Source organism: Monodon monoceros, unplaced genomic scaffold (assembly GCF_005190385.1).
Source record: "Monodon monoceros isolate NGI ecotype Baffin Bay Population unplaced genomic scaffold, NGI_Narwhal_1 Super_Scaffold_16, whole genome shotgun sequence".
Classification (NCBI taxonomy): Eukaryota; Metazoa; Chordata; class Mammalia; order Artiodactyla; family Monodontidae; genus Monodon; species Monodon monoceros.
Genome location: NW_021703772.1, coordinates 15,250,191 through 15,394,369, shown reverse-complemented (window position 1 = coordinate 15,394,369; position 144,179 = coordinate 15,250,191). Strand labels below are relative to the sequence as shown.

The 144,179-nt window shown below is 39.7% G+C and overlaps 1 protein-coding gene and 1 pseudogene across 2 annotated transcripts; one reads left to right on the top strand and one right to left on the bottom strand.

Moving 5' to 3' along the window:
* Positions 1-39,505: 39,505 nt before the first annotated feature.
* On the bottom strand, positions 39,506-40,795 carry LOC114896536 (annotated as a pseudogene).
* A 13,678-nt stretch (positions 40,796-54,473) lies between these two features.
* Positions 54,474-136,703, top strand: ACSL3 (acyl-CoA synthetase long chain family member 3). Of its 2 annotated transcripts, none has more exons than XM_029225209.1 (15): positions 54,474-54,728; positions 104,297-104,713; positions 113,953-114,130; positions 115,386-115,495; positions 116,356-116,494; positions 118,460-118,610; positions 120,058-120,181; positions 120,422-120,493; positions 121,791-121,930; positions 123,566-123,738; positions 125,648-125,722; positions 126,785-126,976; positions 128,465-128,579; positions 130,029-130,186; positions 134,593-136,703. In XM_029225209.1, exons 2-15 carry the CDS (start codon positions 104,336-104,338, stop codon positions 134,748-134,750), a joined length of 2,163 nt encoding a protein of 720 aa, XP_029081042.1. In that variant the 5' UTR covers positions 54,474-54,728; positions 104,297-104,335; the 3' UTR covers positions 134,751-136,703. The 2 variants fall into 2 exon arrangements, with proteins under 2 accessions (XP_029081042.1, XP_029081043.1); XM_029225210.1 differs by lacking the exon at positions 54,474-54,728 and adding an exon at positions 75,829-75,885 and having other exon boundaries at positions 134,593-135,338.
* Positions 136,704-144,179: the final 7,476 nt, after the last annotated feature.

Genomic DNA, 144,179 nt, shown 5'->3' with positions numbered 1-144,179 from the left:
ACTTAGAAAAATGATGATGAATGACTTATTTTAACTCTGGGACTAAAACACAGTAAACTTCTTCTTTCCAAGGGGCACTTAGAAATGTAATTCCTCCGTTTCTTCTTTATTATTCCAACTTTCTAGACAATATTTAAAGAATGGGTTGGGTTGGTATTCTCCTGGGTCCCATGAAAGTTCCAGCCTGTCTAATGCCCAGCAAATACCTTTTAGCTGATACACTGAGATGTGAGTCAGCGTGTTGACAGGGAACACAGGGAACTCGGTGTTGTGTCTGCTTCTGCTTACTCCTGGTTCAGGGAGCTTTGGGATCCACATGCAGATCTGGAGGTGTAGGTGTGGCCCAGAGTATAGTTCACTGGACCAAAGTTCCCCTTAACTTCACAGGTTTGCTCCTTTCAGAAATGACCTACTATTTGACTGGAGGACACTTTAGCAGGAAGGCACTGGGCTCTACAGTGGGAATCTCTCAGAGGTACAGAATTGTGTTCAGTCTGAACCCCAATTCCGAGAGCCTCGGGTGTGAGCTGGGATTTGAGTGTTGGGCAGGATGGTCCCATGGCCTACTGAAGTCTGCTAGCATTCATCCTAGGTTCAAGGGCTCACAAAAAGCTCTCAAATTTAATTGTAGAAAGCACCTTGAAGGAAGCCACATATGTGTAACTGATTCCCTTTGCTGTATAGCAGAAACTAACACAACACTGTAAATCAACTGTACTCCAATAAAAATTAATTTTAAAAAATTAATAAAGGAAGCCACATTACCAAACCCTGGAAATGAAAGCTATGCATGTCGTCAGTACATCTCTGAGTAGGTCTGTCTTGAAGTTGTTGGCAAAGCTCCGTCTATAGAAACGTTCTTCTCTGCTGCGCGGTTCAGGGTTTCCCATTTCTAAATTCAGATCCTCGCACTGCTATACCTTAAAGTGATTTAAGGGTTGACTTATGAAAATGTTACTTCATTTTATTGCCTGACCGTGCAAGCATAACTTTGGAATTCATATTGCTCTACCAGATGCTTGCATTTTTAACAGGGCGACATTTCTTATCGGTTACAGGTTATTACTTGCAGGCAATTTTGTGATTACTTTCTTGAAGGTTTTTGCTGTTTAACCAAGAGAAATTAGTGATTTTCATCACTCAAGGAACGGTTAAAAAGTTTATTTAAAGAGAAATAGTATTTTCTTAAATGTTATATCTTGAAGGGTACAATAAGCTGGTTATAATGGATCTAACCTGGCAATTCGGCCTTGTACTCTTCTCTTAGTCTTGGTGAGATGCTGGGTCGGGGTGGGGGGGGGGGAGGGGGTGGTGCAGGTGTTGAAAGAGGAGCAGAGAGAAGGTCAAGTGCAATTCAGTGCACAGAGAGCCAAATCCAACAGGACTGGGATCTAAGTCTGTTTAGACTTATCTGCATAACTCTGCCCCTTGCCTCACACAATCAGCTAATCGTGCTTGGCATGTGGCTTTTATCTTCCTGAAAGAAGGTAAATCATATAGACAAACATTCATTGTGCCCTCGCTATGTGAAGGTCGTATACTCAGTAAGCTCTTTAGGGGAATACCAAGGACTATAAGGCACATTGTTGGAGCTCTTAAAGTCTTTGATTTAGCAGGAGTGAAGTTAGACACCATTAAAGGCAGTAGTGAAGATGTCATTGGTAGCAGTTGGGGGAGTGGGAGTAGGGTTGGTACCTGTCCCCTCCAAAACTCCTCCTTGGGCTTCTCTTACATGTGCTCCAGTGAATGTGAATAAAGTGGTGAGTCAGTCCCGATGTACACAAGGCCCCTTCTCCCCAGTGTAGAACTTCTCCCATAGCAGTGCTTGGGATCCAGAAACGTAAGTGAGGACTCCCTCGCCTGCCTCCCGGCCTTTGAGTTGAAGGCTGGGCACATGGATCCAGCTCAGTGTCCATGGTCCCGGCAGTTTCAGGAAAAAGCACTGGATCTGAGAGTCTGTGGATAGACTACTTTGAAGGAAAAATGTGGTATTGTTGTTTCTTAGGTCAAACATAAATAATTAGACACATATTCTCGCTGCGTTTAAATCACAGCCACTCTAAAAAATTTTAGTGAACATTTTTCCCTTAAGCCATAGAAATTCCTTTCTTTTAGAAATTATTTTTATAGGACTCTAGGAGGTTACTGAAGAATAAGTACATTAACCAGGGAGACAAAACTGGGGTTACCGTCATGAAAAAATGAACTTTGGATAAACTCTGTTTTCTTTTACCTAATAATTAGGTATTTCCAATGGAATGTTGGTAGTCTGGACTACAAAATACAAAGATTTTAATATGCAACTAGGAATTTAAAACATTAAGAAACTTTTTTGCATGGTGCAACGTGAAGAAAGAATTCTGAGAAATGCTCTCAGATATTCATGTTTGTTTTTATCTTAAGAATTGCCCAACTGTCAGTTGTCTTTGTCGTATATCAGAATGCAAGTAAATTGATTTCTTGAAACCACTGTTAAGAAAGAACGACCAGAAATCAGTCATCAGTGTGCCACGCGTAACTGTGTAATTTATTCATGCGTGACTACCCATTTTGATGTAGAGGAATAGAAAGGGAAATTCAGTTTTGTATTAAGGCCATTTGTATTAGAAATCATGACTCCTTCTCAAGGCTGTCTTCTTTTTTTTTAAAAATTTTTTTGACATGTACCATTTTTTAACGTCTTTATTGAATTTGTTACAATATTGTTTCTGTTTTATGTTTTGGTTTTTTGGCTGTGAGACCAGGGATCGAACTCGCACCCTCTGCATTGGAAGGCGAAGTCTTAACCACTGGACCACCAGGGTAGTCCCGCAAGGCTGTCTTCTGATTTACTGGATATGTATATCTATCAGCCTACTTTTTTTTTTCTTTATAAGATTTCTTATCTGTTTTCTAAAACAGAATATCTATATTATTTCTTAGGATGATAGAAAAAATTACGCTAACTATAAAATGCAGATAACTGAAATAAAAAGCTATATTATTCTTATTCCCCCAAAGTTAATCACTGTTAAGATTTTGATATATATCTCCCTTCTAGTCTTTTTTTTAAACATAACAAAAATCATATTTAAAAAAAATAACATGCATACTGTTTTTGCAATGTTCTTTTTAAATTTAATGTTTTCCATGTCAATTTTGTCTGGAATAAATGTATCACCCTAAATTATTTTGCAAAATTCAGATTATGGGTAGTATTATGACATTTGGGGTGAATGTCAGCAGGAAAATGTTTTGGACACAGAAACATAAAAGACATAAAGGCAGAATTAATGCTAATATTCCCTAATCTAAGAATGGTGCATTTTTCTCAGACCATGTGTGGTATAGTTTGGATAAAATAGAACGAATAAATTAAAAATGACAACAATGTCTTTGTTTTAGGGCTGCCTTTCCCTCCCTACTGGAGTTAAACAGGGTACAAGTGACTTTAATATGAGGGTTGATTTTATATATTTAATTTTCTGACACTTATGATGTATCTTTTAAAATATAAAGGATGTTATTACTACTAACAATTTGTCTCAGGAAAGAACACACTTCCTGTCAGTCCTTTACCACCATTTATATTAGAATCATTTCTTTTGAATTTGTTTTTCTGTGATCTTAGTATGGTGGGATAATTGGACAATTTGCTGAGTTGTGGCCTAAGAGGAATGACACGCATTGACACTTGAAGTTAGTGTTTTAAAGACAGAGAATCCAAAGGAAAATCTAGAGAAACACACACCAAAAAATAAAACCTGGGCGATTGTGCAAGAACCACTTCACTAGGGAATTGCCCTCTCTGGCTGGTTCGTCTAAGGCAATGCCATGCCTCCTACCAGCTATAGACACGCCAGTGGGCAGGGCCAGATTTTAATCTGTCTCCATTGTGGAGATGGATTAGCATTGGTTGACGGAGCTGAAATTGTATAGATATTTTGAAATCTATGAATTATAACTTCCTTCTGTAAGTGTGGCACAAGGCTGACGCAGCAACTGTTGCTTCACCTTCCAAGCACCGTCTGCAGGTGTATGCGTTCCCTATGCCACTTGCCCTCATCCCCATTCCTGGCCACATCAGCAGACACGTAGATGACAATCTGTGGGTGCTGGCACCCTCACCGTGCTGTTGTGAGGGGCTTCCTTGCACACAGGTCCAGGAAATAGAATGGAGGCTGAGGGCCACCCTCTCTGGAGCTCAGGAACACGTGCTCAGTGAATCCAGCTCATCAATTCATTCACGCTCCGCACATGTCTTTGTATATGCCTGGCTGTAACTTTTACCACCATGTTGATGAACCCAAATGCAAACGTGCTTCCTATTCAACAAACAGGCACATACTAGGGTAGTTTGATAAAGCTGGCTGCCTAGGAAAAATAAATTAAAAATAAAAAAAATAATTTTAATCTGCATAATTAAAAATATTGTCCCCAATATGGTGCTGCATGTGTATGTTGGCTCAACAAATCTTATCAAATTAATATCCACAGCCAAGAAGTTCGATGACAAATACATGGACACTTTGGCTTGGTCTAAACCTTCCCTATCACTCCTCTTCCAGGTGAGAATTTGAATTAATTTCATGCCTAACTGCCCAGTGTTTCTTTATGTACAAGCAAACAGGACACATTTTTATTTTCCCCTTTTCCTACCCAAAATATTGTATAAGTTGACTGCTCTGCACTTTGCTCTTTTATTTAATATATCTTAGAGAGCTTTCTGTACCAATATAAAGGGAACATTCTTATTCATTTTCAAAGCAGTTTATTGAGATATAATTCACAGATCACACAATTCACCCATTTGAAGTGCACAATTCAATAGTTTTTAGTATATACACAGAACTGTGAATCCATCATCACAATCAATTTTACAACACTTTTATTACCTCCAGATTAACCCTGTACCCTTTAGCTGTAACCCACCAACATTCCTGCTCTGTTTCCTTGTCCAAGGCAACCATTAATCTACTTTCTGTCTCTATACATGTCTATTCTGGACATTTCATACAATTGGAATCATACAACGTACGGTCTTTTGTAACTGGCTTCTTTCACAAAATGTAATGTTTTCAAGGTTCATCCAGGTAGTAGCACTGCTTTTTTTTTTTTTTTTTAAGCTGCATAGTGCTTTATTGTGCAGAGGTACCATGATCTGTTTAATCATTCCCTTATTAGACGCACATCTTTGCTCTTTCAAGCATCGCTGCAGTGAGCAGCCTTGAACACCTGTCATGTTTTACGTGTGCTGGCACATATGTATTACCCATTCCCAGAACTGAGCTTTCTGGAGCTCAGTTAGTCAACACAACTGTAATTTTGCTAGATGTTGCCAACTCACTCTATTGCGCTCCCACCAGCCATGTATTAGGTCCCACCAGCCAATTCCTCACAGCCTTACCAGCAGAGCATGCTGTCAAACTCTGGAATTTTTGCCAGCCTGGTGGGTTCTTTTTGTTTGTTTGTTTTTTAAAAAGCATCTCAGACTGTGTGGTTTTCATGTGCATTTTTCTGAAAGTGATTGAGATTGAGATCCATATACATGGACAAATCTCATGATATCCTTGCTTGGACTATTGCTTGATTTCCACATCTTTTGCATTTTGTGACACAGATCTGGTCATTATAGTACTGATGATTATAATAAAGGCGTATATTTTTAAGAATAAATAATTGTCTTCTTTTCTTTCTTTCTTTTCTTTTTTTTGCCGTACACGGGCCTCTCACCGTTGTGGCCCCTCCCGTTGCGGAGCACAGGCTCCGGATGCGCAGGCTCAGCGGCCATGGCTCACGGGCCCAACCGCTCCGCGGCATGTGGGATCCTCCCGGACCGGGGCACAAACCCGTGTCCCCTGCATCGGCGGGCAGACTCTCAACCACTGCGCCACCAGGGAAGCCCAGTAATTGTCTTCTTAACATATGTCACAAGAGGACTATAATTTATTTCCAAATTAGTTTGATCTTTTCTTTGATTAATTGAATAAAAAATTCTCTTTCACCAATGATTACTTTGGTTGGCAACATGACTATCCTTATTATGAAACTATAATTCACATGAAATAAAAACAAAACATCTATTTATGACCAACTGAATTATTATATGTTTGATGCCTGTCACCAGTCCCATTTGGAATTTCTCAGAAAATATAAGCTCTAGTATTTCCTGGGGGTGGGGGGAAAGCAGTTTCTCTGAATATCCTCTCCCTTTCTTTAGACATTGTTTCAAGGGAGTTTTTCCATTTGAAACTAAGGTTTCTTTAAAGACTAAGCAAGTCTATATATGTTGTGATTTATTTATGCTTAAGGGACTGAAATTCAGAGACTTTTACACAAGTTATGTGCATATTTTCTAGGCAGTAAGTCATTAAAGAGAGGTAAACATTTGTCTCTCAAAGAACACTGCTAGTCCTTGAGGTTTAATTTTCATATCTGCCTAAGGCACTCTAGGGTGTCAGAACAGGACAGCAGAGACTCTCAGTGGGTGACCCTAGAAGTCCTGAAAGGAGCAATGGTGAAGGTAGGGTTACCGGGCAGGCCCTCAGGATTAATGCTTTCAAAGTAAAACCAGAAGCAAGGCTGTTCTGACTTGTAAATGGACCGTCCTGATGCTTCCAGAGAACCGGGCATGACACAAGAGAGCTGGATTTGGAACAATTTGGATAATTGCTAGCAGTGGCCAGAAGTGCTCTCGAGGGTGCCACCCCCAGTATCTGCAGTGGGAAGAAGTATAAACTGAAGGTCACACCCTCCTTGATAAGCCTCACAAGTAAGCTGGAATTCTCTGAGAAGCCACACCATTTATTGTTAGGAATAACAACCACAATGACAGCCACAATAATAATACATTGATTCTACTTATTTATGGCCGTTCTATAAAGTCACTGCAAACATGAAATTAGCAAATACTGAAGCATTGCACCTAGGTGTCATACACGGTTAGGTTCCTATGACTCTCTGGGCATACCAATCAATACATAACCTTGTTTTCTGTGTGAACTCACAGCCAACAACACTAACTCATGCCTGGAGGAAGTATATTTAACACATGTTCAGGAACACTGGATATCTCTCTGGCACTACACTTGGGGGCCATTTTAAACAGCAAAATCACCAACAAAAGCACAAAAATGCAAAAGACGTGGCACTAAATAGATCCCTAAAAGGACACATTACCAGTCTGAGAGCTGACACAAGAAAGGAGCGTGTCACCTTGTTTGACTTCAGTTGAGGACAGTGCACAAAGGGTGACAAATCTCTGCTCTGTGCACATCCACTCGCACCGCGAGCACGGTGAGTATTGATTCGGGAGTTACAATAAATTTTCGCCAGTAGGCAAATTCGCAAGTAGGGGATCTGAATAATGAGGAATGACTAACTGTAATCACTTAGAAACAAGATTCGCCCCTACCGTTGAGGAACACCACAGTAGCTGCAGAAGCAATAGAGTAGCTGAGCTGACCTGTGACGCAGAGCACGTAGGTGGGGCGGAGCCACACGTGGGGTCAGCTTGGGGTCTGACGCTAACATCTTGTGAACCTCCGAACAGGTCGTGGAAGTTCATTGTGCCTCCAGTTTTCTCATCAGCAAAACTGATCTACTTACTTCAAAGGGGCGTTCTGAAGCTAAAATATATATAGGAAACCCAAGTGGATTAAATAAATTAGAAAAAAGATTTCAGGGGTGGTTATTTCTATGCGAGAGTAGTAGATGCCATTTTTATTTTCTTCTTTGTATCTCTCTAAATTATTTCACGATAATCTCGGTTTGGTATGCGTAATATTTATAATAAAAAAAAAGTTAAGGGGTAATAGCACCGGTTAGAATAACATACATTCATATGAAACTGCTTTGAATAAAAGTACTGTTAAAGATTAAAAAGTGTCATTTTCCATGCAATAAATCAATGGGTACAATAGGTTAGTAAACTGAAATGAAATTCCAACTAGCTCTGTCACGGCTAGAGAAACAAGACCCACCTGGTTTGTGTAGTAATCTCGTCGTGAGAGGTGTTTGGCTCGGACACCTGCCTTTATAATATTAACGGGAGCTCTCCTGCACTCTGCCTGCCTGCCTCATGGGGCTGCCAGAACCGCCCTTGTCTTATTTACATTGAAAGAAAAACAGAGGGGGCGGAAGTTGCTGGGCTATTTTCCACTGTAACAACACCTACTCTACACCAGGGAGAAACGGAATCTAAGACAGTGTATGAAGAAGTCTGCACTACCTTTCCCCTTGATTTAGTAAGGCAATTTTTTTTTTTCTTTTTTTGGGTCGGGGCCACACCATGCAGCGTGTGGAATCTTAGTTCCCCTACCAGGGATTGAACTCATGCCCCCTGCTGTGGAACCTCAGAGTCTTAACCACTGGGCCACCAGGGAAGTCCAGTAAGAAAAAATTTTAAAATGTAACACTGTTGTGTTCTTTCAGTTCCAGGAGCTAACTTGACCCACTGTTTTAGAAGCACACTTCATCTTGGCACTTTTGAACAAAGAACCAGTTTGTCTGACTCAAAAGTGCACTGCCTTCCATAAACAGATTTCTCCCTGTCCCTTTGATGGGAAATGTGATTCTTTTTCATTTTCTAATCTAAACTGTCCCTGGGTGGGGCTGAGGGCAATTCCCCAGCTGTGATGCTGCATGGGAGATGGTTGGCTCTCCATGCTAGGTAATGTGATCCTAAAATAGATTAAAGCATGAAGCCTAAGCCTTTTCGGTTCTGGCCCCTGACTTACATAAAACACAAACCTGGTTAATATATTTTATTGATTCCTAAGGAATTAAGTCCCTTGCAAAATTCAGCAAGAGCATCACAGTTGAAAGATTTAAAATTGGTTTTAAATACACCAGAATGGAAAAAAAAGTGCAGAACTAACAAGGAATGATCTATGTGGTTATTACTATTTAATAATAAGAAAAATAAAGTAATTAATGTTTACTGAAGTGAACATTGTTTTAACATTAATTCTGTTAACACAACTAAGGTACTGTGTTAGGCGGATTTAGAACATGAACTGTGTTCCATGAAGATTGTTCACATAAAAGTTTACAGTTTCACAGTAATCCTTCTAAAGGTCACTTGAGAGGAACCCAGAAATGCTAGTTAACTTAGTGAGGGAGTAGAGAAACAGCAAAAATTGGGGGTAATTAACAGCCTACATGGAATATTTTTGTACCCCAGACAAATTACTTAGAGCAATCCAGACAAGATCTGCTCCTAGAGTAACAGAAAACAAACCTGACTCCATATTGGATCTATTCCTTTAGCTTTAACCCTTATGCTCTGTTGCCTGTGCTTCGTCATGAGGGCTCTGCACATTTGTAGAAAAAAATGTTGCCTGTAGCCTGAAATATACAAGAAAGTCCATTCTCAAGGTTCTGACCTTTAAAGGTATAACACTTTTCCATTCATATAGAGATAAAAAGTTGCAGAACAGGACCACTTATTGAAGAGGCTGTCTTTTCTCCATTGTATATTCTTGCCTCCTTTGTCGTAAATTAGGTGACCATATATGCATGGGTTTATCTCTGGGCTTTCTATCCTGTTCCACTGATCTATATTTCTGTTCTTGTGCCAGTACCATACTGTCTTGATTACTGTAGTTTTGTAGTATAGTCTGAAGTCAAGGAGCCTGATTCTTCCAGCTCCGCTTTTCTTTCTCAAGATTGCTTTGGCTGTTTGGGGTCTTTTGACTTTCCATACAGATTGTAGAATTTTTGGTTCTAATTCTGTGAAGAATGCCATTGGTAGTTTGATAGAATGAAGTAAGTCAGAAAGAGAAAAACAAATACCGTATGCTAACGCATATATATGGAATCTAAAAAAAGGTACTGACAAACCTAGTGGCAGGGCAGGAATAAAGATGCAGGCATAGAGAATGGACTTGAGGACACGGGTGGTGGGGAGGGGAAGCTGGGGCAAAGTGAGAGTAGCATTGACATCTATATACTACCAAATGTAAAATAGATAGCTAGTGGTAAGCAGCTGCATAGCACAGGGAGATCAGCTCGGTGCTTTGCACCGATGTAGAGGGGTGGGATAGGGAGGGTGGGAGGGAGGATCAAGAGGGAGGGTATATGGGGATATATGTATGCATATAACTGATTCACTTTGTTGTACCACAGAAACTAACACAGCACGGTGAAGCAATTATACTCCAATAAAGATGTGTAAAAAAAGTTGAAGAACAGAGACTAACATTTCTCTTATTGGAGGTTTATAGAAACATTGTGACCAGACCTACCTGGAGAGCTGCAAGAACAAAGGATTCCGGCACCAAGAAATCTGCAACAATCAGCCACACCCCCTCCCCTTTTAGTACAAAAGAAGCCTGAATTCTAACTCCGATTAAGATGGTTCTTTAGGACACTAGTCCACCATCTTCTCCATCTGCTGGCTTTCTGAATAAAGTTGCTATCCTTTGCCCCAACAGCTCATCTCTCAATTTATTGGCCTTTCATGAAGCGAGCAATACAAGCTTGGACTCAGTAACACTACAACTATTCAAATGCATGAAATTTTGGTTAATCCATTTATAATTTTGTATCCTAGATTCATTATGAGGATATTGCTAGCTACAACTCTCTTTGGGGAAAAAAAAGCCATTACTATACTGCTATTAGAGAATCACTAAAAAGTGCTTACGTGAGTGAGGCAGTTAATCCTGATTCAAGAGTAGGAAATTTGATTGTGGCATTTGTAAGAATATCCTTGGAGGGAAACTGAATCTGGAACACGGCAAAGTTGATGACAATAAGCCTGGTGGAAACAGGCCTATTTTGACTCTCCATTATTTCATGTAAAAAGTCCTATTTGAAAATATTTAGTACAATCTGGTACAATTTAGACATCTGAGAAGAGTTTTGAAGGTTGTTGTATTCTCAGACTGCTGGGATTCCTCAAGCAAGAGGCAAAAGAGAGAACAACAAAGAGAGAGAGGTAAACAAGGGAAAATAAAATAAAGAATGGGCCATTGGACAAAGATTTGGTTTCATGGAACATTCAAATAAATATACCGACCAAGTATCTTTGCTGACATGTATAGAATATGCCTTTCTTTGAAAGCACAAGACATAAGCAGATATCCAGAAGAGGTAAGAGGAGGAAGAATCTTGGGTTGACTGAACTCAGAGGGATCCTTGACATCATTGCACCAACCTTGTCATCTTACAGCCAGAGGCACTGAGCTCCAGGAACTTAGGGGAGTTGCCCAGCTGAGGCTCTTTCCTCCATGAGTCACTTCTCTTGAAATACAGCACACTAAAAACTCCAGCAGTTCATAGAATCCCTCTGTGACTGAAAGGAAGAACAGAAGGAAGGGGAGAAGGGGGAGGGGAAGATCCTTGTTCCAGGAAGAAGCCATTCTTCCTGTGGCCCAGCCCAGAGCCCCTTAAACACATTTTTGTTAAATTTCAAGCTGCCTCTTCCTCTCCCCTCTTACTTTTAGTTATCTTTGCTAATATCATTAGTTCCCAAAGTTCTCTGCCCAATTAAAAATGAAATGAACTTGAGGCTAGAATGCAAAGAAATTTTTAAAACAGCACATGATATATCCATATCAAAGAAGAATAAATTGACTGTTTAAATTTTAATCCTAATAACTAACTGTCTCACGAAAAAACGTTTATGAGAGTGTATAAATGCTAACCTAATAAAAATATGCTCCGTGCCTAAATGTCCCAAATATTAGTTAGCCAGATGGATGGATGCTTGCAAGCTTGGAAGAAAGATTTAGGAGTCTTGGGTTTTAGCTCTAAATATGTTTGACCTTGGGCATGTCATTGTACTTTTGTTGTAACTTCTCAGTCCATAAAAAGGATAATAAAATTACCCACCAAAGTTACCTCAAAGAAGTGTCCTGATGATTAATGAGTTGATGGTGGCTTACACACATGAGATGGAAGAAGTGTATAAAAATGTAATATCATTGTTGTTGTAATTACTGTTAATTGCTCACACATGAGGAGCAAACACGGGGGCTGGCAATACGTCAGTCACAGCTAAAGACCAATCTGCGCAAGAAAAAGAATGAGACCATTTATGAATGATGACTTCATTTGCACTTTACTTTCAAAGTTAATTATTTTAGTGAGAACCATCTTAACTTGAATAATTGGTACAAAGGAACATTTTCAGAACCTGATTTCCCGGGGAGGGGGGTGGGATTTGGAACATGTGGAATGTTCTTAGTAGCCAGCACTCTGACCTTAAAAGCACCCTTTGGATCTCAGTTTCCACGTCTATAAAATCCAGTTGTAGGACTGGATGATCTTTGAGTTTTCTACTAGCTCTGAGAGTTTACAATTCTACCACTCCAAAAACCTCCAAGGCTGATCCTGCAGCTGATAAAAAAATAGAAGCCCAAAGGCAGCCATCATTGCTAGTTGCGGAAGGTTGGTGACAAAACCGAGCAGGACAGTGGAGAGGCTTTGAGCAAGGCCTCTGGAGTTAGAGAGCTGTGCTGGAATTCTTGTTCTGCAACTTCATATTAGCTTGTGGGCAGGTTTCCTCCCTGGAAAGTGGAGCTCAAATAGTATTTCCTTCAGAGGGTCGTTAAGAGGGATAACTGCAGGGGTTGGGAGAGCACCTGGTACATAGGAAATGCTCCATCCATGTCAGATCCTATCTCTGAGCTCTAGGCAGAGGTCCTCAGCACTGACATCATTTCTCAAGTACTCACTGAATGTTCATTAAGCACCCTCTGTGCTCCTAGCGTGGTGCCCACCACCCAGTAGATGCTCATGCACAAGTTTTTTGTTTTTTTTTTTTCAAGAAAACTTTGAATTACTCTATGAATTCAAATCGTTGTTCTAAGTGTTAGGAACTGTAGTGAACCCAAACATGAAGAAAGCATTCTCGGGGGCCTGGGGCTACCCCAGATGTAATAAAAATACTTGAAGCTAGGAGAATAAATTGGCGGGAACCAGACTAGGAGGAAGAGTGGTGAATGTTTTCCTTTTTTGGCTGACTAGACTCCAACCCCTGTACAAGGTTCGGAGAATTTCACATTGTATTTTATCTTCGCAGAAGTGGTGCCCCATCTCCCCAAATGTTCAGATCCTCTCTCCCCTCCCTCCTCGCAGCCACTGCTCAGGACAAGAGCTAGCCTCAGCCAGTGGTTGCTTCCTTCAGGGATTTTGAATATCAAGTAATAAGGCAAAGAGGAGCTGGTTGAATTCATGAGTGTTTACGGGTGGTGGGCAGCAACACTGCGATTTCCAGATTGTTTCTGCTAAAAGAACACTGTTATGTGTCCTGCCTCATGGCTCTCCGGAGCTGCCCAGGTTTCCGGACTCTTCTCCAAGTCTGATCTGCAGCCCTCCCATCAATGCTGTGAGCCTCTGCTCCCTTCCAATTCATTTCCTATTAGGATTAAAAAGAGGTAAAGAAGACTTCTGGGCCTCCTGTCACCCTGTTAGGGGTTCCTGATGCCAAACCATCACCACCATCACTGATGAAATGGATCAGATATGGATTGGGTATTAGATGTTGTTTTCGTGACATTGCTAATTTTCTTAGGTACTTTGAATGATTTTGTGATCATGTAGGAGAACATATTCTTAAGAAATGCACACTGAAGTGTCATGATACCTGAAACTGAGTTTTAAATGGGTTAGCCACAAAACCTATTACATATTACACATATATAACATATATACAACATATATGTGTTTGTATGTTTATGTGCGTGCATATAAACACATTATCTATCATCTATCTAGCTAGCTATGAATTTAACTTTTGGGCCAATTGGTAAAGTATTAACAATTGATGGCTCTAGGCAGGTTCATTGTACTGTTTTTCCAGTATTTCTGTAGGTTTGAAAATTTTGAAAATAAAAATCAGGGGGAAAATAAAATGACAGTATATTATGAATTAAGAGACATGCCTTTAGGAAAAGTCCCTATGTAAGCCAGGGATTTCCCCTGATCTTGGCAGCTGGTGGATACAGCACATCAACGGTAATAACCCACAGTGTCCAGCATGTCACTGATATTCAATGAATGAACAAGTGAGTGGACATTTCAGTGGCTTTTTAGCCCATTTGCTGCCACCCGACTTCAACTCCCTGCAAAGTGCCTCCCCCCAAGTATGTGGGGTGGCTTTCACATGTGCTCAGAGCCAAGGCTGGTTCTCAGACTTGTCATCCATCCATTAATTCATTCACCTACGCACTCTCATTTATCTAACAAGTACTTCCTGAGTCCCTGGCATGCTATGTACAGTAGCATGCTAAATGCCAAGATACGGTTTTGAATCAGACAGCCCCCTCAAGGATCTTACATTCTAATGACATCTAAACTGCTTCTTCCCTCCTCTCTTCCCCTGGATCCTATTTGCTTATACGCTGTTGCAGTCAGGGAGCTTTGAGGTGACAAAGCTCCCCAAATCAATATTCATTTGGAAGATGGAGAGGTGCCTCTCTCCCTCCACGTGTTAACACTGGCTTGATATCTGTGACAGTATGTACAGTTCTTAATCGTGACAGATACCATCTACTGAATGGTTTTCCATGCCAGGCACTATGCTAAATGCTTGTTTCCATGATGTCATTTAATCCTGTCCATCGAGGTGGATACAATTAGCAGCCCTTTTTAGCAGGTAAGGAAACTGAGGCATAGGAAGTTTAAAGCAGCTTGCCTAAGTTACAGGTCCAATAAGTAATAAAACTGATATTTCAGGTTTAAAACTGCCTGGCTCTATGTTGCCTCTTTGTCTCATGGAGATTTTGCTGAAATACCTGTTTTGGATTTAACTTACAGTCCCTCTCACCCTACCACTCCTTCCCTGTCTCAATAAGACTGATGGTCTCTGTGGAGACTGTGCCAGACCCAGATGTGAAAAAGGGACTTACTGCCATTCTAGGAAACATCCCTCTTCTCCTCTCCGGGGTCGAAGATTTTGCTCTTGGGTCCAGCCTCTTGGGCATGGCTCCACTGTCCCTTAGAAGCAGTTCATTCCCAGGAGGCTCCTAGCCCTTCATGCAAATGGACTTCCAGCAGGCAACTCCAGTCCCGGACATCACTGCCCTGTCCTGAAGAATTAGGCAACACACAGAAGTTTGAGGGATCTAGGTTTTCATTAATTCTAATTAGGATATCAGTGAAATACCTTTATGATTATTGAGGCCTCATTCCATCTACATACACTAACATTTTTTTTTCAGCATTATCTTCTCTGGGCGTAACCAATGTATGCTTGTATGTAGCTGTTGGCGCGTTAGGGTTGTGCCACTTTGCACTATCTCCTCTTTCCAGCAGCACATGTATAGGTGGGTTACAGAGAGCTGTGTCGTGAGTTGGAGAAGGAAGCCTGCCCTACGCTAAGGGGTAGGTTTAGTAATCAGGTCAGCTCGCTGTCCCAGGGCAGGGGAGTGAGATCCAGAGACCAGCTTTCTTGTAACATAAGTGAATGTTGTTGGAGTATATGGTCTTTGCTGATACGTAAAAAGCCATGTATGCCTCAAAGTCTAACAGGCATAAAGTGTGAAACCAGTGTTATCTGTCCTCCAAGAGAAAAGGGATGCAAAGAGATCGTAGTAGAATACACCAGAGGTGTGTACATAGGAAGTTCCAGGGACCTTAAAGAAGTTAGGGAACAAGAACTCACCCTATGTAGGATGAAGGATTAAATATTTTGGAGGGGATGGGCAAGTACCTTTCGACTAAGGTTTCTTACTGTCACGCTTCTCAAACTGAGAGCTTTAGGCGTGGGGGGCAGGAAGTGCATTTAGTTTAAAAACAAGTTATTAAAATATAGTGAAATAGTAAATATCAGAGTTCATAATCCATGATAAGTGTAAGTGTTGTTCTATGAAACCTTTGTTTATACTTACATATGTGTATTTATGCTGTGGGTTGTACATACTTCTTTCTGTGGGTTGTGGTCAAAATATTTGAAAGTCACTGTTGATATCTTCAGTAATGACCCAGAATATTAATTAGTTTATATTATAAAATTATTCTCTCTTGTCCCCAAAATGACCACGGGTACAGTTTAGCTCATTTTTATTTAATTTTTAAAAAGAAAACTACAAATTTTAATTGAAATATATAAAAGATGTAAATAAAGGGAGAGAATCCTACGTGTCCTTGAATACAAAGACTCAACAGCGTTTCAAGTCTATTGCAAATTGGATTTTCATTCCTTCATAGGTAAACTTCGTTTTTTAGTTTCATTCATTCAATCCTTCTACTAATATTTGCTCGTTACATTTAAAATTTCCAAGATATGTAGTTATTTCTTTTCTATGATATCCTTTCAAATCTTTCTGAGGATGTTAATCTATGATGAAATCTTTTGCCTGCCTAATGCACTGCATTTCCTCAGGCGTTCGTTCTTTTCTGTTGTTGTTGAATTTGGTGCTTTTTTACAGCAGTGCTTCTCCCTAAATACTTGGTTTCCTGTTGATCTTTGTATTGAAATGTTCTGGCCACGTGCCAGTTATACCTAATGCTGTAGGGAGACATGAGAGTGGATAGGAGAAGCCTTGCTGACAGGACAAGTCTTCCTTTAGCTTCTCTAAGTCTGGAAGCTTCCAGTGCCCATGTTGATGTGCCAGATATTGCCTCTCTAGCATGTGTCCACACTCAAGGTTCTGTCCATGAGCAAAAGCCCCAGCTCTCCAAATAGCCTACTCCTTCTCGTACATCTTTCCAGTTCTCCACCCTCTGTGTATGCTTTTCCTTAGGCCTGTTGCCTCTCAGCTGGGCGCTCTTCTGGGACTTCTCCCAACATGAAACTTCGTTTTCCTCTGGTGATTAACCCACAGTGCTGACCCTTAGGGCTCTCCTTCAGTAGTTCTTCAAATTTTCTGGTCCATTGAGGACACTCTCGTTTTCCAAGATGATATTAATTAATTGCTGCTATTGATCAGTCTTAAAGTTTGCTCCAGCTCCCAAAACATGAAGTATGACATCAGGCATGTATCTTCTGACGCAGTCTTTTAACAGTCCCTTTGAAGTTTAATATTAACTTTTTATATCTTAAATCACTACCTCTCCCAAAGTGGGTAAATAGTATGTCCATTATCAGTCCTCTCATTTTAGCAAAGCACTAAAGGGTTTTTTGTAATCTTTTAGCAAAGCAACTTAGGTTGTTTGCTTAGAAAAAGTAAGAGAGAGCAATCCCAAGCATATAGAATTATTTTTTCCTCGTGGGATTACTTATATCATTGATACAGACTGGGTCACAGTTAGTGCTTTGTATGCATATATATCACCAAGTGAAGTGGCAAGTTTCAAATCCAGCACATTGGTGAATCTATATAATAGGTTTTCATGATAGGTGTCATTTTACTTTCCACTGGAACATCGGGGCAGACACTTAAATGATGTCTTTACCAGACTTGCCTTCTATCCCTCAGTAGATAGAAACAAAGAAAGACTTGAATAAATTGGCTCAAAAGCCAAAAAAGCTTGTCTTCTGAAGGTTCAATTTCCCTGGAGTGGGGCTTGTTGCCTCCATCTTCGTATTTCTGCAGTCTCTTTGCATCTTAGGTTAGTTGCACAAATTACAATCCATATTCCATTCAAGTACAAGGGCAAAGGAGCCTTCTAGGGTAGTTATTGAAGAAAAGGCTGAGTCTCTGACTAAAAGAAATGCTGACCTAGAACCAGACAAAAACTGTATTGATAGGAGACCTTTCCCCTTAATGGATCGATAAGATCAATCAACATTTGTGCACTTCCCAAAACTAAACAGGAAACTCCTTTAAGTTTCAACAGGCCTAGTTTTAAGAAATAGGAGAAAACAAGGAGACCAGAGAAACTACCAAGAAATCACTGCAGTGACAACCTGGGAATCATTACAGGAGGGATTTGGGGATATTTGCTTTCATTTTTGCTGGCGCGGTGGATGAATTGGGTCTGCTTTTTCCTCTGCAGCCTTATATAACAGTCTTACTTTTTCAGGTTGAATGGAGTTCACAGTGGTTCTTAATCTCATTCTCTTCTGGCTAAAATTATGACTCATTTTTTATATGCAATTGCCTTACTCTTTCATTTCTCAGTGGAACTAAAGGGAGGGAGGGAGAGGGAGAGGGAAAACAGAGGAGAGGGCAGGTCTTTAAAGGGAAGCCTGAAAGATGGGGTGAAAGATACTAATGCTGGCAAAGAATCTGTCTGCTTGGTTTTCTGGAACTAGGCCTCCCTGCTTCTGTTTGGAATGTTGTCTCCATTCTGTCATAGTTTAAAAATCATGTCCTCTGGGGCAGTCTCACCTGACCCTCCGGACTGAACATATCCTTAACTTTCTGTCCTTATCCTTCTTTATATACTCATGTCTTTGTGTCCCCAACTGGACCTTAAGGTCACAAAGACAGTGTCTTTGTTTCGCTCACGAGTGGTACTGCTGAGATATTACAGAGTTCTTGGTGTGTACTGGGTGCTAATAAACATTTGCTGAATGAGATAATGGTTTCTTCTTTCCCACCATTTACACTGAAGGTCTAATTGGGTGTGGGAGTCCGAGGGGTTGGGGAAAGTGAAGTTTCCCTGGCACTCAGTGGAATATTTTCCCTTGTCCTCTTGCCTCTATTTCAGTTTTCTTTTTCATTCACGCATTCCCATCTCAAGCTTGGCTCAAAAAGTGCTAAACATGACTTCAATATTTTGCCGAAGGATTGTGCCTTGTTATTATCTGTCTGAATATATTCTTGACCCCGCATTAATATGCTTTGTAAAAAACAAAGAGAACTCAGTTATAAAGCCTCTTGGATAAACTGGTTATAATTTTTTTAAATTGGAAATGAAATATTAATGATGTTGTATGAGTTCAAGCTGTTATATGGCTGTCATTGTAGGAAGTCATCTCTTCTGAAATCAAATCTGTGACTTAATTCTTTCTAAAAAAATAATATTTTGACTACTACAAATAATCAGGAAAAAAATGTCTTTAATCATAGCAAAGGGGCTCAATCAGCTTTCAAAATAGAATTTGTCTCCCTGATTATCTAATGTTACCAAATGAGGCATCATTTTCACAAATGTTTAAAATTAAGGGGAAATAAAAATGTATGAAGCAATTTAACCTGAAGTATTAATTAAATGTAGTAATTTAATAAGCAAGAATGTTAAAAAATTTTAAGAATTACTCCAAATGCTAGAAAATATTAGCAATATAACATAGAATAACAGATATAGGAAACCAGAGAGAAAATTGATTAAAACTATTAAATAAACTAATTTTTAAGTTAATAATTATGTTGACAAATAAATTAGTTGTATGGATTTATTCTATTAATATATCATGTTAATAAAGTTTAATTTATCCTCTCTTCATAGTTTCAACTTGTGATTAAAAATACATTAATACTCCCTTTTAAAAATTCATGTATAGTTTTATACTGCAGGGAGAAATTTCTAGAAGCTTCTATCCAAGGTGAGTTCCCATATAAATGGATAAGAGACGTTAAATAAGTCAATTTAAACAAGTAGTACATGAAATGGTTTTATTTTAAAGGTTGTTTTATCTGATCATAAATGTTAAACCTATAACTTATTTATTTAAAATATTAAAACATTAGGAGGCAGAAACATTAAGGTATAAGTAACAATAGAAAGATAGATTATATCTTTTTTATCAGAGACGAAAAAACCCAAATGTAAGATGTATTAACTTAGACCAAGTCTACATGTAGTTAAAGGTTATATGTCTACCATTGTAGCCTGGCCACAAATACAGAGGGAACAGTTGTACTGAAGCAAACATACCCCACTTGGCCAATTATGAGTCTAGCATAATGATAGCTGTAGAGTATCTAGTACCCGCTGAGATCAGAGCTTTGTATTATTTTAATTAGTATGACTTGCTCTATCATGTTCAAGGTTCAAATAAGGTCAAATCTCCTTTAATAACCAGGTTAATCACTTGGGGCTTACTTGCCCGGATGTTCAGGAAGTCTGCTTTCTCTCTTGGGGGCCTCTACCAGAACACCAAAGGGTTATTACACAGTCCAGCCGGGCCAGTCCTGCTTCCAAACGTCTTGCCAACAGAATCTGGAGAATCTGTTTAGTCTAGTGATGGATCTTATTTTCTGAGGTTGTTGTTTCTTTGAATGCCCCTGGATTATGCTTACATGTTCAGCCACAGCTCCCCAAAGCACAGATTCCTTGCCAGGATAAGCTATGCACTCTGCTGGAACCAGCTTTCAGTAACGGAGACCCTGATTTTGGGCCTTGGAGTCCAGGCCAGTTTGTTCTTTCCTTCTTGGCAAGATTCCCCTTGCAGACAATCTCAACCCCTTCGAGAGAATCAGAAGCCCCAAAGGATAGGAATTGTAAGTCTCTCTGTGTTCCCCCAAGCTCCCGGTTCCCTTTGCAAATTTGCCCACCTTCTCCTCAAAACCTACCACTCCAGCTTATCAGGGAGTATTGGAAGGAGCCTACTCTGATAGGTCAAAAACAAAACAATTCCAACCAAAAATAAAAATTAAAATGAAGGAGCAGTTCTTCCTTAAACCTGGAAAATATGCTTCAGATTTTTTTGCTGGGTGAGAGGTGACCGACATTATTTAAATGGCAATATCTCTAGGTAAATTTTTCAACACCAATCAGTAAAAACATATTCCAGTTTATCACTCTACTCCTTCTTGTACTAACCTTACTTTCTTCCAAGCTTGTGAGTAAATTATCTCTTTTTGGATGAAAGAACTTTTTAATGACCACTCCATAACACGTTGACAAAGAATGAGGCCACCCTTACAGCTTTTTCTCAATGTTATTTTTATTTATCTATTTGTTTGGTTTTACATATGCATATAAAAGTATATATTCTTTTTACGTTCTCTTCCATTATAGGTTATTACAAGATATTGAGTATAGTTCCCTGTGCTATACAGTAGGTCTTTGTTGGTTATCTATTTTATATACAGTAGTGTGTATATTTTAATACCAAACTCCTAATTTATCCCTCCCCCCCTTTCCCCTTTAGTAACCATAAGTTTGTGTTCTATGTCTGTGAGTCTATTTCTGTTTTGTAAATAAGTTCATTTGTATCATTTTTTTAGATTCCACATATAAGCGACATCATATGGTATTTGTCTTTCTCTGTCTGGCTTATTTCGCTTAGTATGATCATCTCTGGGTCCATCCATGTTGCCACTCCATAGCACATTGACAAAGAATGGGGCCACACTTACAGCTTGAAAATATATATATTTCATGGTATATACAGCCAAGAAATAACTCTTAATTTTCTATTTCTCCTAATTTAACTTCCTGTATTTTTGAAATCCTTACTCAACTTCAAAGGCTCTCTCCTTGGAAGAAAATTATGAACCAAATCTAAGTTATCTGACTAAAATACAGCAAGAAATAATTTGAATTTGTTACAGATGGGTTACAATTTGATTATTTCCCTCATGTTCAGCAAACCTTGGCAGTTTGACCATAATCAGACATAGACTAGCGTGGAAGAAAGAAGATCCTCTGCATCAATTAGGACTTTTTCGCAAGTGACAGAAAAATACCTGTAGACAATGAAGGGGGTTTATTTGTTCATGTAATTAAAAGTCTCAAAACAGATAGCCTTCAGACAAGGTTTGAACACACACTTCAATGTCTTCAAGAAGGATAACATCTCTGGTTCTCCAGGGTATCTTACCATCCTTCATTCTGCCCAGCAGCTTCAATGGCAAAATGATGGCAGCATTCTAAGACCTCACATTTTCATATCATACCGTATGGCATAGCTTCACAAGCCTTGGGATTTACCATCTCTCTTTTTTTTTTTTTTTTTTGGCGGTACGCAGGCCTCTCACTGTTGTGGCCTCTCCTGTTGCAGAGCACAGGCTCCGGACTTGCAGGCTCAGTAGCCATGGATCACGGGCCCAGCTGCTCCGCGGCATGTGGGATCTTCCCGGACCAGGGCACAAACCCATGTACCCTACATCAGCAGGCAGACTCTCAACCACTGCGCCACCAGGGAAGCCCAGGATTTACCATCTCTTTGACCAAAATTGTTTAACTTGCTCATCCCTGCACCAATCTCTGTGGCCAAGAGAACGGAAGACATCCATAATCTTAAATTAATCAGCCACCATCCCCTTCCCAGAGATGAGATGGATCCGTTGGGCAGGGGTGAAATTCCTGCTATACCGTGCTGGCAGGAAATTGGGATCATGGATATAGAAGAGGCAACCATCAGGTACCCATGACACTCTTCCTCTCCATGCTCTTTTCTTTCCCATTGCCTTTTAGTAGGAGACACATGAATGTAGGAAAAGCTACCCAAGGTGTCGGCAGCTTATCTGACTGCTTTCAGATGGGTGTCCTCCAGGGTAACCTGTCATCTCTTTCCACAAGCAAAAAAAAAATGTTCATACTCCTTCTTGTTGATGTAATTTATTCAGCTATCAGTTCATTATTTTCTTCATTCATTTGCTTATTCAATATATATTTATGTGTCAGGTGTTGTGTTTTTCTTTCCATCTCTTCTTTTAGGACTGAGTGAAGGTGCTAGGCCTGGTTGAAGGAGTTAAACCCAGGCAAAGCCACCATACTCAGCGGTGATTAGAGCAGAGGGGACAATGTTTGAGTCATCTTCTTTCCTAATACGCAGGCCTCCAAGAGCTTAGCTTCATGAGTTTATAACCCCACTCCCACTCTTACCTAAAAATGCCTGGAGATTTCAAGGATTGTTAATTAACTACTCAAAGATAATCCTTGGAAAACTCCTATTTTCAAACCAAGTGTCTTTTAATGGTATTTTAAAATTCTCTTCTTAGATAACAAAGGCAATCACTGTCATTTATTGAACGCTTTTGAGGCCATACTTATTCATTTTACTTACATTATTTTATTAAATCTTTACAACAAACCTCCAAGGTAGGAATTATAATTTTACCCACAAAAAAATGAAGACATAGAGAGGTCAGGTAAATTCCTCAAGGTGGAGAGTGACAGAACCAGGATGTAAAACTGGATCTGTCCAAGGCCAAAGCCAGTATTTCTTCCATGGGCTTCTCTCCCCCATATAGGTACACCGCACCCTGTTAGTAAACATCAAGTCTTATTTTCATTATTAGGTCACCCTCAACCTCAACTATCATATCAGTGTGTATTCAGTTCAATTCAGTAAGTCATTCTGAAACTGATATCTGGACCTGGAATGGACCTACGAGAACATGCAGTAGAATTGCATTTTCCAGAGCTCAGGTTTCCAGACTCCCAACCCAGAGTTCTTTTCTGGATCCCACAAAGGAGATGACACAGACCCCTCTTAAGCTTACACTCTAGTTGGAGAGCAAGACATACAGAAGACAACTTCACCTTGGTTGTCAAAGCAAATTGTACAAATACAGCAGAACATCAAATGGAATGCCATCAACAGTAAGAACTACAGGAGGAGCCCCGAGTGCGCTCTGTTTCTGTGATCTCTTTTACTTTTCACAATTCTTGGGAGAAACCATCTTTCACCTTGCCTCATTGCTCCACATGGAGGAAATCCCATCAGAATGACATGCCTGCATTAGAAGAGAGTTATCTGACTGGTGGATAGCCAGGATCCTACAGACAATGGTGCGAGTTCCTTGATTGGGTAAAATTAACCTATTTAAAATCTGCAAGGCTACAACCACTAGAGATTCATCCTCTTCCCTCTCTGCCAGACCAGTACAAGGCAGTGACCCCAGATAAGTTCATCTGCTCAGGTGGCTGGCGCCATACTTCAGATGATGGTGTGGGCACAGATGATTCACCAGCTCTGCCATTTTGGCCACAGGCTTAAATCCATGTTCTCCAATCTGCTGACACTTTCATCTCTATCTTTCTCCTGTGTCTTATTTTTCAGTTGCTCCAGAATTCCACAGGGGAAGAAAGAGGTGTTATTATTTATTGATCTCTTAAAACTCCCCAAATATAAAGCACCCACTTTCTTCTTCATTTAAAACCCAGCAACAATCATGGCTTATTCCTGAGTCAAAGGAACTCAACATAAACCTTCTTTATAATACTATTTTAGTTTGCATCATAAATGCTCAGCAATGATTTGCCAAGGTCTACCTTTTAAAAACATGTGACTGCTTTTCCTTGGGCTCGTGGCTGTTTATTTGACTGTAGTAGGGGTCTGTGGTGGCCTGTATCACAGCCCCCCACCCCTCTGATCTCAGCCACGGCAGAGGTGGAGTGTTCCTTGTGAGCTCAGACCATCCCACCTCAGGCAGATGCCCTGTATTGCTCCTTTTTCAACCTCAGAGCCCTCTCCCAAGCTAGCAGACTCCTCACCCAACCTGCAAGCAGAGACTGGAATTGTGGAGAGTCAGTGTTTGCAGGGGCAACCCTCAGGCAATGAAGGAGAGGAGTCCGTGAGTGAATAAATGCTCCAGATGCCTGTCGTTTGCATGGACAATTCTGGGAGGTATTGGGAACACTTCTCAGGAGGTCCCAGTGGAACTGAACGCCTTTTTCCCACAGAAGTGATGGATTATATACCCTTTCATTAGCATTTCCTCTTTCCTCTCTCTGCTCTCTCACTCCTGCTTCCAGGGATTACCTGTCAATTAAACCACCTGCAGTCAAAATCTGGCTCTGCCTTTGGGGAGACCCAACATGGAGCAATGACATGAAGCAATGACAAAAGAGGATATAATCTGTCCAGGAAGAGCAGACTCCTCCTCCCTTGTGGTAGATGATTCCCCCCCAACCTACCCGATACACAAAACACACACCACCCCATGTGTGTACATACACACTCAGGAATAGGTGTGCACACACACTCACCGAGACATACACAGAGACACACAGACACACACAGTGACACAAACACAGACACAGACACATATATACACAGAGACAGACACACACAGAGACACACAGAAACATACCCAGACACACACACAGAGCAGGCCCCGGTCATTGTCTCAGGTCAGGTTTTGTGTCACTACCTAAGGGTAAAAAGAGGGATCATCTCACCATCAAAACCATGCCTCTGAATGCTGGCCTTCCTTCACAGCCTGGGCTTATCTAGCTATCTTCTTAATTTGTCTTGTTCACTACAACCAAGCAACTTGTTTGAGTGCAAGACAACATCTGACAACACTGAGAAAATGTCAAGGTCTTAGTTGAGCTGAATTACAATACAGTTTCAAGTTCCTGTGATGGCTTATCCTTACTTGGAACAGTTAAACTATCTATCTATATCTCTATATATATATGTTTATATATATTTGCTATCATTTGCCCATTTTAGCCAATAGGCCTTTCCTTTTAGATCCTGACTCCTAAGGTTTTCCTAGACCACCTTCGTTCTTTTTTGGGGTTATTGCTATTGAGTTCCCCTTGGGGTTTTTTGGAGGAATGCAGTTTTCTTTCTACTTGGGTTCCAGGACTATTCCCTGAGGTGCAGGATAAAACAATTACTTTGGAAGCAGCTTCCCACACAGTCTTTCCTGCTGTCTCACTGTAGCTGCAGCCTAGAATCCTATTCCTTTTGTATCCCCATAGATGTTTTTTTCTCTTAGAGTTTCCGTATTTGGGGTCCTGTGACAGGTTGGGGTCCCCAGAAGCATACACTGCAAGTACCATACAATACCTTTTGAAGGGAATGTTCACAAGATCAACAGCTGGGGTAGGAGTAAGGCACGGCAGCAAAACTGGACAGAGGGAGAAGATGGGGTGCAGCACAGGTGCAACAAGGCCTTATCCCACAAAGAGTCCTGAAACTAGGAAGCCTCTTTGGGGTCCTTCTGAGTTGCGGCGAAAAGCTGGCCTTCAAGATATGGAAGCATCCTAAGGGTTCATCAAGAGATGAACAGATAAAGAAGATGTGGCATATATATATACACACAGTGGAATACTACTCAGCCCCACAATAGAATGAAATTTTGCCATTTGCAACAACATGGATGGATTTGGAGGGTATCATGCTTAGTGAAATAAGTCAGACAGAGAAAGACAACTACTGTATGTTATCACTTATTTGTAGAATCTAATAAATAAAACAGACTGGTGAATATAACAAAAAAGAAACAGACACAGATATAGAGAACAAACTAGTAGTTATCGGTGGGGAGAAGGAAGCGGGGAGGGGCAAGATAGGGGTAGAGGATTAAGAGATACAAAGTACTATGTATAAAGTAAATAAACTAGGATATATTGTACAGCACAGGAAACATAGCCATGTTTTATAACTTTAAATGGAGTATAACCTTTAAAATTGTGATTCACTATGCTGTTCACCTGAAACTAATATAATATTGTAAATCAATTATATCTCAATTAAAAAAAAAAAAGCTGGCTTTGATTACCTCCTTGGGGACCAGTCCTTGGATGCTGGCTGCTCAGGGAAGAGATAGTGACCTTGGGCGTGGAAGGGTGACTCAGGCCAGGCAATTCCTAAAGAGAACTGACAGCTGAGGGCTGTTGGCTGCCAACATTCCCAGCAGCTGAAGAAATAGATCCTTCAGCACCAAAGGAATGGGGTAGGGATCTGGGAAGCACAGTGCAACATCCACAATTCCTCAACCCTTCTCTCCTTATTCCTTCACGAGTCATCCCTCATCCTCTAAGTCCCTGACGCTCAGCTCTGTCTAGAAACCTTCTGGGTGAAAATCAAAGATCTAGCAATGTCTTAAAAAACAACAACAAAAAGCCCTATAAAAATTGTGGCACAAGGTAGTCCAATTTCTTACAAAGGATAAATTGAAACATCAAATCTTTTTTTATTTTTGTAAATGAAGGTTTATGTTTCAAAATATATTTCTGAAAACTACGACCTTCTTTTCCAGATACGCTAAACTTTGTGAATTCTGTAGGAAATGGAAACTTTGTTTTAAAAATAAACGTTGAAGCAATTTAAAAATAAAGAAGACCTTCCTTTTGAAATGATGCTAAAAGTTAATCAAGCCCACGGGCACTATGAACCAAACTTCCTAAGAGTTTAACATTTGAAAAGATTGCAATAACAGATGTCCTGGAGTATGTGGTAAGATTCTTCAGTAGTTTAGGGAATACCGAGCAGACGTCTGGTTAGAAATTTACACGTTTTTTTCCTGAATTTAAAATACATTCCAAGGTCCTTCAGACATTATAAAATCACGTGCAAGCCCATTTGGAGGTTCAAACAACTCAATATTAAGTCACTGTTACGACCTGAGCTGTATACTCCCCCAACCCCCCAAAATAAGATATATTGAAATGCTAATCCCCAGTACCTTAGAATGCAAATTTATTTGGAGATAGGATCTTTACGGAGGTAATCAAGTTAAAACGAGGTAATTAGGGTGGTCCCTAATCCCATACGATTGGTGTCCTCATAAAATGCAGATCTTTGGACAAAGAGACAAGACACACGTAGAGGGAAGACAATGTGAAGACACAGGAAGAAAGCCATCTGCAAGCCAAGGAGCACCTGAGGCACTCAGAAGCCAAGAGAGAGGACACAGAACAGATTCTCCCTCACAGCCTTCAGAGGGAACCAACCCAGCAGACACCGTGATCTCAGGCTTTGATCTCAGACTTCAAGCCGCCAGAACTGAGACAATGAATTTCTATTGTTTAAGCCTCTCAATGGTGGTACTTTATTACTGTAGCCCCAGGAAGCCTGGGCTTCTGACAGCACCTTCTTCATTCAGATCACACTATCGTCCATGAAGGCAGCAGAAGTTAGGGGGACTTGATCTCTGTTCAATCATTCGGGCAAGTTACTTAATTTTCTGAGCCTATTTTCTCATACGTAAAATAAGAACATTAATAATACCGACTATATTCTTTTGAGTATTAAGCAAGCTAAAATAGATAAGAACCTTCTTTTCTAGGTGCATATAAATTCAAGAGAACCACATACAGCTATTGACCATCTTCCAACAAATGTTTATAAGTCTAGTGGTGGGTAGTCTGACCTTTGTAATTTTTATGTCCCTTAGAGATTCAAGTTCAGCATCACGTCCTCTGTCCATTAGTGCCCATTGTTAATATTGCTGTTAACTCTTCTTATTAATTTTCAATGATCAAAGCCATAAAGTCTCCTGGAACAAAACAATGAATTATCTGTATGTACTGAGGAAGTCATAAACCAGAAAGACAACCTTAGAGCAAGCACCCAGCCTTTCTTGACATGCCATTGTGAATCAGTCTGGGGACACCATAGACTAATTAGCATTATGAGTCAAGGCCAAGGAGTCACCCAGCCAGAGACCAGCTTCCAGTCTCATTTTAGGTAGAAATGTACACGGGGCTGGGTCTTAGTTCCCCCCAGCCAGGGATTGAACCCGCGGCCCCTGCAGTAGGACTGCGGAGTTTTAACCACTGGATGGCCAGGAAAGTCCCTCCATGCATTTTTAAACCAGATAATCACCCTTGGTTTGTATGGCACAGACACTTCCAAATAATACCCCAATCTTACAAAACTACATAGAGATGATCTTTGGACTATTGTTTAGATTTGACTATCTGAATTATTTTCTTGCACTGATAGAGATAAGTAAATGTTGATTAAATCACAAGATACCATTTCACACCTATTAGGATGGCTATAATAAAAAAAATATGGGAAATAGCAAGTGTTGGTGAGGATATGGAGATACTGGAACCCTTGTGCATTGCTGGTAGACGTGTACAGGTGCAGTGCTGTGGAAAGCAGTTTGGTAGATTCTCAAAAGAGTTTAACATAGAATTGCTGTATGACCCAACAATTCCACTCCTAGGTATTTTCCCAAAAGAATTGAAAGCAGGGGCTCAGACAGATACATGTGCACCAATCTTCACTGCAGTATCATTCACAACAGCCAAAGGGATGGAAACAACCCAAGTGTACATCAACAGATGAGTGGGTAACAAAATGCCATATAGGCATGCAATGGAATATTTGTAAAAAGAAATGAAGTTCTTAATTATTAGAGAAATGCAGATCAAAACTACAATGACGTATCATCTCACACCAGTTAGAATGGGCATCATCAGAAAATCTACAAATGACAAATGCTGGAGAGGGTGTGGAGAAAAGGGGAACCCTCTTGCACTGTTGGTGGGAATGTAAATTGATACAGCCACTATGGAGAACAGTATGGAGTTTCCTTAAAAAACTACAAATAGAATTACCATATGACCCAGCAATCCCACTACTGGGCATATACCCAGAGAAAACCATAATTCAAAAAGACACATGCACCCCAATGTTCATTGCAGCACTATTTACAATAGCCAAGTCATGGAAGCAACCTAAATGTCCATCGACAGGCAAATGGATAAAGAAAGAAGCTGTGGTACATATATACAATGGAATATTACTCAGCCATGAAAAGGAACAAAATTGGGTCATTTGTTGAGACGTGGATGGATATAGAGACTGCCATACAGAGTGAAGTAAGTCAGAAAGAGGAAAACAAATATCATGTATTAATGCGTATATGTAGAACCTAGAAAAATGGTACAGATGAACCAGTTTTCAGGGTAGAAATTGAGACACAGATGTAGAGAACAAATGTATGGACACCAAGGGTGGAAAGTGGCGTGGGGGAGGAAGGTGGTGGTGTGATGAATTGGGAGATTGTGATTGACATATATACACTAATATGTATAAAATGAATAACTAATAAGAACCTGCTGTATAAAAAAATAAAATAAAATTCAAAAATTCAAAAAGAAAAAGACATGAAGTTCTGATACATGTTACAACATGGATAAACCTTGTAAAAGTTATAGTAAGTGAAATAAACCATACATAAACGGAAAAATATGTGACTCCATTTACATGAAATATCGAGAATAGGCAAATTCATAGGCTCAAAAAGTAGATTAGAGGTTACCGGGGCAGGGGGTGGGAGATAAAGGGAGTTAATTGCTTAATGGGTACCAGAGTTTCTATCTGGAGTGACAGTGTTAATAGATAGTGGTGATGGTTGCACAACACTGTACATGTAATTAATGTCACTGAATTATACACTTAAAAGTAGCAAATCTTATGTTGTATACGTTATATTTTACTACAATAAAATAAAATGAAAGAAAGGTCGATTACATAACCATTTTATTCTTTTCATGTGAAACCAGGGGCTCTATACACATTGATGATCCTATTTCATCCTCACACAATGTTATGAGGCAAGGATCACTGTCTCCATCTGACAACTAAGAAAACTAAGGCTCAGAGACGGGCTCGTGGCCAAATAGATACTACCTGAAGAGCCGGGACTGCACTGAAGTCTGAGGGCTTCCTCGGCGCTAAGTAGATGATACATAAATTTTTCTACTTATGATCTATCAAGAGGTCCAAACATAAATATCCATTCCTTCTTTACAGTATCAGATCCAGGTTAGTAGTGGAGATGGTCCCTTTGGGCCCCATAAAGAAGCACTTCCTGCCTCTGAAGGGAAATTGAGCAGTTTTCTCAAATCCAGTTGATTATTTGTAAAGATAAGGTTTGCCTTGAAAGTGTCACTGGAATCTTTTATGTATTTGTGATCTCAGTTGTCTGGAAGACAGCCAAGGATCCAGAAGTGAGGAACAATCACCTATTAACAACCTATAGGACAGCAGAAATGAAGGAAATTATGTTCAGCTGGCTATGATGTTGAGGCTGCAGCCTTTTTGCATATTTTTGCAAAGCCTTCTCTTACCCCAGCTTCCCATCTGCAGCTTTAGCAGAGAGGAGCTGGAGTGGGAAGGGGAAAGAGACAGTTTTTCCGAAGAGAATTAAAGGGGCTTTCCTGGTGGTCCAGCAGTTAAGACTCTGCCCTCCCAATGCAGGAGGCCTGGGTTCCATCCCTGGTCAGGGAACTAGATCCCACATGCCACAACTAAAAATCCTGTGTGCTGCGACGAAGATCCCACGTGCCCCAACTAAGACCCGGTGCAGGCAAATAAGTAAATAAATGTTAAAAAAAAAAAAAAAGAAAAAAAGAGGATTGCAAATGACTCTGAAGAAGAGAATCTCCCCTTCCTGGTGAGGTGGACATCATCACTGCTCCCTTCCATGTCTGGTCCCTTCATCTTCGTCTCCTTCTTGACTCCTCTTTATCTATTGGAATTTTAGGTGTTGGTGGTGCTCAGGATTCTGTCCTGGCAACTTCTCTCTTCATATTATACCCTCGCCTTGAATGACCCATACACACACATGGCTTCAGCTACACCTGGTCCCTGATGATATCTGCTTCAGCCATGTTGGCTCTGCTGAAATTGGGACCCTTGTATCCATTACACATCTCCAACTGGATGTCCCTAACTGTATTTATACACTTCCTCTGAAACCTCAGTTTCTGTTGGAATGACAGCATGAAGCAACCAGTCACCCAAACCAGAAACCAGGGAACCCTTCCAGACTCTCTTCTCCTCTCTCTTCTTTTACTTCATGCTCCTTAGTTTTTCTGTCTTATCAACTCTATCTCCTGTATGTAGTTAATCCAATCCCTCTTTCCCCCCCACAGTGTTTTTTGTTTTTTTTAAAAATTATTTATTTATTTTTATTTTTTTGGCTGTGTTTGGTCTTCGTTTCTGTGCGAGGGCTTTCTCTAGTTGCAGCAAGCCAGGGCCACTCTTCATCGCGGTGTGCGGGCCCCTTACTATCATGGCCTCTCTTGTTGTGGAGCACAGGTTCCAGATGCGCAGGCTCAGTATTTGTGGCTCACGGGCTTATTTGCTCTGCAGCATGTGGGATCTTCCCAGACCAGGGCTCGAACCCTTGTCCCCTGCATTGGCAGGCAGATTCTCAACAACTGGGCCACCAGGGAAGCCCTCACAGTGTTTTGTTTTTGTTTAATGTCTTTATTGGAGTATAATTGCTTTACAATATTGTCTTAGTTTCTGCTGTATAGCAAAGTGAATCAGCTATACGTATACATATATCCCCATATCCCCTCCCTCTTGCATCTCCCCCCCACCCTCCCTATCCCACTTCTCTAGGTGGTCACAAAGCACCGAGCTGATCTCCATGTGCTATGTGGCTCCTTCCTACTACCTATCTATTTTACATTTGGTAGTGTATATATGTCAAAGCTACTCTCTCACTTCGTCCCAGCTTCCCCTTCCCTGTCCCTGTGTCCTCAAGTCCATTCTCTACTTCTGCGTCTTTATTCCTCTCCTGCCCCTAGGTTCATCAGAACCATTTTTTTTTTTTAAGATTCTCTATATATATGTGTTAGCATACGGTATTTGTTTTTCTCTTTCTGACTTACTTCACTCTGTATGACAGACTCTAGGTCCATCCACTTCACTACAAATAACTCATTTTCGTTTCTTTTTATTGCTTAGTAATATTCCTTTCTATATATGTGCCACATCTTCTTTATCCATTTATCTGTCAATGGACACTTAGGTTGCTTCCATGTCCTAGCTATTGTAAATAGTGCTGCAATGAACATTGTGGTACGTGACTCTTTTTGAATTATGGTTTTCTCAGGGTATATGCCGAGCAGTGGGATTGCTGGATCGTATTGTAGTTCTATTTTTAGTTTTTTAAGGAACCTCCATACTGTTCTCCATAGTGGCTGTATCAATTTACATTCCCACCAACAGTGCAAGAGGGTTGCCTTTTCTCCACACCCTCTCCAGCATTTATTGTTTGTAGATTTTTTGATGATGGCCATTCTGACTGGTGTGAGGTGATACCTCATTGCTGTTTTGATTTGCATTTCTCTAATGATTAGTGATGTTGAGCATCCTTTCATATGTTTGTTGGCAGTCTGTATATCTTCTTTGGAGAAATGTCTATTTAGATATTCTGCCCATTTTTGAATTGTGTGGTTTGTTTTTATGATATTGAACTGCATGAGCTGCTTGTCTATTTTAGAGATTAATCCTTGGTCAGTTGCATCATTTGCAAATATTTTCTCCCATTCTGAGGGTTGTCTTTTCATCTTGTTTATGGTTTCATTTGCTGTGCAAAAGCTTTTAAGTTTCTTTAGGTCCCATTTGTTTACTTTTGTTTTTATTTCCATTTCTCTAGGAGGTGGGTCAAAAAGGATCTCGCTGTGATTTATGTCATAGAGTGCTCTGCCTATGTTTTCCTCTAAGAGTTTTATAGTGTCTGGTCTTAAATTTAGGTCTTTAATCCATTTTGAGTTTATTTTTGTGTATGGTGTTAGGGAGTGTTCTAATTTCATTCTTTCACATGCGGCTGTCCAGTTTTCCCAGCACCACTTATTGAGTGGCTGTCTTTTCTCCACTGTATATTCTTGCCTCCTTTATCAAAGATAAGGTGACCATATGTGCGTGGGTTTATCTCTGGGCTTTCTATCCTGTTTCTATCTGTTCCATTCTGTTTTTGTGCCTGAACCATACTGTCTTGATTACTGTAGCTTTGTAGTATGGTCTGAAGTTAAGGAGCCTGATTCCTCCAGCTCCATTTTTCGTTCTCAAGATTGCTTTGGTGATTCGGGGTTTTTTGTGTTTCCATACCAATTGCGCAGTTTTTTTGTTCTAGTTCTGTGAAAAATGCCATTGGTAGTTTGATAAGGATTGCACTGAATCTGTAGATTGCTTTGGGTAGTAGAGTCATTTTCACAATGTTGATTCTCCAGTCCAAGGACATGGTATATCTCTCCATCTGTTTGTATCATCTTTAATTTCTTTCATCAGTGTCTTATAGTTTTCTGTATACAGGTCTTTTGTCTCCTTAGGTAGGTTTATTCCTAGGTATTTTATTCTTTTTGTTGCAATGGTAAATGGGAGTGTTTCTTTAATTTCTCTTTCAAATTTATCTTCATTAGTGTATAGGAATGCAAGAGATTTCTGGGCATTAATTTTGTAACCTGAAACTTTAACAAATTCATTGATTAGCTCTAGTGGTTTTCTGGTAGCATCTTTAGGATTCTCTATATATAGTATCATGTCATCTGCAAAACAATGACAGCTTTACTTCTTTTCCAATTTGGGTTCCTTTTATTTCTTTTTCTTCTCTGATTGCCGTGGCTAAAACTTCCAAAACTATGTTGAATAATAGTGGTGAGAGTGGGCATCCCTGTCTTCTTCCTGATTTTAGAGGAAATGGTTTCAGTTTCTCACCATTGAGAATGATGTTGGCTGTGCGTTTGTCATATATGGCCTTATTATGTTGAGGTAACTTCTCTCTATGCCTACCTTCTGGAGAGTTTTTTTTTTTTTTTTTTATCATAAATGGGTGCTGAATTTTGTTGAAAGCTTTTTCTGCATCTATTGAGATGATCATATGGTTTTTCTCCTTCAGTTGGTTAGTATGGTTTATCACATTGATTGATTTGCGTATATTGAAGAATCCTTGCATTCCTGGGATAAACCCCATTTGCTCATGGTGTATGATCCTCTGAATGTGCTGTTCGATTCTGTTTGCTAGTATTTTGTTGAGGATTTTTGCATCTATGTTCATCAGTGATATCGGTCTGTAGTTTTCTTTTTTTGTGACATCTTTGTCTGGTTTTGGTATCAGGGTGATGGTGACCTCGTAGAATGAGTTTGGGAGTGTTCTTCCCTCTGCTCTATTTTGGAAGAGTTTGAGAAGGAGAGGTGTTAGCTCTTCTCTAAATGTTTGATAGAATTCGCCTGTGAAGCCATCTGGTCCTGGGTTTTTGTTTGTTGGAAGATTTTAAATCACAGTGTCAATTTCAGTGTTTTTGATTGGTCTGTTTATATTTTCTATTTCTTCCTGATTCAGTCCCGGAAGTTTGTGCTTCTCTAAGAATTTGTCCATTTCTGCCAGGTTGTCCATTTTATTGGCATATAGTTGCTTGTAGTAATCTCTCATGATCCTTTGTATTTCTGCAGTGTCAGTTGTTACTTCTCCTTTTTCATTTCTAATTCTATTGATTTGAGTCTTCTCCCTTTTTTTCTTGATGAGTCTGGCTAATGGTTTATCAATTTTGTTTATCTTCTCAAAGAACAAGATTTTAGTTTTATTGATCTTTGCTATTGTTTCATTCATTTCTTTTTCATATATTTCTGATCTGATCTTTATGATTTCTTTCCTCCTGCTAATTTTGTTTTTTTTGTTATTCTTTCTCTAATTGCTTTAGTTGTAAGTTGAGGTTGTTTATTTGAGATGTTTCTTGTTTCTTGAGGTAGGACTGTATTGCTATAAACTTCCCTCTTAGAACTGCTTTTGTTGCATCCCATAGGTTTTGGGTCATCATGTTTTCATTATTATTCGTTTGTAGGTATTTTTTGATTTTCTCTTTGATTTCTTCAGTGATCTCTTGGTTATTTAGTCATGTATTGTTTAGCCTCCGTGTGTTTGTGTTTTTTTACAGTTCTTTTCCTATAATTGATATCTAGTCTCATAGCGTTGTGGTTGGAAAAGGTACTTGATAAGATTTCAATTTTCTTAAATTTACCAAGGCTTGATTTTTGACCTAAGATATGATCTATTCTGGAGAATGTTCCATGAGCACTTGAGAAGAAAGTGTATTCTGTTGTTTTTGGATGGAATGTCCTATAAACATCAATTAAGTGCATCTTGTTTAATGTGTCTTTGAAGCTTGTGTTTCCTTATTTATTTTCATTTTGGATCACCTGTCCATTGGTGAAAGTGGGGTGTTAAAGTCCCCTGCTACGATTGTGTTACTATCGATTTCCTCTTTTATGGCTGTTAGCATTTGCCTTACGTACTGTGGTGCTCCTGTTTGGGTGCATAAATATTTACAATTGTTATATCTTCTTCTTGGATTGATCCCTTGATCGTTATGTAGTGGCCTTCTTTGTCTCTTGTAATAGTCTTTATTTTAAAGTCTATTTTATCTAATATGGGAATTGCTACTCCAGCTTTCTTTTGATTTCGATTTGCATGGAATATCTTTTGCATCCCTTCACTTTCAGTCTCTAATGTCCCTAGGTCTGAAGTGGGTCTCTTGTAGACAGCATATATATGGGTCTTGTTTTTATATCCATTCAGTCAGTCTATGTCTTTTGGTTGGAGCATTTAATCCATTTACATTTAAGGTAATTATCGACATTTATGTTCCTGTTACCATTTCTTAATTGTTTTGGGTTTGTTTTTGTAGGTCTTTTCCTTCTCTTGTGTTTCCTGCCTAGAGAAGTTCCTTCAGCATTTGTTGTAAAGCTGGTTCTGTGGTGCTGAATTCTCTTAGCTTTTGCTTGTCTGTAAAGGTTTTAATTTCTCTGTCGAATCTGAATGAGATTCTTGCGTGGTAGAGTGATCTTGGTTGTAGGTTTTTCTCTTTCATCAGTTTAAATATGTCCTGCCACTCCCTTCTGGCTTGCAGAGTTTCTGCTGATAGATCAGCTGTTAACCTTATGGGGATTCCCTTGTATGTTATTTGTTGCTTTTCCCTTGCTGCTTTTATTTTATTTTTTATTTATTTATTTTTTTAAACTAATAAATGTATTTATTTTTGGCTGTGTTGGGTCCTCGTTGCTGTATGCGGGCTTTTCTCTAGTTGCGGTGAGCAGGGGCTACTCTTTTTTGCGGTGCGCAGGCTTCTCATTGCGGTGGCTTCTCTTGTTGTGGAGCATGGGCTCTAGGCACGAGGGCTTCAGTAATTGTGGCACGTGGGCTTAGTAGCTGTGGCTCGTGGGCCCTAGAGCGCAGGCTCAGTAGTTGTGGCACAAGGGCTTAGTTGCTCCATGGCATGTGGGATCTTCCTGGACCAGGGCTTGAACCCATGTCCCCTGCATTGGCAGGCAGATTCTCAACCACTGGGCCACCAGGGAAGCCCTTCCTTGCTGCTTTTAATATTTTTTCTTGGTGTTTAATTTTTGATAGTTTGATTAATATGTGTCTTGGTGTGTTTCTCCTTGGATTTATCCTGTATGGGACTTTCTGTGCTTCTTGGACTTGATTGACTATTTCCTTTCTCATGTTAGGGAAGTTTTCAACTATAATCTCTTCAAATATTTTCTCAGTCCCTTTCTTTTTCTCTTCTTCTTCTGGGATCCCTATAATTCGAATGTTGGTGCATTTAATATTGTCCCAGAGGTCTCTGAGACTGTCCTCAATTCATTTCATTCTTTTTTCTTTATTCTGCTCTGTGGTAGTTATTTCCACTCTTTTACCTTCCAGGTCACTTATCCATTCTTCTGCCTCAGTTATTCTGCTATTGATTCCTTCTAGAGAATTTTTAATTTCATTTATTGTGTTGTTCATCACTGTTTGTTTGCTCTTTAGTTCTTCTAGGTCCTTGTTAAACATTTCTTGTATTTTCTCCATTCAATTTGCAAGATCTTGGATCATCTTTACTCTCATTACTCTGAATTCTTTTTCAGGTTGACTGCCTATTTCCTCTTCATTTGTTTGGTCTGGTGGGTTTTTACCTTGGTCTTTCATCTGCTGCGTATTTCTCTGTCTTCTCATTTTGCTTAACTTACTGTGTTTGGGGTCTCCTTTTCGCAGGCTGCAGGTTTGTATTTCCCATTGTTTTTTTGTGTCTGCCCCCAGTGGGTAAGTTTGGTTCAGTTGGTTGTGTAGGCTCCCTGGTGGAGGGGACTGGTGACTGTGTTTTGGTGGGTGGGTCTGGATCTCATCTTTCTGGTGGGTAGAGCTGTGTCCAGTGGTGTGCTTTATGTTGTCTGTGAAATTAATATGATTTTAGGCAGCCTCTCTGCTAATAGGTGGGGTTCTGTTCCTGTCTTCCTAGTTGTTTGGCATGGGGCATCCAGCCCTTGGAGCCTGCTGGCCTTAGGCTGGAGCTGCATCTTAGCGTTGGGACAGAGATCTCTAGGAGAGCTCTAGCTGATTGATATTACGTGGAGCTGGGTGGTCTCTGGTGGTCCAATGTCCTTAACTCGGCTCTTACACCTCAGGGGGTCAGGCTTGACACCAGGCTACAGCACCAAGACCCTGTCAGCCACACGGCCAGGTATGTAGGGATTTTCTTGCCTTTTGGGAAATCTGAGGTCTTCTGCTAGTGTTCAGTAGGTGTTCTGTAGGAACTGTTCCACATGTGGATGTATTTTTGATGTATTTGTGGGGAGGAAGGTGATCTCCATGTCTTACTCCTCTGCCATCTTGAAGGTCCCCTCCACCCCACAGTATTTTGCTTAATTCCTCCTTGTCAACACCTGCCAGGGCCATCCTGTATTTGACTCCCTACCTCCCGTCTCATTCCTCTGCAATCTGCCCTCCAGGGAGTGATTAAACAAACAAACAAAACCACAGTTGGTCATATTTCTCTTCTGCCTAAAAGCTTTCAATGGCTAATGCTTGCTTGCAAAATAAATTTCAAACATCCAGACTTGGCATGGCTGACAAGTTCATTTGTGTTCCTTACAGCCTTGTCTCAGGCCACTTTCCTACACATACCCCGAGCTGTAGTTCACCTGGCCTACTTGTAATTCCAAAAATGTGCCATGGTTCACCTTGCCTTTGTGCTCAGGTATATACTGTTTTCTCCACCTAGAACATCCATCCACTCCCTCGTCCTCCACCTCTCTGCATAACCCTTATGTGTTCTTAGGGACTTAGCTAGACTGTCATCTTCTCTTGGAAGCATGTCCTGACTGCCCTGAGCTGACTTGGAGTCTTCTCTTTTATAGTTTTCCCTTATCAGCCTGTCTCAATATTGATTTTCTCATATGGTACCCTTACCAGGCTAATTATCACAGGCAGGATCTGGGTCCAGCACGTGTGTGATACATAGGAGGGATAAAAGGTATGTTGAATGAATGCTCCCTGCCTGGAAAATTATTCTTTCTCAGCCCAAGTCATGGGGGTTGATAGATAACTCCTCCCAGCATTGACAGTAATGCTCTGAGGGCTCCATGAGACTCCAGGGTTGGAGAGAAAAGACCAGTTGTTTGAGACCTGAAAGTCAGAGCCTGTTAGAGAGACATTAGAGATATAAAAAGAACAGTAATGATAATGAAACTGGATTATTCGGTGTGGCTACTTGTCAGGGAAACTGGTAGACATCTCTTGTTGGTGACTTCTGGCAATGTTTTCCCTTTCTTTTTTTCCTTTATTTTTTTTTGAATATTTAAGACATGTTTATTTCCATAGCTTCATTTCCCACTGTAATACATTGCTTCTCCATTTAATATATGAATTTCATATATATACTGCCTTACTTTGGTCAACTATATAACTATACTTCAGACTGTAGACCTCAGTAGAACCTTAAAAATCTAAACACAAATTCTACCTCTAACCACCAAGACTTTGGGGATTAAAATAACTGACAGGCCATCATTTTTTACTTACATCAGTTCAGTTTATACATGTTTAACTTATTCTAATGACTGTTTCCAATGTGAAAACCAAGTTTAAAATAACTTGATCAACTTGTTTCAAACACAGCTGTTCACATACCATACTCCAGCTCCACCCATGTAAGTAAATCCTGTATCAGAGATAAAAGCTACTTAGCATAAATTCAGTGAAGTTGAGCGTTTCATAAACAGCATGAAAATATGGGTTGAAGAAAATTTTCCAGGATGCTACTATAAGTAGCTTTTTTTCTGCAGTATTAGCACAGTAAAATAAAATATTAAATTTATTTAAAATATAGGTATGAGATTATTCCATTCTGTCCAAACCTATTAAATACCTTCCAAAAGTTTTGTAATTCAGTCCTAGAAATTCTTGGAGCTGAGAGCATTTCCTGTTCAGAAATGTTACCTCTATAAAAGCTCCCAGGAAATTTCAGAAAAATATAATCTTCTAATTTAAAAGTTGATCGAAAAAAAAAAGTTGATCGATTTGCCAAATGATGCAGCCAGGTTTGCTTCTCTAAAAGCTTCTGGTAAGGACGGATGTGCATGACAGACTCTAGCTATATCTTCACAGGATGCTCCATATTCCAGTGCAAGAGCAGCTTCATTTATCATTTCACCAGCACCTGGTCCTAGAATATGTGCTCCCAATACTCTGTTTGTTGATTTCTGCCCAAGTATCTTCACCATGCCATCTGTGTCAGCGTTTGTCTTAGCTCTGCTCTTAGCAGCAAACGGGAATTTCCCAAATTTGTACTCAATAACCCTCTTCTTTCAACTGCTCTTCTGATTTGCCAACCCAAGCAACTTCAGGGTGTGTGTAAATCACGGATGGTACACAATTGTAGTCAATGTGCACAGCGCCACCAGCCATCCCTTCAACACAGATAATGCCTTCATCCACTGCTTTGTGAGCCAGCATTGGACCAGCAGCCACATCGCCAATTGCATAGATATTTGGAATTTTAGTTTGGAATCTGGTATTTACTGGAATTCTACCTCTAGGATCCAGCTCAATTCCAAGCTCCTCTAGTCCCAAATTCTTAGTAAAGCGTCGTCGGCCAATGCAAACCAGGAGTACGTCACAAGTGACAACTTCAGCTTTACCACCAGAAGCAGCTTCAATAGAAACATCAATTTTTCCATCTGACTTCTTAGTATCACCTTCAATTCAAAGAGAGTGATGGAGATCTCTGGTAGAGCTGTGGCTATAAGAATGTTCTTTGTATCAATAACTTGACTGCTGCCATCGGTTTTTGTAGCTGTGACCTGATTATCTTTCCATATCCATTTACATGAGCAACCTTATTCTGTTTGAACAAGTGGGCAATTCCACCTGTTAAAGGTTTGACTGCATTACTCTTCTGCTCCATCATCTTCTCTAAATTCAAGCGAACTTCAGACATTTCAATTCTTCTAGATGTAAAATCTTTTCCATGGGCCATATGGTAATAATGAGAGTTGTTCAATAAAGCCTTAGAAGGAATACAACCAACTTTCAAGCATGTTCCACCGAGTGTTTCATTTTTCTCAACGCAGACTGCCATGAAGCCTAACTGGGCAGCTTTGATAGCAGCAACATATCCTCCAGGACAAGAACCTATCACTGTTAACATCAGCATCAATTGGTTGATCTGCATAAGTTCTCAGTGGCACTGCAGAAACTCCTTGCAGACCGTGAGATGTTCGATTGAAATGGCCTCTCTTAGCCAAGGAACAGTACACACGACTCCAGCTTTGCATCTTGCCGCCGGACTTTCCTTTCCACCAAAGCTTTCACCTCCGCTAAGCGTCTCTGCCGCCTCGCCAAGGTCTCCTCCCTTTCTTTTAATAAGAGTACCTTATTACTACCTATTCCACCAACCCAATCCCTGTGTTATAGGTGGGGCTGATCCCAGGCTCCCATGCCATTGGTCGGCACATGACTTGGGCCTGTCCAGTCAGAACATCCCATTCCCTTTCCCTGAGCAATTGGTTCAGAGATAGGTGCATGACCTGCGCCAGGCCAATGACACTAAACACAGGACTTTCTCTGGAGCTAAATAGAGACAGATTTTTTTTGTTGTTTGGTGGAAATAAAGGTAGATGTATAAGCCTGCAGTGACTGGTTGCCAGCTTGGGCTCAATATGGGAAAAGACTTGAGAATGAAGGAGGAGTTGAGAGGCAGAAAACCAAATTGCTGCTGTTGCTGTTAGAGTGCCCAATCCAACTTTGCATTAAGCCAGGCCTGTTTTGTTTTGTTCTTCTGGTTACGTGATAAAATAATTTCCCCTTTTTGAGTAAGGTGATTCAATCTGGGTCTCTGTCGCTTGCAACCAAAAGATGTTTATTAGTACAGAAATCAGGGTAGTCAGCAAATCTAGAGAGAAAATGTGAATACAGACGACTCTGGCTCTGTGGTCATGGGAAAAGGATGTGTTTCCTTTCATCCAAGTAATTTTACCCAGTGACCCTCTAGGCAAGTAACGGAGGAAAGAGTACCCTGGAGGGAGTGGTGGGTCTCAAACTATGGCCCAACTAGACGGGATACATCTTTTCCCCCTTTCATTTGTACTTGTCAAAAAAAAATGTTTTTCAAAATTTATTTTGTTTTATATTTATTTTTAATTACTAAGCAAACATGAATACATTTTTCTTATAGAAATTAAAATATTTTAGAAAATGCAGAATGTCTTCTGACTTTTACTTGACCACTCCCCTCCAGAGGCTACCCTGTATTCGGCTTATATCCTTTAAACCGTATAACTCAGTACAGACACACATAAGAACATAGAAGTTTCTTTTGCACGGTGGCTATGTGGGGATGGTGGCTGTGATTGTGTAGGTTCTGCTCACAAATGCACTAAGAGTGAAGTTGCGTTAAAAAATCCCACCTACAGAAAACACCTCCCTCTAATTGTCATCCAACCCCAGGAATATCTGAAACTGCCCCCTCCTGTAAATCCCTTTTATGTATTTAAGAAGCTTTTCTAAAAGATTCTTTTTAATCTGCTATTAAAAATTTTTCTGGAAAGAAGAGAATGAGTTAAACTATATTTTTTGTCATTTTTTCTCACCCATTTTGTAAAAATTACACACGAACACACGCTTAATGTAAAAGATTAAAAATATAAAATAAATGGAAAGTGGAATAAAAGGGAAAATCTGCCTTTATCTCACGATCTCACCTCACCATTCCCCTCCCCCCTCATTACATTGTGTATTTTTCTGGTCCTTCTCTGCATTTTCATTTTATACACATGGAGCAGCAATGTATTTTAGAAAACTTTCTGTGTCAGTGTTTTAAGATTAAAAGGTTAAGTTATAAAAAACAGAGAATATGCCTTTAGTTAATGAGACACAGGATGGACAAGCTTTGATGGGGGGGAGGCAGGAAATCTAGTACAATAAGCCTGTATAGGGAGGTTGGGCTGCTGGGGTGTTGAGAGTTTGTATGGGATGAAGCACTTAGTGAGGCCGTTTCAAAAGTAAACCTGACGGACTGCCCAATTTTTCCATCCTTGCTTCTCAAATCTTGGGTCTGGGAGGTTTGTTGTATTTCTGGCAATAATTGGACTTTAATTTTTTCTATTCTTTATTTTTAAAAATTTGTTTATTTTATTTATTTATTTTTGGTTGTGTTGGGTCTTCGTTGCTGCACGCAGGCTTTCTCTAGTTGTGGCAAGCGGGGGCTACCGTTCCTTGTAGTGCGCGGGCTTCTCATTGTGGTGGCTTTTCTTGTTGTGGAGCATGGGCTCTAGGTGTGTGGACTTCACTAGTTGTGGCACGTGGGCTCAGTAATTGTGGCTCATGGGCTTAGTTGCTCCGTGGCATGCGGGATCTTCCCAGACCAGGGCTTGAACCTGTGTCCCCTGCATTGGCAGGCAGATTCTTAACCACTGCACCACCAGGGAAGTCCAATTTTTCTATTCTTAATTGCTACTTAAAGCTCAATATTTTTTTAAAAACATAATATCTATCCTTTCCTTTCTCAGGTAAGTCAAGCTGATTATCTTTCTTTTTCTTTTTTATGTACCAATTTCAAGTATGGCTAACTTGAGATGGATGGTCTTTGACGAATGATTCTTGTTTTGAGTTTTGTTTTTTAAATGGTAGAAATTTCCTCTTCCTCATCCTCTCCTTCCTCTTTCTTCATTCGTCTTCCTTCTCTTCCAGTATTCAACATGTATTTTTTTTTAGGGGGTAGGGGATGAATTTTCTTTATTTCCATTTCGGACTCTCATTCAATCCAGGCTCAGTCTTATCTAACGTGCTAACTATTTTTACACTGAGGCTTAGAGAATGCTGATCACACTTCCAAAATATTTTAGCATATAGACATTTGGTGTGATATAAACATACCCCCAGGATGACTGACACTACTGCCCTCTTCCCTGGGAAACAATGTAATGCCGTGGGGAAAATCATGGGCTGGGAGTCAGACAGGCCTGGGTGTGTGTCCAGGTGCTGCCCACACTTGTTTCAGGATCTCCAGGAGGTACCTGACAAAGTTTCAGTGTTTTCTTCCATGAAACAGGAAAATGCTTCACTGGGGTAGTTCCTTTATTAAATAAAATAATATGTGCAAACCACTAATTCAATACACAAGTGCTATTTTTCCACCCTAACATTTTGACTTAGAGAATAGTCCAACAGAAATTTCACACCATCCATTCAGTTTACCAGGACAGGGGAGGAGAGAGTGATACAAGCAGAAGGTCTGTCTAAAAGGAAACTCTGTATTATATTTCTCTTTTATTCACTCAGAAACCTGAGTTTGCCTGACCTAGTGCAGGGAGAAAAGGAAGCACTAGAAATACGATTCCTGCTTCACAGACAAGGGATGATAGAATATATGGTAAATGATTCTGTTTGTTTACTAAAGACATAACCACAATTTCATAATAGCAACAAGCTACCTTCCTGAGCTTCAGTGAATTTCACTTTGAAATCCTTCTTTCATTTTCCTGTTTGTATACCAGGAAGTGTGTGTTGTGAATAAGCCCAAACTAGCTTAAGCTAATACACACACACACACACACACACACACACACACACACACACACACGTATTGACTTATTTTCCCAGAAAGAATGGGGGTGGGTTCAAGCACTATTAGATTTGGGGTTTCTCCCCACCGGCTCTTTCCTGAGCTGTATTGGTCTGCTTGCTGGCTTCTAAGAGAGAGTTGATCTGGACTCAGCAAACTTTAGGCTTCGATCATCCTAACTCAGCTTCCTTCTTAAGATACAGATATAAAATGCCAGGGATAGACTCCTATTGTGTCTTCCTGGATCATGTGACTGCCCTTGACCCAGTACCCAGTGACTGGGTGGGGGGATAGGATGTTCTGATTGGCAGGTTGGGTCCTGTACTTCTGTGGCCAGAGTGGATAAGGTTTGGTGACCAGTAGTTCTGCCAGGAACACACAGAATGGAGAGGGGCCCTTTCCCAAAGTCACAGTTTGGTTTTCCCCAGTTCTAATTAAAGCGGTTTGTACCCAGGTGTGATAAATCAGGTACTCACTTGACCTTTAGTTAATGCTTTGATGCTTCCACAATTTATACTAGTTTGAGCAGTATGCTCTTAAGCAAGGTATGCCTATATAATGGATACTAGAGTGGTGTAGTTTCTAGGTAGAAACTACCTAGAAAGTATATAAAACAGGTAACATGTAAAACATATAAAAGGTTTTTTATTTGTGTATGAATCCTAGAAGTGTTTACAAGATCATTAGAAATTCAGCATAAATAAAAATAAACTAGCAAGATGCAAGTAAACAATCTTCCCCAGTATTTTTTTTAATTGGCTGTTATGGCATGGCCTTACTTCATTAAAAATTTCTAGACTAAAAACTGTGTTTACCAAGATAAATACAAATGATAAAGGTTTTCAAGAGCTGAAGGAGCAACAGAGAAAAACCAAAATGACTTCTGTTTTGACTTTGACCATAATTCTGAATTCTGTCCACCTGATGCTTCTACCTTTAAGAGAATGAAAAGAGGAAAAGAAAGGATGGAAAACTGGAGGGGAAAGAAGGAAGAGAGTGGAGAGGAGGGTACTCCAGATTAATTTTTACCTTCTCAAAAGTGGGAGAGTGAAATGAAAAAACACAGGTCCTGGGGCAGGTGTTACTGTGTTTTGTACACCAGCTTGCTCTCCCCTCGTCTGAAGCATGTTTCTCAAAGCCCTTCCTCACCCTAAGCCTACGTGCTGCCTAACATTGCTGACCACACTGTCAGCTCTGCGGATGGGCCATGACTAACTTGAGCCAGAATGTTTTATCTCCCGACACGTAAGGGCTGTTTTAGAGGTAGCGATGGCAATCAATCCAATCATGGCCAATGCGATGCAAGATGATGTTCCCAGGATTTCTGAAAAATATAGTCGTTCTTTCTGGGCTTGATTTGGTGATTTGAGGAAGAGCTGCTTAGGGCTGGGGTAGCCGTGGAGGATGAAGTCAACCCATGAAGGAAGACAGTTCCAGAGAGGCAGAAAAGCTGAGGACACATGAGTCTGGAGGAAGCTGCACCAGAAGCCAACTCTACCTGTAGAATTTCAATGATATGACTGAATAAATGCTGTTCTTCGTGTCAATTAGTTTCAGTTGGGTTTCCGTTCCATTGAAAATGAAAATGACCTTAATTGGTTTTCTTGGAAGTGCATGAATATCATTCTTCTTTATGTCTCTTCCCCCACTGGGTCCAGCATGATGCTTTTGCATACAGTAGGTGCTCACTGAATGAATGAATGGATGCAGTGGAAGCCTCTCTGTATTAGAAGTTAAAACCTGATCGTCTAATCCTAGTGTATGTAATAAAAAAAAAGTGTGACTAAGCATACATCACCCACCTGTCTGTATCCCATGTTCCATTTGAGATGTGAAGGGATTGGGCCAGTTCCCATACAGTTGGCCCTCAGTAACTGTGGGTTTCACTTCTGTGGATTCAACCAATCTCGGACACTGAGGACTGACTGTATTCATTATACTACGTCATTTTCTATAAGGCACTTGAGTATCCTTGGATTTTTGTGTCCACAGGGGCTGCTGGAACCAATCCCTGCAGATATCGGGGGATGACTGTATTCTAGGCCGATATTATGCTATTTCTTTCTAATGTGGCATTACTGATAGTTTACATCCTGGGTCTGTCTTGATTTTGTTTGGTCAGTACTTTTGCTGTGCTGGTTAAATATTTTAAATCTCTCTCCACTCAAACATATTAAGTCAACAAACATTTATTGAGTGTCTGCTACCCGTCAGGCACTGCACTGGGCACTGGGTTACAGTGGAGAGTGAAATGACATCGTCTGTTGTTTTCATGCATCTTACGGTCCAGTGCTGTGCCAATGAAACAGGAAGGAAGGAGGCAGGGCGCAACCTTTAAAAGGATGACGTAGCCATAGGACATGACAAAAACTGGTTAGAACCAACTAGGTCCAAGATGGCAGAAGATTCGACTTCCACCAGACCTTGAGCCTCATCATACGCTCATTGTAACATATTAGCATCTAAATGACACACCCACCAGCACAGTGACAGTTCTGAGGCTAACCATAAAAGGACAAAAAGTGGAAGGTAGCCCAAGTCCTGGAAATCCCCACCCCTTCCCCTGGAAGAGTTGGAGTAACCCTCCCACTCATTAGCCTATGAAATTACCCAGCCCATAAAAACTAACCATGCCATATTTCGGGGCCTCTCACTTCTGAGATGGCCTACACTCTGTGGAATGTGTTTCTCTCTAAATCTACTTCTTACCTATCACTTTGTCTATCACTGAATTCTTTCTGCCATGAGGCATTAAGAACCTGAGCTTCCTTAAGTCCTGAGACCTGGTGTGTGATGTCAGTTAAAAGACCGAGTCCCAATCTGAGTTATGTGGTTTCACCAACTGCAGTAGCTGCTAACCATAGGTGGCTATCGAGGCACTTGAAAGGTGGTTAGTCCAAACTGAGATGTACTGTAAGTACAAAATAAACACCAGGTTAGAAAGACTAACCCCAAAGAATATCTGATTAATTATTTTTTATATTGATTACAAGTTGAAATGCTACTATTTGAGATAGAGTTACATAAAGTATACTACTAAAATTAATTTGGCTTGTTTTCTTTGTACTTTTTAATGTGGTTACCAGAAGATTTTAAATTACATATGTGGTTCCTATTACATCCTCAGTGGATGGTGCTAGTCTAGAGCAGGAGACTCGTGATTCTCAAATTTTATGGTTTTCTACGAATCCTCGGAAAATCTTGTTAAAATGCAGATGTGGTTCAAGTAGGTCTGGGGTGGGGCCTGAGATTCTGCATTTTTTACAAGCAACCAGGTGACACTGATGCTGCCTTCCATGGAGCACACTTTGAGTAGACTAGATTCGAAGACTTACAAAATGGTAAATTAAATGTGGATCGAAATATATGATTGAGGAAAAAATATATAGGAATGAACTGGCTGCAGAAAGAATGACTATTAAGATAAACTAAATATCACAGAAGCAAGAACTGAAATAAATGTAGTGTGAGGACAGTTTCTCAGTCAAACTTTTAAAAAATAGTTTGATGTCTTGTGAGAGATTTAAATGTACTGCAAATACCATCACTGGTATACGTACTCCTCTACACTTACACACGTGTGTACCGTACTCAGTAGTTGAATTCAGCAAACGTGTGTTGAGCTCACTTGGTGCAGGTATTATATCTCTCAGCACATTGGGTAGACCTTACGGAATAAAAAGATGAAGATGTGGTTCTTCTTCTCAAACAGCTCATCATGGTGCTTGAGAAAGAGAGAAACACAATTGACCTAATACAGCACAAGAAGCACTAAGCTCACGGTAGTGCAATATGGTGTTTTTGTTTCCTTTCACCTTTCTACCAGTAACACGCTCTGATTTTCCTGTGGGACATCTACACCCACCTCCCAACACTTTCCCTCATGCTTCTGAGATGTGGATTGCTGACCTCCATCCTTGGATCCCAGGCTGGAGCCGGTGAGTCAAGTCTGGACAGACAGAGTATATTGTTGTGGACATCAATTGAGCAAGGAGAGACATAATGCCTCAAGAGGAAATGAAATTTCTGGGAGGAGAGTTGGAATTTCCAGTGGGAGAGGAGTCTGCCCTAACCTCCAGCCATCTTGATGCCCTGGCGGTGGGGAAGCCAGGATGAAGCAAACACTGTCACCAAGGAAGTAGATCTGAGGAATGCAGAAAGTCAAAACTACTCTTTCTGATCCTTTTGAGCTCTGTATCAAGCTGTCCCTGAAGGCTGATGTACACCCCTTAATCTGTAAGCCATTAAACTCCAATTGCTTAAGCAAGTTTAATTTGCATTTTCTATTGCTTGTATCTCAAGGAGACTTAACTGATAAAACTATAGCATGAACAACGCAGAGAGAATGGGACAAGTAATTTTGCTTGGGATCTTCCCAGAGCACTTGACATTGAGTTAAATGCCTTAAATGACAAAGTAAGATATAATGGACGTTTGGGTGATAGGACTGTGTTCCTTGTTATAATACTTATGGATTCTGCAAACTGGGCAGGATTTCTAAAAATGCCAGGTCAAGTCCATGTGATGCAAGAATATATTTCTAGTTTCTGGGAGAGGCTCTCTAGAGTCACAAAATTATTTTCCTGCCAAAAATATCAGCCAGCTCCTCACTAGGGCTTAAATGTCACCTCTCAGAGTTGTCTCCCCTGACCTCCCTATCCAAAATTGTCTTTGTTCCTCTTTTCTCCTAGTTATCCTGTTTAAATGTCCGAAGAGCACCTCCAACTCTGGAACTATCTTTTAATTTATTTATTATAATGATTTAGAGCATAAGCTTCTTGAAGGTCAGGACCATTTCTGTCTCAGTAAGTGTTATATTTGTGACATCTAGCACAGTACCTGTCCTCTGGTGGCACTTAAATATCTGTTGAATTAATGTTCAGTTAATTAGAGCATTGAATCCAGGTTTGGTTTCCAAATACTTTATAATGATGGAGAGAAATTATAGCAGGTCCAGAGAAAAGAAACAAAGAGGATGCAGGGAGTGAGAAGTAAGTTCAGTAAGGAATGCTAAAAGGAATTAAGACAGTTCCCAAGAAGAGAAGTCTTAGGGGTTATTTACTTATTTCACAATTATAGGAAGACTCTTTATCAGAAAAATATAGAACAGTTTGTATTGCCAAAAACTCTCTATTGCCTTTTACATCCTTCTTTCTTTTTTTTTTTTTTAAAGCTTATGACATTCTTAAGGGTTTTTAAAAAAAATTTATTTAATTTATTTATTTTTGGCTGTGTTGGGTCTTCGTTGCTGTGCGAGGGCTTTCTGTAGTTGCGGTGAGTGGGGGCTACTCTTCACTGTGGTGCGCAGACTTCTCATTGTGGAGGCTTCCCTTGTTGCGGAGCACGGGCTCTAGGTGCGTGAGCTTCAGTAGTTGTGGCACGCAGGCTCTAGAGCTCAGGCTCAGTAGTTGTGGCACATGGGCTTAGTTGCTCCGTGGCATGTGAGATCTTCCCAGACCAGGCCTTGAACCAATGTCCCCTGCATTGGCAGGCGGATTCTTAACCACTGCACCACCAGGGAAGCCGCCTTTCTTCCTTCTTAATGCCAGCGTGTGGTTGTAATGGCTGGAGCTCTAGCAGCTATTTTATGACCTTGAATATGGACCTTGAATATGGTCACATATGAAGAATCCACACACTGAGAATAGCAGAGCAGAAAGAGAGAAGCATCTTGGGTCCCTGATGATTTCATGGAGTTGTTGTTCTAGCCTTGGACTACCTCGTTCCATATTCCTTTTATGTGGAATAAACACCTTTGCATGGTCTAGCCGCTATTATTTTGCATTCTCAGGTACATGCAGCCAAAATTAATTCTAGCTGATACTCTAGGTTATCTCTTTTTAATCAAATATATTGAGTCTCTGTTCCAGTACATCTTTGAAAAATAATAGAAAACCAACTATTCTGGAGAGTTTAATATAACTGCCTGAATTCAGAGTTTTTTTACAGATATAAAATGGATAGGAGAGTTATATGAATTGATAAATTACAGAGGTTTAATAAAAATAATATAAAAAGCTAAGTATTCAGAGACTAGTACATAAAACAGCAAACAAGCCGAACAACGGATTTGAAGAGACTTTTAGACACATAAGTATGCATAGCTAATTAATGTTCACTGCCTTAATTGGAAGCTATCATTAATCAAAATGAACCAGGAATGAAAAAGTATGTGTGGTTACTTTAAAAAGCCAATTAATTTTAGGCTATTTTAATTGAATTCTGACAGGTAAGGACTTGGAATGGATTCTTTCAATATATTTTACAATTGTCAGGCCCTTGTTAAAGTTTAGGTATTCTATTTTGTCCTCCAGATGACGAAGAAAGGAGAAGAATAATAAAAATGACTAAAGGGATAGAAGATAGGTCATTTGGAAAAGAGTTAAAAAAAAAGAAAGATAGTCTAGCCTGGAAAAGAAAAAGTAAAAGTGGAATTTAAAGTATTTCATTAATATGAAGGGTTATTAAAAGGAGGCGGGTCGGTTCTTAATCACTAAAGTGGAACAAAATTAAATTACCTTAAATTGAAGAAAGAACACATTGCTAGAGTGTTTATGGAATCCAGTGTCATTGAAGGACATTGAGTTTGAGAATCTCAATCCCTAGAGATCTTTAGTGGATGAGAGGGTGTCCCACTGTGATGTCTCACCCCATGATCAACATGTGCATCCCTCCTAAAGTTGATACCTGTGTTGCAAAGAACTTTCTAGAAGGACCGCAGGATTTGGATATACAAGATCTCTTAGAATTCTCCTGATTCTTCCCTTGAAATTCAGTAATTGGAAAATTTCTTAAAATACATTCCAGTTTCTTTTTTTTTTTTAAACAAAATGATAATGGCAAACACTGTTGAGTGTCCACCTGTAGCAGATTCTGTTGATGCCCTGAACATATCCCCTCAGCATTCACACGTCCAGGATTTGCTGATGGCACCTGTGAATCTCCATCTCTGGCCTTTCTCCCTACCAGAGTGTAAGGCAGTAATTTGTCCCTATTGGGGCTGATACATAACCCAGGCACAGTTCTGCCAATCCTGCCTACTAAGTCTTGCTAGCACTACAACCTGAGGCCCCACAGAGTATCAGCTTTGCCTTCATGGAATCTTGCGTAACACTGATCTGCAACCAAGAAACTCATTTTCCTGCAGAGTAGCAGCAATGGGCATGTGACTATAGGATCCATGGGTATTACCATATACATGCCGCCTGATAGAACTCTTAAAGGTCTCTTAAAGGCCCAGCTAAGGAGTCAGCTTGTAGATGATGCTCTTTTGGGGTGGGGCCCTGTGCTTCAAAATATGGCATAAGCTTTGAACCAAAGGTCAAATGATGCTCTGTCCCCAGTTGCTAGAACATCCTCTCCCAGCCCTAGTGGATGACCTATGATTGAGCTAAGCTTATCAGGGTATTTTCATTTGCTAGTGATTGGTTTAGGGGAAGTGGGCTGAATACACCTTGGGAAGATGCAGTGCCATAATAAACACATACTGACATGTCGGAGAAGCCAATTTTCCCTCCTGGCTTTGGATGTAGTATTGTGTAAAGATAATGTTTGGAGCAGTTGCAGCCACTCTGTAACCAGGAAGAGACAGAACATGAAGACTGAGAATGGCAGAGTAAAGAGATAGAAGGAGCTGGGTTCTGATGACACCAGTGAGCCCTTTGAAGAAACCCTAGAATTGCCTTCCTCTGGACATTTCAAGTGAGATAACAGATGGTTTTATTGTTTAAGCCACTTCTAGTCAGAGGTGAGTAATTTCCAGTGATACCCACGGTGGACACTTCTGAATTGGGCTTCCCACATTTATTCCTTCCCATGGCTGCTTCTGTGTTGATGGTGTCCACCTTCCACTAGAAAGGCCAAAAATGCTGGCATTTCCTGGTTTCTCTTGCAGCTAGGAAATGATGTGACCCAATCTGGCCACTAGGACTTGAGGAGCGGTCAGTTGTTAGCTTTCTGAGAAACGGTTTCCTCCTTGATAAGAAGCGGCATTTAGGCCCTATTCTTTGGCCAGATGCTGTTGTGTCTTCATGTGACACTTGAAACTGTGGCGTCCATCTGTGACTATCATAGTCTAAGGATAAAGCCAGAGTGAAAGATGTAAAAACTGAGGTCCTCAGTGACCTAGCAGAGTCCCTGGACCAATCGTGGACTTGTCCTGCCTCTTGAGTTATCTTTAAGTGAGGTAAATAAATGACATAATTTAAGTTGGTTTTTGTTGGATGTTCTGCTCCTTGAGGCCAGCGCCATCTTAACTCAAAAATATAGTATAGTATGCTACCTCAATCACGGTCTTCCCTTCCCAATCCACCAGAAATGAAAGAACAAAAAGTTTCTGTTAAACTTTTAAACATCAGCTGGTCCTGGTTTTACCTTATAATGATTATGGAAAATGCTAGTAGTATATAGTTTGCTATAGAAGCACAAACTATTTCTATGACCCTTCACATGAGACAGATCATTAGGTATTCATGAAAATTACAAAGATATCTCCTCTCAATAGCCCTGTAATTGGGAGAAATAACAAAACTGTGAAAGGAACTGTTGGATGTTTTCATTCAGTTGGCCATTATAGTTTCTGAATTGAGTTTTTCTAAAAAGAAGGAAAATGCAGCCAAATTCCATAATTCCCTGAAAAGCTCTAAGTAAAAATATACTGAAATCCTGAATAAAAGAAAAGCAACTGTGCATATATTATTTTATTTTAAAAACAGAACATCTTAGAGACTGGAAACATTACATTTCTGTTTACCCTAAGCAAACAAGATGGGAATTTAGAATTTTGAGTCCAAGGAGTATTTTCCTTTAAAATATATATATCATGCACACACACACACACGTAATACAGAACGAGATAATGAAGATGTTAAGATGTTGCTGGAATTCCACTAGTCTGCTTTATGCTTATTGATGGAAAAAAGATTCCTCCCTTGTAAATTACTTATTTTGCTAGAGGCTTTTCCTGGTTCTGGAACTACCACTTTTAAGGTATACTTCCCTCAGCATGCAGAATGGTGGCAGTCTTTTCAGATAAGAAATTCTGCATTCTATTTATCTTCAGGATGTTAACCTTTGACAGCACTTCGAAAGATTAGCGAGCAAATTAACCTATTTTTCTAGCAGAAGAGCAGGTTGCCTGAATCAGGTATCCTTTCCTGTAGGTAGTTAAACTGGCCTGGGGCCCAAGGTGAGTGAGATTTCTTTGCTCTCAGTCTCATCACTCCACCCAGCTCAAGTTCAGGCGGCTTCACAGATTTTGAGATTCTCTTGGGAAGTGAGCCCCTGCTTTAGTCTGAGGCTGGCTCATGAACGTCACCTTTCACCTACTTAAAGACAAGTTTTGCACAGCATCGAGGTTTACTATTCAAGTAGCTATTTCTAGCTCCTTCATTACTTCAAAACAAAATAAACCCCTCCAAATGTTTTATTTCCTGTGGTATCAAATCTGACTTAATGTTGTAACTTTGTCCAGGGACCAACTAAATAATATGTTGGATTAAAGAAAAAAAAAAGCTCAATCCCACTGCTGCTTGGGTAATGAAAGCCATCTTTCTTACAGTGTATTGTACTTGTTGTTTTAGTCATTTGTGTTTTGGTTCGTTTGCTTGCAGTAAGGCAGTCTACCTGCACCCTATGTTTTTTTCCTTTTTGTAGTGTCTAAAGTGAAATATAATGGCAAACTTTAAAATACAGGAACACTTTTAGCTTCATAAAAAGAACGTCCAAAGACAATAATTTGGGGTCAACTTTATCATTTGAAAACAAATATCAATCTGGTATAAGTAGTGAGTGCACTGAGGGGAGATGGGTTATTTGCTGGGTTCGGTAAGGCCAAAACAAGAGACAATAAAGAAACATGCTTTGAATTTTTGAGACCCTCTCGCTTCAGACATTTCCAAAAATCATTTTATTTTACAAAATCTGACAAATTTGTGCAAGAACGAAACAAGTAATCCAATTAAGAATGAAAATAATAACGCGCATTTTTTTCCCTGACCTATATTAAGATTTATGCATTACAGCAATATCTGCGTTTTCTAGTTCTTTTTTCGGGAGACAAGGCGGTGGTCTTTTACCCCAGGAACTGCCCTCCTGCAGACCCGGCCGGCCCCGCCCCATCTCCGCCCCTGTCGTGGCCGCACGGACTGGCTCCCCTCCCCTCCCCCGGCCGCAGTGGTCCCGTCCCTCCCCGCCGACCTGTCCCCGCCCCGCGCCGGCTGCGGCTGGGTCCCGTCCGCCCCGGCTCGGGCGAATGACCCATAGTAACCCCGCCCCGCCCCCGGCCGCCCGCGCCGCGCTCCCGGCCGGAATTCGATAGGCCCAGCCCCGCACGCGCCACCGCCCGCGGGCCAATGGGCTGCTGCCTCTCTGCATATGCAACGAGCGCCGGCCGGGGGCGCGCGTCCTGGGCGGTTCGGCTCAACAGACGCTGGTCTGCAGGCGCTGGGGCGCTACGCTGCGCTTGTTGCGAGTGCTGGGGCTGAGACGAGTCGGCGCGGCAGCTGACCGGGCAGCCGACCGCCGCCCTCTCGCAGTGCGACCGCGGAGGCTGCGTCAGGGTCCCCAGGAGGCGGCCCGGGGCGTGAATGCTCTGGGGGCACAGCCAGGCCTGCATGGGCCGGAGGAACCGGAGCTCCGACGTCGCGGTGAGTGCAGCGCCTGTGGTGGGAGCGGCGGGGCCGTGTTGGCGGCGGGGCCTCCGCGTGCGGCCGGGCTGGGCCCGAGGGCGGCCCGGGCCTGGGGGAGGGACGCGGCCGGCCTGGAGGCCCCGGCTCCTCGACGTGGCCGCCGAGCCCGACGCCGAGGGTGTGCGCGCTGGGGGTGCGGGCTCTGGGGCCGGCCCGCGGCGTGTGTGGGAGGCGCGCCCGTGGGGTCCGGGAAGCGGGTGAGGTGGGGCCCGGGCCGAAGGGCCCACGTGAGCTGGGGGAACCGCAGCCCGGGCGGCCGCGCTGTCCGGGGGAGGAAGGCTGCGCGGGGTCTCTCCCGGCGCTTTGGGGGCGGGGTGGCCTGGGGAATTGGCAGCTTTCACTAGCCCGGCTCTGACGCCGTCGCTGGGAGGAAACTGAGCCCTGCGGTTTCGGAAACCCACACTGGGGGGGTGGGTTGCTGCGGGGCGTGAGGAGAAATTGGGGGTGTGAGATGGGTCGACTTTGGTATTTGTTCAGGCCACGACCGGTGGTGATGGGGCGGGGATGAATACTGTTGTTTTGGGGTTGGGAGTTGAAGGTTTATTTTCCCTAGGTGCGTTTTAATTATACAGCAGTAGTGGAATGTGTAACACCGAGAGAGTGCTCACTACCAGTAGCCCAGTGGGGTAGGGATGATCTGGCCCGTTTCACAGATGAGGAACCTGAGGCCCAGAGACGTAGAACTGGTTTGTCCAGGCTGGATTTAGAAAATGTGCTCGAAGCTATTGTGTATATGGCCCTTCAAAAATAGGGTAGAACAACGTCTTTGAAATTATATGGACGTTAGAGAGAGAATAGGCCTCGTGAAAGTGATTATAGCCAAATAAGATGACAAACAGCTGACACTTATTGAGCCTTTATAACATTGCAGGCGTTGTGCTAAGAGCTTTCTGTATACTATCTCTGAAACTTAACAACCCACTAGGGTGGCGGTTATTCCCATTTTACAGCTGGAGAAACTGCCGTTTGGCTATATTAACTTGCCCCCAGATCACAGCAAGTAAGAGGAGAAGCTGGGATTCAGATCCGCCTGTCTGAAAATCCAGAGCTTTCACATCTAAGCACTATAGTACGCTGCCACTCCTTGGTGGCTGGCTGAATAGTTGTCACCGTGGATTTTTGTTTGAGTGGCCAGGAGAGCTGTAGTTTGATGATAACCTTTTTTGTTTCCCCAGATTAGTTCCGAGAGTTGAAGGGTGCTGCTGAGGTGCTCCTGAAAGTGTATTAGTAGGTTATTACAGGGCGGAGGAGGTGTGACACGGGAGTGTGCTGCACAGACTTTATTCTTTTCTTTTGTGTTCTGGCGTCTTCCCATGCACTTCTCACCCTTAGGAATGAGTAAGACTTCTTTAGTCACTCTGGCATTTTCCCTTTAGACTTTTCCTGGTTTCTCTCTTTTTCTATAGAAAGAGTTGCTTCTGTAGGATGGCAGTGTTGGGTGTAGAGCAGAGATCCACTGGATGTATGGGTCACCTAGTGTCTTTGGGTCTCAGTTACTGGGTTTGTAAGATGTTTGCGCTGGTTGATTTAAAGCTGGAATATTCTGAGTCATGTCCTTGAAGGAAAGAAGGAAGGAAGGAGGGATGGGAAGGAGCAATCCCTGTCTGGTTTGGGAAGTCAGATCTTAAAGCCCCAACATTTTTCTCATTGCTTTTGTGCTCCTCTGCTGTCTGGTTGTGCTTAAATTAACCATTCCTCTTTCAACTAATTGCTCACTTAGAGCCTTTAATTCCTATTCTATGTCAGGCACCACGTAAAGTGCTAAGAATGCAGCAGTGAACGGAACTGATGTGAGCTTTGCCTTTACGGAGGAAACAAACATGAAGCAAATCTCATACAAATAATATATAATTACAAATTATGATATGTGTAATGTGTAATGAAGGACAAGTAGTGTGTGAACGAATATTATATAGAGGATTGTGATTTAGATGGAAACCTAGCCTAGGGAGGTTTTTTTATTTTTCCCCTTAGATGGTGGGTGACCAGTAGTGCTTGTTGACTAGACTGGGTACTATATATATATTTTTAAACTTTTTATTTTGGGATGATTTGAGATTTACAGAAAAGTTGCAAATATGGAATATTCCTGTATACCATAACCCAGCTCCCCTGCTCTTACATTAACGTGTCACATAACCTTGGTTCATTTGTCAAAACAAGAAATTAATATTGATATTATCCTCTTAACTATAGACTTTATTCAGATATCACCAGTTTTTCCACTAATGCTCTTTTTTCCGTTCCAGGATTGAGTCCATGATACCAGCTGGCATTTTTCATTCATGTTATTTTAGTCTTCTCTAATATTAAATACTAATTTAAAAATTTACCTTTTATGAGTTTACTTCTAATAATTTGTAAGAGTGGTATGGAACACTAAGAAAATAAATATACGAATATGTAAAATAAACTATATTATATGTCATTTTCCAGCGAGTCCAGTTTTGTTTAAATTAAGATTGCCCAGTGTCAGTACGGTAGAAAGAAAATTGATCAGACTTAAAATTCAGGATCTGGAAAGGGAACGTTTTCACTGGCATCTCTTTTTTTTTTTTTTTTTTTTTTTGTGGTACGCGGGCCTCTCACTGTCGTGGCCCCTCCCGTTGCAGAGCACAGACTCCGGACGCGCAGGCTCAGTGGCTATAGCTCACGGGCCCAGCCGCTCCGTGGCACGTGGGATCCTTCTGGACCGGGGCTCGAACCTGTGTCCCCTGCGTCGGCAGGCGGACTCTCAACCACTGCGGCACCAGGGAAGCCCTCACTGGCATCTCTTTACCTCTCAGATTCCTTTTATTTAATTTTACTTATTTCTCTTTCTTTTTTTTTTGACAGATTATATTCCATTATAGGTTATTACAAGATATTGGGTATAATTCCCTGTGCTATACAGTACATCCTTGTTGCTTATCTGTTTTACGTATAGTAGTTTGTATCTGTTAATCCCGTACTACTAATTTGTCCCTCCCCTCCTCCCTCTCCCCTTTGGTGACCATGTTTGTTTTCTGTGTCTGTGAGTCTGTTTCTGTTTTGTATATATATTCATTTGTATTATTTTTTAGATTCCACATACAAGTGATATCATATAGTCTTTTTCTGTCTGACTTTTTTCACTAAGCTTAATATTCTCTAGGTCCCTTCATGTTGCTGCAAATGGCAATATTTCATTCTTTTTTATGGCTGAGTAATATTATAAACACACACACACACACGCATATACACATCACATCTTCTTAAGCCAATTGTCTGTTGATGGGCACTTGTGTTGCTTCCATGTCTTGGCCATTGTAAATAGTGCTGCTAATATACATGTACCCGAATGTTCATTTTGAATTAGACTTTTCATCCTTTCTGGAGTGGAATTACTGGATCATATGGTGATTCTATTTTTAGTCTTTTAAAGTACCTGAATACTGTTTCCCATAGTGGCTACACCAAATTACATTCCCACCAACAGTGTAGGAGGGTTCCCTTTTCTCCTTCAGCATTTATTATATGTAGACTTTTGATAGTAGCCATTCTGACAGGTGTGAGGTGATACCTCATTGTGGTTTGTTTGGATTTGTATTTTCTTTAATAATTAGTGATGTTGAGGATCTTTTCATGTGCCTGTTAGCCATCTGTATGTCTTCTTTGGAGAAATGTCTGTTTAGGACTTCTGCCCACTTTCTGATTGGGTGGTTTGAGTTTTGTTTGATATTGAGTTGTATGAGCTGTTTGTATAGTTGGAATATTAACTCTTTGTCAATCGCATCATTTGCAGATATTTCCCTCGTAGGTCGTCTTTTCATTTTGTTTATGGTTTCTTTTGCTGTGCAAAACTTTTAAGTTTGATTAGGTCTCATTTGTTTATTTTTGCTTTTATTTCATTTCCCTTGGGAGACTGATTTAAGAAAATATTGCTACGATTTACGTCAAAGAACGTTTTGCCTATGTTCTCTTCTAGGAGTTTTATGGTGTCGTGTTTTATATTCAGATCTTTAAACCATTTGGAGTTTGTTTTTGTATATGGTTTGAGGGAATGTTCAGATTTTGTTGTTTTACATGTAGCCGTCTAGCTTTCCCAACACCACTTTTTGAAGAGACTGTATTTTCTTCTGGGGAGATTTTTGAATTGATATGGTGAGATATTACTAGATGACGATCTTGCATTCTGAGGCTGTAATTAAATGTACATAAAGCAAGAGTTAGAGAACTTCTAAGCAACAGTATTCTTTTAGTTTCAATGTCTGTTTCTACTCAGAATGTCACTGCAGCTCACATTGCAAGATACGAAAGTGAGAGAGGGAATTTTTTCAGGAAGTCATTCTCCCTGCCTTTAGGGTACTTATAGCTTAAATATTCCTATAATACTTAAACTTTCCCCTTTCAGATGAACAGTTGGGAAGCAAGAAACTTATGTGAGATTTGGACCTGAGGATGGGATTTGGATGTGTTCAGGAAAGCTAGGCCAAAATAAGTTGACAGTTTTTTCTAACTTTAGATAAGTAGTAGTATAATTATCGAAAGTATCCGGTGTAGTTTACACTTTACAGAGTGATTTAACTTAAAATTCTCACCTCTTAGGAGACAAATGATGACATGATTTGGGAAATATAAGCCATTAAATGTGTGACTATTTCAGTTGAACATGTATTAAGCCAATACAAATAGTTCATTGCAGTACATTTACTGAATGCCGTCTGCATGCAAAGTGCCGTGCTAGGTGTACAATGTGGAATAAATAAAAAGATGAACTTGTAAAGTCGTTGCTTTCAAGGAGATTTCAATTTAATGAATACTAATACTCAGATTAAAGTTGTTTTCCTTCTTAAAGTACGGTCATTTTAGCTTATTTGATCCTCTTAAGAGCCTTATATCATTAGCAGAAATATTGAGAAAATGGAGATTTAGAGGCAAAGTTTCCAGACCCGATGATTAATAGTAGTATATGGGTTGGGAGGAGGAGATGTTGAGTGATACTCATTTACCATTTTGACGCTATCAGTGTAGAGATTGCCAGTGGAGAGACTAGAAAGAGAACAGGAAGAGGCCAGGGATGGAGCTGGGTATAGGAGGCTGAGCTTGCAAAGGAAACAGGAGTAGTGGCCAGGGAGGTGCGAGGACCGCCAGAAGCAGGTGTCCCTGCTGCCAAGGGGGAAGCTGTCAATACTGTGGAACGCCCCTGTGAGGAAAATTGAGTACCATCTGTTGTATTTAGCAACTTGGAGGTCATGGGTGACCTTGGCAGGAGATACTGATGTGGTGGTAGGGGTAGGATGGGGAGCAGAAGATGGGGAAAATGGAGACAGCAAGAATCGGAAACTGCTTCCGCGAGTTCTGATTTTTAGCATATTTAAATGCTGAAGGGAGGGTGTCTGTTGAGAGGGGGAGGTCGAAAATAGATGAGAAAAGTGTTACTTGTTTGTGCAAAGTTTGTGAGAAGATGGGAGGGCATGGGATCCAAAGCATGTGAGCCCTGTGCCTTAGCTGGGAGGAGGGACACCTCTTCTATAGTAACAGAAGATGGGCCTGTAACCACCTGACAGGAGTCAGTACCATATTATGGAGCCCTGAGCAATTTCCAGAAAATTGCCAAGAACTGTTGAATTCCTAAAAATCAGCCCAATTTTTGCTGACTCATGACATAGTCTTTTTAGAAAACCTCACTACAAAGCATTGTGTGAAATTGATTTAACATGTGACTTAATCTTGATTTTTATCCACCTTAATATGGTATATACTTTCATCTGACTTCTGATTATAGTTTATTTCTTTTCTGAAGAAGGGGACAATATAAACATTAAATCTTGTGATTTCTTCCTTACGTGCTATTTTTAGTTTCATAATAGTTTTCGCACTGCTTCTGTCTTCCTGACATTTTAAATGCCTAAATTCTTCTTACTTAAAATCTTAACTGCTGTTTTTACTGAAATATGTTTACTTCTCATGTTTCCCATTTGGAGGAGTAAAGAATTATTGGATGATTCAGTGGGCTTAATGGATCTGCTAATTTTTATTTTGAACTGAAGATACCTAAGTAACCAATGTTTTGGATAAATTGCCTCCAACTATAGTTCCCTATTTGTTTGTGAAGGTATTACGAGGATATATAGGGGCAATGATTTATTTTCTCATGTATTTCTTTAGTATGTATCTTGCAAGACACTGGGAATTTGAAAATGATTAAGAGATCGTCCCTGGGCTTCTCTGGCGGCACAGTGGTTAAGAATCCGCCTGCCAGTGCAGGGGACGTGGGTTCGAGCCCTGGTCTGGGAAGATCCCACATGCCGTGGAACAACTAAGCCCGTGCACCACAACTGCTGAGCCTGTGCTGTAGAGCCCACGAGCCACAACAACTGAGCCCGTGCACCTAGAACCCGTGCTCCACAACAAAGAGAGCCACCACAATGAGAAGTCCGCTCACCACAACGAAGAGTAGCTCCCGCTCGCTGCAACTAGAGAAAGCCCACGCAGCAATGAAGAATAAATTAAAAAATTCACTTATAAATAAATAATTTAAAAAAAGAGATCGTCCCTGCTCTCGAAGAACTCAGAATTCATGAAAGGAAAGCATGAACATTATATGGTGTAAGGGAAGAAGGTATAAGAATAGATGCATTACCGTGTGGTATAGCTCAGGGCAGGAGGTATACCATAGCTCCTGTCTGGTATAGCTCAGACAGAACAGGGCAGGAAAAAGGGGAGACTTTACGGTGGAGGTGGTAGCCCACTTTTCTACAACAAACTGGACTTTTTGCTAAGTGAACAAGGGAGATGGAATAGAATGTTTCACCTTGAATCTGTACCAGGTGTGTGTGTACACAGATATGTACACATTGGAGGTGGTATAACAATACTAAGGAATGTTGTTAGAAAAATAAAAACCTTACCTTGCTATAAAAAGCTTCCCATTTGTTTGTCATGTCATGGTCAGCTTTTCTATCCTTTATTTAATTTGGAAAGTAATCACACTTAGATAATATTTTTCTGATACAAAGCCTGGTTTTTTTTTTCTATACTAATGGTCTTTGGAATAAAGATGATAGCCAATACCTTTACAGTATTTCCTCTGGCCAGGTGCTGTTCTGATTTTCTTCTCAATTTTATGAGATAGTTTTTTTTTTTTTATCATTCTTATTTCACACATGAGGAAATTGAGGCACAGGGAGCTTAAGTGATTTGCCCAAGTGTGTGCTGTACCTCATCCCAGGTAGTTAGGTTCCAGAGTCCAAGGCCCAGGTGCTGCACCTCCTCTCTTGGGTGACAGCTTGGCTTGAAGTTCATATATACCTATGAAGGCATGATTATACCTGGAAGGGAGCTGTGATGACAGTTTATCTATTTTTATTACACATAACTTACCTCCCCCCCCCCAATAAAAGCCCTGTTTTTACAGAGGAGAATGTGAGGAGTAACAAACTAAATTGAGAGAATTTAACTAAAATTTTCTTCTTGAACTTGAACGTAAATACATCAGGATACATCCTCCTTTAACATTCTTACATAGGAATCATTAACATTGCCCTTTTAGCATTTTTTGGATCAGGAACATAAAGCAATTTTGGGTTCTGTAATCTGCTAATTCCATTTTTTTCCTTTTCTTTCTTAAGAAAAAAAGGAGACCTGCTTTCTGTATGTCTGAGAAATATTTTGTACTATTTAATCCAGTTAAAGAAACCCACTTCCTTCCCCCAAATCCTCTAGTTAACCACTAATCTGAATTTGGTGTTCGTTATTCATATCCATTGCTCTGCAATTTTACTACATATGGATGTATCCCTAAACAGTGTACAGCATTGTTTTATGTATTTTTAAACTTGATATAGATGGCATTGTATGTATTCTTATGCAGCATCCTTTTTTTTCAATCAGTATCACAATCTATGTGGTTTCATCTGTCGAGTTTCATGACTGTGGGTACATCTCAGTTTAGCTAATTTACTTTAAAATTGTTTTACTTTCATTTTTATTTCCCTTTTTGTTCTTAGTAGATAATTTTGCAGATACGTATCTAATATTGTTTCATTTTAAATTCCATAAATGACTGTAGGGATAATTCACATGTGTCCTTCCTTTTGGGAAATTTTTATAAATCTACTTTTGATTTAGCCAATTCTGTATTTGAGTGCCTGTTTAAGAATTTTCCTCTAAAATGTGCCTTTTTCCATTGTAATTTTGGTGGGTAGGGACATGGACTTGGAGTTACGTTTTCTTGGAATTGAATTCTGACTTACTAGTTGTGTGATCTTGGGCAGCTTATTTAACCTCTCTGTGCCTCAATTTCTTCTGTAAAAAACGGATAATAAGAAAATCTATATATTGTCAGGATTTATATGAGATAAGTTCCTGGCACATAGCACTCAGTAAATATTAACTATTTTAATTTTATTTATTTTTAGAATATACAGTATTTTCTAAGTTCATCCACTCACTTTTTGTTATTGCCTTACCTTTTGAAGCAGCGTCATCCTTACATAGACAAATACACTTCAAGGAAATGTCTAATGTATTGTAACCTCTGGTTAATGGAGATCGGGAAGAGATATTGTAAATAGTAAACTGTAAACTGAGGGACGTTAAGTAGATTTTGTTATATTTTAACGTCAGTAATTTAGGATTTACCTTGTGCTTTAGTTTTCTGGAAGTGTATATAAAGCACCTTGAAAGTAGGTTGACATGGTGTACTTCTCAGTCGGGTAACTTCAGAATCTCCGTATTAGTTTTAAACATCTTTTGAATATGACCTCGATAATGGTTCAGGTAGCATTTCTAAATATACTGTTTTAGGTCATCAACTTTGTGTTGAGTGGCGAAGGAATCATTGCCATATATGTGGGTAAAACTTGCTGTGTAAATCTGATCTGATTCCTTAACCTTTCTCAGCCTTCCATTTCAATTTCTGTAACATAAAGATGTTCTTACTTTGCAGGGCTATCACAAGGATTGAGGGAGATGACAGGTAGTAGTTTAGGGTACATGGTTGACCCATATGTTAGTTGTTAGTTATTTCTCTGCCTCCCTCTGTCTTCTCTTTTTTCCTCTTTTCTTTCTTCTCTATTCTTCCTTTTTTTCTCTTTCCTCCTTTCTCTGTCCTTTCATTGATATATAAAAATCTGCACATATTTAATGTATACAGTTTGAGTTTGGACATGCATACACCTGTGCAGCCATCACCACAGTCAAGGTAATAGGCATATTGATCACCTCCAAAAGTTTCCTTGTGCCTCTTTGTTTCTTGTTTTTGTTGCATTTTGATTTTTTCTGTTGTTCAGAAGCAGTTTTTTGGTAAGAAGTAACAAGGTATTCTGAGTCCAGCATGTGACCAAACCCATCATGTAAGTAAAAAGCATACATCACTTAAAGGGGACTAAGGAATACTAATTCCTTAAGGATGAGAGTGTTCAAGATACATAAAAGATGTGGTTAATGTTGAGTGAGCAGTACAGAGGTCAGAGAGGTCATGTTGGCCAGGGTAGCCAAGAGTCAGCTGAGCAAGATTGGATTTGAAAAAATAGTTGAGTTTGAGGTAGAGGAACTCAAATGGGGATGTCCAGGGCAGTTGGGGAAGAGCAAGGTTGACAAATAAAATTGAGAAATCACCTGTTCCGGGGGACTAGAGAAGCTGTGAGGATAAGTCACATCCCTGCGGAGAAGCAAAAACACCAGAGATTTGGAGGACAGAGACAATTAAAGACCTTGCCTAAGACTCATTTATTTATTGATTCCTTCAACTCAGGAAGTACAGTTGACCCCTGAACAACATGGGTTTGAACTGTGCGGGTCCACTTACTTGTGGATTCCCCCCCCCCCCACTAAATGTGTACTACAGCACTACACAATCCAAAGTTGGTTGAATCCCTGGATGTGGAACTGTGGGTATAGAGGACTGACTATAAAATTATATCCGGATTTTTGACTGTATGGAAGGTTGGCGCCCCTAAACCCCGCGTTCAAGGGTCAGCTGTAATTGTTGAATGAATGAAAGGTAGTAGGAATAGGAAGGGACACTGGGCAGCCAGCAAGTGAAGAGAACCATGTGGGCTCTGAGTTGTTACAGGAGGAGCGTTCAGGGTCTGGCCCGAGTTGTTTCTAACCCTGCTGCTTGACTGTCAGTGTGGCACTGCCCATGCCGTTTAGCCTTTGTGGAGCTCAGTTTCCTTGTCTGTAAACCTTGCTCAACACTGTTGTGAGCTGCTTCTCCATCAGTGCTCTTTTTCTTTTACCTCTCTTTCCACCTCTTCCTTTTTCTTGGTTTAGGACTTTTTCTATTTCTGCCACATTTCTTTCTTAGGCTTCTTTGAAACTTTATCAGTTAGCTTTGTGTGTTTCCCCCTCTGTGTGTGTTTATTACTTGTAATTCACTGGGGTATTTGTATGGATTTTATTAGATACTAACTGCACTGGCTGCTGCATAGGTGTAACCTTTAGAATGTTGTCTTCTAAATTGGTATTGTAGGCATAAAACAGTTCATTTTTCTGCATTGCTGTTTCTAGGTTATAAAATACCCGGTTATCACTTTGGCCAGAATTATGAAAAGTTCCTACTTCAACCAGAGAAGTTTCTTATTTTTTACTTATTTTACTTTCATCAGGATTGAAGTGATCCTCATTCTGGACCCTGACTTTGGCTTTTTTTTTTTTTTACTGTAACATTAAAACAATCAGAAATCTTTCTCTTCTCTTTGGAAACTGACTTGATCTCTGAACTTATTACCTCCTGTTTGGGGGAAGCTTGGGGTAGTCGAGTTCTTTCTAAAATGAAGTACGGAGTTTATTTTAGTTCCATGGAAAACCAGAATGAACCAGAATGAATTAATCTTAGCACTGTACTTGACATTAATTGCAATTATACCACATGGACCATAATACACGGAATTATTATTTGTTACATATTCACAATACTTCCGTAAGTCATTTTCCTTTCGTACTGAAACTTTCCACATTGCTAGTGTGTTAGAGTCTAGGAATTTGTATTCATCATTGACTCTGAAACTAGGCCTGACTTCTAACCTGATGCCTGTTTAGACTCTCCTGCATAGTAGTCTCCTTAGAAATTCAAAATGTTTATTTGTGAATCACTTTCTGAGGCATAAAAAGAATACCTGTTTTCTCCAACATCTTGAGGTGGGAGGGTTGTGAGAGGTAGTAGCTGGTTGGGAGTGAGGTGTGAGGTCAGAGAGGGGAGCTCATGGGACCCCAAGTATAAGGAGTGAGATTGGCGTGATAGAGGGGAGTGATGCAGGGCTTGAGCTTTACGACCACATTGGCACTTGAATTCCCAAACCTGACTCCACCTCATTTTAGTTTTGCAACCACAGCAGATTACCTCCAAGCATCAATTTCTTTAAGATAAGGATGGTCTCTGTCTTGCAGTGTTACCTGTGCTCTGGGGTGTGCATGCAAGTCATCTCTGCAGTGCTGGAAGAAAACGTTAGAATTAAAAAAAAAATGTCCATATTTTATGCATGATTTGTGGTGTTTATAGTATGCTAGAACAATAACACATATGTACAATGTTAAAGGTACACATGTTTGGAATGCCAGCAGTTTTACCAAAAGGGGCTTGTTGTGATCCTTAAAGTTTAGAGACCATGAGCTAGTAGATAAAAGCTAGGCCCATGCTTGGAGGCTTATTAGTTTGGGGGCAGCATTATATATAGATGAATTGGGGATGGGGTTGAAGAACTTGGGTTATTTGGCTCTGGGAAATGAAGGGTATCAGATTTAGGGAGCATGTCTCTGCAAGTTCATTTGAAAAATGGTAGACATAGTAAATCTGGCATGGGTAATGATTTGAGTTACTTTGTGAAAGTTTTAAACTGTATATTCTTACATTATCTCAGTGTTAGAAGATTACATGGTAGAAATTTGGGTGGGACATAACCCAGAAAAGTGAGTCAGTGTTAGGGAATTGCTCTTGATATGCATGGGTAGTTTACCCACAGATAACTGAGAGCTGGCTCTGTGTATGTCTAACTTAATGTTTGTTTATATTGTATGATGCCAGAGGACAGGCTTGTTAACTATAGGTGATTAATTACAGTTTTGTGTTTCATGCTCTCAATTTCAAATTGCTTTATGAAATAAATGTATTTGCTATCTTTTCTTTTTAGATAAGTCTAAAACATAATGTGTTTCTTTTGGGCTCCTTTAAGGGAGAGTAGCTGTTTAACGTAGAAAGTAAGTATCTCTGAGGACGGGGATACTTGTTATTTACTGATGCACATCCAGTGCCCAGCACATAGAAGATACTTATATTTGTTGTTAGAATCCATCTTTGCATCCCTGTCACCTAGCACAACAGTGAACATGAGATACTCAGTAAATGTTTATTAAATTGAGTTGAAAGATTTGAGCATAATACCAGAAAAATTTTGGAAGGCCAAAAACCTGACATCAAAATGACCAGTGTACACTTATTTAGTGGGAGCTCAGGAATTCTGAAAGAGTAGACTTGCTTTTGATATGCATTTGAGTAGCTCACTGGTTGAGTAATAGGTATAGATATAATTTAAAAATTATGTGATAAAGAAAGCAAGAAAGTATGATGGATTGTCTCGGGCCAGGCCAGCTGCTTGTTGTACTTTAATATCATAACCACTTGTAGCCTTTGACACTCCTGACCATGCCCTCATTGACCCTTATGTCTGCCTTCGGCTTCTAGGACATGCTCTTGGTTTCTTTACCCTTCTAGCTGGCTTTTATAATAACTGTCTTTAATCCTGTTATCTTATAACTGAGTATACTATTTTTGAGGGATTCCATGGTTTCAACTCTAATATGGTTAGAGTCAGTGATGATTCTAAAATCTACATCTTCAGTTCTGTCTGGAGCCCCAGTCTTGTATTTCTGACAATATTGTGACTATCTTTTCTGGCCATTTCCACAGACTTAATATCCTACTCTGTACTCACGTACTCATATGTATCTGTTCTTCTTCCTGTATTCCTCATATCTATTGCAAGTCATCCAATATTCCAGAAGTGTTGACTTTAATCTTCAAAGATTAATCTTCACATCTCACCACATCCTATTGGTTTTACCTCAGAAAAGTCTCTCCAGTTGGTCCTCCTACTTCTGTATCTACTGCCCTAAACCCTGGACCTCATCATCCTTTGCTTGGGCTATTGTAATAACTACATACCGGGAATCTTTTGTGGTTTGTTCTGTTTGTTGACCCAAGTAGTCATTCTGAAAAAACAAATTTGGTCAAGTGCCTTGCTTATTAAAACCTGTCTCTGCAACATATTCCTCTATTCCATTTTCATTTCTACCTTCCCTCAATTTCCTGTGTTCCAACTATCTCAAGCTACTTGTGATTCCTTATTCTCTGCCCCTTCATGCCTCTGTGTGTCAGGCAGGAGTGGAGGGTGGAAATGGGGCACAGAGGGATTGAGTTAGCTCTTGTCTGTGGGACCAGGGAGGCCTTCACATGGAGGCTTCAGCTGAATCTTAGAGAATGAGTTTACTTTGGCAGGCCTTTCAGTTTCTTTTAATTCTATCAAATTCTTTTAATTCAATCCCAGTTCCGGGTTCTAGAGAGAATATTAGTGAACCAACACATCAGTGCTTTCGTTACAGGACTCACTGGTCATAGGCTCCTGGATCCCTGTGGATGCCTGTGTTTGCCATAGTCAGCTGGGGTAGAGATGGGCGTGAAGTGGCGTAGTTCAAACGAAACCAGTGCTTCTCTTCCCAACAGAGCTGTAGGCCAGGCAGTGTGGGCTGTGTAGGCTACCGTGATAGCACTGGAGATGGTTTTATAATGAGAAAAAAGACGTAGGAACAGATCCTTTTTGGGACATGGGAGCTGTGGAAGAGAGGTATTGCTAGGCTGATTGTTTCAGGGATGTGTTCCTCATCTTTCTAGGACTCACATTCAGCCATTGGCTCAATTCTGGTTTTACTTTGATGCTGTTTAATTTATTGAATAATCTATCCTTCACTCATTGATCTGAAACGCCACCATCATTAAGTGTAAATGTCCCGTGACTATTTCTAGTTTTTACAATTCTGTACCAGAACAGTTAGTGTGAGTTTTGGCATCTAATAGGCTGGTATGGGCTAAGTATTCTTGTTTTCAAATTTTCTTAGTTAATCTTAAAATGTTTCTTCTAGATAAACCTTGGAACTAGTACATCAACTAACCATACAAAATTGACAAAGTCCTAATAGGATTTTGATTGGGATTGTATTTGGTTTATAGGTTAATTTTGGTGGAGTTACAGTTATCCTTTCTACCTGGGACCTAGTCTGTCTTTCCATGTATGCAAGTCTTTTAGTGTCTATCAGTAGTATTATATATATATATATACACACACACACACACACACACACACACACACATATAAAATCTTTTCCCTTTTTATTTTCTAACTGGTTATTACTACTGTATAGGAAAATGATTGGTTTTTGTTGTCTACCTAGTATCCAGATATCTTAATGAACTTTCTCTCTGGTTGGATAATTTTCAGATGATTCTTTTGGATTTTCTTGTCAGACATTAATTATCTGCCAACAGTGATTATTGTGTCTCTCCTTTTCCAGTATTCCTATTCCTCATTTCTTTTTTTCATCATTGCATTGTCTAGACTGCAGTGCTGTCCATAAGAAATGCAATTAGAGCCACAAATGTGAACCATATCTGTAGTAGTTTACATTTCTAGTAGGTATCTTAAGTAAAGAAGAAACAGGTAACTTTAATATATTTTATTTAATCCAGTATATTCAACGTATAATCAATATAAAAATGATTAATGAGATGTTTTACATTTTCTTCATACTAAGTCTTTGCAAGTCCATGTGTATTTTACATTTAGAGCACATCTCAGTTTGGACAAGCCACACTTCAAGTGTTAAGTAGCTCCATGTGGCTAATGACTACAGGGCTAGAGCCTTTTTAACAGTGTTAAATAATTATAGTCACAACTGGCCTCCTTGTCTTAATTCCTGACTTTAATGGAAATTTGAGTCTGATGTTTGCTATTGGTTTCTGATATGCTTTTATTAAGTTGAAATTTTCTTTTGTTTCTGAGTAAGAAGTTCCTTTTAATAATTGACGGTGATGGGGAAATTGAGCAGCCACATGCAAAAGAATAAAACTGGACCCGCTATCTTATACCGTAAACAAAAATTAACTCAAAATGGATTAGAGACTTGAGTGTAAGACCTGAAGCCATAAAGCTCCTAGAAGAAAACATAGGTGGTAAACTCCTTGACAGGTCTTGGTGATAATTTTTTGAATCTGCCACCAAAAGCAAAAATAAACAGGTGGGACTACATTAAACTAAAAAACTTTTGCACAGCAAGGGAAACATCAACAAAAAAGGCAGCCTACTTAATGGGAGAAAATATTTGCAAATCATCTATCAGATAAGGGGCTAATATCCAGAATATATAAAGAACTGATACAACTGAACAGCAGAAACAAAACAAAACAAAAAACAACACAACCACAAAAACCGATTGAAAAATAGACAGAAGATCCAAGTAGATATTTTTCCAAAGACATACAGATGGCCAACTGATGAGTGAAAAAAATGCTCTACATCATCATTCATCAGGGAATTGCAAATCAAAACCACAATGAGAGATCTCCTCATACCTGCTAGAATGACAGTTATCAAATAGACAAGAAATAACAGTGTTGACAAGGATGTGGAGAAAAGGGAACCCTTGTGCACTATTGATGGGGATGTAAATCAGTGCATCCAGTATGGAAAACAGTATGGAAGTTCCTCAAAACATTGAGAATAGAACTAACATACAATTCAGCAGTTCCACTCCTGGATATTTATCTGAAGAAAATGAAAACACTAATTCAAAAAGATATGTGCATCCCCATGTTCACTGCAGCACTATTTATAATAGCCAAGATACGGAAACAACTTAAGGTGTCCATCAGTGGAGGAATGGATAAAGAAGACGTATATATACACAGTGGAATAGTAGGTATTAAAAAGAATGAAATCCTGCCATTTTTGACAAAATGGATGGACCTTGAGGGCATTATACCAAGTGAAATAACTCAGAGAAAGATAGACACCATGTGATTTCTCTTTTATGTGGAATCTTCAAACAAACAAACAAACAAAAGCTAAGGTCATAGATACAGAGAACAGATTGGTAGCTGGCCAGAGGTAGGGGTTGGGGGAGGGAGAAATTAGCTGTTTTGGCAAAAGTTAATAATATTTATTTTTCTTAAATACTTAAAAAAAACATATACTGACATGATTACACCTTTCTGTCCCACTTAAACTGTTAATATAAATAATGATAATAATAGAGTTCTGTAGTATAATACAAGAGGTATATAAGGTTTTTGTCCCCACTCTTGGCACAGAGCTCCTGAGACCCTTGGAATTTCCTGATTGTTAGGAGTACCTTTTATTCGTAAAAGCTCCTTTGGATCACACCCTAGTTTACGCTAATGAAGTGACTTAGGATGGAGTCCCTAGAGCATCTCAGGATGGAGCTGGTCACCAGAAAGACCAAGTGATTAGAGGTTTGAACTTTCAGCCCTACTCACCGACCTCCTGCAAGGAGTGAGGGGGCTGGAGACTGAGCTTTATAAAAACTCTTGAACAAGGGGATATTCAGTAAGCTTCCGGGACGGTGAGCATTTCTGTCCAGGTGCTGGGGAGGCGGCACACCTGGAGAGGGTTTGGAAGCTCTGCTGCATACCTTCCTCCCCATCCCTTGCCCTGTGCATCTCTTCCGTTTGTCTGTTTCTGAGTTGTATGCTTTATAATGAACTGGAAAACGTAAGTGAAGAGTGTTCCTGAGTTCTTTGAGCCATCCTAGTAAGTTATTGAACCTGAGGAGGGGTTTGTGGGAATCCCTATTTATAGCTGGCTGGAAACTTGTAACTACCAAGTGGGGAACAGTCTTGTGGGACTGACCCCTTACTTAAGCTGTGGGATATAGCTCTTATGAAGTAGATTACAAAACTTAGACCAATTCTGGCTTAAAAATTATCTCTAACTTTTATCAAAAGAGTGTACGCACACGGTGGAAGACTTTTTAAAGTAATTTCTTGGCAGAGTGTGTTTGTGGAATTAAATTTTCTGAGTCCGTGCGTGTCTGGAAATGTCTTTATTCTACCTGCAGTTGATCAGGAATGTAGACGGGAGTAGAGTTCTGGATTAAAATTTCCCTCAAAAGTCTGTAAGGCAGGGCTTCCCTGGTGGCGCAGTGGTTGAGAGTTCCCCTGCCGGGGACACGGGTTCGTGCCCCGGTCCGGGAGGATCCCACATGCCGCGGAGCGGCTGGGCCCGTGAGCCATGGCTGCTGAGCCTGTGCGTCCGGAGCCTGTGCTCCGCACCGGGAGAGGTCACAACAGTGAGAGGCCCGCGTACCGCAAAAAAAAAGTCTGAAGGCATTGTTCATAGCCTTCTAGTGTCCAGTACTGTGGAGATATCTGCTGCCGGTATGATTCTTATTCCTTTATAGGAAGGGTGGCTATACATCCTGGTTTGTCTGGAATACCTTCAAATTTATCTTACACTAGTACATGCTTTTATTCCCCAAAATATCCTTCTTTGTTGATTAATTATAGACCCACCTTATTTGTAAGTGACCTGGTTTTTGTTTTTTGGAAGCTTTTAGGGTATTCTTATACCTGGTGCTCTGAGAATTCACAAGGCTGTGTTGAGAGTTAGTTAATTTTTTCCCCCCCATTCATCCGCTCAGTACTCAGCAGGCCCTTTCAATTTGAAGACTAGTGTTCATCAGCTCTGCGATATCTTATCGCAGAATACTTCAGTAATTTTTACCTCTTCATTCTCTTTGTTCTTTCTTTCTAAAACTCCTTTTAGTGGAACTTGGTCTTTGGGATTAATTTGACACCCAATTAGAAAAACAAAAACTTTTTAACCTCCTGTTCTCTACTTCATTGCTTTTGCTTTCCTTTCTGGGAAAATACTCCCAACCTCATTTTCTAATACATCTATTGACTTTTATTTTCAGGTGTTATTAACTTCCAAGAGCTTTTTCTTATTTTCAGTCCTTCTGTATACCATACTATTCTTGTTTCATCAACAAGATGGTCTCTTTTATCCCTTTGAGAATATTAATTACATACGCATATTTAAAGTGTTTCCTACATTGTCTATCTCCATTTCATACCACCCTCACACACACTTTTTGTTTTCATCTCTCACTGTGATTTTTTTCCCTCAAATATCTGGTGATCTAGAGCTTTATCTTCTGTCTGGATTTTTGGTTCTGATACATCTTCCTGTTTCTAGTTTTTTTCCATCAATACATTCTAAACATTGGCACTAGATTTAACAGTATGAAACAGATCTGATTATCCCATTCACTTGCATAAAAATCTGAATGGGTCTTCAGAGATCTGGATAATGTCTAAACCACTTAGCGTGGCACACAGGGCAGTGGCAGTGAGGTACAGTGTTTTCTAGAGCTGCTGTCATGCCACAAACTTGGTGGCTTAAAACAACAGGAATTTATTCTCATAGTTAATAGAAGCTAAAAGTTTGAATCAGCATTACTGGGCTGAAATCAAGGTGTTGCCAGGGCTGAGCTCCCTCCTTCTAGAGAAGAAGCTGTGCCCGCCTCTTCTAGCTCTTCTAGCCTCTTCAGCTTCTGGGACTGCTGCAGTCCGTTGCTCCACTCGAGGCTTCTAGGCCAGCGTCTTCAAATCTCTTTGCTTCATCTTCACTGTGTATGTCAAATCTAGTGCTTCTTTCTTACAGGGACACTTGTGATGGCATTTAGGGCCCACTGGGTAATCGACGATTGTCTCCCCATCTCAAAAGCCTTAATTTAACAACACCTGCAAAGACCCATTTTCCAAATAAGGTAACATTTACAGGTTCCAGGGATTAGGACCTGATACCTTTGAGGTCGTTAATCAGCCTACAACAAATACTCAGAGTTTTCTTAAATTGCCCTTTTCTTGAATACCTCTGCTTTTCCAAATACTATTACTGCCTGCAGTTTCTTCTCTTCTTGCCTCCTTGGCCAAAAATGAATGGATCATTAAATCTTTGTTGAAGAGATTCAACAGTTATTGAGGGTCAATTGAATACTAGGACTTGTCATATTAGAAAAAAAAACAAGGTAAAGTAAGCATGCACCTGTGTCAAACCTTCTCCAGGGCAAATTACTCAGAAGGGATTCACTAAGTCATAGGAATTTACATTTTTAGCTTTTGCTGCCAAATTGCTCTCCAAAGCGGCTGCACTTCCCCTAATAATGCCAAGAGCAATCTTGTTTCCTATATCCTTGCCAATACTTGTGATTTTTTTTTCATTAAAAGAAATCTGATAGGGGAAAATTATATTGTTTTAATTTGCATTTCCTGGATAACTAGCGATGTTGACCTGTTTTTTCAAAGTTAATAGGCGTTTGGATTTTTTCTCTGAATGTACATAGCCCATTTTTTCTATTGCGTTGCCTTCTATTTATAGAAATTCGACAAATATGGATATGTATTGTTCATATATGTTGTTGCTGTCCTCACTTACATAATGAGTAAACTGGCACAAGAAATAAGTAAATTGATAAGATGCCCCCCTCACTCCCCATGGACAGATGGATAGATGAATGAAGAAATGAATGAATGTGTCTAGAATCATAGCTATTAAAAAACAGAGCCGGGATTTTGGACCCACATATATCTGGTTTTAACGCCTGTCCCTTTTAAAGTACATCTGGCTGCCTTGTAGCGAATGAGGAAATTAATAGTGAGGCAGTGGTGTGCTGAATTTTGACTCAAAATACTTAACCATTACTTACTAGCTCTGTGAGTTTGGGCTGATGTTAATATATTTTTTTAAGTAACTGTAGTGATTCCTAACCTATCTGCTTTGAAAGTGATTGAGAAAATCATTGAGATGATATACAAAAGTATGGTATATACAGTGAAATACTATTATAAAACTTAACTAATTCTCCTTGACCATCATAACAGTGAGTGAAAAAACTCAACATACTTTATAAAAGTTTTGGATATACCTTTTTTAAAAAGGTAGACTTTATTTTTTGAGTAGTTTCAAGTTCACAACAAAATTGAGCAGAAGGTAGTGAGATTTCCCATGTATCCCCTGTTCTCCCATATGCACAGCCTCCCCCGGTTTCAGCGTCCTGCACCAGAATGGTACATTTATTACAATCGATGAACCTACATTGACGCATTGTTATCACGCACAGTCCTCAGTTTACATTAGAGGTCACTCTTGGTGTTGTACGTTCCATGGATTTTGACAAATATGTAATGTCGTATATCTACCATTATAGTATCGTACAGAGTAGTTCCACTGCTCTGAAAATCCTCTCTGCGTGTTCATCCCTTCTTTCTCCTTAACCCTAGGCAACATTTTGCTGTCTCAGTAGTCCCAATCCTGTCTCCGTAGCTTTGCCTTATCCAGAATGTCATATAGTTGGAATCATATAGTATGTAACCTTTCAGATTGACTTCTTTCACTTAGTAATCTCCATTTGAGTTTCCTCTATCTTTTCATGGCTTAATGGCTCATTTCTTTTTAGTGCTGAATAACATTCCATTGCCTGGATGTAGCAGTTACACATTCACTTGCTGAAGGACATCTTGGTTACTTCCAAATTTTGGCATTTACAAATAAAGCTGCTATAAACAGTTGTGTGCAGCTTTTTTGTCTAGACATACATTTTCAACTCATTTGAGTAAATACCAAGGAGATCAGTTGCCGGATCATACGGTAAGAGTATGTTTAGTTTTGTAAGAAACTGCTAAACTGTCATCCAAAGTGGCTGTACCATTCTGCATTCCCACCAGCAGTGAATGAGAGTTCCTGTTGCTCTGCATTCTTGTAGCATTTAGTGATGTTAGTATTTTGGATTTTGGTTATACTAATAGGTGTGTTGTGGTATATACAACATGATTTTTTGGTAAAAGTTTACATGATAAAATGTCATTTGCTAGTATAATAGATGATGTTTCCAGAAAAACTCAACAGAAATTTTCCCGTGAGGTTTGGAGATAGAGATATCTCCAGGAAAAGGTTGATATTTGGCTCTATGATTAACCAGATGAGGAGTAGTAATGCTTGCCTTCATGTGTTTGTTTTGACAGGTATTGAAACAAAAGCACATATTTGAAGGCACTAGTACCTCCTACCATTGTCAACTGGTAAAATGTTTAATTTTATTTAACTACAAAGTTTCTATTATTAGGTGTAAAATGTATTAAGTTAAAACCAAGTGTGGGTAAACTGTCAAAGAAAAAATTATTTTCTCTCCATTTTGTGATTGTAGAATTACGAAAGTTATGAGAAAGTAGCTTTTACACTAATTTTAATTCCATGTAAGCCCATTGGAACATTGAGCCATGTTATTCAGCAATATTATTGATATTTAACCTTCCTTTCCTCAATTTGAATATCACTAAGCATCTCTGCAAAAGTTTGAACCTCAGTATCCTCTTTATTTGGCAAAGTTTAGCACTAATTAGACTGGTAGCACCATGTCAACACGTGATGGTCCTTTGAAATTTGTGTTTTATTTAAAATTTCAAACTGGACATTTTAACAGAAATTGTAGGTTGAAGGCCAGTAAAACAGTGGATTTTTTGTTGTTGTTTTTTGTTTGTTTTTTAACATCTTTATTGGAGTATAACTGTTTTACAATGGTGTGTTAGTTTCTGCTGTAGAACAAAGTGAATCAGCTGTACATAAACAATATCCCTATATCTTCTCCCTCTTGCATCTCCCTCCCATCCTCCCTATCCTACCCCTCTAGGTGGACACAAAGCATCTAGCTGATCTCCTTGTGCTATGTGGCTGCTTCGCACTAGCTATCTGTTTTACGTTTGGTAGTGTATATATGGCCATGCCACTCTAGTCTCTAGGTCCATCCACCTCAGTACAGATAACTCAATTTCGTTTCTGTTCATGGCTGAGTAATATTCCATTGTATATATGTGCCGCATCTTCTTTATCCATTCATCTGTCGATGGACACTTAGGTTGCTTCCATGTCCTGGCTATTGTAAATAGAGCTGCAGTGAACATTGTGGTGCATGACTCTTTTTGAATTATGGTTTTCTCATGGTATATGCCCAGTAGTGGGATTGCTGGGTCATATGGTAGCTCTATTTTTAGTTTTTTAAGGAACTTCCATACTGTTCTCCATAGTGGCTGTATCAATTTACATTCCCACCAACAGTGCAAGAGGGTTCCCTTTTCTCCACACCCTCTCCAGAATTTATTGTTTCTAGATTTTTTGATGATGGCCATTCTGACTGGTGTGAGATATCTCATTGTAGTTTTGATTTGCATTTCTCTAATGATTAATGAAGTTGAGCACTCTTTCATGTGTTTGTTGGCAATCTGTATATCTTCTTTGGAGAAATGTCTGTTTAGGTCTTCTGCCCATTTTTGGATTGGGTTGTTTGTTTTTTTGTTATTGAGCTGCATGAGCTGCTTATAAATTTTTGAGATTAATCCTTTGTCAGCTGCTTCATTTGAAAATATTTTCTCCCATTCTGAGGGTTGTCTTTTGGTCTTGTTTATGGTTTCCTTTGCTGTGCAAAAGCTTTTAAGTTTCATTAGGTCCCATTTGTTTACTTTTGTTTTTATTTCCATTTCTCTAGGAGGTGGGTCAAAAGGATCTTGCTGTGGTTTATGTCATAGAGTGTTCTGCCTATGTTTTCCTCTAAGACTTTTATAGTGTCTGGCATTACATTTAGGTCTTTAATCATTTTGAGTTTATTTTTGTGTATGGAGTTAGGGAGTGTTCTAATTTTATTCTTTTACATGTAGCTGTCCAGTTTTCCAAGCACTACTTATTGAAGAGGCTGTTTTTTCTCCACTGTGTATTCCTGCCTCCTTTATCAAAGATAAGGTAACCATATGTGCGTGGGTTTATTTCTGGGCTTTCTGTCCTGGTCCATTGATCAGTATTTCTGTTTTTGTGCCAGTACCATACTATCTTGATTACTGTAGCTTTGTAGTATAGTCTGAAGTCAGGGAGCCTGATTCTTCCAGCTCCGTTTTTCTTTCTCAAGATTGCTTTGGCTATTCGGGGTCTTTTGTGTTTCCATACAAATTGTGAAATTTTTTGTTCTAATTCTGTGAAAAATGCCAGTGGTAGTTTGATAGGGATTGCATTGAATCTGTAGATTGCTTTGGGTAGTAGAGTCATTTTCACAATGTTGATTCTTCCAATCCAAGAACGTGGTATATCTCTCCACCTGTTTGTATCATCTTTAATTTCTTTTATCAGTGTCTTATAGTGTTCTGCATACAGGTCTTTTGTCTCCTTAGGTAGGCTTATTCTTAGGTATTTTATTCTTTTTGTTGCAGTGGTAAATGGGAGTGTTTCCTTAATTTCTGTTTCAGATTTTTCATCATTAGTGCATAGGAATGCAAGAGATTTCTGTGCATTAATTTTTTATGCTGCTACTTTACCAAATTCATTGATTAGCTCTAGTAGTTTTCTGGTAGCATCTTTGGGATTCTCTGTGTGTAGTATCATGTCATCTGCAAACAGTGACAGCTTTACTTCTTCTTTTCTGATTTGGATTCCTCTTATTTCTTTTTCTTCTTTGATTGCTGTGGCTAAAACTTCCAAAACTGTGTTGAATAAGAGTGGTGAGAGCGGGTAACCTTGTCCTGTTCTTGATCTTAGTGGAAATGGTGTCAGTTTTTCACCATTGAGAACAATGTTGGCTGTGGGTTTGTCATATATGGCCTTTATTATGTTGAGGTAAGTTCCCTCTTTGCCTACTTTCTGGAGAGTTTTTATCATAAATGGGTGTTGAATTTTGTTAAAAGCCTTTTCTGCATCTACTGAGATGATCGTATGGGTTTTCTCCTTCAATTTGTTAATATGGTTTATCACACTGATTGATTTGCGCATATTGAAGAATCCTTGCATTCCTGGGATAAACCCCTCTTGATCATGGTGTACGATCCTCTTAATGTGCTGTTGGATTCTGTGTGCTAGTATTTTGTTGAGGATTTTTGCATCTATGTTCATCAGTGATATTGGTCTGTAGTTTTCTTTTTTTGTGACATTTGTCTGGTTTGGGTATCAGGGTGATGGTGGCCTCGTAGAATGAGTTTGGGAGTGTTCCTCCCTCTGTTATATTTTGGAAGAGTTTGAGAAGGATAGATGTTAGCTCTTCTCTAAATGTTTGATTGAATTTGCCTATGAAGTCATCTGGTCCTGGGCTTTTGTTTGTTGGAAGATCTTTAATCACAGTCTCAGTTTCAGTGTTTGTGACTGGTCTTTTCATATTTTCTATTTCTTCCTGGTTCAGTCTGGGAAGGTTGTGCTTTTCTAAGAATTTGTCCATTTCTGCCAGGTTGTCCATTTTATTGGCATGTAGTTGCTTGTAGTAATCTCTCATGATACTTTGTATTTCTGTAGTGTCAGTTGTTACTTCTCCTTTTTCATTTCTAATTCTATTGATTTGAGTCTTCTCCCTTTTTTCCTTGATGAGTCTGGCTAACGGTTTATCAATTTTGTTCATCTTCTCAAAAGAACCAGCTTTTAGTTTTATTGATCTTTGCTATCGTTATCTTTGTTTCTTTTTCATTTGTTTCTGATCTGATCTTTATGATTTCTTTCCTTGTGCTAACTTTGGGGTTTTTTTGTTTCTCTAATTGCTTTAGCTGTAAGGTTAGGTTGTTTATTTGAGATGTTTCTTGTTTCTTGAGGTAGGATTGTATTGCTATAAATTTCCTTCTTAGAACTGCTTTTGCTGCGTCCCATAGGTTTTGGTTCGTCGTGTTTTCATTGTCATTTGTTTATAGGTATTTTTTGATTTTCTCTTTGATTTCTTCAGTGATCTCTTGGTTATTTAGTGTATTGTTTAGCCTTCATGTGTGTGTTTTTTTTTTTTTAACAGATTTTTTTCCTGTAATTGTTGTCTAGTCTCATAGCGTTGTGGTTGGAAAAGATACTTGATAAGATTTCAGTTTTCTTAAATTTACCAGTGCTTGATTTGTGACCCAAGATATGATCTGTCCTGGAGAATGTTCCATGAGCACTTGAGAAGAAATTGTATTCTGTTGTTTTTAGATGGAATGTCTTATAAATATCAATTAAGTCCATCGTGTTTAATGTATCATTTAAAGCTTGTGTTTCCTTATTTATTTTCATTTTGGATCACCTGTCCATTGGTGAAAGTGGGGTGTTAAAGTCCCCTGCTACGATTGTGTTACTATCGATTTCCCCTTTTATGGCTGTTAGCATTTGCCTTATGTACTGTGGTGCTCTTATTTGGGTGCATAAATATTTACAATTGTTATATCTTCTTCTTGGATTGATCCCTTGATCATTATGTAGTGTCCTTCTTTGTCTCTTATAATAGTCTTTATTTTAAAGTCTATTTTGTCTGATATGAGAATTGCTACTCCACCTTTCTTTTGATTTCCATTTGCATGGAATATCTTTTTCCATCCCCTCACTTTCAGTCTGTACGTGTCCCTAAGTCTGCTATGGGTCTCTTGTAGACAGCATATATATGGTCTTGTTTTTGTATCCATTTAGTCAGTCTATGTCTTTTGGTTGGAGCATTTAATCCATTTACATTTAAGGTAATTATTGATATGTATGTTCCTCTTACCATTTTCTTAATTGTTTGGGTTTGTTATTGTAGGTCTTTTCCTTCTCTTGTGTTTCCTGCCTAGAGAAGTTCCTTTAGCAGTTGTTGTAAAGCTGGTTTTGTGGTGCTGAATTCTCTTAGCTTTTGCTTGTCTGTAAAGGTTTTAATTTCTCTGTCGAATCTGAATGAGATTCTTGCGTGGTAGAGTGATCTTGGTTGTAGGTTTTTCTCTTTCATCAGTTTACATATGTCCTGCCATTCCCTTCTGGCTTGCAGAGTTTCTGCTGATAGATCAGCTGTTAACCTTATGGGGATTCCCTTGTATGTTATTTGTTGCTTTTCTCTTGCTGCTTTTAATATTTTTTCTTGCTATTTAATTTTTGATAGTTTGATTTAATATGGTCTTGGCATGTTTCTCCTTGGATTTATCCTGTATGGGACTTTCTGTGCTTCTTGGACTTGATTGACTATTTCCTTTCTCATGTTAGGGAAGTTTTCAACTATAATCTCTTCAAATATTTTCTCAGTCCCTTTCTTTTTCTCTTCTTCTTCTGGGATCCCTATAATTCGAATGTTGGTGCATTTAATATTGTCCCAGAGGTCTCTGAGACTGTCCTCAATTCATTTCATTCTTTTTTCTTTATTCTGCTCTGTGGTAGTTATTTCCACTCTTTTACCTTCCAGGTCACTTATCCATTCTTCTGCCTCAGTTATTCTGCTATTGATTCCTTCTAGAGAATTTTTAATTTCATTTATTGTGTTGTTCATCACTGTTTGTTTGCTCTTTAGTTCTTCTAGGTCCTTGTTAAACATTTCTTGTATTTTCTCCATTCAATTTGCAAGATCTTGGATCATCTTTACTCTCATTACTCTGAATTCTTTTTCAGGTAGACTGCCTATTTCCTCTTCATTTGTTTGGTCTGGTGGGTTTTTACCTTGCTCCTTCATCTGCTTTGTATTTCTCTGTTTCTCATTTTGCTTAACTTTCCTCACTTGGGGTCTCCTTTTTGCAGGCTGCAAGTTGGTAGTTCCCGTTGTTTTTGGTGTCTGTCCCCAATGGGTAAGGTTGGTTCAGTGGGTTGTGTAGGCTTCCTGGTGGAGGAGACTGGTGCCTTTGTTCTGGTGGAGGAGACTGGATCTTGTCTTTCTGGTAGGCAGGACCATGTCCAGTGGTGTGTTTTGTGGTGTCTGTGAACTTATTATCATTTTAGGTAGCCTCTGTGCTAATGGATGGGGCTGTGTTCCTGTCTTGCTAGTTGTTTGGCATGGAGTGTCCAGCAGTGTGGCTTGCTGGTCATTGAGCGGAGCTGGGTCTTAGCATCGAGATGGAGATCTCTGGCAGAGCTTTCGCTATTTGATGTTATGTGGAGCTCGGAGGTCTCTGCTGGACCAGTGTCCTGAACTCGGCTCTCCCAACTCAGAGGCTCAGGCTTGGCACCCAGCTGGAGCACCAAGACTCTGTCAGCCACCCGGATGAACTGTGCCCTGAAGAGCAAGCATATCTTCTACCACCTGGTTATCAGTTTTAGAAAGTGAAATGAATGCCATTGCATTGTAGGCGTTCAAAAACTCACTTTCCGTGGATCCTCAAGTGCCGGAAGACCTGGCTTCACATGGAGTATAGACGTCGTATGCCCGCGCCTGCACCCACTGCATCCGCATGTGTCCAGCAGTGGAGTTTTTGTTAACCTGTAGCAAGATCTTCCTGTTAATTAGTTGTCATGGGGTAAAATATAGCATCGTTTTATTCTTTACTTACTGTGACTTCTGAAGTGAATTAGAGTTTGTGAAATTTTGGGGCAAGAATTTAAGGATCATGTGTCCAGGAAGTTTTTAGCATTCTGAGAAGTGAGGGTAAAGTTGGTTAGAACCGTTATAAGGAAGAGTCTGTGTTGTTTAAGTGCTTTGCAAATATAAGAGCAATAAGCGTTTTATCTCTTAGAATCATGATTGTTGACATTTATCTTCTATTTCAGAAGATCATTTCAGAATCTTTGCCCACAACTGTTGAGTTTACTGATTTTACATTTTCTACTGATTTTAAGAAATTACATGAAGAATGTTTATTACTAAAAACTGTAAACAGTATAAGAGTGTGTAAGTAAAAGGAATCTTCCCTGTCCCCAGTTTCTTTTGCTAGAGGTTACCCCTTACCAATTTGGAGTGTGTCCTTCTAGACTTTGTACGTGCATATCCAAGGTTACCATCTTTTAATGAAGCAGGTATGATGGAGAAAGGCAAATACCTTGCCCATTGGTGTGCCTTTGTTTTACTTTAGACATTTCTTTGCCTGCATCTTCTTGAGCGATATACTTGGCTAAATGAAGAATGCTTTGAAGTGACTAAATATATTGGAACACTGTTATTTTCTCTACAAATTTATTTTAGCGAACATAAAAGGGAAATTCTTTGGAAACCCCAAACTTCAAATTTCTGGCTAAGAATAGATCAACATAGTTTAGATTTACATTGGAATTAAAATCGCAAAGTTAATTTACTGTGTACTGAACAACAGTTATTAAAGAGTAAAGCGTTTATATAAATGACTGCAATTAGTGTTGCCTTTATTGAGGGTCAGCTAGATTGGGGTAGAGAAAGAAGTGGTTTTGGAAGTTTAGTCCATCTGTTTAGGGTGGGGGAGGGAAACAGTGCATGGAGAAAAAGGTGCTGTGGCAGAGTGACAAAGGTAACGTTGTCTCTCATAATTTTGCCTAGACTTGATCAGGTATCCAAAAAGAGGAAAAGAAATTCATCATTTTATGTAGGTTAACTGTATTATGAAGTAAATAGAATTTCATGGACTATTTGAGAAACCCAGTGTCTTGAATTATAAAACTTAGAACTCCACCTCTTCTCATTTGGGAACTACTCATATTCAGAAGTTTTGTGACTTAAGATATGATGTAAAAATTGACCTGATTCACTTGTGTGCATATCCTTTGTGTAGTTGTTAGATTGAAGCATTTAAAACTCCTTAAGACATTTGGAGAAGCAGATTTTGATTTGGGTTTTATTTTAATGCTACTTATTAGTAGTCCCCCCAAAAAATGACATGTAGAATTTAAAAGAGAATATTAACAAGTAGAATTGTATGTGAATAAATTTAGATTCATTATCATTGCTATTCAGTAGTGTTTTAAATCTATGTTACAGATTCACAGCAAGTTGATTACTCTTTTTCTTGATGTTCAGTTATACTGATTAAAAAAAGGGAAATTCTATCCATGATTCTAGTGATTCATACTTAAATATTTTATAGAGTAGACAAGTTTTGATGGCCTTCAGGATTTCATCACTTACTTGATCCAGTAGTCCACATTCAGCTGGTAGCAGAAAGTGTTACTTGTGCGTTTAGTCGTGCAGTAGAGAGAAATTATTCAGAGTATTTTCATTTGTATTTCAGTGAAAATGATGCAGATTATAAGTTTGCAAGGAGATGGGGACAGCAGCGGTTTTGCCACTCCCTTGGTGTAACACGAAAAGGTTTCTTAGAGTCAGGCCGAATACTGCTCATAGGTATTGAAGGTGGATTCCTTTCTTTAACACCTTCTGTTTTTAAAACACAGTCTAGTTTTTGAACATTGATGGAAAAACTGCAGAGGCCAGAAAACTGAGCACATCGGAGAGTGGTGGAGAGGAGTGGGAAGACAACGCTTTATCTTAGTAGCTTTGATTTTGAAACCTGTTTAGATAAAGCTTTATTAATGGTAAAATAATTGAGGATTTATGGAAAGAAGAAAATATTTTATGTAAATTAAACAAGGAAAAAATCATGAATAAAATACAAGTAAAAGACTATTGACTAAAGGAAGTAGTTGAATGTTTAAACCTTATTCTTAGCTATCATTCAGATAGTATAAATAATGAAGTTGATGTAATGTTGTGATACAGGTCATTCATCCACAGTGTACTTATAATGTCTAATTATATATGTTATTTGCTTTTTCTTAAGTTTGATTTTAACTGATATGCCAAAATTTAGATAATAAGGGCTTTTGGGGTAAGGAGGTGAAAAAGGAAATATCTAAAGAATCTTACTGAACAATTTATAAATCCTTGGAATTGAAAGAACAGATATAGAGTCAGACTGGATAGTTTTCAGTAGAATTTAGATTGCAAAATTATTCTAGCGTTTTATTATTTTTTTCTTTTTTACTAGAAGCATTTTAAAATTATCTTAGATTAAATTATCCTGAAAATCTTAATTTAGACACTTGAATCTCTTCATATTCCTAAAGGCTAAACTTACCTGAAGCGCTTTCTTTTCTCAAACGTGCATACTTTGCTCATTATAAACACATTTAGTTTGCTGACATATTTCATATGTTTGGAACTATTAAGCCTTTGAATTTTCTTTAATTTTATTTTAAATTTTACTCTAGGGAAGAAAATAGGTAAGTTCAAAAGGGAAATTGTTAATACAGCTAAATCAACCTTCACTTAAAAATTAGGCCATCTGGGGAATTCCTTGGTGGTCCAGTGGTTAGGACTCTGTGCTTTCACTGCGGAGGGCCCAGGGTCGATCCCTGGTCGGGGAACTAAGATCCCACAAGCCGCACGTTGTGGGGCCCCCCAAAAAAAACATTAGGCCATCTGTTTACTATCCTAGGTATGGGTTCATGTGATACTATATATAGCACTTAGCTGGATTGAGTTGGAATTATAAAGACCCTCAAGTACCAACCAGCCAAGCTGATGTCATTATATAATTTAATAGTTCATGTTCTCCTGAAATGTTTATATAGTTGGCCCTCATTAGCCATTTTGTGTGAGATCACTGGAATAAATAAGGAGTAGTCCTAAAGGGGAAAATAGTCCTATTTAATATATGTTTTAATATAGTCAAGGAATTCAATTCTTGGCTGGTTAGTACTTACTGGTAAGTATTGTTAATAATGTCAAAACAGTGCTAGTAAGTAGGTGTCCTAAGTTTGGTTTCTCTGCCCTACCATTTGGGTAATGTAATAGTGACTAACATGCCATTCTCCCCATTCCCCTTCAATGAATCAACCTTGAACAAAATTCTAATGTAAAAAGCTGTACTTTTGTATAGAGAATTTCATTATCACTTCTTTTGGATATAAGAGGAGGGGAGGGTATATGTCTTGGGAAGGTAAGTAGAAAGCAGAGTAGGGGTAGGCTTTCCCATAGATGAGGAACTTGAGGCAAAATGATTCAGAACCCTGAACCTGGGGCTTGTGTATGTGTGTTTGTCTGGGCGGGAACTGTTTGGTGATCGACCACACGATAATGAGATAGATGAATGGACTCTAGAGCCACCTCTTAGTACTTCCCTTTGTGTTGCTGGGTCCAGGTATGAGGTTGTTAAGGGTGGACCTAAACCCCTGAGAGTTAGGGAAACTTGTTGAGGAGCATATTCTTTAGGTGTGTAGGGACTGTGTAAGTTGAATTGGTTAAACAGAGTTGGTCCTGAGTTGTGTTCCACATGTATTCTCTACCTTTGGGACTGGAGTGGGATCCAGGGAGTGGGATTCAATAGTTCTGTGTTGTAAAATCCAAGGACTTAAAATTTTTGCATGGAGTACTAGACATGAGAAAAAAATATTAGTATATGTATTTGCTTAAACATAAATTTGTAATCATCTAACTAAAGCTCATGGAGAGAAATTCCCAAAACTGACTGGCTAGCTAAGGAGGCTCAGTTGACTAGTACCAATTCCAAATACAAGATGTGTTAAGCGTCATTATTTTTGCTTACTATTTTATAAGGGACTTCATGGATGTATATATGGTTTCAGCTTCTCCTTACCTTTGAATCTTTATTTAATCAATAATAATAGCAGCTGATACTTGAGTGCTTATTATGAGACAGTTGTTATATTCTTTACATGTATTAACTGTTTATGTGATACAGATATTATTCTCCACATTTTACAGATGAGGGAACTAAAGCTTAGAAAGGTAATTTACCTAAGGTGACATTTCGTAAGTAGTAGAGCAAAGTGTCAAACCCAGTGTGTTGGGACTTTCCTGGTGGCTCCGTGGTTAACAATCCGCCTGCCAATGCAGGGGACGCGGGTTCGAACCCTGGTCCGGGAAGATCCCACACGCCGCGAAGCAGCTAAGCCCGTGCACCACAACTACTGAGCCTGAACTCTAGAGCCCACAAGCCACAACTACTGAGCCCGCGTGCCACGACTACTGAAGCCTGTGTGCCTAGAGCCCGTGCTCCACAACAGAGGAGCAACCGCAATGAGAAGCCCGCGCACCGCGACAAAGAGTAGCTCCTGCTCGCCACAACTAGAGGAAGCCCACGTGCAGCAACGAAGAACGCAGCCAAAACAAAAAAAACAAACCCCAGTCTTTTACTGAGAGCTTAGGCTGTGGAGCCAGAGTACAGCTGAATTGACTTCAGTACCTTCAGAATCAGGGGGGTATAAGAAATTATCAAGATAAAAATATTGATATTGGTATCCATAGTTTTGTATAAACAAATTTAAAGTGCTACTAAAACATACATTGTATTTTGTAATTTATGAAGAATGCTTTCACTTCTCTCGTTTTTTCCCCAAGGGAGTTTTGTGAGGTATTTGTTATCACCCCAGTTGTACAGTGAACCTGAAGCTTGGGGGTGTAAATTGACTTGTCCCATGTTATACAGCGAGAACGTGGGAGGCCAGCATCAAACCCACAGCGTAGCCTTGGTTCTGAAAGGAGCAGGTCTGTTGAACAGTTTCTGTGTGCAATCAAACCAGTGTTGCAAGGAATAGAACCTTCAGTAGGTCATGTAAAAAGTATATAAGTGAAACAAGTACCTGTCTGCTTTGAAGCTCCACATGAAAAAGAACTTTGTACCCAAACCAGCTATGCTGATAATTAGCATTTACATGCCTTTGCATTTTTCCAGAGTCCCTTATATCTACCGCACTTTACATTTTGTACATATGGGGAAATAAGGTACAGAAAAGTTATTTCATTAATAAAAGATCAGACTTAACTAGTGGTGGAGCCCAGGCTATAATTGGTTTGCTTACTTGGTGAAATTAAGTTTAGGGTGACTAGCTCATTCTGGTTTGCCTGGAACTTCCCTGGTTTTAGTACTGAAAAGTCCTGTGTACCAGGAAACCCTGAAGTCTCTGGCAAACTAGAGTGGTTGGTCATCCCAATTTTCCCACTTTGTGGTGGATTGGGGATAGGAGTAGGGTTGCCATATAAAATACCAGGGACTTAGTTAAAGCTGAATTTCAGATACATGTTGAATAATGGTTTACTGTATGTCCCAGATATTGCACGGACATAGGTACACTGAAATTTGTTGTTTACCTGAAATTCAGCTTTAACTGGGCATCTTGTATTTTTATTTGTTAAATCTGGCAACCCTAAGGAAGAGTGAAAGGACATTCTAATGGGTAAAAAGACCACTTTCCTGCTGCTTTTGTGCGGACCTCAGGTTTATACATTTACCTATGGAAGGGAGCAGCATCTGGCAGTTTCCTTTTCTGGGGTACTTGACTCGTTCTTTTAGCCAAGTGGACATAGATGTGAGAGGTCAGGATGAATGTATGAAATCACATTTTGCCAATGCATTAAAATGTGTGTGTGTGTGTGTGTGTGTGTGTGTGTGTGTCTGTGTCTGTGTCTGTGTCTGTCTGTCTGTCTTGGTTTGAGCAGTTAGTTCTCCTTTACGTGGTGGGAAACTTAACCCAGATCTGAACCCCTCTCCTCTTTGTTGGATCAGTCTGTCCACCACCAGCACAATCTCACAGATCACCCATATCGTCTTTAGACTATATATATGTTAAAAAGTACTTTTGTTGTTGTTAACATAGTACGTTCACGTGATTCAAAATGAAAAGGAAGTAAAGGCTTTCCCCTACCCCTTTCTTGCAACTCTTCTTTTTCTCACCATGGAGGCATTCTGATTAGAAAATGTTAGAATTTTTTTTTTTGAAGTGGACCATTTTTAAAGTCTTTATTGAATTTGTTATAATATTGCTTCTGTTTTTATGGCTGGGAGGCATGTGCGATCCTAGCTCCCCGACCAGGGATTGAACCTGCACCCCTTGCATTGGAAGGCAAAGTCTCAACCACTGGACCACCAGAGAAGTCCCGAAAATGTTAAAATTTTTGAAATGGAGTTTTAGGAGTCTTCTCGTTGAGTGTTTTTTCTTTGTGTGTGTATGTGTGTTTGTGTGTGTGTGTTTTTAAGCAGGGAACTCTTTCCCTACCCCTTTTCCCTTCACCCCCAAAAGGAGAGGGATGTACCTTATAAAGAAGACAGAAATGGGTTCCTCAGGGCATTTAAATCTCCAGTGTTTGATGGTTGTCAGTACTTCTAAATCAGTCTGGGAGTCCTTTACATCAATAGAATATAGCCTTGAAATAGATCTAGTTGAATTCCATCAACATTAATGGTAAGCAAATTAGGATTTAGTGACTTGGACAAGGACTCATAGTAATCGGTTGCAGAGCTGAGACTGGTGTAGGTGTGTATTTGTGTATTCTTGTGCATGAATTTGTTTAAAATCCTTGTTCTGTAACAAGCAGAAAAAGGTATAAATTTCCTTGCCTAATTTCTTTGTTTCTTGTTTAATTTTATGCCGGGACACAGCATTTTTTATTTTTTGAAAGAACGTCTGGCTTGGACTTTATTTAGAAAAGGAAAATGGAATAAAAGTTTTCAGACATATATCTGTAGTTTCAGATTACTTTCTGTTATAGGTTATTATAAGATATTGAATGTAGTTCTTTGTGCTATACAGTAAATCCTTGTTGGTTATCTATTTTATATACAGTACTTTGTAGCTTTTAATCCCATACTCCTAATTTTTTCTCCCTCCACTTCCCCTTTGGTAACCATAAGTTTGTTTTCTACACTTGTGAATCTGTTTCTGTTTTGTATAGATCCATTTGTATTATTATTATTATTTTTACCCTTTGAGAAAGCTGAACATTTTTTTTTGAAGTATAGTTGGTTTACAGTGTTGTGTTAGTTTCAGGTGTACAGCACAGTGATTCAGTTTTTATATATATATAAAGAATATATATATATAAGAATTCATTTATGTATGTATAAAGAATATATATACTCAGTTATACATGTAAAGAATATATATATACTTTTCCAGATTCTTTTCCTTTATAGGTTATTACAAAATATTGAGTATAGTTTCCTGTACTATACAGTAGGTCCTTGTTATCTATTTTACATATGGTAATGTGTATATGTTAATCCCAAATGCCTAATTTATCCCTTCTCCCCTTTCCCCTTTGGTAACCATAAATTTGTTTTCTGTGTCTGCAGGTCTATTTCTGTTCCGTAAATAAGCTCATTTGTGTTTTGTTTTTTTTTTTTAAGATTTCACATATAAGTGATACCTATGATATTTGTCTTTCTCTGTTTGACTTACTCCACTTAGTAAGATATTCTCTAGATCCATCCATGTTTCTGCAAATGGCAATATTTCATTCTTTTTTATGGCTGAGTAGTATTCTATTGTGTGTGTGTGTATATATATATATATATATATATATATATGACATATTCTTTACCCATTCTTCTGTCAGTGGACATTTAGGTTGCTTCTGTGTTTTGGCTATTGTAAATCGTGCTGCTGTGAACATTGGGGTGCATGTATCTTTTTGAATTAGAGTTTTCATCTTTTCCGGATATATGCCCAGGAGTGGAATTGCTGGATGATATTGCAGCAGCTCTATTTTTAGTTTTTTAAGGAACCTCCATACTGTTTTCCATAGTGGCTGCAACAAATTATTGATATATTCCCACTGACAGTGTAGGAATATTTCACACCCTCTCCAGCATTTGTTATTTGTGGACTCTTTGATGGTAGTCATTCTGACAGGTGTGAGGTGATACCTCATTGTAGTTTTGATTTGCATTTCTCTACTAATTGGTGGTGTTGAGTATCTTTTCATGTGCCTGTTGGCCAGCTGTATGTCTTCTTTGGAGAAATGTCTTCTGCCCATTTTTTGATTGGGTTGTTTGGGGTTTTTTTGATATTGCGCTTTATGAGCTGTTTGTATAGCTGTTTGTATATTTTGGATATTAACACCTTGTCAGTCTCATCGTTGCAAATATCTTCTCCCATTCTGTAGGTTATCTTTTTATTTATGGTTTCCTTTGCTGTGTGAAAGTATTTAACTAGATTCCATTTGTTTATTTTTGCTTTTATTTCATTTGCCTTGGGAGACTGGTTAATTTATTCCTAGGTTTTTTTTTTTTTGACACAATTTTAAATAAGAAAATTTTTTTAAACTGCTTTTCAGTTTTTAATTTATATTTATGGCAAAGACTTGAATTTTCCTCCCTCCTTTCTTCCTCCCTTTCTCAACCCTTTTCTCCTTCTTTCCTTCCCTTTCTTCCTCCCTCCCTTCCAATATATGTCTTTAGAGTCAAAATCTTATTTTCTGAGGTTAGAATAAATATAAGCCTCATAGTTTTCTTGAAGAGACCAAACTATTATTTCCTCATCACATTTCCTAGTTGCGAATTGAAAGTTCATTTAATCCAGAGGGTAATATGACTCATCCCTCTAAAAATGTCTTTAATAGACTTTCTGGCCCAGAATTTCTTGAGCTTTTTAATTTGTTGTATTAAGAAAGTACTTAACATGGATCAGTGGGCTCAATTTTCAGCTGTACAGTCTAATTTCATTCATAGAATAGTAATAGCTGTGAGGGCAGAGTTCAAATTTTTAAATTTGTGAAAGATTGTATTAATATTTGAAGTTTTATAAAGGCAAAATCTTTTTCAGTAAAGGAAGAGTGAGAACTAATGCAGTACTGAGTCAACATAGTAAATTAGCTTATATGTTGATATTTGTAAGAATTAAAAAAAAACTTTCCTACAGTTAGGGTCTGGGTGTTTTTTGTTTGTTTTTTTGCAGCAGTGCACACAGTCAATGAATGTTTTAAAACCATTCTCCTGAAGCAGATGTGTATTTTTCATATTAGGATCTTAGCATTGGGAGGCAGAGAAGCAAACATGTTCATCAGAGCCAGGGTCCCGCCTCTAAAATTCTTTTCTGATAGCAAATCATAATTGCTGGCTGCATTTTCTATGACGATTCAGTAAAGTCTAGTTTTGGGAAGGAAGTCTTTCTTTCTGCCCTTCTTGACCCCAGTTTCTTATTTCAAAATAAGTAATTTGGATAATTTATCAGGACTCTTGGTTTCTGTAGAATGTATGTGACTGTGACTATTGTGGAAGGGAGAATCTATAAGTAGTGAAGGGCTTTTTATCTTTTTTTCCACCCCTTTTTTTTAAAAGAGTTTAGGGTGTGTGGGAAATTAAAAAGTTTGGGTTGGCTTTGGAGTCAAACATGTTGGTTAAAATTTCACCTCATCTGTTAGATGTGTCTTTGGGCACGATCTGTTTGAAAGTGGGTTTTTGTGACAATTAAATGAGATGATATGAAGCTCCCTACATAGTACTTGATTGCTTGGTACTCAGAATTGCTTCCCATTTATTGCAAGCCTGGTGAAAAATTCTAGTTATGCTTTACGCCAGCAAATACAGATTTCTTGATATTCATCGCTGTGCAATCCACTTATACCTCATTAGAGAATGCTAAGCTGTATTTTTTTCCAGATGTGAGTAGTTATATAGTATTGATGCATGTTTGGGTGTGTAGGCTACAAGGAAAATATAGAGGAGGAAATAGGACTGGGTGGTGGGTAAGGTTAAGCAAGAAATAAATTGTCTGTAGGCATCAGGATGCCCCCTCTGGAGCATTGTTTTGTCACCTCCTCTCTCTTTTTGGGTCACTCCCTCTGCCCTCAGTGAATTTGTAGGAGAATTTCCAAGTTTAGGGGTTCTTCCCCTGCTCTGGAAGTTGAACTTTCAGGTGGCTTTTCTTGGTGGGGGTGAGTGTGGAAGCGTAAAAGACTCTGTTGGCAGAGGGAATATAATTGTGTTAATTGACCTCTTCCCTCCTGTAGATATTGCAGATGTCTTAGATTCAGAGTGACTCCCATTTCCATTGTTCAGTCTTCCAACTTGTGGAGGTTGATGGATTGAGATACTGCTGTGTTGCATCTCTCCTGAGCCTATGACCTTCTTGTAGATGAACCAGATCTAAGCAGGTAGAACCATGGAATATGATAGTATGAACTTGATCCCTTTGGCAGCCTATACCCCGACCCTCCCCCCCTCCATAAATTCAGGCATTTATATTTTTTTCCCTGTTACTGAAACATGTTGTCTCTGAAAGCTGTTCATATGAGAATTTGTAGCTTTTTTTTGGGGGGGGCAGCATTTAAAGAAAAGTGGGGACTTAATATAGGTTGTATGACTATGATATTACTGATACCCCTTGGTAGCAATTTAAAACATAAAATTTTATCTTAACATCAGAATTTCATATACTCCTGAAGCATATTATTTGAAGGTGGTTATTAATCTCCATTACTTTATGCACAGTCATTTTCATAACCCCAACTTCTGTCTTCAGTGTTCTGACAGTTACCCACAATCCTGTCTGCCCTCCTTCCTTGTCCTCCACTCTCCAAGTCTCCCGCGTTCTTCTTCTCAAATAATAGAGGCCACACTTGGAGAGATTTTTCTTAAACTTCATCATTATGATTTTAAACAAAAGCTAAATAAAATTATATGAGATCTGAAAAACTTACTTTGATGTAATACAATTGACCATTTACATAAAACGTTTTAAAAACATATTTCAGGTGTTTGAACCTAGCTAGTTGTAATCACACAGTTTCACATTTAAAGATTTAGTTTTGGCTGATCTAGCATTGTGTAAATAATGATGGGTCATTTTCTTTTAGTGTTAAACTTGACTCATCTTGTTATTTTAATTAGCAGTTCTGAGAGCATTAGAAAGGTGGAAGTTATCATGGTCTTCAAAGATTAATGTACTTTGACCAATTATAGCTGCATTTAAATTTTTTTAGAATTAACAAGATATGTGGAAGTCCCTCCAGGTTAATTGCAGGTACATATAACTTGTTTGTGGTGGCTGCGTAATTGTCCACAAATAATCGTCCATAATTGTTTGTAATGGCTGTATAAGTTCTTTAGCCATTCTTTGATTTTAGATTTTCTGATTTTAATTGTTAAAATTTTCCACAATTTTCTGATCTAGTAGGATTTATTCAGCAATTCAAGAATTAGGCAGCATCCAATCTAGCAGACAGAAAGGAGCTCCAAAGAGCTGTACAAAGCAAGAGGTTTTTGTAGATCACAATGAGCAAGAAAAAGGAAGTTATACTGGGCATTTGCTGATTGGTTAAAGCAGGCTTATTTTCCTTTACATGGTGCAAAGGGTGGTATTGGAGCTGGGTCAGGTAACTTGTGCTGAGCAGGCCAGACTGATTGGTTGACCTACGCCTGCCTTTTCTGGGAGAGCTGAGCATAGAAACTTAGCTAAGTTTTGCTTTGCTGACGTGGGGCTTAGCATGAGCGACTCCATCTTGGGCCTAATCTGATTTAACAGTTTTTTTGCCTTTGAAACAGTACTACCACATCCTCCAAGCTGTGCCTTCAGACTGTACTACTTACCATACGTAGTTCCTTTTTGTTACAGTCATCTATCCCCTTATTCCTTAAATATTAGAACCTCAGGCTTCCTATGACTCTACTGCTATCCTATCATGATTCTTAGCATTTTCAATCCTTCCAATACCACAGCCTTTCATTTCCTTAACCTCCTGTCCTTAAATGATCTCATATTCCAGTCTGCCTCTGTTTCCCTTTCTCCGTTACTATAATCTAGACCTCCCCGTGATGGATAACCGTACGGCCTCAGCAGTCTCAACTTCAGACATTCTGCACAGACCATTACCTCCTGTGGTTCCAACTCACACCCTTTTAGCGCCTCACCTCCAACAGTTCTGTGACTAATTCCACTGATCTGTTTCCTCATAAATGCTTTCCCTCCTCGTGGCCTTCCTTTCTCAAGTTAAAATTGCCTTATCAGTCATTATAGTGACTGCCTTGGAAACAGACTTAGTTTACTTATCTTTCCTTTCTTTACCCCTGTATTGTTCTGGAACTTGCCTGATGAAATCCCATCCTTGGTTAATCTAGCTCTCCCTGATCCATATTTATGCTCTGTCCGCTGACCTTGGCTGGGAAGCACACAGCCAGCTTGATTGGTCTCCCTTCGCATCCATGGCGGCTGACCTCAGGTGGGCCTTTCGAGCTGCCAGGCGATCCTGCTCTGTCCCCTGCTCCATGCACCCTCCTGCTTTCCTAGATGACTACTTTATACTTAATTTTTTTAAACTTTTTATTTTATATCGGAGTATAGCTGATTAACAGTGTTGTGATAGTCTCAGGCGCACAGCAAAGCGACTCAGCCATACATATACGTGTATCCATTCTCCCCCAAATCTTTCTCCTTGATTTTTTAATACTTTCCTTTTTTCCTCCCTCTCAGCCAGTGATTTTTTTCTTCCTGTTACTCTGATAACATAGAAGCACCCAGAAGAGGATCTTCCACCAGCTCCTGTTAGCATTTCTACCCACTCACATGCATCTGCCTCCCTGTTCCTATCTAAGGCCAACCTCTTCTGCTTGGATACCGTGCTCACCCTCTCCTACCCAAGGATGTGACTCTCTTCTGCACACAGCTGACTCTTGGTATCGGCGGGCTCTGTATCCGTGGGTACAGAGAGCTGACCATACTGTGCTGTTTTATGCAGAGGACTGGAGCATCCCACGGGGTCATGGAAGCGGTCCTCTGAGGTTTCTGAGGAATGAGTGTAATCCTTTCCTCTTTTGGGTCATAGCTATCACTATGCAGACAAGCTATACTATCTCCTATTTTTATTTTTTTGACTGCCACGTGTGGCTTGTGGGATCTTAGTTCCCTGACCAGGGATCGAGCCCGGGCCCTGCAGTGAAAGCTCCAAGTCCTAACCACTGGACTGCCAGGGAATTCCTGTTATCTCTTAGTTTTGAAACAAAAGGAACTGCTTTGTCCTGTCCTATTACTTATTTCTCTACTCCTCTGCCTAGAGCTCTCTTCCTGTTCTTTCTCGAACTCTCTCCAGTTGGGCTTTGATCTTTAACCACAGTTCTTTTCAGGGTCAGTAGTGACCTTCATGTTGTTAAATCCAGTGTCTGATTCCCAGTCCTCATTTTTTTTTTATTTTTAAAAAATTGTAGTAAAATATACATAACAAAGTGTACCATTGTAATCATCTTTGAGTGTATAGTAGGCATTAAGTATATTCACATTGTTCTGCACCCATCACCATCAGCCGTTCCCCAGAACTTTCCCATCGTTCCAAACTCTGTACCCATAAAACATAATTTTCCATTCCCCTGCCCCCTCAGCCCCTGGCAACCACCATTCTACTTTGTCTCTTACGAATTTGCCTATTTTAGGTATGTCATGTAAGTGGAATCAAATATTTGTCTTTTTGTGTCTGCCTATTTCACTTAGTGTAATGTTTTCAGGGTTCATACATGTAGCATGTCTCAGAACTTCATTCGTTTTTTAAGGTTGAATAATACTCCATTGTGTGGCTGCCACATTTTGTTTATACATGTATGCGTCATGGATATTTGGGTTGTTTCTGTCTTTCGGCTGTTATGAATAACGCTGCTATGAACTTTGGTGTGCAGATATCTGTCAGAGTCCATGCTTTCAGTTCTTTGGGAAATATACCCAAAAGTGGAATTGCTGGATCATATGGTGATTCTGTGTTTAATTTTTTTAAGGGACTGCCAATCTGTTTTCAGTAGCAGCTGTAACATTTTACATTCCCACCAGCAGTGAATAAAGGGTTGCAGTTTCTCCACCTCCATCTCCCAGCCAATGCTTTTTATTTTCTGTTTTGTTTTTTTCTTTTTTGGTAGTGGCCATCCTAATGGGCGTGAAGTCTCATCTCATTGGAGGCGTGGCTTCCATTTATCTTTGTTGACAACACGCGTAAAGCGGATGAGTCCTCCTTGACTCCACCCTCCTGCTTCTCTGTCAACACCGACCCCTCCTCTTATGCTCTGTTTGCTGGCCCCTCTCGTCCCGAGTCCTCTAAACATTGACATGCCCCAGGATCTGCTGTTTGTACCTCTTCTCACTCCCTAGGCCATCTCAGCCAGTCTCATGCCTGAAATACCACAAATAGGCCGAGAATTCCCAAAGTTAACCTTTCACAAAACAGAGCTGCTCTTCTTCAAAACCTCCTCCTGCAGCCTTCCCCATCTCAGTAGTTTTCAACATTTCAAGCCAAAACCCTGAGAGTCACTTTTGACCCCTCTTTCTCTCTTGCTGTATACAGGGCTGTACCCTCAAAATAGAGTCAGGTCATTTCTCACTGCCGCCTCCGTCCTCCTCCTGGTCTAAGCCAGTGTCATCTCCCCATCTGTCCCTGTCAGATCTCCTGCAGCAGCTGCGGTCTCCCACGTCAGTACTGTTCTCACAGTGACAGGCCCTTCAGGATCCGGCCCCTTTCTCACAGTATCCTCTCTGACCTTGTCTCCTTTCACTGTCCCCCTCTCTCCCGGGGTTCAGCTAGAGTGCTCTTCTCCCAGATATCCGCTCGTAACATCTGAGATGCCTTTTCTTTTTGCGGTACGCGGGCCTCTCACTGTTGTGGCCTCTCCCTTTGTGGAGCACAGTCTCCGGACGCGCAGGCTCAGCGGCCATGGCTCATGGGCCCAGCTGCTCCGCGGCATGTGGGATCTTCCCGGACCAGGGCACGAACCCGTGTCCCCTGCATCGGCAGGCGGACTCTCAACCACTGCGCCACCAGGGAAGCCCCTGAGATCCCTTTTCTTAACTGCTTTCTAATGCAACAGTCCTCTCCTCCCTCAAGTTCATTCCCTTTAACCTGCTTTATTTGTTTCGGTAGCTCCTGTTACCTCTCGGTATTTAGTTACTTGTGCGTGGTCTGCTTGCTTCCCATGTTTTGTTCATGACTGTGGCTTCATCCTCTGGAAGAGATCTGGGTATGGAGTCTGTGTTCAATATTTATTTGGCAAATGAATGATTGAATCTTTGTTTATATGTTTAATAAGCATTTGCTTTTCTGTAGACTAGAGTTTGAATGTGGGATTGCAAAGGGTGTGTTTTGTGTGTGTGTGTTTTAAATATTAATACTGTACTGCTGGAATACTTCAGTGCACTCTGGATATATGGTAGTCTTTTACATATTTGTGAAACTGTTGGATGCAAATTAGTATGGTTTCATTTTAATCTTGATTACAAATTCAGGAGAATATTGCCTGTATGTATTAGCCATCTGCATTTCCTCTTTTTTGGCTTCTCTGTACATATTCTTTGCCCAGTTTTCCTTTTTGTAGTTTGAATTTTTTTTTTTTTTAATTTATAGGAGTTCTTTCTATATTCTGTCATGGCATTTTTTTGTTTTTTCCTAAATCTTGTTTTCCTTTTTTTAATTGAAGTATAGTTGATTTACAATGTTTCAGGTGAAGAGCATAATGATTCATTAATATATATTCTTTTTCAGATTCTTTTCCATTATAGGTTATTACAAGATATTGAATATAGTTCCTTGTGCAATACAGTAGGTCCTTGTTGTTTATCTATTTCATACGTATCAATAGTAGTATGTATCTCTTAATCCCAAATTCCTAATTTATCCTCTCCCGCCCTTTCCCCTTTGGTAACCATAGTTTGTTTTCTGTCTGTGAGTCTACTTTTGTTTAGTAAATAAGTTCATTTGTATCATTTTTTTAGATTCCACATATAAGTGATATATATGATATTTGTTCCTTTTTTATTTTTTAATTTAATTTACCTTTTATTATTTTTTGGCTGTGTTGCGTCCTCATTGCTGCACGCGAGCTTTCTCTAGTTGCAGCGAGCGGGGGCTGCTCTTTGTTGTTGTGCGTGGGCGCTTCTCATTGTGGTGGCCTCTCTTGTTGCAGTGTACGGGCTCTAGGCACGCAGGCTTCAGTAGTTGCAGCACGTGGGCTCAGTAGTTGTGGCTCACGAGCTTAGTTGCTCCTCGGCATGTGGGATCTTCCCAGACTAGGGATCGAACCCATGTCCCCTGCATTGGCAGGCGGATTCTTAACCACTGTGCCACCAGGGAAGTCTCTGATTTTTTAAATTGTGTTTCACCATAAAGAAGTGTTAAATCTTTAAAATTTATGTGGAATTAATCTGTAAGAATTGATGAGAAAATTTTGAAAAATATGGCTAGTGAGGGTCTACCAGCTATTTAAAGCAGTAGTTCTCAAACATAAGTGCACATTAAAATCACATGGTTGCTGTTTAAAACTGAGTCTGCCAGTAGTTTTCAGCTTATAGGTATTGGGAAAGAAAGGAAGGGAAAGGTATGTCTGAGGAATCTTTATTTAAAATATACTCTTAGGTAATTCTGATCTGATTGGTCCATGGATCGCAGTTGAAGAAGCATTGTTGTAGATCTGTCTTTGGTGTAGTGTGGTATTAGCAAAGCAGTAGACAGGTGGATCCAAGAAACAGAACAGCGTCCAGAAACGAATCCAAGTGTGAATGATAACTTATTATGGAAGATGACATTCTGGTTAATTGAGAAAAGGATGGTTTATTTCATAAATGGTTCAGACAGTTCACCTGAAAGGAAAAGTTAGCTTTTTCCCTTAAACAATAGAGAAAAATAAATTCCATGTTGATTAAAGATCAAAATATAAAGATTTTGCAAATACTAGAAAAAAATATAGGATACCATTAGTTTAACCCTGGGGTTGGATGAGGCCTTCTGAAACTAAATTGGAAACCTAGAAGCTGTGAAGGAAAAGATTAATAGATTTAGTAGTTCAAGGTTACTTTCTGAAAGGTGATGCTCATATTTTTTTTTTTTTTTTTTTTTTTTGCGGTACGCGGGCCTCTCACTGTTGTGGCGTTTCCCGTTGCGGAGCGCAGGCTCAGCGGCCATGGCTCACGGGCCCAGCCGCTCCGCGGCATGTGGGATCTTCCCGGACCGGGGCACGAACCCGTGTCCCCTGCATCGGCAGGCGGACTCTCAACCACTGCGCCACCAGGGAAGCCCAATACTCATATTCTAAGATGTGGCAACATAATAAAGTAGCCGTGACTGGTTTCCTAGTGTGCATGAAGAATGTTGCCTGCCACATCAGTAAACAAAGGATGTTGTGGCCCTCAAGCCATGAGCCCATTCAGGATAGAGAAAAACAGAATAGTGACCCTACACAGTTAAGGTGCATATCAAAGGAATGATTTCAGTGAGCCCAGACTCTTGCATCTTCCTATATATAGAAAAGCACTAAGTTCATTAACTTGATGTTTGTTTTTTTTTCTTTAATTAGCAGAAATCTTTTGATATTCAACTACGTGATTTGTTTTTGCAGAACTCCTATATACCCTGGCTCCTTCCTTACCTCTTTGGCACAGTCTTTCAGAGCTATCTGAGAGCCTGTCTCCTGGGCTTAAAGTCCTCAGTATGTCTGTGGAATAAAACATAAACAAACACTCGACTTTTTGGATGTGTGTTTTTTTTCAGTTGACACTAGTCTACATTTTCTGTAGCCATTGAGCAAATAAGATGCAATTGACCAAAGTTTTGTTACTTTACCTAGTTTATCTAAAACATTTTAGAGAAGTTAAATGTCTTAATTGCATGTGACTGGTACATCTAGGCCACGCTTGACACCATTAACTCTCCCCTCCCTTGACTTTCATGACACTGCCCTTTCCAAGTTCTCCTACTTTATTGGCCTTTTCCATGGGATTTTCCTCCTCTCAGTCTTGGCATTAGTTTCCCTCCAAAGTTTTCTGTCCTTGAACTTATCTTGGAGGTCTCCTGTGTGTTCTTTTTGGGCAGCCCTGACCCCTCTTAACTTTCACAGTTTGTGTATTTGGATGACTCACAGACATCTTAAACCCATTATTTTCAAGACTTGTATTCATTTCCTTTCCACCAATCATCCAGCCACTGGCCAACCTCTTCACTGTTTGTATTTCTGTCTCAGTTGAAGGCACCCTAGCTGTTTTCCCTCCTTTCACTGCCTCTGCTCTAATTTGCAACTTTATTCTGTTGACGATTCAGATACAGTACCATCCTCACTGTGTTAAGCAGAAAGATTTCAGTTGTTGGAAAGGCTGGAGGAACAGCTGCTACCCTTGCCACCCTCTGGGCAGTTAGGAGCCAGGAATCCTAGCTGCTGCTCCTTGTCACACCCACCATAGCCTTGTGACCCAGGAGTAAATGATTACTTGTTGTCTCTTATGTAATTTCCTTCGCTCCAGTTTCTGCTGCCTTCAGGTTATCCTCTGCATAAAGTTATTTTCTAATACTGTGTGTTTATGTACATTTGAATGCAAACTAAGTTTCTTCCTCAGCATCAAAGGCCACAACAATTTGACCTTTAAAATTTGGGGCCTTTAATACCCTGCCCTCATCTCTCATCTCCTCATCCCTACCCTGCTCTACTGGGTGGCTGATTATTTCCTGAACACCTGCTGATTTGGGGGCTTGTTCAAGCTGTGTGGTATCATCTATTCAAAATCTCCATTCCTCTGCCCTTCCTGTGCCCGGACTTTTAAGATCATAATAAATTGCTGTTTGCTTCAAGAGGATGTCTCAGAAAAAGCCAGAACTAGCCTCTACCTTTTACTGTACTCTTCGTGAAACACTTTATACTCAATGATTAGTACTTATTAAAGTTTCATAGTTTTAGTTCTTATATTTAGGCCTGTGATCCATTTTAAGTTAATTTTTTGTATGGTATAAGAAAGGGGTTCGTCTTCGTTGTTTTAGGTGTAGATGTCCAGATGTTCCAGCACCATTTGTTGAAAAGACTGTTCTTTCCCTATTGAGTTTTTCTGCCATCTTGTTGGAAAGACTCTTCTTTCCCTATTGAGTTTTTTTTGCCATCTTGTTGAAAATCAGTTGTCCATAATAGAAAAGTTTATTTCTGGACTCTCAATTTTATTCTGTTAATCTATAGATATGTACTTTTTCTAGTACCACACTGTCTTGATTAATATTGCTTTGTATTAAGCTTTGAAACTGAGATGTGTGAGCACTTCAACTTTGTTCTTTTTCAAAAGTTTTGGCTGTTCTGGCTACTTTGAATTTCCGTGTGAATTTTAGGATCAGCTTACAAAATTCTCTAAAAGTCAGCAGAGATTTTGATAAGCATCGTGTTGAATCTGTACATCAGTTTGGGGAATGTTGCTATTTTAACAATATTAGGTTTTAAAATCCATAAACAGGATGCTTTCTATTTAGGTCTTTAATATCTTTAAACAATGTTTTGTGGTTTTCATAGTACAAAGCTTGCACTTCTTGTTATATCTAATCCTAAGTATCTTTGAAAGTGTTGTAAATATAATTGTTTTCTTCATTTTCCCATTATTCATTGCTAGTGTGTAGAAATACAGTTTATTTTTGTATATTCATCTTATATTCTGCAACCTTTGCTGAATTCTTTGTTCCATTAGCTTTTCAGTGGGTTCCTTTGGATTTTCTATATTACAGTCATATCATCTGTGGATAGAGATAGTTTTTTAAATCACAGTTATTTTTAAATTCAAGATGCAAACATGCAGAATTAAATTTCAGAGTACTTAGTGAGATAACATCATTCTCCTGGGTTATTACGGTGCATCTATTCTTTGCAGTTCTGATGTCCTGAAAGTATTAGGGCCGTTGTTTTCGTTGTGCCACTTTTCTGTACAGAAACCTTCAGTGGCTCCCCATGCCCTTTCTGGCAGAAATCTAGATTCTTTGGACTCAGTTCTTCAGGGTACTACACAATACGTTGTTGAAGAAAAGAGCTTGGAATGGTGAACAGAGCCCAGAGGTCAGTTGGGAGTCCTGGCTTCTCACCAGCTGTGCATGAGCAAATTCGGAGGTGTCCCTTTTCTTGTAAAGTTGCAGAGTTTGACTTTTAATTTTTTAAGAATGGTTTCCTTTAGTTCTCTGAACATATTTATAATAGCTGCTTTGATGCGCTGTCTGCTAAGTCTGACATTTGGATCCTCTCAAGGAGGACTTCTGTTGCTTGCTTTTCTCCCTGTGTGTGGGTCATACTTTCCTGTTTGTTTGCATGCCTCATAATTTTTTGTTGTAGACTGGACATTTTAGATATTTTTGTAGCAGTTCTGAATATGGATTCCGCCTTCCCCTTTTCTGCACCTGCTTGTTTGCTTGCTTGTTTGCTGACTTGGCTGACCGGTTTTGGTGAAGTTTACTTTTTCTGCAGCGTGCATCCTCTGATGGGGCTCCTTCAAGGGCACAGCCTTGGGAACACGCACAGTTACTTTGAAGTACCTTCTTTCAGGGGGTGACAGCACGGTGGTTCTTGTAGGGCTCCCTTTAACGGTCTGCCTCCCTGGTGTGCCTCTTGGCACCACACCCAGCAAATATTCTCCACTGATAGCTAGTCGATTGTTTTATTGTTTTGCACAGTGCCCTGGGCTATAAGTTGCCCCACAGGGTGATCCAGTTAAATTAGATGGTCTTTGTAGGGGTTGTGTTTGAGGCCAGTCTTTGAGCTGCGCTAACTCTAGGAGGACTCTTCCTAGCTGTCTCTTTCCATGATTCCATTGAACTTCTCTGGATCCTTTCTTTTGCTTGTTCCTGTTGTGGAACTACCAGCCTCATCTTAGTTGCTCACCACTAAAGTCTCCATTGTTTTCCATAGTGCCATTAGGCTTGAACTTCTCTGTTCTCTGTTCCAACTAAGGTCAGTCCTCTTAGGGATTGCTGAGTGGTTCTATGTTCTTTCAGCCTGCTTCTCTGGCCTGGGGAGAACCTCTGTGCCATTGCTCCAGAGCCAGGGGCAGGGGCAGCAGCTTGTCCTCTGCTCTGTGAGTGGGATCCTGGGCTTGGCTGTAGCCACTGGTCTCTAGAGCTTCTCTCCCTGCATCCACCTTACGAATCACGGTGCCCAATAGTCTTGGTCTGCTGCGTCTGCAGTAGAACTTCTGCCCTGAGTGGAGACTGGGTGAAAGAAGGGATTTCTCAGATCTCTCGGCCACACTTTCCTAGAATAGAATTTCTACGACATGGAGATGAAGAATGCTAGAAATCATAATCCTGGATTTAGAGCTGGGTGGAGTAATCAGTTAGTAGTTAGCTTCAGTTTTGTTTCTTCAGAAATGATACTGTCACCTACCTACCAAACAAAGGCTGTGTCTTCTGCCTCCTGTTCTTCTTCCCCACTCTCCCTCTCCCTTTAAGTCTCAGCTCAAGTATCACTGGCCAGGGAGGCTCTCGTGGACCACCCACATACTAGAGCACCTCTTTAGCCTTCCCTGGTCACCTAGTATTTCCCTTACTGGGTTCATTTTTCCCTCTTAGGGTTTCTCACCATCTGGTGATATTTGTCTACCTCTCCCAAGGGATGTATAGGTTCCATGGGAAGAGAGACTTAGATTGTTTCCTTCACTGTTATAGTCCCTGTACTTAGAACAGTGTCTGACACATAGTAGATTCTCAATAAATCTGATAAAGGCAACATATAAAATGTCCAAAGTCTGTTGTCTTCTTGCTTCACAATTTAACCTGCCTAAATTGAAAAATATCTAGAATCACTGTGGGAAGTGAATTTCATATTGTTTGCTAACTCCAATTGCTTGTTGCTGCCTAGAGTGGGAGAAGTGGGCTCCCTGGGAAAGAAAGCAGTGATGATTCAGCAGTGGCTGCAGGGGTCGGGAGAGAGGAGAGTGTGGCATATGTGCTAAGTGTCTGCCATCTCTAATGTAATGAGACACTGAAGAACAGGAAATGGGTGCATTGTTGGTCTCCATTCTCTTGTAGGTCTTCTGGCTTGCTTCCTCTTCAGCACTGGGAAGTATTTGTGGTTACTTGGGGTTGTTGGAAAAGCCACCTGTTTACAGAATGATGTGGAAACTTTTCTGTAGAAATCCCATTGTTAATAGATATGGCATAAATCTGTATCCTATAAATATCAAGAGTGGACAGGACATTGCTGACGGCCAGTATACTAGCTGCTGCTTATTGGGAGAAAAAATCGTGTGCCTATCTGATATGAAGACTTTTTCTTTAAAGTTACTTAAGAATGATTTTTTGACTAATAACTTTCTTTCTTTTCCTTCTAGATTCTTACAGAAATCTGTTAATTCTACTTTTTGAGCACTATGAATAACCACATATCTTCAAAGCCATCGACTATGAAGCTAAAACATACCATCAACCCCATTCTTTTATATTTCATACATTTTATAATATCACTTTATACTATTTTAACATATATTCCATATTATTTTTTGTCTGAGTCAAGACAAGAAAAATCAAACCAAATTAAAGCAAAGCCTGTAAATTCAAAACCTGAGTCTGCGTACAGGTCTGTTAACAGCTTGGATGGTTTGGCCTCAGTATTATACCCTGGATGTGATACACTAGATAAAGTTTTTATGCACGCAAAAAACAAATTCAAGGACAGAAGACTCTTGGGAACACGTGAAATTTTAAATGAGGAAGATGAAGTGCAGCCAAACGGAAAAATTTTTAAAAAGGTAATGTGGTTTTTTATTGCCTTTGAATTCGCTCTGAGTAGAATGTACGCTTAGAAATGGTGGCAGGGGACAAGCACAGCCTGCTTCTGTTGGAATTTGCTCATGTGGCAGGAGAAACGGGGTAGAAGGGGACTAGACTGCGCTTTCTTCTCCTTCTGTACCCCCGGCATGGATTTGTTCCGAATTTTCACGAAGACCTTGAGATCACTCACTGGTGTGGGGCACTTCTGAGCCTGAATGGCTACCAGGACTTGGAATAGAATGTCTAGGGCAGTTTGGGGTTTGAAACTATATTCCCTGGTAGTTCCAGAAGCACCTGTGAGCTTGAGATTGCTCTGGGTTTTGGGGTGTGACCTGCTTTTTCTGATTACAATGTAGGTTCCATTGGATACAAAGTACTTTGGTACTTTGGTTTGTGGCAAGTGCTTTGGTTTTCTAAGAATTTCTTTTCACAGATACAGAACTTGCCATTATTGATTTGAAACAGAGGATAAGACCTCCTTAGAGGCAGTGTAACAGTGCTTAAGAGCCTGGACTCCAGATACAGACTGTGGGTTCGAATCTCGGCTTTGCCACTTACTAGCTGTGTGTGACTTCCGAAAAGCTACATAACACATTTGCCTCAGTTTCTTTAACATGGAGGTAATGATCATTGCTGACATTTATCAGCATTTCTTATGAGCCAGGCTGTTTTAAGAGCTTCACACACATCAACTTATTTAAGACTTACACTAGCCCTACGGGTTACTGTGATCGGGATATCCCTCCTTTACAGATGATGGCATTGAGGCACAGATAGGTTAGGTAACTTACCCGAGGGCATTATAGCTAGCAGGTGGTGAAGCTGGGACCAGAACCCAGGGTGTCTAGCTCCATACTCCTTAAATAATCCCAGCTCAGAGTTGTTGAGAGGATTAATAAATAGAGAAAGGGAGTGAGAATGTGTGTGTGTGTACATTCTACAAGTATGTGTGTGGAACAGTTTGTGGTATCTAGTGTAAATGCTCTAGCTTTTATTATCATCTTGGGAATTCACTGGGCAAAATTGTATGAATGAATCTAAAGACTTGTATCATGGAGTAGTGCAGCCCTGTGAAGGGTAATAAGTATAGAAATGTCATGAAAATGCTGTTTATGAACTTGGGTGAGTTTCTTATAAACGGTTCTTGAAGTTCTGGTAGGTGAGAATTGAAGATAAAGTGTTTTTAGAGGCAGTAAGATGATCTGTAGTTAGTTGATAATTTGGTTAGGTTATAGGTGTAATACCTGTGTAGGCACAGTTGTTTTTCCCTTACCCTCTTTTTCCAACTACATCCTGACTCCAGCTGTCTTTTTTCTGTTAATCATGAAGGAACTCTCAGATCTTGGAGGAGAGTCCAAGTAAGCACAGCCATGGAATGAAATGCTCAGATTTACTCCTGTTACTGCAGAATGTGGGGAGGGGAGTGAGAATGGTGTTGTTTGACTTAATGGTCCATTAATGTTGCCACTTAACACACAAATTCCAGTCGTCATCTTCTAAATGTAAAGGAGATGGCACGCAAGTTAATAATCAGTGACGCCTAGAAACTCAGAAACATTATTTTAACTCTAGACGACAGAACCTGTATGTGTTCCTAACCTTCAAATGGAGTGATGTTTTATCCTGTTGTGCCTGGAACCCTCCTGACTTACACTGGTTGTTCTGGCATTAATAGTGCCCCCTACAGTCGCCAGCGTGATTTGGATAAATCCTGTGGTCACTCTACTTTTAAGGCATTTTCCCTGTTTCTTTTGGTGACTTAGTTTTGCCTCACTTAAATAATTTTTTCCCCTTTTTTTTGCTAAATTAAGATCTAGCTGGGGTTAGTTAATAGCACATTTTGAGAAATTGAAGTCATGCAGTTAAGCATGTTTGATTACTCTTCTCTAGCCTATAGATTATAATTTGCAAGACACTTTATCATAATGATGTCTGATTTTTGTCATATTTAGTTGCTACTTTTTATGGTGTACCTTCCTTGATTCCGTCTTTGCGAGATCTGGTAGTTATAAAAGGTACTGAAAACACTACATTTTTCAAGTGCTAAAGTTTTCCACTCCTCTGCCTTCTTTTCTGTGCTTTTTGTATCTAAAATAAACATTCATTTTTGTCCTTTGACAATTCCTACTGCTATTTGAATTCAAAGATTGGGTTCTCTTACTTTTAATGAAAGCATATATAACAGAAATCCTGTTTTAGCAGGAAGCTTATTTTTTCTCTAGTATCCTGCACACACTACAGGATAGTGTGTGTAGGATACACACATTACATGCATTTTATGGAGCTAGCACTTTCAGTCATCCAGTACTCATAGCAGCAGACTGGTTCCCAAGTATATAAAAAGGAGAAGAATATGGTGAACATGAAATTCTTTCTTAATTCAGGTGTCAGTATAATTAGGACAAAATAAAATCCTAGAGCTATCATAGTTGTTCCTTAAATGTGGCCAGATAGGGCTTCGCTGGTGGCGCAGTGGTTGGGAATTTGCCCGCCAATGCAGGGGACGTGGGTTTGTGCCCCGGTCTGGGAAGATCCCACATGCCGCGGAGCGGCTGGGCCCGTGGGCCACGGCTGCTAAGCCTGCGCGTCTGGAGCCTGTGCTCCATGGCGGGGGAGGCCGCGACGGTGAGAGGCCCCACACACACACACACACAAAGTGTGGCCAGGTAATGCAATGGACACAAGCAAAGTTCTTCTTCTTCTTCTTTTTTTTAAAAAATTAATTAGGTTGTGCTGGGTCTTAGTTGCGGCACATGGGCTCCGTAGCTCTGGCTCACTGGCTCCCTAGTTGTGGCATGTGAACTCTTAGTTGTGCCATGCCTGTGGGATCTAGTTCCCTGACCAGGGATCAAACCTGGGCCCCCTGCATTGGGAGCACAGAGTCTTAACCATGGCAGGACCAAGGAAGTCCCGACACAAGCAAAGTTCTTATGCCCTGTGTATGGGGGTGTGTGTGTGTGTGTGTGTGAGAGAGAGAGAGAGACAGAGACAGAGACGGACTGTGTGTGTGTGTGTGTGTGTGTGTGTGAGAGAGAGAGAGACAGAGACAGAGACAGAGAGAGAGAGAGACAGAGACAGTGACAGTATGTGGCTCTTTCCTCCCTGTCTTGACTGTGGTGCCTTTGTATTCATTGTTTATTCAACAAAGAAATATTTGAACTCTAGTAGAAAAGTTAGAAGATGAGAGAAACCATTTTCAGTTAGCACCCTTTTCTGTCTATACTACATCACTGTCAGAGGGTGTGCCTACCATTGACATTTGCCATTAACTTCGCATTTGTGATTCATCAAACTTTTTTCAGAAGTCTTTAATATAAACTCTGGTGTAGAAAACATATTTTTTCTTGTTTGAAATTAGACTCATTGGGAAAGTAGGTTTTGTGTATCATAAACAAAGCAAATATTTTTTGTTAGCCTTACTTGAGAAGGTGTGCTGTACCACTGGTTAGCCAAGACTTCAGTTTCTGTTGGTCTGCATTGCAACTGTAGCAGTGGTCTGTAGACTGGATAAGGGGGTATCTCCACTGTGTATTAACCTAGGCTGCCCCGCCCTTGGTTTCTTATTTAACACCCATTGTACTGCAGCAGCTGCTATGGAAGGAGAGTGAAAAGCGGACCTTTCACACCCTGCCCTTAGATGTAAAAATGGAGGTGCTTAGGCAGTGTGGCCTCTGCTCAGAGTGCTTACTAAGAGTGGAACACATACGTAATCTTGATGGAGTGTACCTTCATTTAATAGTTTCCATATTTGAAGATAATCTTATATTGGAAAATAAAGCTAGTGATTAGCAATATCTAAAAGTTTTCTCCCCGTTTTGGGGGACTGAGCTTTGGGGATTAACCCTAGAGTGTATCTGGCATGGTTGAAACAAAGATGCCCAAAGCTTTATCAAATGAATGAACTCTGAAGCTTTGTTTCTGTCTTATCCTAAAAGTCTCTTTTTGAGCTTCCAAGGGAAGGTAAGTGAAGATGCGATGGTTCCGCTGTAATTAGGCCCAGGATACTGTGGCCATCAGCTTCACCAAGACAAGTTTCCCGAGGGGCACAAACAGAAGAACAAACAGCGAAGAAACAGAGGCGGCTGTGTTCCTGAGGCTTGGCCAGCTTTTCCAGGACTGTATCATGCTGTCATTTTAAGTCTCATATGGTTTTATAAAACTGTGGCAGAGTGAAGCGTGTGGAATGTGTCAGTAGCTCCTGATTCCAGCCTTCCCAGCAGCAAGTGCTTGTACTGATGTCTTTTGAAATGAATTAACAATGAAATGATCAGTTTCCAGAACGTTTTAAAAATACATGTACCTGAAATAGAACAGAGTTGCAAAGAATAAAAATAACTTTGCAGTGAAACAGAAGACACAAGACCAGCTCAAACATTTAGTGATCTAACTTCCGGAGATACTTTACATCTTTTTCTTATATATTTTACACACCTTAGAGAGAAGAAACTAGAAGGAATTATGCAGTCATAGTGCTTAGAAAGAGAAGTTTCACTATGACTGACATTCCTTCTAAATTGATGCAAAAAGATACTAGAAATACTCCTTTCTGTTCTTAGGAGTTGACTTAAGCTTTCTTTTCCTCATTGCCTACTTTTGTGTTATTTCTTTCTTGAGTCATGTTTTTATCCTATTTGCATATGTGTATGGTGTTTATTTTTTGACTTATTAGGATATTTACATAATTTATATAAAAAGTAATGGCTCATCTCTTGGCCAGAATTTGTGGTTGGTTATTATGTTAATACTCTCCCCAGCCAGAACGCTTGGTTTTCTTTTCCATACTTGCTCTTCTCCCTGTCATCCCCGTTTGTTAAAGGCACCGCTGTGTACCAGATGGCTCAAGTCAAAAACCAGGAGTCTGATTTTTTAAAATTTTCCCCTTACAGCTCCCTCCACCCCGGCTCCCTTTAAAAAAAAAAAAAAAAAAAAATCAGGTCTTCTGCTTCCACTCTTGCCTCTACTATAATCCACTCAAACACAGCAGTTGAAATGATATTTTACAGCTGTTAATCAGGCCACCTTACTCACTTGCCCAGCAACATCTCAACTCCTTTCTATAGTGCAGTTGGAGCATTGTGATTTAGTACTGCCTGGGTTCATATCCTAGTCCGTCACTTAATAGCTGTGGGATTTGAGCAAGTTATGTTTATTCTGTCTATGCCTCAGTATTCTCATCTGTAAAATAGAGAGAATAATAGTAATTATCTTAGTTATTGTGAGAGTTACTTACAGCGTACCTAGCACGTAGTAAACACTAGTAAAGGTTAGCTGCCCTCATCGTCGCCATGGTTATTACCAACTGTCCAGATCTCTTGAATATTTTCACTCTCTGGCTCCCTCACAATAATTTGTTTGTAAAGATCTTCATTTGCGGAGGGAAAGGTTAAATGAAGCCAGATGTACTTTGTCGACAGTAGGAAAGTATATATTTTTGAGATATCTCTGTTCTGAATGGTTAAAGTAAAAGTTTTAGTGCTGATAGAGGTTAAACTCAGCTACCTGAAAACTTAACCTTTATAGAATATCTCATTCTTCAGGGCCCTGACTGGTTAAGTATTGTGTGATTTTGTTTTATGGAATGTTCTGTATCTTACCTCCATTTTATTTTTCTAGTTTCCTTTTGAGATAAGAGGCCTTCCTCATCAGCATAATCAAGGTATCTAATTTCATAGGTTCCTGAACAAAGGTAAATTATTAAGTTCCTATGTCCCAGGCAGTGATAGTCTGAGCGACAACATTGATACTTACATATGTGTATGTCACACCTGTCATAGAATGAATATACAGGCAATTAAACGTGAGAGAGGAAAGCGACTGTAGGGATCATTTAGCCTCCACGGTGGCCGTTCACGTAGCCACACTAGGCGTGCGTCTTCCTGACTCTTAGGACAGTCAAACATATTTATGTCTCATGGGTCACAGGTAAGAATATTTAAGAGGTGCTGGTAAAGGATGTATGCGATTGAATGGTGATGAGAACAAAAGAAGCCAAGGGAGTTAAATGATCAGGTGGATATGGACCTTTAAAAAAAAAGCCATCGGCTTCCCTGGTGGCGCAGTGGTTGAGAGTCCGCCTGCCAATGCAGGGGGCACGGGTTCGTGCCCCGGTCTGGGAAGATCCCACATGCCGCGGAGTGGCTGGGCACGTGAGCCACAACTACTGAGCCTGCGCATCTGGAGCCTGCGCCCCGCAACAAGAGAGGCCGCGACAGTGAGAGGCCCGCGCACCGCGATGAAGAGTGGCCCCCACTCGCCACAACTAGAGAAAGCCCTCGCACAGAAACGAAGACCCAACACAGCCAAATAAATAAAATAAATTAAAAAAAAAAAAGCCATCTTTTAAACAAATGAGGCTGCTTAGAGGAGAGGTTGAAGACCCCGAGGCCCAGAGTGAATTGAAGTTGTTTCGTTACACCGGTCCGTTCCACACGTTTAGCGAATAATTGCTGAGTGCCTGCTACATGCTAGTACCGTCCTAGGCACTAGGAGACAATAATGAACAAGACACACAGATTACTTTTTTCTGGATCTTGTATTGTATGGGAGGAAGAGAGACAATAAATAATAAGGTAACAGATTTAATAACTGTCGTGAAGAAAGAAAGCTGATTGGAGATCAGTGATAGCCTCTCTGAGTAAGTGACGGCTAAGTGGAGGCCTGAAGGCCGGTAACGAGCCCTCTTTGCAGTGGGACAGGATTGTGCAGTGGCTCTAAAACAGGAATGAGCCCAGCTAGGGGAGGCACTTAGGGAGCAAAGTTCATGACGGCATTCAGACCCTGAGACCGAATGCCTCCTTAAATTTCGTGCCCTGAGCACCTGTTTTGCCTCATCTTGGGTCCTGCGCTGCCTGTTTGAAGGACAGAAAAGACAAAGTTGTATTTATAGGAAGTGAGTCAGGACAGAGGTTTTGAGATGGGCACAGAGACACTGGCAAAGTCTAGGACCCTTAAGGCTTTGTAGGCCAGGGTAAGGTTTTCCAACTCCATTCCTACTGGAAAGGGAAAACACTTGCAGAGGAGTAAGCCGATTTATGTTTTTCAAAAGCTCACTACTGTAGGGAGAAGGGGCTAAAGAGGAATAAGAATGGAAGTTGGCCAGTTAGCATTCCTTAGTTCAGGGGAGAGACGGACTAGGGTGACAGGGTGCAGGTGGAGGGCAGTGGTTGCATTGGGGGAATACCTGTTAGCTTAGTTGCATAATCAAGTGAAAAAGCAGGTTGGAGATCCAAGTATGGGTGGTCAGGACTAGAGATGGAAACTTGGGAAGCTCTTCAAATTAAAGTCCCAGTGAGTCGAGCTTTTGTCAGGGACACTTCAGCCACTGTGATACCGTGAGGGACTGCAAAGGGTATGGGTACAGGTATGTGTATGTAGGTTATTAAACTTGGTGGTAGGAAGGTAAGGGAGCTTCTGTTTAATTTCTGATTTCTCAGTGGAGTGTGAGGTAGTATCGTCACATGGAAGTGGAGAAGGGAGAGAAAGGGTAGAGAATATTTGAGTAGGGAGAAGGTTTCAGATAGCCATTTCAGAGGGTGAGAAAATGAATGTACCAGGGAAGCGTAATAGGATTGCTGGGTGGTGAGATCTGTGATCCTGGATTTAAAACACCTGGTTGGTGTTCTTCAGCAGTGTTCCACAGTATAGGCAGGGAATAGATACATGAGTTTAATCTCAGGATGGGCTAACCATAGGGTCAAAGTTAGGATTTGAGACCTTTTCTAGCACAAGTCAGATAAAATTATGGGGTAGGTAGGGTCCCTTAAATGTAATCTTTATGGGAAAGATCACTCCTAGAAAATTCAGTGGTTTAAAGAATTAAATTCAGATTTTGGTTACACTTGAATTAAACTCATGACTTGATTTCTTTGCACCATCATTTATTTGGGTTTACATACATATTTGGGTTATATAGCTAATGCTTTTTCAGAACACATATATTCTCTGAAATTTACAAAACTCATTTAGATTCTAGAATCTAGGAGGTAGCTCATGCCTATCTTTGGAGTGTGAAATTCTTAATAATGGTGAATCCAGTTCCTACACGTTTCGGCCAAATTCTCATCTGCCTTCTCACCGCCAGAGAGCTCCTTTTGAAGCCATTGGAGTTCTGCGTGCTGAGCATTTCATGGGGGTGCAGAGCAGGGTGAGGGTTTGGGACCCATTGAAGTTAAGTGAGCATTTTAATTTCAGCCGCTTTATCCAACAAAATGAGAATTTACTTCTCAAGTCCAGTTTGGAATAGGGCACTAGAGGGCAGTATTTAACTTTTTCCATTTGTATCTTCATCCAACCTCTGTTTTCTAGAAATCTCTTAAATATTATAAGCATTTTTGAAAATGAATATGGTTAGATGGTTTTAAGGCATGAGAGACGGATGTTAGTGATGCAGCCATGTTTGGGAACTGTCTATATTTTTGCAGCAAGAACAGCTTTCTGTCTAATCTGTATATAATTGGGGATTTATGGCCTGATCTAAGTTGGAGAAAATTCTTAAAGGTAGTTAAGAGGGGGTTGTTACTAATGTGAGCCTTGATGTCACCTGCACAAATAAAAGTCGAAAGCCCTGCCACGCCAGCGGGCATTCAACAGAGGGACTCTGGAAAATAGTATGACAACTCCCCACCTGGTCGTATAAATAGAGACTTGTTTACTTTGCTTATCCAGTTAGTTACAGCAGTTCCAACTGAACGGCCATAAGCATTTCTGTTAGCTTGGGTCTGCCAGTTGCTGTTTGTGAATCATGTTGTACTGTCTGATACTTAAATCCAGGAATTCATAAGTAGAGGGAAAGTAAAATGTTGGTATCAGTAGTACTTGACACTAGGTTAAATCATAAACTAGCATCTACATTGTTTAAGTAAGTGAAGTCTATAAATGAATTCTTAATATATGTGCCTTTGGCCAGAAAGTTGACATTTAAGATCCTGTCAAACCTTGAATAATTTTTTTTAAAGGAAAACAACCCCCCACCCCCAAATTACAGTTAAAGATTTGGCAAAAGATTTGAGTTGTCATAGAAGATATCACAAAAGAGCTAATTTTCAAAATAGACTTTTCACTTGAAACTCACTTTCCAGCTTTTCGTTAGAACAAAATAGTATATATACAAACACAGCTTTCTGGTCTGTCAAAATGTGGAACACATCCTGGCTTCTTTCTAGAAATTAATATCTTGGTTAATTTGAAAACCATTTTTGTATGCTTTCTGTTTTATCAGGTTATTCTTGGGAACTATAATTGGCTGTCCTTTGAAGATGTCTTCGTTAGAGCTTTTAATTTCGGAAATGGCTTACAGATATTGGGTCAGAAACCAAAGACCAACATTGCCATCTTCTGTGAAACCAGGGCTGAGTGGATGATCACTGCACAGGCCTGCTTCATGTATAATTTTCAGCGTACGTGGACTTTCTTATCTTCTCAAAGCGTGGACCTAATGTGGGAGAGATGATACTCACTTTTTATTATAAATATTTACTCCCAAGAGATTAAAATTCTGTTGTTAATTTTTACCTTGTATCCAATCAGTGGATAACTCTTTGTTACCACCTAGAATTGTTGATCTATTTTGGAAAAGGAACCAGTTGTGGAACAAATTATACCGTGTATAGTAAGGGGACTTGAACCTGTTCAGAGGGGACTTTCTGGGTCTGGGGAGCTAGATCTGTACCTGTGGGTCATTGCTCTGCCACCCCTCTCAGAATTTTCTTTTGAAGTTAGTGTCATCTTGTTATGCCACTTCTGTCAGTAACAGCTGGCCTCTAAAACACTTCCAATACTCAAACCTGGCTGCTCCGTTAAATGATAATTTTTATGTTGTAACTATAACACAACCTGTGGAAGTTGTGATGCTTCAGTCTGTGAGGTAGTCCTGGAGGCTTAGTTCAGAGGTCTTGGTGCCAAATATGATGCAAAGTATGGACATTGCTTATCCTTCAGATGAAACAGAAAAGCTACTTTTATCAGATTTCTTGCTGTAAATGCCTCCGCTGTTTCTTTTTAAACTGGCATACCTTTTTGTTGTCACAGGTTTGGGTTTACAGTATGTTTCTTCTAAGAAGCTTTAATTATCTCTTACAGTGACTTTAAGTCTACCTTTTTTGAGTTAGGGAGAAAGCAAATAAAAATTCTCTTCATCCTCATCATCATTATTATTTAATTTTGACATTTCTAAGAATGTCTTCTTTAGATTTTTCTACTTTAGCATAAGCAGTATTACCACTTTTTCATGCTATATTCTTAACAAGTAATATCTTAAATATGACATTCAGTGTGTTATCTTATTGGTATACTTTTCATATTTTAGTATCAAGTAGTTAACAACTAAGACTGTGACATTTTAGAAGTCAAATGTAATTCCTTTCAACATGACAGTCTCAGAATAGCCTCTATAGGTAAAACAAAATAAAATAAAAAACTTTTAAATTTTAAAATATTGCAACTTTGGGGGGAAGTTAACAGAAGGGTGAGTAGGCATAATGTTAGTTAATATATTAAAATAATTTAGAAAGACAGCATGAATAGATCACAAACTGTGGATCTAACAGTTTAGGGTTTAGTATGTTCCATCCACGGTCAGAGGCTTTATTTAATTCCTTTTAGTATTTCCATGAAATGTCCAAATGTCTGACTTGCCCTTCTTTTTCCCTGTAGTTGTTACGTTGTATGCTACTCTAGGGGGTCCAGCAATTGTTCATGGATTAAATGAAACAGAGGTGACCAACATCATTACTAGTAAAGAACTCTTACAAACAAAGTTGAAGGTGAGAACTAGTTTTCTAATAACTGTCCCGTACTTTAGAATTTTCAGTGTCAGGAGCTCATTATTGATACTTAGTTCTTTTATGATCTTTAAAATCCTTAATATCTCTGTAAACTTTGTGGGACTATCATACTTTGTTCTTCTCCTTTAGAAAAGAAAAAGTGGATTTCATATATATTTGTGTATAAGCAGCGCAGAGAGCTACAAATTGTCAATGTGTCCATGTCAGAGGTGAAGGGATCACAACTTTATTGTGCTCATCTGGTTTCTAGTCTATTTTCAATAAATTTGTAATTTTTAAGGATTATTTTTAAACTAGTAATTCCCTTGGTTCTGAAGCATTTGAGTCATTACAAGTTTCAGAATTTTTTAAAGGGAAGAAAAAGACTTTACAAAACTACAGGAGAAGGCGTTTCTTTCGTCTGCAGACAACTCTGTGAAAACAATAATATCTGATTTTTTTTAAATACAAGTTTATAAGAGGATTCCCTTCCTCTCCCCCTGTATCTTTATTTGCCTCTTAAAAGCATGAGGAGTGTTTGGCTACCCTGTAGTTCAGGCAGTGTGTGTTTACATGCCCATTTTTGTAAGGAACTGACTTTATTGATTAAGATTTTACCAAAGAACAAGGGTACACACAGCAAATCTAATGTAATAAAACAGTAACTTACATTTCAGACCAGTAGTTCTCCATCTGAAAAAAGGGGTATTCATACCACTACACCCCACCCTTGCTTTTTTGAGGCAAGAAATTAACAATTTGCTGAATATGGTAAACTGCTTTTCTTGTGTCCTGGGCTATTTGTCAAGCTATTTAAGGAAGAGTAATGAAGAATACAACGAATGCTTGTGTTTTTCCAGGATATAGTTTCTCTAGTCCCATGCCTGCGGCACATCATCACTGTGGACGGTAAACCACCGACCTGGTCTGAGTTCCCCAAGGGCGTCATCGTGCACACCATGGCAGCAGTGCAGGCTCTGGGAGCCAAGGCCAGCGTGGGTATGTGGCGGTTTCCCAGTTCCTCATGCATGTTCTACAGTGACCGTGTTCTCCAGAAGTGCTCCAGATATTTGATTCTAAAGTTAGATCAAGTGACGAACTAGTTTCCTAGGCCATCACTTTGGGACGAAAGGTCACCCTAGGTATAATGTCATCTACCCTTTAAAAAAAAAGCAGCTTAAGGAAAAACATGAACGTTAATTTATTAAAATGGTCTAAAAGTAGTATTTATTTGAAGTTAATTTAAAATGCTTTTTACATTATACAGTTTTCCCGTTTCCCTTTTTCTCGTTGGTTTAAAGTTAGTGTTTAAACCAGATAACAAATAATGCCATTATTTGTTTAAACAAATTTAAACAAATAATGCCATTAAACTTGCCCTATGTGAATTATCTGTAAGTATTAACAGATATGTTAAGTGTCTAAACCTGCATCCCTCCTTTTACTTTCTGCTCCAACTGTGTTGTTTCCAGAGGGGACATCTTTCTGTCCTCCAGCTAGCACACCCAGGCATGGTAACCGGAAATTCCCACTCTCAAATAAGTGTCAGAAGATGTTAGAGAATATATTGATGTTTAAGTATATCACAAAAGCTGTTAGGATGGTGGGACTGTACTTCCTTTATAGTTGGAAACATAGTGATGAATTAGATGTAAACATTCACTCAGCTTGGGAATGGGGTTATGCTGAGGTTAATTTTGGACATGTTGAATTTACCTGCTGGTGGGACATTCAAATGTAGCTTTGTAGTGGGGAGTGGCCTATACAAGTCTAGTACGCTGGAGTTTAATTTGGAGTTAAAAGATTTAGAAGCTAGAAACAGATTTTAATTAAAGCTGTGGGAGTAGGTGAGGTCACCCACAGAGAATGGTACCTCCAAAGGCCACCAAGAATTGGTCAGAGAAGAAGGAAGAAGACACGCAGCGTGTGGTTTGTGGGAGCCGAGTGAAAGGAGCCCCTCAGTGAGGCAGGAGTCTTCAGCAGGACCAGGTGCACTGGAGGAGTCCGGTGATGCGGGGATTGCAAAAGCACCGTTGGACTTCTTAGCCAGTGTCACTTCAGAGAGAGCAGCTTCTGAGTGCTGGTGGCAGAGGAGAATGGTGCCATGGGATGAAGGAGTGAATGGCGGATTAGGAAGCAAGAACTTGAATGATAACAATTGTCAAGAAGTATATCTTGACAGGTAGGAGAGAAAGAGTTCACTTGGGAACGTGTTTAAAATGTTTTCCTCATTTATTTAAGAAGACCGGATTTAGGGTAGTTCCAAGATTAATTCAGGCAGATCACCAGTGCTATCCATGACCTACTTCTCATAGCCTTTCTTACTGTGTCACCTCTGTAGGATGTTGGCTGCTGTTCTTAGGCTTGTGCAAATGAGGGACAGTGTCTTTTAATCCAGGATTCCGAGTATGGCCATGTTAACTTCACCACTCTGAAGCAGAGAACGTTTTGTAGCAAATGTCTAGGTACCCTCGTCTGACCACCCTTATTTCTTAGTTGAGTTGCTGGAATGGCCTTTTCTCTCCCTATACCTCCTTTCTTTCCTTTTTAAGTTAGGTAACCACACAGTAGCTAAAGTGATCCTTGTCACAGGTGATGACAAGCCTCTGTTGAAAGTAACATTGCTTTGCACCCAGAGTGAAATCCAGAGTCCTTCGCGTGGCCTCTGAGATGGCATGATATGGTGCTGGCGGCTACTCCACCTTCATTTCCTGCCACTTTTCCTAACATCTTCTCACCTTGCCCTGCTTTCTTTTTCTCTTGTAGCTCTTATAACATTATAGATTTGTTTATGTCTGTCCCAATAGCATATATCTCTTATGTGCAGGGACTTGATCTGTTTTGCTGAGCTTGTACGAACCCAATTAATAGTTGTTAACTCAGTTAGACAAACATGATTATGAAAAAGCTGGTGATACAGCTAACTTTCTCAGAAGTATGTGTGTCTTTTCTTCTCCAATACAGAAAACAAGCCTCATAGCAAACCAGTGCCCTCAGATACTGCAGTAATCATGTACACAAGTGGATCCACAGGACTTCCAAAGGGGGTCATGATCTCCCATAGTAACCTTATTGCTGGTATAACTGGGATGGCGGAAAGGATTCCAGACCTGGGGTATGTCATAGTAAATAAATTTGGGGTAGTCCAGTATTTATGTCTGTTGTTACATTAACGTTTGTGTCATTTATTACTACGCGGTTAAATTAGTCCTTCAGAGTCTGTTTACAGTAGGTATTTCTTCAAGAAAAGGACACTAAAATTACAAAATAGTTATAGTTGGGCTTTTTTTTTTTTTTTTTTTTTTTTTTCGTGGTACGCGGGCCTCTCACTGTTGTGGCCTCTCCCGTTGTGGAGCACAGGCTCCGGACATGCAGGCTCAGCGGCCATGGCTCACGGGCCCAGCTGCCCCGCGGCATGTGGGATCCTCCCGGACCAGGGCACGAACCCGTGTCCCCTGCATCGGCAGGCGGAGTCTCAACCACTGCGCCACCAGGGAAGCCCTAGTTGGGGGTTTTAAAGTATAGCTGATAGACATCATTGTTAATATTTACTTGTTACTTTAAAAGTGCAAACTTTAACTGACTTAAATGTCTTACATTATTTTAATCAGTTGGTGTTGTTACCTTCATAGTCATTTTTATACCTAAATATTATACTTCAAGTGAATAAATAATGTATCCAATAAATGCTTATTGAGCTTCTCTATTCAGTCTCTGATTTTTCTTTTTAAGACACATTCCAGTAGTACTGGGGGAGAGTGGGTATACTGGGATGGGAAAGAGACCAATGGAGGAAACCAGATGGGAGCGAATTTTAGCGGTGGTAAAGTTAGCATTCCCAGAGATGGAATCAATGTTGTGATGACTGATCTAGTGCAGTGGTTGGATGCACAGAAATTATACACACACATGTTACTGTGGAATTGAATTTGGGGATGGAGAGAGAAATTTTTCTTGTGTGTGCATAACTTTTAGAAAAAAAAAGTAATAGCAACTAATTCCTTCTGGGAATGGGAGCAGTTCTTGAAATATATGGATATGTATACATATACATTTTATTACGTAAGGTATAATTTAACTCTCAGAACGTGAATCTCATGCTGAGATTCCTGGCAGAGGGTTGTGGATCCTATTTGAACTCTCCTGTTTGATAGCCCATTAGCTTTAAAGACCATTTCCTCCTTGGGGGAATTTCTTCTGTCCTTCCAAAGAACCCTCATTTTCTTTTTCCCCCCTCCAAGCCCATATTTCTTCTGTCCTGGTGCTTTGCTTCTGCAGCACGCACAGTTAGTGAGTGCCTTCCAGGAGGACCTGGAAACAGGAGCCACTTCCTCAGAGTGTCTGCCTCCTCAGCTTTAGGTTGAGCTGTACTACAGTTCTTTTCCCTGACACCCTCAGTGTCTGTCTCTGTCTGTCTGTCTCTCTCTTCTCACACACGCACGCACGCATGCACGCACATGCACACACAAAGAGCCCAGGTTGAGCCCTGAGGGTAAAGCTCGCTCCCGTTTTCACAGAAACAGCACCTGACTGTTGCTTCCTGTATCTCCCTTTTCTTTTAGTGAGAAGGATGTTTACATCGGGTATCTGCCTCTGGCCCATGTTTTAGAATTAAGTGCTGAGCTTGTTTGTCTTTCTCATGGATGCTGCATTGGCTACTCTTCACCACAGACTTTAGCAGATCAGGTAAATTAAATTCTGTGATTTGAGATACTAAAAAACCATAATTATCTTTAACACAATTTTCATTCAGTATGACAGTATATTGTAAGGCTGACAGTTAATCATTCTAAAGGAACTTGCCTTTTAAGTGCTACTTAGAATATAAGTGAATTAAAATGGTGAATTTGTAATGTGTTTTTTAAGAGTTTTATTGAATTTTTAAAATAAAGATCACTTTATATAGATAACTTTTTCTCTCTGTAGTCTTCAAAAATAAAAAAAGGAAGTAAAGGAGATACATCCATATTGAAACCAACACTGATGGCAGCTGTCCCGGTAAGAATTGACCATTAATCAATATTGCCTGCTAAAAAAGCATCTACAGAAAGTAAATGCTAGTGGAAAAGATACTGTTGACATGGTAGTTTATGTAGGGTTTATTCCTTATTCATTATCTATGTTACCTTGAGCTCTACAGTATTTATTTGATCTTGTTTTATCTTTTTTTTCTTGCTTATTAAACAATCAACTTAATTTCAGCTTCGATATGATATTATCAGTGCCTTTCCCTAAATAACTTCTTGCTCAAATCATTTTTGTGATATCTGTTTGCTATTGGTAGAAACCTGAAGCCCAGCAGGAGATAGGAGAAAAGGTTTGAGATCACCTCCTTCTAAGCAAATCATATCTCCCGAGTCCTTGGGGAAAGTCTGGCCTAGACACCAAAAAAAAAAGGGACAGAGAAGTTGGTGCAACTTTGAATTACCCTAGCAGCACTGTGCATCTTAATTTAATACCAGGCATAGGGAGGGGCCTGAGAATAAGATCAGTAGAAATGGGATAGCAATGATTTTCTGCTCCCTTAATGTAAATTTTACGAGGCTCTCTGATTTTGTTTGAGAGTGTTGGGAATTATAATTGGATACTGAGTGTTCACATTCAAGCATAATTGCTTAGTTATTCCAAAGTCAAATATAAATGACCAGTAATTTTGGAGTTTCATTAGGTATGTAGTTTCCTTAATACTATCTTTCTTCAAAGTTTTGGTTCACATAAATATTAAATATAATTTAAAATTGTAGAGAGAAACTATTTCAAGTCATTAAAGTATATGTCATAGGAATAGGCATAGTAAGCAAAACACAGTGCAGACAAGGAAATTTTTCATGGATGCAGCATTAAAAGTCAAACAACCAACCAAAATAACCCCATGGTCTTGTTGTGAGCAAAGAATGTAGTACTTTATATCTTTATAAGATAGAATGGTTTTTAAAATTCTCTTTTAATTTTATATAGTTGTTCATTTATTTAGTGAGTTTAGTTTTTAGTTCAGAAAAAATAAGAGCAAAGCAGTATAAAGAATCAATAATGGCATATTACTGCCCTAAGGTTTTTAGTATCTCCCTGCCCCCCCGTTTTTTTTTTTTTTTTACTACTTTTACATGAGCATCTATTTAAAAATTACAGAAATCTCATTTTTAAACAAATTGTGGCTCTATTTTAAAAGTTTATTCTTGACAGAATGTATCTTTTAGAATGCCTCTATTGATGGAAATAGTAATCTGATGTTAAGATTTTAAATAAGGTAGCTGATAGCATTATTGACTGTATTAACTCATTTTTATACATCTAGGAAATCATGGATCGGATCTACAAAAATGTCATGAATAAAGTGAATGGAATGAGTAATTTTCAACGCACTCTGTTTATTCTCGCCTATAATTACAAAATGGAACAGATTTCAAAAGGGCATGGTACTCCACTGTGTGATAGGTAAGTAAAGGCTCTCCCTCTCCTTGATAACTTGATCATTTTATTCACATTAATAGCCCAATTAATTGAGATAGTTATAAGTAAAAATTATCTTAAAAAGTCAAAGGGACTCTAAAAAAAAATCCATCTTGCATAAGAATATGAGCAATTAAAAAAGATTGCAAGGTTATTTGAAAAAAATTTTCGCTAAAAATTTTGCTGTGTTAAATGTGGGCTTATGTCTTCTGTGGACACTTATATGATTTTAATTATTTTGAGAAGTAGTTTCTCTTTGCTTTTATATTTATTTCAATATGAATATAAAATGGCAACCAAATATGATTAAATGTTTTGTGTTTAAAGTGTTAAATGAGTTTTACCACACACCTGTCATCCCCCCGCCCCCCGCCCGCCATGGCACTAATAGAATAAGTAGATTTAACTATAAAATAGTTTAGAAATTATAAAATAAAAGTATGACATTCAAATTATTTTTTATGGGAACGTTAATGTAGTTTTCATATGTGTTTCACATTATTTAAAACTTTATAATTTTTTTCCCTGCCTTTTACTCATATCTCCAGTGAGATACAGAATTGCTTTGTGAAGCCTATTTACATATATATATATATATTTTAATGATTGCCTCTTGGTCTTTTTTCAAAGTTATTAAAATACAAAACAAAACCCTTCCCCCTTTTTCATCTAGGTGGTAAGCAATCTTTTTAATAAGTGTTTTCAGAAACATATCAGTTAGATGTTTGAATTGTTTCCTTTTTTAATTTACCAGATACTTCAACTTGAATTAGTGAAATTTTAAAGAGTTAAATTGCTGTATACAAATACAGCAATTGCTGTATACAATACAGCAATTGCTGTATACAGTTAAATTGCTGTATACAAATACATCTTTAATGAAGTAAGCGAAAGCAAAAAAATAATTTACTTTTCATACTAAATTTTATGAAGATACAATAGGATTATTCAGTATTAATATAATATGTATTATATAATGATATAAAACTAATTGCTCTGGCCATAAGCAAGGGTTTTCCATTACTATATAAAATTAAACCTGACAATTTTGAATTCAAATATTACTTGAAGTTCTCAAGAGAAAAATCACATGTTCTTGGTTGAATAAACTTGGTTGAATAAACATTTAGATTTAAGTAGTGGGTCAAGAGAGTCTCTTAAATTGGCTTTGTGGCCTTGGATAAGATACTTAATCTCAACATCTCATATAGGTGTACCTCGTTTTATTGCACTTTGCTTTATTGCATTTCACGGATACTGTGTTTTTACAAGTGGAAGGTTTGTGGCAACCCTGTATTGTCAGATGGTTAGCATCTGTTAACATAAAGTGTTTTTTAATTAAGGTACGTACATTGCTTTTTAGACGTAATGCTGTTGTACACTTAATAGACTATAGTATAGTATAAACATAATTTTTGTATGCAACGGGAGACCAAAAAATTCATGTGACTTGCTTTATTGCAACATTCACTCTACTGCGGTGCTCTGGAACTGAACTCTAAATATCTTCACGGTGTGCCTGTGTATCAGAATTGGAAGATTAGGCTAAATGATTTGGAAAATCCCATTCAGCTTTAAAATTCTGTGATTATCTGATTGATTTTTCTTTTTTTTTTTAAGCTTTATTTTCCGGAAAGTTCGAAGCTTGCTAGGTGGAAATATTCGGCTTCTCTTGTGTGGGGGTGCTCCACTTTCTGCAACCACACAGAGATTCATGAACATCTGTTTTTGCTGTCCTGTCGGTCAGGGATATGGACTCACTGAATCTTGTGGGGCTGGAACAATTACAGAAGGTTAGTGTTATCTACAAAGTGGTGTGTCCAACAGAGGCTGGGGTGCAACTCCAGGCACTTTTTAGTATGGGTTGTTTTTTGCAGATATATAGAAGAGCAGTTAAAATATTTGTGTAAATCCCAAGTAGTGTGATTATTGATATGTTTTTAGAATGTATTAGGTATATATCTCATTGTCAGTAATTCATCTAGAGGAGTTTTCGAATTAAGACTATGGTAAAGACTATGATAGTATTAAAAACTACTTAGCTGGGCTTCCCTGCTGGCTCAGTGGTTGAGAGTCCACCTGCCGATGCAGGGGACACGGGTTCGTGCCCCGGTCCGGGAAGATCCCACATGCCGCGGAGCGGTTAGGCCCGTGAGCCCTTGCCGCTGAGCCTGCGCGTCCGGAGCCTGTGCTCTGCAACGGGAGAGGCCACAACAGTGAGAGGTCTGCACACCGCAAAAGAACCAACCAACCAAACAAAAAACAAACTACTTAGCTTTCTAGAAAAGAAGTTTTTGTCACAAGCATTGGCTGTATTGTGTACATTTATCATCTTATATCAGTTCTTAAATTTCTTTTTATGTAGAAAAATTAATGTGTATTTTCTGGTTGTTTAGGTATGTTTATTAAGGCTCAAATTCAGAAATGTTTATTGGGGTGGGTGGTCTGTGTTAAGTGCAACGAGAAACTAGATTCTGGTCTAGAGAATCTAATTTCCAGAGTTTATCATGGTGACTGGGTTGAGGGGGCAGTCCATTACCTGAGCGGTTCCCAGATGACTCCCCTAGTGCCTTATATGCCCTTTTATGGAAGAAAGGTACTTTGTTCTCCAGTCCTAGATAAAACTATGCTCCTCCTTTGTATTTTCTAGATACTGATAGACACGAAACCTCTTAACTTTTCATTTTCCCCTATTTACCTTGAGCGCTTTTGTGCACCATTCTTATGTCAGGTTTATCCTGCATTACTTCTGTATTTTCCAGTTTTCAGTTACGTCCTCTATATTTTATATATTTTGGGAAGCTGCTTCTAAGTCTTGTTTTGCACAAAATAGACAAGCAATCTTAAAAACATGCATATACGGTTCCTGAAGAGCCTTAATTTCTTCCATTTTTAAGGTTTCCATTGGATGTGTGATTAATCAGTTACGGTTTATGGTGTAAATAAGTCTGTAAAGTATTAAATATCAGCCTTTCATTTCTGATATTTGAATGCTCTTTGAAGAGGAAACATGATGCAGTAGTAGTTCATAATCGTGGTGGGTTCTTTCCCAGATCCTTGAAAGTTAACAATCTTAATCTCCAGTGTGATCTCTGAGCTCTTACTATATGAACTTATGAAAAAATAGGGTGTGCTAGTATAAGCTGATGTGAGGGAAGCTTCAGAGATCTCAGTTTGAAATAGTGGTACATGGGAGAAGATTGGAGAGGTTATTTGTACTGCAGATCTGTTAAGTCTAGTAAGAAAGTAGAATAGGTGTAAACCATTGTGTTCCTTTATCCTTTAAGATAGAGAAGACAAACTCATGAACCAGGCAGCTACTTAAATGAGTGAAGTGGGCCCTGGTGTAAGAAAATGTGATGGTAAGGGATCTGGGGAAACTGGAGCAGGCCTGCACCGTCTGATAGGGGCTACAGTTGTTGCTGTGCTGGAAATGTGGGCCCATTGTTCTCGGAGATTCCATACTCTTATGTAAAATGTCTTGATTTTTAAATGTCTATAACCAATTCGGATTAAAAAAAAAAAACCAAAACATTTCAGTGTGGGCTACACAGCTTGCTTCACCAATGTGCTACTTCTGCATTTAAGGGTTCTCTGGGGATATCTAAGGTTTGGGATAAATCACTGGTTTTTTGTAGTTTAAAAAAATGAAGCGATTTATTAACTACTATAATCAAATACTTTTTTTCATTTGCATTTTAGTGTGGGACTACAATACTGGCAGAGTGGGAGCGCCATTAGTTTGCTGTGAAATCAAATTAAAGAACTGGGAGGAAGGTAATAACCTCTTTTAACCACAGAGCATTAATTTGTATAATATTAAACTTTAGAATTGTGCTTCATTTCCTTCCTTACTTTAGAGTGTAAAATCACCCACAAGTGCTCACTTTTGTCCTTTATAATAGAAATATTTTATCTAGAGCTATATGAATGCATTTATTTTGCTTCTTTCAAAGATGACTTCAAAGAATTATAATTGTTTTTATTTGCTTTATTACATAAATGCAAATAAGAATTATGGGAAAAACTTGAGAAATGTGCTAAATAAATAATGCCCATAAGTTACAAATGAACATATTTTGTAGAAATAAAATCATATAATTCATTCTATGAAACTGAAGATTTTTACCTGTTTTTTCTTTTTTCTTTCCCTTCTCCGAGGGCTTCAACCCAAAATTATCAGAAGGAAATTTTTACTATAATTACATGAAAATGTATTGCTCATGCCATTTAAATACTAGTCACTTCTTAAAAATTTTATATGACCCTGTTAGCGTGTACATGTTATCTCTGATTTGTCTGGGTGCACTTTTCTTTTATGCAAAGAGAGTCTAAGGCTTGGTTGTCATTTTTCAGAACTAGTGAAAATGTTTAATAAGCTTAAACATGGAACCATTCTGAAATTATCTGTAAGGAATAAATCTTCTAAATATATAGTAATTTGATTTTATACGGAGATTTATTCTCAAAATGCACAATTTAACACTTTTATCAGTTACTAGTACGATATTTAAGAATCTCTACAGAATCCTTAAAGGAGTTGACCAGTGTCGTCCATATGTAATTATTTTATACAGTAGATGTTGGATTTTTGAGTTTAATTTTTTTCTTGGAATAGTAGTTTGAAAGCAGAAGTGCTTAGGGTTAAGCAGCTGAAAATTTGCAACTAGTTTCATGTTGATGAATTTTGTTCGTAGTGCCTGCCTTATTTCCTTTGGGAAACGCTGATTGGATCAAAATCAGATGTCCCTATTTAGAAACTAATAGTTTCAAATATTCACACGATGCACGCAGGGATAAAAATGTTGAATTAACTCTAAATTATTCTGTGTTTGTTAGGTGGATACTTTAATACTGACAAACCACATCCTAGGGGTGAAATTATTATTGGTGGCCAAAATGTGACAATGGGATACTACAAAAATGAAGCAAAAACAAAAACTGATTTTTTTGAAGATGAAAATGGACAGAGGTGGCTCTGTACTGGAGATATTGGAGAGTTTGACCCTGATGGTTGTTTGAAGATTATTGGTAAGCGAAGTAATACTTTTTTTCTTTAAGTGGATGTTTCCAAAATAGCTTTTCAAAAGAGAGACTATATATTTAGAGAAGCTGTTTAATAGTGTAAGAATTCATCTTTATGGAGTGTTGGTATGGTCTCTGCATTATCCCTGGAATATAAAAATGTACAATAGGGACTGTGTGGAATTTATAAGGCTTGACATATTATGAGGTCTCAAGGTCTGTTCAACAGCAGTGGTATTTTTTTTTTTTCCCCTGCGGTACGCGGGCCTCTCACTGCTGTGGCCTCTCCCGTTGCAGAGCACAGGCTCCGGACGCACAGGCTCAGCGGCCACGGCTCACGGGCCTAGCCGCTCCGCGGCATGTGGGATCTTCCCAGACCGGGGCACAAACCTGTGTCCCCTGCATCGGCAGGCGGACTCTCAACCACTGCGCCACCAGGGAAGCCCAGCAGTGGTATTTTTAATTACTACTAGATAATCCTTAAAGAGTCCAGTTCTTAATAGGGAATATTCAGTTTTGTGAATTCTTTGCTATCTAGAGGTTATTAGGGCTCTTTTCCTGTCAGAACCATGTCCTTCCCTTGCCTGTGAGAGCTAAGGAAGGCCTGGCAGCTCAGTACTAGGACCTGTGGGTGAGAAATACCTTCCCTGCTTCTCCTCTTAAGTTCTTTCTCTCAGTTAATGGCACTTCTATCCCAGTCGTGCCATCTAGACACTGGCAGGAGATGAGAACCTCTTCAGTCAGCTCCCCATATCTAATCCATATCCCACTGCTTTACCTTATGACATATGCCTCAAGATCATTCTTTTCTGTCTGTCCCTCTTTCTGTGATCGTAGGTCAGGCCTGCACCTTCTGTCACCCTATTGCAAGAAATTCCTTTCTGTTGCTATGCTTACCCCTGCTGAATGCACCCTCTCGCTGCCACCACGTGATTACTAAACCCCCATCTCACTGGCTGCTTTCCTGCTGAAAACCTTTCCTCCTCCTATAGCTGCAGTAATTCAAGCTGGCACGGCTCTCTTCTTTGCCAGTGTTCTTCCACTTGGCTACTGCTCAGTCTTCCCTCAAGACTCAGCTCAGGCCTCACTTGCGGGAATTCTTTGAAAATCAGCACCTAGTACTACTGTATCGTATTAAAGTGATACGTTTTTTCGTCCTGCTTCTCTTCAGGTAGAATGTGAGCTTTCAGATGGCATTGAGTATATTCTTGACCTTTCTGGTATTAATGTATACCAGGAACAGAGCCTGTTCAGCAGAACATGCCTGAAGCCCTGATGATGGGGTCCCTTAATCAGAATCTAGTTCTTTAAAAGAATATATTTAGTAGTACAAAAATAAGGGCCTAATTTTATGTGTTTTTAATTTTAGCATAACTACTATAGGGAACTTAATTGATAGCAAATTACTTAGGGAATGGCCAGTATTTCTATGCATTAAAGGTATAATAATATTGTCCTCCAATGTGCCCCCCTCCCGGCCTTGTTTTTGCGCAGATCGTAAAAAGGACCTTGTAAAACTGCAGGCAGGAGAATATGTTTCTCTTGGGAAAGTGGAGGCAGCTTTGAAGAATCTCTCACTAATAGACAACATTTGTGCATATGCAAACAGGTAAGAAAGTAGAATTTATGCTACTTTTACTTAAAACATTTGGTGTGCTGTTGGCATTTCCTTTCTATGCCGGCCTTCTTTGTAAAGTGATACCGAGAACTCTTCCTTCTTATCCATTGTCTCTGGGAACGGCCTGTTCTCATTACGGCCCTTGTGATGCTCCTCTCCTTATCTTCTGTCCCTGTTTTCTGTTTTACATCTCAGTGCGGTGTTCTGTGTGACAGGAAGGGGAAGGAAATAAAATCCTCCTCCCTGCTGCCTTGCTACCTGTCGCCCTGCACAGGGAAGCTTCCCACAGCCAGTCCAGAGGAGAGGCGAGTAAAGAAGGAAGTTGGGGGTGGGGTCAGAGAGCAGTGCTCTGCTCCATTCTTACTACCCCCTGTCAGTTTGAGCCTGCTTGGGACCCTAGCCAGGTGTGGGCTTCCGTTCCCCCTTAAGCCATGTTAAGCTGTGGCTTCATACATAGCATCTCGAGCCCACGATGATATAGAGGCAGCTGGGAAGGAGAGTTTAAAGTTAAAATCCCAGAAATGCATTCTTGGGAAATGTGTTGGAATTTCAGATTGGCACTCTGATTACATTTTTTCATAACAGTATTGCATGTGGCAATCATTCTCCAGGGTTAATGATCGGATATTTTCTGGCCAGCCTGGGACCCTTACTGCAGCAGTTGACATAATGCTTATTATGAAAAGATAAAATCTGCTGTTAGGAGAACCAATTTAGAAATAGGCTTTGAGGTACAGCCCACTTTAAAGATTTACTACATTGGTTTATAAATGATTCTGCCCTTTGTTAGTCATGAAGTGTTTTCTTTAGTGATGCTACAGTTCTGGATTTTCATATGTGATATTAACCAGAACTGACCTTCTCCTGATGCCGCTGCCATTTCTTCAGGTCGCTGCCTTCAGCGGGCATACTCAAGAGTTCCTCTAGAACACATATTCCCACGATAACAAAGGAAGAAATATGTATAATCACATTACTTTGATTTGTTGCCACATTTTTTTAGAAACAGTTTCATATCTACATTAGCTTTTCAGTTTTGTTTAATCTGTTGATGTGAATTACTGATTTTTTAAGGATGAATTTTCTGATTTTGTAATTTTTTTTTTTTTAAACATCTTTATTGGGGTATAATTGCTTTACAATGGTGTGTTAGTTTCTGCTTTTGTAATTTTGTTTTTTAAAAGCATACTTCATAGCAGTTATATACATAGTTGAAATTTATCATGAAATGTCAGGTTCAGGTTTCTTTAGCAGTGAATTCTGCCAGAGCACCGCAGCGCGTTATGAATCAGACAGCAAGCGTGGCGGTACCAGATACACCCTCATGCGTGTCGCTTGGGATGGTGAAGAGCTGATCGCTAAATGTCAGCGTAGCCAGTTAACTGCAGTTAACGGGGTGTACGCCGTGTGGTGCCTTAACCAAGTTGCCCTTTATTTCAGTTATCATTCTTATGTCATTGGATTTGTTGTGCCGAATCAAAAGGAGCTAACGGAACTAGCACGAAAGAGGGGACTTCGAGGGACCTGGGAGGAGCTGTGTAACAGCTGCGAAATGGAGAATGAGGTGCTCAAAGTGCTCTCTGAAGCTGCTGTTTCAGGTGAGAGAGTGTTCAGCTGATTCTGAGAACTGAGATGGGAAGAGGCTACTTAAGCTTGCTTATCCTGTTTTTGCTACAAGGGCTTAGGTTACATTTCCTGCTTAGAAACCAATCATATTTTCCCACCATTAGTAGGGAGAAGAACGTACTTATCAGTCCCCCACTATAGCCCCTTTAGGGACACACAAATCATCCACGCCCACCACTGATGGACATGTCTCAGAATGTCCTCTTCTCAGCAGCTTCTGTTTTCTGGGTTGGCCCTTTCTCCACTCTTCTCAGCTGTTTCCAAGGCCCTGCTGAGCTTCCTGGACACCCCAGCCCGTAGTGAACCGTCCAGGACTCTTTGCTACACTGTTAGTGTGCTGGTAGTTGGTTGAACTCATGTGTTCTCCACCCCTTTTGCGTGTGTGTGTGTGTGTGTGTGTGTGTGTGTGTGTGTGTGTGTGTTGAGGGGTGAGTGCAGAGAGACTTCATTTAATGTTGTTGGTTTCATAAAAACAGCTGTACCTTCTGAGTCATGGGTAATACAAGTATGCATTTTTATTCTCCTTAGATATGTTATTCAAGATTATGAAAAATGTAAATTGCATTTATAGTTAATCAGACGAAATCATTTTGACCCTTTATTTCAACAGTAATTGTGTTTTGTAGTATGTCAGCTTGAAAATAGTTTCCAACTTTTTTAGGTAACTTGAAATCCTTGGTCTGATGCTAAATTGAGTTAATTAATGGATATGAAATTAGAAAGCTACATAATTTCTAAGTAAGGTAGAATACTGAAACAATAATTAAGCATAATTTAAAATTTATGTGCCTTCTTGCTTTATTTTTAAATTTTATGTATATGTTAACAGCTCTGAGATATATTATAATTCACATACCAAACAACTTGCCCATTTAGTATATACAATTACATAGTTTTTTAGTATATCCACAGAGTTGTACAATTACCATAATCAGTTTCAGAACACTGTCATCACCTCAGAAAGAACTAGCGTGTCTGTTAGCAGCCACTCCCCACCATACCTCGAACCTCCTAGTCCTTGGGGACCACTAATCTTTCTGTTTCTATAGATTTGCCTGTTCTGAAGATTTTGTATAAGTAGAACCATATAATATATAGGGTTTTGTGACTGGTTTCTTTCGCTTAGCATGTAGTGTTCATCCATGTTTTCTTGTCGTAGCATGTATCAACACTTCATTCCCTTTTATTGTCAAGTAACATTTGGTTATCCATTCATCAGTTGACACCTGGGTTGTTTCCGGTTTTGGCTGTTAATGAATAATGTTGCTGTGAACACTTGTACGCAAGCTTTTGCGTGGATATACTTATTTATTTCTGTTGTGTAGATAACTAGGAGGAGAATTGCTGGGCCTCTGCTAACTTTATGTTGAACCTTTTGAGGAACTGCCAGGCTATTTTCCAGAACATATTTTTCTAAATATTTTCCAGACTGTTTTTAAAAATGGTGGCACCATTTTACATTCCCACGAGTGTTGTATGAGGGTTCCAGTTTCCCCACATCCTTCCCAGCACTCATTATTGTTCATCCTTTCAATTTTAGCCATCCTGGTTAGTGTGAAGTGGCCTCTCATTGTGGCTCTGATTTGTATTTCAGATGGTGGTTTATGATGTTGAGCATATTTTCATGTACTTAATGGCCATTGTATGTCTTCTCTGGAGAAATGGCTGTTCAGATTCTTTGCCCATTTTTTAAGTGAGGTTGTCTTTTTATTATTGAGTTGTATGATCTTTATATATTCTAGATGCAAATCCATTATCAGATATATTTTCTCCCATCCTGTGGGTTGTGTTTTTACTTTTCTTGATGGTATCCTTTGAAACACAACAGTTTTAATTTTTTTTTTTTTTAATGTTGAGCCTTCTTTTAATTTATTTTTATTTTTGGCTGTGTTGGGTCTTCGTTTCTGTGCGAGGGCTTTCTCTAGTTGTGGCAAGCGGGGGCCACTCTTCATCGCAGTGCGCGGGCCTCTCACTGTCGTGGCCTTTTCTTGCAGAGCACAGGCTTCAGACGCGCAGGCTCAGTAGTTGTGGCTCACGGGCCTAGTCGCTCCGCGGCATGTGGAATCCCCCCAGACCAGGGCTCGAACCCATGTCCCCTGCATTGGCAGGCAGACTCTCAACCACTGCACCACCAGGGAAGCCCAGTTTTAATTTTTATAAGATACACTTTATTTGTTTCTTTTGTTGCTTGTGCTTTTGGTATCACATCTGAGAAACCGTTGCCTAATCCAAGTTACAAAGAAATAGCGCTTTGTTTTCTTCTAAGAGTTTTATAGTTTTAGCCCTTATATTTGGGTCCTTAATCTGTTTTGGGTTAATTTTTATATATGATGTAAAGAAGGGATCCAACTTCATTTTTAAGCAAAATCGATATTAGGTTTACACCAGAGAAACAGAATCAGTAAGTTAAATATAGTAAGAAACTTATTGTAGGGAATTGGTTTACATGATTATTGGGGGCTGGCTAAGACAAACTTGGAAATCTGTAGGGCAGACTGTTTAAAAAAAAAAAAAAAGGTGGCTTGGAACTCCTAGGCACAAGCCAAAGCCCCTGTCCACAGGCAGAATTGCTTCTTGTTTGGGGGTGCCTCAGCTCTGCTCTCAAGGCCTTTCAACTGACTTAGTCATATCTACAAAACCACTTTCAAAGCAACACCTAGATTAGTGTTTAACTGAATAACTGGGAACTCTAGCCTAGCCCAGATGATGCATAAAACTGTCACAGCCCACCCTTTGTCAGCTTGGCACCCAGATACATTTCCTTACACCATAGTTAATTTCCAAGTAAAGACAGTAACACCTAACATTATACACCTGTTCTGCGTGCAACTGAAGATACATTAACCTTTTCCCCAGAAGTGGATGAAGACCCCTTGACTGATTTTTTTCTTACTCTTCTCCTTTGATATCCTGTAACTTAAATACTGTGATATAAAGTGAACTTATTAATATATTGTGATAAGAGAATAGGAGGGAAGAAAACAAAAATATTTGCTTAACATATATACAAGCATATTCACAACAAAATAGGGAAGAAATACTCATAATTATACTTAGAGTCCCCATTTCTTCACCTGGTCATTTGGTTGTAGCTGTGTTCATTTTTCTAAAACCTGGTCTAGATGATATCACTGTACTTAACTAACGTCATGTTGAGTCAGGTCATAGAGTGCGGTGCCGACTGAGCGCTTAGCAGCTGAATGTGGGCTTCCAGTGCTCGCCTGTGAGTCTCCCCACATCTCCGTAGCGTCAGACTCCTGTCCCTTAAGAACTGTGTGCCTGCCTTACTGCTTTTTCTCATAGTGGTTTTTCCTCTTAGAAACCACTCCTGAGATCTTTTTCATCTTTGAAGAATAAAACTTTGTTACTTCTGTTTCTTTTTACAGGTTAGAGTTAATATATCATTTTTGTTCCCAAGGCACTTATACCTTTTAATTCAGTTCTTTTAAGGTATATACATTATTATGGCTAGGTGTTTACCTGTTTTCCGATAGTATACCAGTTGAGAGCAGAAACTATTCATTTTTGTATTTTAAAAGAATGTTTAGTAAAGCACTTTATACAGTATTTTTTTCCTGGTAAATATTTGTTAAATGAATGCTGGAAAAGTAAATCAGTCTTTTTAAGGAAAGGTGTTTCTTCAAAACTACATCTCTTTTCCCTGTCTTCCCCCCCCCCCCCCCCACCGCCCCCTTTCCGTTTTCCACTGTTGAGGACCTACTTGGTATCAAGCAGTGTGGGAGAAGCACAGTAGTGAGGAGACATTCTTCCTCAGAGCTCATGGCGAATATCGTGGCTCAGTGACAAGATTCTGTTTAAACTTTATTATTTCTTAGTTTCTAAAGTGATTTTTAAAAATAAATTCAAAGAAAACAAATAGGTGTAAGGTAAAAAGTGACATTTCCTTTTCCTTAATCCTGGATCCTAGCCCCCTAGAAGTATGCGGTTTATTTTGGTGTGTACCCTTGTCGTACACATCTAGTTGCATATAAGTTTATCTAGTGTTAAAAAAGAAAACAAAACTTCTTTTAAACCTAACAATATATTGCAGGTATCTTTATATACCCATGCCAGATAGATCTAACTCATTTTTAGTGACTGAATGTTGTACGTTTTATGCCTGTATCATAATTTATCCAGCTCCTTCTATTGATGGACATGTAGATTTTCTCAGCAGTTTTTTGCTATTGTAATTCTCATACGTAATCTGTTTCTTCTCGTATTTCTGAGGGATAGATTGTTTAGAAGTGAGATTTATGAGCTGTTGGCTTTGCATTTTGATGAGTGCTCAAAGACTGAGGAAGTTAAATTATTTGCCAAGAATTTTAATTGTATATTTTTCATGACCTTGCATTTACATTTCTTTTCACCGTCTCAGCAAGTCTGGAAAAGTTTGAAATTCCAGTAAAAATTCGTTTGAGCCCTGAACCGTGGACCCCTGAAACTGGTCTGGTGACAGATGCCTTCAAGCTGAAACGCAAAGAGCTTAAAACACATTACCAGGCGGACATTGAGCGAATGTATGGAAGAAAATAATTATTCTCTTTCAGCATCAGTTTGCTGCAGGGAGCTCAGATCAAATAGGAAAATACTTGAAATGCATGTCTCAAACTGTGAGGCAGACTCCATTCCTCATATTAAACCTAAACTGTTATTTCTCATGACATCACCATTTTTAACTAACAGGATTAGTAAAATATTAAGACAGCAAACTTGTGTCTGTCTCTTCTTTCTTCCCCTCCTCCAAGTTACTTTACCACCTAGGACTGCACTTGTCAGCATGAGGACTTTTTTGAATCATCTTGGGGGAACAGTGATTTTAAAACCTCAAGTTTTTAAACATGATTTGTATGTTCTGTATAGTGTTCAGTTTGTAACTTTTTAAAGTTTGGATGTATAGAGGGATAAATAGGAAATACAAGAATTGGTTATTTGGGGGGCTTTTTTACTTACAGTATTTAAACATGCAAGGGTATGGATGTGAAATTATGTAAATTTCATTCAAATGCTTATGAATCAAATTGTTGAACAAAAGATTTGTTGCTGTGTAATTATTGTCTTGTATGCATTTGAGAGAAATAAATATACCCGTACTTATGTTTTAAGAAATTGAGACCTTGTGAATATATGCCTGACAGTGTCTTCTTTATATATTTATTTTTTCTTAGAAAAAAAATTAAGTTTGGTTGGTCCTGCATGAAACAAAATAGCAATAGAGGGTTATGGTTTCATAGTAAAGAAGAAAACACAGCAAGGGTAGCACCAGTGGATCATTAATCTCTGGTAGTTTACCATCAGAATATCAGTCTTCTAGTCAGCTGTGGAAACTAGGAAACTAAAGTTTTAGAATTGGGCACAATTTGAAAAGTTAAGGTAGAATTAAAAAAAAAAAAAGGATGGAACGTTATTCTTTATTGCATTGACTACATGTACATTGAGTTGTCTGTGTTTATGACATATTAGTCACAGATAATTATTCTATCCCACTCTACTTTTAGTCTAGCTGTTTAGTGATATATCTCATTTCCAAATTAGGATTATTTTCTTGGATAGTTTGCACTGGGTATGTGTGTCAGCCACTGTCAGTGTCTGTTGGCAGCTTATTGAAAAAGCACCTTATCTTTTCTACCATAACCTTTCTACACTAGAAAATGAAATAATTGAGAATGCTTCTAGGAATAGCATTCTTACTATGATACATGAGAATTTAACTTTATAATGAGGTGAGTTAAGATTTAATTTGCAGGTTTTTAATGTCAGTGTGGAAATTATTTGATTCTAAAAATACTGTATTATATATAGTACGTCTTTTCATATGTATTGCTTGTCCGTTGTTGTTTGGCTATTATTAAGAGTGATGTTGCACCAATTAAGATGTGTTTAGACTAGGATGTAAAAAAATCATAGGTACCATGTTTTTCATGTCATATTAGTTATTTTCTTGATTCTCAGTTACTTTAGGCACCAAGAAGGCAAAACAAAACAAAAATACACATATGTGAAAAGGTATGAATGTAGATCTGCGTAGGGTAGTGGGAGTGCTGAGGACCTGTAACCCTGTAGTTTTTGGCCATATCATGAACACATCGTATTTGGAGATATTGTAATATGGTGTTTTTAGTTTTAAGCTTTTCTTGTATTCACGTATATATTTGTATTATGTTTTGAATGCTTTTCTTGTCATAGTTTAAGTTTTCACAGAGTTTTGAAAAACTGCCAAGAAGAAGTAAAAATAGGGAAAAATTAAATGGAGCCTCTATAAAATGTTGTGATCTAAACATTAAAGTTAGCTTGGGTGGACAGAATTTGTTTCTGATGCTTTATATTTAGAATTATTACTTGCTTTCAAATGACTTTTGGAAAGTATTTAGAAAAAACCATTCAGCGCTTCAAAGGAGAGATGTCAGTATAACTGTGACTTGAAATAGTGGCATATGAATATGTAGCTTATCACTGATTCAGAATAAAAGTTGTTTCTTTTCAGAAACATCTAATAAGACTGGCTTAATCTGTACATAGTCCCATTTTTCTCTCTGTCTCTTTTTTTTATAATTCCTTTCATTCCTAAAATACCAGATGCCAGGTGTCAGATGCCACAGCAGAATATGAAATTAAATAAGTAGAATCCCCTTTCCAATTACTTTCTAATCCAAACCATCTTTAGTGACTTGAAAAATAGTACGTTTTAATGTTATCCTTTCAAAAAAGGAAAAGTTGGTTGATTTGGGGGGGGAAAAAAACACCCAACAACTGTAATTTGATTATAAGAAAAATACTGGTTTAACCAGAAGATACTTGGAGGGAAACTTTCAGGAATTTCACAGTAAATGGCTAAGTCTAATTAATACACACGTCTGAAACGAGACTATAGATTCTAAAAGGATGTCTTCTGAGAACTGTTGTTTCCCAGAAGTAAGCCACATGAAGAGTTCTTGAATCTCTCCTGTAAGTCTAGCAGTTTACATCAGGTAGATTGGTGGCCACCTCTGTCCCGTTGTTCCCCCCCACCCCGCCCCGCCCCACATCCCCACTCCCCCTGCTGGTATTTCTTAGCTTAAACTTCATTAGAAAGTTCTTAAAACAGAACAAAACTGTAAGCGTTAGCTACTTTTTAATACTACTTTGTTTTTAAGTAATGGATTTGATATCTATGATCTCTAAAGTTTCTGATATTAAAACTCAGTATTTTGTTTTTCCAAAGAAAGAAAAGCTCTCTCCATAAAAGTCAAACTTGATTTGACACTCCTGAAATACTCACTGAAAAGGAGTTAGGAGAATTGTCTTTCTCGGCCTAGCAATCCACTTGAAGGGAGACTTTACTGGAGCTCTGTTTGAACGCGCAGGCTCAGCGGCCATGGCTCACGGACCCAGCCACTCCGCGGCATGTGGGATCTTCCCGGACCGGGGCACGAACCCGCGTCCCCCGCATCGGCAGGCGGACTCTCAACCACTGCGCCACCAGGGAAGCCCGAGAAGCTCTGTTCTTGATGTGCCTGCTTTGCTAGCATTCTGTCCTCACTTGCCCTGAGCCCCCTGAGTCCCTCCCTCCCTTGGGCTTTGACGACACAGGAGCCACACTGTCCGCCAAGGCAGTGGTGATAAGAGGTTTTCTGCGCGTAGAACATTCACATAGCTTGAAGGCTTGCATAGAGGTGATAAATCAGAATTTGGCATTAAAATTTGTGGGGCCAAGGCAAGGTGGCAGCAATGAAACATCCAAATTTCGTGCCTGCACGGAGTCCTGGTGTCACGGGAGGAAGCTTCCTGTCTCTGAAACCGACCCCTCCCTGCCTTCAGCTGCTGTTCATGTTGGTTTCTGACAAGACCGGCTGTATGTACCTTTATACTAACGTGAACTTCTATAAACGTAGGTCTTTGTGTGTAGTCTTGTAACTGTAACAAAACATATGGCAGCTTCAGTGTTTGGTTTGAATCAGTTTAAAAAGATTACTGTGCCTAATTTCTGTCATTAACGTTGCTCAGATTATTAAACATAGGTAGCTTAATATTTCTGCCATATCAAATACACCTGTAATTTTAGGATGAGGTAGGTAGGTCTCTGTTGTCATAGAAAGATTCTTCGGACATATCCGTGTAAAAACAGCAGGCTATGTACCTGTGTTGCCTGATTTTAAGTAATGAAAATACGTTAACCTTCAATCTGATTCCCCTCCAGCACTCCTGTCTCAGATTCCCTTCTCATTGGCCCACATGCAGGCACGCAGGCTACAAGGGCACGTCTGTTTAGAAACCACCTTTCACCCCAGGGCCTTGACATGGGACTGAGTAGCTGTTGCTTAACTTTTCTGAGCGGATTAAAGTGTTAAAATTATAACGAGGGATATGTGTGTCCGCATTTAATGTTACGTGCATTTTTCTAGTCAGTTCAGACTTCTCAAAACACTCTTCAGCAAACCCTTCCACATCAGTGCCTTTCTTTACTGATGCCTTTGAATACTGTTCACTTTGGTGGGATTCATTCAGGGGCAACTTCTCCCATTTGGTGGTGGTTCAGGCTGGGTTGGAAAGGAAGAAGGGCAAGAAGGTGCTGATGTATAAAATACCAGCCCTAACAGCCCAGCAGTGTGTGCCCTGGAAGCCCCCTGTGTGGGTGCTGAGAGCTGGGCCTCTTGGTCCTGAGCTGCCCAGCCCCCACTCGGGCCTCGCCCCCCGCCCCGCCCCGGCAAGTCCGGGGCATGTTCCCCTCCTCTGCTACGTGCTTGGCCTGCCCTGCAAAATAGCCCTCTGCTCAGCTGCAGTGCTGACAACAGTATCGCTTACCTACCTGTCTGGGTTCCAATGATTTCTGCCTCAAGAGGAGTGTGGCAAAACCTCAGGGAGTAAAAAGAAAAAAGTGCCCACAAATGGAGGAAAGACAGCTGCTCTACAGCCACCGTCACAAGTAGCCACCGGAATCTGATTTAAATCTGTTCACTTGGTCAGTAGCTCATCTTTGGAAAGCAAGATGCAGCAGAGGCTGAAAATGTTCTTATGTTTTTTACCCATTAATTCCACTTCTAGGAGTCTAAGAAAATACCGGAGATGTGGATTGAGAGTTCCTGCACAACGACCTTCATTGTGACATTGTTTACAGTAATACCCAAACAGGTGATATTGTATAACATTCATTTGATTCATTTGATTGGTTATGTAGGCAAGAAAAGTGTCACTGCAACTTCTTTTATCATGAAGATTATTTCATATTATGCATCATTTTGGGGGGAAGAAAGTGGGAATAAAAATGCAGCAGGCTCTTCCAGTCATAAATCTGTGTGTGTGTGTGTGTGTGTGTGTGCGCGCGCGCGCGGTGTGTATTGCATAGAGAAGAGCCTGGAAGAAAATGTGCTAACGTGGTGTTGGTTTAGGAAGTGTGGCTGACTTATTTTTCTCTTCATACTTTATTAAAAGCTTTTTACAATGGCATTTCTTACTCTTGTCATAAAAATCCAAGCTTATAAGAACAACTAGTTTAAAGCTTTTTTATTTTTCTTATTCTGGCAAAATTAATAATTTTTAAGAGAAAAAAAAGTCTTGAAATTGTCTCATGTTTTGGTAAAGAAATAACCAGAAACCCTTATATTTTCTAATCTCTTATTTATATTAGTTTCCTAGGGCTTTCATAAAATAGTACCACAGATTGGGTGATTTAAACAAGAGGAATCTATTCTCTCACATTTCTGTGGGCTAGAAGCCCGAAATCGAGGTATCGGCTGGGCCGGGCTCCCTCTGAGACCTCTAGGAGAATCCTTCCTTGCCTCTTCGTTGCTTTTGGAGGTTTGCGTGATCTTTGGTATTCCTTGGTGGGTAGAATGCATGTCTCCAATTCTTTGTCTTCACATGGCATTCTCTCCATGTCTTCATCTTCCCTTTGCAAATATCCCTGTTTCTAAATTTCCCCTTTTTATAAAGACTTGGTCATGATTGGGTTAAGGCCCACCCTAATGACCTCATTTTAACCGGACCATCTGCAATGAGTATCTCCAAATAAGGTCCTATTCTGAGTTTTAGGAGCTAGGACTACAACATACCTCTTTTTTTTGGAGCGGGGGGAGACACAATTCAGCCCATAGCTGAATTTGTATATTTTTTGAAAACTTTCTTCAATTTTACTTTTTTTTGTGTGTGTGTGGTACGCGGGCCTCTCACTGCTGTGGCCTCTCCCGTTGCGGAGCACAGGCTCCGGACGCACAGGCTCAGCGGCCATGGCTCACGGGCCCAGCCACTCCGCGGCATGTGGGATCTTCCTGGACCGGGGCACGAACCCGTGTCCCCTGCATCGGCAGGCGGACTCTCAACCACTGTGCCACCAGGGAAGCCCTTCAATTTTACTCTTGCTTATCAGTCTTGTTCTGTTTGTTCTGTCTTTATAATGTGATATATGAGTACCTGCTCCAGTCTTCTACTCTTACATTAAACATTTTTTCCCTTGGTAATTCCTTCCCTGTTCTGAATATCTTTATTTTCATATACTTAGTTTGATTTTTTTCCCTTATTTACTGTTTCATTACTTTATTTGAATTTTACCATAACCAAATACTGTGGAACTTTTGTCCTTCAAGCAGATCTTTTCTAAACCCTTCATGTATATCCAGTAGATTTGTTACATTCTTCTCCTTCCCCTCTAATGTGGAGCTTTATCAGTATCAGTTCAGGTGGTATATTGTTTTTCAGATCATCCACTTAAATAAGTGGAGGTAATTTGCTCATCTTTAAAAGCAGCTCCCACAAGAAATGGAAGATCAGAGAGGTGGTACTTTCCTCCTATGTTTTTCCTGAAAGGCAAAAGTTCTCCTCTGCTTTTTGGTTTTGTCTTTGGCTGATATGCTGATTCTGTTTTATGGCACTGGTGTATTCTTGGCTTGTTTCCTCTCTGCCCCCAGGCCAGCGGCCACCCCTGTGGGATGGTTATTGCCAGTCCTTTAAAGACCAGGCCTGTGGCTCCATCCCTACTGTGATACACTTTTTTAAAAAGTTTCATTTGAAAGTAATTCCAGACATAAAACATTGCAAAAATATCATAATAGTTTTTAAAGAATTGCTGATTTAACATAATAGATGACTTTATGCTCATTATAAAATTTCTAGCAATTCAGAAATATAAACTGAAAATAAAAATTCTCCATCTACACACAGAGTTTTTAAACAGCATATTAAAGGCTGAATTATATCCCTCCCCTCAGTTCATGTGTTGAAGCCCTAACGCCCAGTACCTCAGAATGCGACTGGAGACTGGGCCTTTAATGAGGTAATTAAATTAAAATGAGGCCTTTAGCGTGGGCCTTAATCCAATATGGTTGGTGTCCTTATAAGGAGAGATTAGGACACAGACACGCACAGAGGGAAGAACTTGAGACAAGCCAAGGAGAGCGGCTTTAGAAGAAACAACCCTGCCAACACCTTGACCTCAGATGTCCAGCCTCTGGAATTGTGAGAAAGATTTTAGTTGTTTAAGCCCCCCAGTCTGTGGTGTTTGTTTTAGCAGCCCTAGCAAACTAGTACAGAACATAAATGGACCATGGTGTATATTCTGGAACTTGCCTTTTTTTCATTGAGGGCACACTGGGCATCTTCCCAGGTCAGTATGCATAGGTTTACCTAATTAATTAATAATGTGATCTTTTTAATGGCTTCATAGTATTCCATAGCATGGATGTATTGTAGAATGTATTTAATCATTTTATTGCTGGGCATTTAGGTTGTTGCAGATTTTACTACTAGGATCAGTGTGACAACAGACAGCCCTTACTAACATTTTTGTGCCTAAGTGGAAACTCAGCTATAGGATAGCTCCCTGATAGCAGACTGGCTAGATCAAACCTTTTGCAAGCTATCCAATTGGTATTTTGTTTTGAATGTATATATCCTAACTCCTCCGGTAAATTTCAATTCCAGAGGATGTGAGTCCTTTAGTGATTCTTTGTATCCTCCTAGTCTAGTGTAATATGACTTTCTCCTAAAAGATTCTGAATAAGTGCTACAGTTTTACTTTCATCAGTTAGCCTTTAATTCAGTCTAAAAGGCAGGGAACAAGGTGAAAGATGGTGAGCAACTGTGACCCTGGCAGGCCCATCCCTGTGAGCCGCCATGGACACCATGTCAGGTTAGGTTTTTTGGGTCATATATTTCCTCCCTCCCTCTCTCTCTCTCTCCCTTCTTTTTTCCCTGATTACAAAGCATAATTTCATATGCCTTTTGAGTCCTTTGTGGAATTGTTTTGTTCTGCTGTTTCCCAGGAACACACTAGTAATGAGTAACATAAAACTGAATCCAGTTCCATAAATCAAGCAGAGGCTCATGCAGGTATTTTCTGTAGAACTTAGGCAGCCTTGCTGTCGTGTATCTTGCCTTGCCGCCTCCGCAGCGTTTACGGGAAGCAGCACGGGCTGTGTGGGGGTAACTGATGTTGCTGTCTGCCACCGTCTACCACCTGTTGTACCGTGAATCAGCAGCCCCGTGACACTGTCCAGCACACATGCTGAGTGTTCACCAGCTGCCACTTCCCGTCTTCCCAAGGTGGCGTAGACACAGAGCCTCTCTCTCTCAGACTCAGGGCACTCTGGGCAGCAGGAAAGGCTATATCCAGAGGTAGAGAGGATGATGGATGCAGACTCACCATAGCAAGACACCCACGACCACTGGTCATCTCCATGCCCTTGATGTTGAAACTGATTATGGATACGTGAAGAAAAGGACGGTTCTGGGATTGCAGTGTTGGTAACAAGAATTACTTTTTGAACTTTATGATCGGTCCCTCTATTTCCCCCCAAGTCCTGTCTTTTTTTTTTTGCTTTGAAAGATACGGAAAAAATAATTTCAGTTTTATCGGAAAAACCTCTTGAACAGCCATGCTCCGTGAGACGCTAACAATTCTCATGCTTGTGGGTTCTGGAATAATAATAATAATGTAATGATAATTATTATAGTTAACACTGAGAATTAGCCAAGTATTTGATGTGTGTTAATCCCCATGACAGAGCCACAAAAATGGGTGTCCTTATTCATCTTGCTTTACATGAGGAAGTTAAATGAGTAAGTGACAGAGCCGGGTAGGCACTGAGTCCGTCTGACACACATTGCAAACTAGTTTGGTGGACCCCAGTCTCCTAGACTCCAGACTCTCTTGGTTAATGCTGCCAGACCTTTCCGAGCTGTCCTGCTGGTCCTGACCTGTTGACTGGCTGTAATAGCTCCAAACCTCTCATCCCAGCCTTGTTGACCCAAGATGCTAACCATATTCTGCCCACGTAGTCTCCCACCCTTGCTTCTCCAGGCCTGCCCCGGTGTCCAGGAGTGGCACTGACATCTTTCCTGAGTAGTCAGTGAAATGACAACCACTCAGCTGATGGCTTACTGTGTGCCCCGCATGGCGCCAGACGCTTTATGTAGATGAGGTATATGTGAACACATGGACTATATGAAAACAGGAAGACTGCTATATCCTTAGAATGGAGTTTTGTTAACTTCGGTTTAGAGTGGACATCCTAGTTATCCTGTTCCTGACACGCAAGTCATTCTAGTAATTTCTATGTTGGTTTGAATTTGATAATTGTAGCCACATTTTCATTTAAATTTTCCATCCATTGGTTTCCTTTTTTTTTTTTTAAACTTTATTGAGGTATACTTTATATACCATAAAATTTACCCACTTGAAGTATGTAATTCAGTGATATTTAGTCAATTTATAGAGTTGGGCAACCATCACCACAATCCAGTTATAGAGCATTTCTCTAACCTCATAAAGATGCCTCGCCTGTTTGCAGCCACTCTGGGGGCTTCTTTTGCTCCCTCCTGCCCCCATCCTGGACTTTAAAATACTTTCTCAAGGAGGGGGGTCATCAGAACTTGCACTGTGGACCTTCTGGGATTTCCTTCTCTGTTAGCACGAGCTGTGGTGTCTGGCATCAGTGCTAAGAGTCTAGTTGGTTCTCTAAATCCTGGTGGCTTCAGATGCTGGCTCCCTCAGGG

Coding starts and splice junctions, on each gene's coding strand:
- ACSL3 (XM_029225209.1), top strand. CDS start 104,336: ATGAATAACCACATATCTTCAAAGCCATCGACTATGAAGCTAAAACAT. Junction 104,714..113,952: donor ACGGAAAAATTTTTAAAAAG/GTAATGTGGTTT, acceptor CTGTTTTATCAG/GTTATTCTTGGGAACTATAA. Junction 118,611..120,057: donor GAAAGGATTCCAGACCTGGG/GTATGTCATAGT, acceptor CTTTTCTTTTAG/TGAGAAGGATGTTTACATCG.